The following is a 144,179-nucleotide window of genomic DNA, read 5'->3' on the forward strand; positions in this document are numbered from 1 at the left end:
AGTCGATTATCCTGTTACTATTGTTTTTGGTATGAATTTGTAATTTTTCTAGTGTCGAAAACAAGTATTCATTTCCAAATCGTAAAGTGTTGTGATTGCCTCCATTTTTGATTTCGAAAAGAAGCTTGTTGATAACTGTCGCTTGAAAAGTAATTCAGATTTGTGCATCAACTTTCTTTTTTTCATTTACATACTAAGAAAGTCGAAAACAAATACATGCATGTTCATTTGCATTTAGACAGTCTGATTGGTTTGATTTAGGAAAGTGCATTTAGAGTGTGCTCTTTGCTCTTTGTGAAAGGATTCTGTCTTTCTTTCCTTAGTAGCTAGGATTTTCATTGCACAAAGAAGATAAAAAGATTGTTTATCATCTTAGATTGCATTTTAGGAATTACATCTACATATCGCGGTGAACCTAAAAGGCAAACTTCATAAACAAGATCAACTATAAAATAAATTCAATGAATCTAACAACGCTTTGGAACCTAAGGCACAACATTTAGAAGTCTAGGCTAGAGACGTATTCCGGCATCGTAAAGCCTGGTAACTATTGTTCTCACTGATGGTTGGGTGATTCCTCCACTTTGAGACGATAAGTACCAGTACGGACTTGTGCTCCCACATACCGTCAAGTGTATTTTGGGAGACCACAATAGGCTTGATCCTTTATCCATAGGAAGCCGTGTCTGCCACCCTATCGATCGCAATGCACTGAACACAGCATTCAGGAAGATTGACTGTCGTACCGTAAAAAGTATTCTGCAGTTTTGCGATTGGTTTGGTAATCCCTCTACCTAGATTTCCAGAGCATTCCCTTTCGTTCCTTTTCAGAATCTTTAACGGAAAAGGTCCATCTGAGCACTTGTCACTTCAGGCTCATTAAAAAATCGAAGGCGACTAGAGTCATCTTTTGTTTTTTCTCGACTCTTAAAAATTGAAAAAACAAGTTGTGTCAAATCGTCTAAAATTTATTTTAAACGGAATAATCATCATCCTTTCCTACGTTGATCTTAGGTTGAATAAAATGGAGTCCACCAACCAAGGAGTTCCCCTTGGAGGAAATCCTAGTCCCTTCTCCTCTTGGGGAGATGTCGGTACACCCCGTATGGCCACATTGTCACTTCCAGGATTGACAATCGGCTTGCCCGTATGGCTCTTCTCAACCTCTATCGTTCAGAACACCGCAATTCCTGAACAATCGAGTCAGCAGCTAGACGAGTCCAGAGTTACCCACCAACCTTCTACTTCCTCCAATTCTTCCTCTCCTCCTTCCTCTTCGCTTGATGGGGCTGGTAAAGCCAAAAATCAAGTACCTGAGAAGAAGAAGGAAAAGAAGAAGAAAGAGAAGAAGAAGAAGGAGCCAAAAGCGAAAGGGGGCAAATGAGCGTCGTTTGGCAAAAATCCACACACTGCACCGACCAGACCTAAATCGCCATGTGTCATTTGTAAAGGAGACCATTATCATAGAGATTGTCCTTGCATCCCTCAGATCTTAAGGGACTGGTCTCCTCGTTTGCACAACCCGGTGTCGTCAACCTCTGATGATCATGTTGAAAATACATCGTCGACTAGTGAAAGTGAAGCCCCAGGACAAAAAGGAAAATATAGATTTCCTTGTAAACTGTGCGAAGGCGATCATGCCGTCCACCGTTGTCCCTTCTTAGACGAGGCTAAAAGAGTTTTGGACGATTGTCCGATTTCACCATTACGACTTCCTCCTGGATACAAAAAACTCTTGCCGAGTCCATCACTAGTTGAAAATCCGGCTGGCCCGCTCAGGTGGTTGGCTGAAGCATCTATCATTGAAGACAAACCATCTGAACCCATACCAGACGAAAGTCAAAAGGTCGAGGCGGTAGTTGACCCAGTCTTGCCTTCAGAGGTTCCATCTTCAGATGATACAGTCACCGAAGAGAACAAGGATGACACCGTCCAAATTCTTTTCGTAAGCATAGACTCCGATGAACATGGGGGCAATTTACCCATTCCTTTACCGCAGGAAGGAAGTTCATCAGAGTCATACTCGGTCGTCTATTCGGTCCCACCTCCAAGCAACCTAGTTGTCTCCTTTGACTGGAATCAACTAGGCAGACCCCGTTTACTGGCTAGTATACCATTCTGAATCATTGTTCAAATATATAGAATGGTTATGGCCGGTACCATCATAGATGAAGGGGCTTCTGTGAGTATCCTGTCCTCGACTACTTGGAAAGCACTTGGTTCGCCATCGCTTTTGCCTGAAATGAGAAATCTAACAACCTTTGACAAAGGAACCAGTCGACCATTAGGGATCTTTCCCAATGTACCCATAACATTGAGAAGGAAAACCATTCAAATGAACGTAATGGTAGTTCAAGGACCCCTGGATTATAATCTACTCCTTGGATGAGACTATATTTATTGCATGGGAGCGATTGTCTCCTCACTCTTTAGAGTAATGTGTTTTCCGCACGAAGGAAGAGTGGTCAAGCTCGTAGACTAGCTTTCATTTCTCGGATCACACAGAGCAAATAGTCATATACCATCCCTGAATGGTCTTTTCACGCAAGAAATGTCTCAATCTCCAGTCCGTCTGCCTGATGAGCGCGAGTGATTCGGGGGACATGACTGAAACCCAGGGGGAATGCACCCTGGTCTACTTCGGCAGGAAAACTTCGGGTATAGGGTAGGTTTCCACGAGAAAATATGACTAGTCTGTACTCCCATCCGTGATTGGAAGAGGGGGTTATTCTGGAATAAGATTCTCTTGTCAAAGTTATGTGGGTTGGCAAGCATCGCCACTCACCTTTGTTTATTTCGATAAACATCGCCGAAGAAGTGTTTTGTTTACACCGTAAATAGAACAATCTTTGGTAACCTGTAAGAGGTAGACCTCTCCCAGTAAAACAAATGTTTTAATGGAAGGAAGAAAGGGTAACCTTGAAACTCTGTTTTATACCTGGGGGTATGCAAACCTTTTGGCGTGCAAGAGAAGAGCGACTATTTATTTTTTAAATTTGTAGGTCCTCTAACCCTTTAAACTCGTAGGATTGGTCGTTTCCTAACTTGCATAAAGGAAGGATGTGGGGCAAAACTCTAAAAATTGTCGTTTTTGTATATGAGACATTCTTATTATACGACTGGATTAATCGAGCAGTTTTAGCGTGGACTTCATGCTCGTTAAAAAATAAACATAAGCAATGAGCACATGTTCCTCCAGAGTTTAAGCTCATTAAAAAATGAACCAATTTCCGGTAAATAACCATCGTGAATGTAATACTTCAGCCTTTCAAGCCTTGGTCGTGTTTGCACCGTCACCTCCACTTTTGCATTGGCTGATCATTCACCTCCATTTGATTGTTTACCCCTTTTTGAGGGACAGTTGCGAAGAGTGATCTCACTAGCCATCCTTGTAACGCTGTCATGATTGGAAAATTCCAAACCTTACCTGGAATCAGCTGCTACCCATTTTATCACTCGTTCCTCAAAGACGAGTCTCTTTTAAGCTCTTTTCAATTGACTCGTAAAATATGAAAAGATTGTCGAGCCATTGGCCTCTCCAGCTCATTAAAGGGACCGGAAGTGCTATCCCTCCTCTAAATTTTAATCTTTTTGGACCTGAGGGATTATTACACAAAAAGATTGAGCGCTTGTTTTGTTCGGCTCGTTAAAAGTATCGAAAATTCATCGCTTCTGTATTGTTTTATACTTTTTCGGACTTAAGGGATTAGATGACGAAAAAGGAATTTTGGAGTTTCCTTTACGTTCCTTTTCAGACTCTCTAAAATTGAAAAGGATCGAGTTATCTTTGTCGTTGAAATCATTAAAATTTTAATAGCGACAAACTTGTCTATAGACGAGAACGAGTTTCACTATCGCTAGGCTCGTTAAAACATAGCGATGGGTTTTCCCGAAGGGCAAAGTATAGAACAAGTATATGTTATCCTCCTCAAGATTGACAAAAATAAAGAGGTACTGGTCAGCAATGACTGGGGAAAAATTAGGAAGAAAACTTGAAGAAACTTCGTTGGTAGCAAGTCGCTCTTGAACATGACACTTTCACTCCGCATCCAAGTCGGGTAGGGTTGTTTCATTCACCGGTCACATCGCCATGGTCCCATCACACCATCCACATTTGGGGTTAATGCTACCAATCCATCATGTTAGTGTCGCCGATATGTTCAAGAGAAGTCATTCAGAGAATTCACCTGTGTCTCACCCGCTACAATACATTCATAATCCATTCTTTCATGACCGCCACCCTGAACCTTATGTCACCAGATCGTTTTCACCTCCATTAAAATAATTTGCTCCGTTCCATGTCATTGATGTGGGATTCATTAAGGCCCTCCTATGACGGATCGCTTCTTGTCGACATCAGCTCATTATCCAAGAAATTGATCTAGGAACACCCCATTCAGTACTTTGAAGCTTGCATGCCTCAATGGAAAGTTTCTCACTTCCGGCGATAGGTTTACATCAATGGCCTTCGACCGAAAGATTTTGCGTGGTGTTCGATGCCAAGTCCTTTATTCACACCACGTGAATTGTACTGCAGTACCTTGAGGATAATTATCATTATCGGTGATTCCTCTCGCGCTTGTTAACAACTTACATCATTGGCTGGTAATCAAGCGATGTCTTTCCATGTTCGACTCCAGAACATCTCTCACATGGATAGACTTGTACTTCGAGTGAAGATCGAACGAGATTGAAGACCCCGGATCTAGTTTCATCCATCTGGGCTGCGATATATATTCAGGTAAATAAAGACATTAAGTGTACATCATTGCTGCGCAGATAATCATCCAATCAAAGGGATGATGGCTCTATCAGAATCATCAGTCTACACTCAGACGATTGTCTGTCCTATGTACATGAAAATGAATTTATAAAGTTGAGCATGGGAATGCCCACCTAAGCTAGATCATGAAAATATTATGAAGATAGTGTATTGTATTGTATCTTATTACAGGTCTCCTCCCAACGTGAAAGAACTTCGGATCCTCATAATAAAGCATTTCACCCGACATCAAAAGATTAACGACCTCATGCTTTAGGGGGCAACTATTATAGACATTTTTGGGCACTGCAATCCCAAGCATGAAATGTCCATAAACCAAGGGCTCCTAAGTCCCTAAAGGTGTTGTTCTAACCCCTAAAGGAACAAGGTCAACTGATTACAGCTTCTCCCAGAAGTTCTCCATGAAAAACTGCACAGAATTGGTCTAAACAAGATCATTTCAGCTGCTCCATAGGCAAAGTGCATTGCATCTCACCTAAACACATTGTGTGGGTGCGTTGCATTTCAAAAATCCCTTCTATGGGGTGCGATGGGCGAGAAATGACAAATGGCAGTGTCATTCTGTGAGGTGGAGAGGCAATGGAAGCTTCCAGAAACTTCTCCTGTGATACTTGCCTCTTTGAATTCAACCAAGGATGAGTAAGAGATCCTCAATCTCCAAGTGGAAGCAAGAAATATCAAAGGGAAGACACTAATCAAATCACAAGCTGACTCATCTCCCTTACATATATCTATATATGGATCCCTCATCCCAGAGATCCAGAGGATGGAATTTTGCATATTGTAAGGAATTGTTGTTGGTTTCTTGAGACAAACATTAGATTTTTGGGTGATCTAAGCTTTGTATGAGGTGAAGAGGGGCTTCCTTGCTGAGAGGATGATGCTGGGTCAGAACAACTAGTTGTAACTCCCCTTGGCTCTTTCTTGTTTATCAATAAAATCTATTCAAGTTTTCCTCCATACTCTTGTGTAATTTATGTTTGCTGCATTTGTATGGTCAATTTACATCTGATCCTAGATTGTTTATGATTATAGATCCATGTTCTCGTATAGTGCTATGCTACTGTGATCTTACAGGTACTTTTTGAAGCTGGGCGTGCAAGGGAACAAGTAGCGAAAGACTATCAAGAAAGAGAAGAATCGAACCAGGAGATTAGTGCAAGACAGAGGTTGGTCTTCTTTGTTCTTCTCTCTCTATACTTCATAAAGGAAAAACGAAAGTAGCTTTACTTTGTTTGTTTCTAAGGCAGCTATCACACCTTAGTGGGATAAGCAGTTCTAAGTAGACACTTTTCCTTGTAACAATATGAGATAGTAAATAGAGAGAGAATTACATACTACACATCTTATTGCTAATAATCACCAAAACTTCTTCATTAATCTTCAAGAACCACATACATTTGATAATCTCCTAAACTTGAAAAAATTGCAAAACAACTATATCCTTTGGGATAGAAAAATCAAACCCTTACTAATTATTTATTCACCCCTTTTATAGGGTGAAACGAAACAAGAAAAATTACCAAAATATCTCCAAATGCTATAGTTATTTGAACTACACGGTTGTCTGAACATGTGACTAGCCTAGTTATCCTAATTATAACATAACAACTTGATCCTCTTCTTGAAAATAAAATATTTACAAATTTGCAAAAATGACATGAGTATATCATGATTGCCACAAAAAAATATCTCGATTTTCAACACTTTTTATATTCTTAAGTGGAGTCAGGCTTCATTATACAGATTTGTGGCAAATTGATGATCTAATTACACATTTTCTCTTGTTTTTCTTCCACAATTATCTATCATTTTACCTGTCATTTTCTCCTCTAAATGATTAAATAGATCCTTTTTGTAGTCCCCCCCTTGTATGTGCTTCCCTCCACCCATCGGGATCAAATACCTTGTAAAAATTGAAATGGAGAGGCTCTAGTGTAGTGGAGGGATTACATCAGAAATAGTCGCAAAAATAGTTCTGCAAACTCTTTAAACTCTGTACAGCCTCGCAACCTCGGGTCTTTTTAAAATGCAATTACATATGGCCCAATATTCCAAGATTTCAGTATTCCGATATTTCCCCACTATTTTTCACTGCTTCCTATGACCCCATCACTCTTTTAGAATTAAAAAACTATCACAGGGTCCTGACCTCCGAGCTATGCCCCACTACCACTTAGATGCTCTATTAAGTTGGAACCCGGATGGGCTAGTCCCCCGCTCTTTTTAAAAATAACTCATAGGATCTACCCTTCTGGGTTTTCGATCCAAATTTATGTTATGGGGTATCATCAATAGATAACCGTTGCTCAAAAAATTGATGGATCCAAGGTCCCCTAGACCTTGAATCTTTCGGGAATTCATTTTTCTAAATAGTTACGGGATCCCGAGGTTCTGGTATTTTGACTTTTATAGGCCCAACTTTGATTGCCTCTATCCTTTGGTCCAAGAGACCATTTGCAGACTTATTTATACCATTGGAAATGTATTCCCGAGAATGTTCTGGTTGAGTGGGTCTGATGTGGTCTTTGAACTCATCTACTTCCTAGAAAATAGCTTCAAACTTTGTTATTATTTACACCTTGACCCTTCTTCTATATGAAAAATAAAAGGAATGCTGACTTGACATGGAGGAAAGACATGGTGGAGTCAGATTTGGTGGAAAGAAAGGGAGGAGGGTGATGCGTCAAATGGTTTCACACATACTTGACAATGGTCCCAACTGCAGACGTAGTCACCAAGATGGCCCAACAGGTACGGGCCCATCTATCATCCTCTAGCAGGGTGCTTGGGCAGCCTTGGAGACAAGGCTCGACCCCCTGGAATCCATCATAGTCGTTGGTCTACAAAGCACACTTTGTTGACTATGAATTTTCGGGGGTGAGCGTTGGCTTAACTGGTACACTTATTACCTCACCAAAGTTTCTCTACGATGAGGCTTCTCTGGGATGGACGAGGATCCACCCAGCAAGTAATTATTGTTTAAGCCATTAAAATTTAAAACCAAAATCCTCTGCAATATAATTTTTTTTAGGAAATGCAGGGGAGGTACAACATAAGGCTTAATAAATATCTATAGTACTAATGATTTAGAAGAGGCACAACAGATATTAATATTGATACTAAAACTAATAATGATAATTTATTGATCATGGTTATGTATGTGGATGATATCATTTTTAGAGGTGATGTGAATCAAATAGGTCAACAATTTGTAGTAGACATGCAAAAGGAGTTTGAGATGTACATGCTAGGAGAATTATCATTCTTCCTTGGATTACAAGTTACTAAATCATTTATCTCCCAAACCAAATACCTACAAGAGATATTGAAGACATTTGGCATGGAAATGTTTGCACCTGTTAGCACACATATGGTCATAGGGTGCAAGTTAAGAAAATATTATGAATCTGCTCATGGAAATTAGGCCATATATAGGTCAATGATTGGAAGCATTCTATATCTAACAACATCAAGACCTCATGTGATGCATGTTGTAATATTGGTTGCCATATTCCAGTCTAACTCCAAAGACATTATTGTAAATGCAGTAAAAATAATCTTTAGATATGTGAAGGGAACTATTGATTATGATGTATGGTATTCAAGGAGCACAAACTCCACCTTAACAACATACAAAGATGCAAATTTCTTCTTGGGTGATTTCTTAGTGTCTTGACTAAGTAAAAAGAAATAATATATCTCATTGTCTATAGTTGAAATTGATTACATAGCAATAGTTTCATGTTGTGCTCAAATACTATGGATGAAACAAACTCTAAAAGTTATCAAGGTTGAATGTGCTCACACCATTCTGATTATGTGTGATAATACTAGTACTATTAACATTTATAAGAATACTATAATGCATTTCAAGACAAAGCATATTCCAATCAAATATCATTTCCTAAGAGAACATGTAGTTGAACAAATTATTAGACTCGATTATATTGCCACTGAAGAACATACTGTAAATGTTTTCACCAAACCTCTTCATAGGGAACAATTTTAGTACTTAAGACAATGGATAGGAGTGATATCTCTCTCATCTCATTAATCTTGTAAATGTGAAGTGTGGAAGTTCATCATCACATGTTAAGAAAATGAGTTGCAGTAGAAATATGTTGAATTGGAAAGTTTCCAAAACTTTTGATTACTTGAAAGGAGTTCACTTGGTCAGTAAACCATCTCTTGATGAAATCAAATCATGGGGAGAGTTTCCAATCAGAAGAAGCATCAACTCAAGGGGATTTTAGATGGAAATTCATACATGATCAGATAATTTCAGACATGCAATATTTTGACCTGTGAAAATAGTATTGATTGATATTCAAAGTTGCAAACATAACACTTTACCAATGATGTTGAAGGGGGAGAAATTTAACTTTATTATCCACTAGCACTACGAGTGAGGTACAAGAGGAGAGACTAGCCATTAAAATACCAACCATTTAAGTAGAATTTAGACAATAGTATGCCACTATTATGCATTTAAATATGGTATCTATGGGTTTTGGTGTATGACAATTTTATGCTCTTGACCTATGAGAAATTCTAGAATACCAGAAATGCGAAGAAATATCGCCCAGAACATAGAATAAAATGAGAATAACGACAAGTATTTTATTATTCATAAATAGATTCAATGTTCACTTGCTCTTCGAGGGGGAAACATCCATCAGAGAAGAGATTGATTACAATAAGAATCAATGATATTTCCTTTACTAACTAGACTATTTATAGTTAAATGACATCCAAAACCCTAACTACTAGTGATCCCTTTCATAACATAGGTTAACCACTTTATTTAATAACTATGGCCCATTTAAAACTAACTATGGTCTCTTTTCTATAATGTGGGTCAACCACTTACGATTATTAATGCAGGATTTATTTACCCTCTAACTAACTATGACTATGACTCAACCCATTAGGCTTATTACACAAATAAAGGGGTTAGGGTTGGACCCTAACATGTCCTTCCCCATCAAAAGCAGCCTTGTCCTCAAGGCTAAAGCTAAGGAACCATTGAGGAATAGTGGTTCGTTCACAGGTTACATATTCTGGAGAGGTTTCTTTCCACTTGATGAGGACTTCCTTGATCATGCGACCACAAAGATGTATTCCATGAGTATTGAGGGCCTGTTCTGGTTGGAGCCAAAGTGAGCCTTCCTCATCCAATCCAGGTAGACTGGTTTGAATTCTACAATTGTTTCCCACCATTTTCTTGGGGCATGATACATGGAAGATCAGATGGATTTTTGAAGTTGGTGGAAAGGCCAGTTTTTAGGCGACTTCTCCAATGCACTGAAGCATCGGATAAGGTCCCCACAATTTTGGTGCTAGTTTCTAGCAGCCCTTTTCTTTGAGATATGTTTTCTTATATGGTTGTAGTTGCAAGAATATTTGATCCCCTTCTTGAAATGTGTGCTTAGAGCGATGTTGGTCTGCCTGTTGTTTCATTTGATTCTGAGCTTGATGTAGATTATCTTTGAGATGAGTTATCATGGCAACATGGTTTGTAGGAGTTAATCAATAGCCTTCACCTTGGAACATCTAGGGATATAAGAAATAGGTGAAGGTGGGAGTTGGCCATACAATGCCTCATATGGATTCATCTTGGTGGCTTCATGATAGTTAGTATTATACACCATTCAGCTAAAGGTAGTCATTATACCCATTGATGTTGTGTTTCTGAAGTGAAGAACCTTAGATATGTCTCCAAACATTTGTTGATTTCTTCTATTTGACCATTGATTTGGGGATGATAGGTAGTACTTAGTTGGAGTTGCATGCCTTGTAGCTTGACAAGTTCTTGTGAAAAGTTTCTAGTGAAAGTGGGGTCGCGATCAGACACAATGGAAGTTGGCATGCCATGCAGTTTGAAGATCTGCGTTAGGTCCCTATACTACTAGTGTCACCCCTTATTGTTATTAATTCAACCCCCTTATTGTATTATTGTGCCCATATAGTCACCATGTTGTTATTATTGTGCCCCATAGAAGCCCACTATTGTTATTGTTGTGCCCCTTCAATATTATTGTTATGTAGACTTTGATTGTATTGGGACTCCTTAGACTCCTATATATAGAAAGGAGGTCTTGTCATTTGTATCATCCAATAATTGTTCATTTGTATGTAAAGGAGGTTTCCCCCTCAAAGAGGCTTATTTTGAAGTCCTTGATCTATATTTTCTTCTATTTCGTGAGTTGGTTGCTTAACATTTGGTATCAGAGTTTTGGATTCTCGCGTTTCACTGGTTCAAACAAGTCATCGTGGACTTTTCACTATAAGTGTTTGTCTATGACGTTTTAGAAGATATAAAACAAAACCATTTGAGCCGAAATCATTCTAAACTTCAGGTCCAATGTTCAGATCTGGTATCACTATATTTGGAGAGATATGATATGAGGAATTTAGGGTTTTTTCACACTCCAGAATTCCATCCAAAACAGGTCATCGTGGTAGTTTCACTATAACCTTTTTCTACGAAGGTTCAAAATCTGAAATTAACACCCATTTTATCCGAAGTCGTTCAGAACATCGGGTCAAAATTTCATATATTTTTATGCTATATTCTCGAAGATAGGATCCAAGGAAGTTAGCGTGTTTTCAGGCTCCTGAATTATATCTCAAACAGGTGACCTAGGAAAACTCTTCATAACTTTCTCTCTATGCATCAGATTGAAATTTCATAAACTATCACAGAAAGAGGACATTCTTTGGTTTTTTGTGTATCAGTTTTAGGTCCTAAGGTCGAAACAATGACATGTGGCACTTCGTACAAGTTCGCTATACTGAACCCCTCCATAATTAGGTCATCATAGGATATTTTCCATAACTCTTCCTTGGATAATCCAATCTTGATCTAACTTGCGGGGTTGGAAAGAGGACATAGAGGGATATTGTAGGATGCAATTTTAGACCTTGGCAATCTAGAATTACAGAGATACAACAAATTCCATATTGAGCTCCCACAAATTGGAAAAAAACATGTGTAGTTTTTCTTTTTTATTTTTCACAAGTTTGGTTTGAAAAATTAGTTTGAAAGAATTGAAAGGGAATAGTGAAGCATAATTATCATTAATTGATGCCCCGAAGAAAGAAAATGGAAACACCTAGTAATCAACCTAAAATCTCTAGCATGACTCATGAAGAAGAGGAATAAATGCAACATGATATATCAAAATTGCGAGACCAAGTGCAACAAAATTCTCTCACAAAAAGTAACAGAAGCTAAGATGGATGGTTTAAAGAAATGGGTGTAAGCTGAGATGGATGGCATGGAAGCTAAGTTGGATGGTGTGGAAGCTAAGATGGATGGCGTGAAAGCTAATATGGATGGTTTAAAGAAAGACGTGGAAGCTAATATGGATGGTTTAAAGAAAGGCACGGAAGCTAAGATGGATGGTATGGAAGAAAAAATTAATGGAAACATGGAATATTTGAAGACAGATTTGACAAAGTTGCTACAAGAAATGCTTACTAATGGTGAAAGGGTAGTAAAGGCAAATCATGATGAGAACAAAATAAATGTTAATCATGATTTCATAGACTCTAACATTGGATTGAAAGCCCACAATGTTCCAAACATCGATATGAGGAAGCTTGATGGCAAGGATCCCTTAACATGGATACTACAGATGGAGCAATATTTTGATCTCCATAATGTGAAAAACACACAAAAGGTACGCATTGAAACTTTATATTTGGAGCCAAATCAATTTGTATGGTATCAATGGCTTTTATCTCATAAACAAATTGTCACTTGGGCAAATTTTACGGAAGAAATGATAGCACATTGTGAGGATAAAAAAAGAAACACCTTTTTTATCCAATTGATAAATCTCAAACAAAAGGGTTCAATGATGGAGCACGTTGAGGACTTCCAAAAATTGAATATAAGGGTAAAATATATTCTAGAGGAGCATAGGATTGATGTGTTCATAGGGACTTTAAAGGACAACATCCAACATGATTTTCGCCTTTGGAAACTTGATTCATTGGAGAAGGAATTCAAGTTGGCAAGAAAAATGGAAAGAAAAATTATGGCAACAAGGAAGCCTACCACTCACAACTATAAAGATGGAAGTGTTGTTTCCCCTAGGCTTCTAAAACATACAAGGTTGACACCACAACAATTGGAAGGAAAAAAGAGCAAAAGGGCTTTGTTACAGTTGTGATAGAAAATACACTAAAGGTCATAAGTGTGCTGACAAGAAATTAATTTACATAGATTGTGAAGACGAGGAAGAGAAGCGACAATAAATGCCAAAAGAAGAGGATATACACCAGGAACAAGCCCTATAGAAAGAAGAAATGAATCCGACCATATCTTGTAATGCATTGGCTAGAATTATCACTCCCCAAACTATCAAGATAGAACGACATATCAAGAAGAAAAAGGTGATATTGTTGATTGATTCGCAAAGTACCCATAATTGTATTCATTGTAATATAGCCATGGAATTGAATTGCTTCCTATATCCAGCACTAGAGTATCAAGTGATGGTTGCAAGTGGAGGAGCCATAAATTGCTTTGAAAAGTGCCATAATATCAAGCTATCCATGGGAGAATATGTATTGAATAGCCCAATGCTTTCCATTCCAATGGGTGGTGCATATTTTGTAATAGGAGTCAAATGGCTACAATCCTTGGGTACAATAGCTTTTAATTTTCAATTTGGAAGGGAAGGAAGTTGAATTAAGGGGTATCACAGGGAAACTAGGAAAGATGATCATCTCTAACGGAATTAAAAAGCTTCTAAAGAAAGAACAATGAGGCGTCATTACAAAATTATATTCACTAGAGGTTCCCACATCAAAATCATCTGTTTCTCCAGATCTCCAAAACATTTTGTACAATCATTCCAAGGTATTTGAGACTCCCAAAGGCCTCCCACCTATTGATCATGATCATGCTATTCATTTGATTCTAGGAAGTGTTCCCCAAACATCAAGCCTTGTAGATATCCATATGCCCAAAAGAGTGAAATTGAATGTATGATTGCAAAAATGCTAGAGGTTGGCATAATTCAACCTAGTCAAAGTTCTTTCTTTACACCAGTGGTATTGGTACACAAGAAAGATGGATCATGGTGCATGTGTCCAGATTATAGGGAGCTCAACAAGCTTACTATTAAAAATAATTTCCCATTCCTGTCATTGATGAATTATTGGATGAATTAAATGGATCAATTTACTTCGCCAAGTTGGATCTTCGTTCACGATGTCATCAAATCAGAAATAAAACTTAAAACATTCCAAAAACAATATTTAGAACTCATGAGGGTCATTATGAATTTTTGGTCATTCTTTTTGACCTTACCAATGCACCTTCTAGCTTTCAAGGTTTGATGAATTCCATTTTCAAACTCATCCTTAGAAAATTTGAGTTAGTATTTTTTATGATATACTATTCTACAACAAGTCTTGGAAGGATCATGTTCAACATGTTGATAGGGTGCTCAAACTATTGGAGGAGAAACAATTATATGAAAAAAGCTTTGAATGTTTCTTTGTAGTACAAGAGGTGGAATATTTGGGTCATATTGTATCTCATGAAGGTGTTAAGGTAGACCCTAGCAAAATTAAAGCCATTAAGGAATGGAAAATTCCCACATCCATAAAGCATCTTAGAGGATTTCTCAGGTTGACAAGGTATTATCGCAAATTTGTTAAGAATTATGGGATAATAGTAGCACCTCTAACAAAATTACTAAAGAAAGATGCATTTTCTTGGACTCCAGAAGCAATGATGGCCTTTGAACATCTTAAAGAGGCAATGTGCCAAGCACCGGTCTTAGCTATGCCAGACATCACAAAAACCTTTATTGTGGAATGTGATGCCTTAGGAAATGAAATTGGTGGTGTTCTAATGCAAGAAGGAAAACCCATTTCTTTTGAAAGTCATCCAATCAAAGGAAATTATTTACATGAAACTATTTATGAGAAGGAAATGTTGGCAATACTACATGCACTTAGGAAATGGCGACCTTACCTAATGGGAAGACACTTCAAGGTAAAAACAGATCATGATAATTTTAAATACTTTTTAGAACAAAGATTATCTTTAGAAGAATAGCAAAAATGGGTCACACAGATGTTGGGTTGTGACTTTCAAATCATCTACAAAAAAGGGAAACAAAATGGTGTTGCATATGCACTCTCAAGAAAGTATGAGGATGTGGAAGCATTGTTTTGTGCCATTTCTATTATCCAACCAGATTGGATAAACAAAGTAAGGGATGAATGGAAGAATGACGAAGAAGAGTGGGCACTCATTCAAAAGGTGAGAATACCTCAATTTAAACAATATTTCCAGAACTTGACGAGGAAGGAAAAATCATATTGGAACCTGAAGTAGTCATAGAAACAAGAAATTGAGAGCTATGAAATCATTCAATTTTAGAGTATCTCATTAAGTGGAAGAACTTACTCATAGAATATTCCACGTGGGAGGATGAGAATTTTATATAGAATCATCCAGAACTACTCAAGCGTTGAGGACAACACTTTTTGAAGGAGAGGGGCATGTTAGGTCCCTATACTACTAGTGTAACCCCTTATTGTTATTAGTGAAACCCCCTTATTGTATTATTGTGCCCATATAATCACCATGTTGTTGTTATTTTGCCCCATAGAAGCCCACTATTGTTATTCTTGTGCCCCTACAACATTATTGTAATGTAGACTTTGATTGTATTGGGACCCCTTAGACTCCTATATATAGCAAGGAGGTCAAGTAATTTGTATCATCCAATAATTGCTCATTTGTGAAATGTAAAGGAGGTTTCCCCCTCGAAGAGGCTTATTTTGAAGTCATTGATCTATCTTCTCTTCTATTTTGTGAGCTAGTTGCATAACAATCTGGTCCATGAAATCTTGAGCCACCAAAGTCGGGGTAAATGGGTGGGGTAGAGCGCAAAAATGAGCATATTTAGAAAGTTTATCCACAACCACCATAATGACAGATTTGTTGCTCGAATTTGGGAGACAAGTGATGAAATCCACATAAACACCCTTCCAGACAGAGGCAGGGAGTAGCAATGGCTATAAGGTTCTCGATAACTTAACTATTTCTCCTTTGTTGCGTTGACACATATCACATTTAGATACAAAAGTAAGAATGTTGTTTTTCATACCAGTCCAAAAGAAAGAATGATGAGTGTGAGCATAAGTCTTTTGAAATCCTGAATGCCCTGTAGTTGGAGATTATTGCAACTCTTAGAAAATGTGAGTTTTGAGGGTGGATATCGACGATATAACTAGTCGATCCTTGTAGCGAAGAATAGAATCATTCCAAGAGTAGTCGGGTGAGGAATTAGGATCTTATCTCAAGTTATTAATAAGTTGGTAGAGATAGGGGTGTGAGAACCATTCCTTGTGGGCCTCTTCAATCCAATCTGGTATGGGAAGAGAGTTTGATAGCAAGGTGCTTTCATCCTCAAATTGGCACGATAAATCATCAACAACTACATTGTCACGCCCTTTCTTGTAAATTATCTCATAATCATATCCCATCATTTTGCCCAGCCATTTATTTTGCTGTTGAAATGATAGACGTTGCTCCAAAAAAATTTTAGGATTTGATGGTCTGTGTGGATTTGGAAACGTCACCCCAATATGTATGGTCATCAAGTGTCTACTGATGAGCCCCAAAAATGGACAATTATTTGGACTCATTCAACCTCCTAATTTGACCTAATCCACCATTCTCATTATTTTATTGCATGTTTTTGATTATATTTATGTTAATAGAGTGAATTTGGTTAGTCATTATGCCAACAAGTCTAATGGGTGCTTTGTGTAGCCTTTTTGGTCAACTTGGAGACAAAATTGAAGGTCTTAATGAGCACTTGGCAGCCAAATTCGTGGGAGAACAAGCTAGAGGATTTGTAGGAAGGTGTCCCCTTCATTTATGGGCCCTTACCTCGAATTCTCCACCATCAGCTCAGAGTTCAAGGGCCACCGAATCAATCAGCACAAGGGCAGCCAAGCAAGTCAAGTAGGACTGCTGTTAACTCCAATTTTTGGGCAACCGAGTCCCTAAAGTTTAGGAGGACTGTTGGGTCCTCAATTTGTATAAATAAGAAGGCTTAGGGCCTCATTTTGGTTAGCCAGTTAGCCAGTTAGTCATTTTGTTAGCCAGTGGATGTTAGCTAGTTAGCCAGTAGATAATAGCTAGTAGTTAGTCATTTCATAGCCTTGTTGCAGCCATTTTGTAATTCGATTTGTAGGCAATAGATTAGCTTTGCTTTCAGCTCATTCTCAAGCTCTCCTTGTGGACAGTTTTGATGTAACTCTTCATTCTTGATTAATAAAGATGAATCCAGCTTTGCACCAGCTCTAAATCTCTCTTGGGAGGCTATAGCTCTTGGGGTTGGGCCCATCTCAAGCGCCCAGTACCTCCCTTGTTTATCTTTATGTGTGTTTGTTGCGTTCTTAAAACAAAATCTGCTCTTTAGATCTTGCTTTGTTATTTCGGTTGTTTTTGTTGGTTAAAGTAGCTTTTTATGTTTGGGAATCAATTGGTAGGAGTTTGTCATGCATTTAGATCTTTCGGAATGTTCTTTCTCACGTGATGTACATGGTTCTCTTTCCAAACGAGGCTATTGTTTATTCATTTCATTGACAGTTAGATTAAGTTAGCTAGGACTTAGTTTGTTTGCAAGAATTCATTGATTCGGTTGAATGTGCATTGTGCAGGGCATCTCTATCACTCACTCACATGGTCAAGCTTCATCAGAGCCATCTGATTCATCCCATATCTAGGCTTCTCGCTTCACACCCATCCTCTTGCCCACGTAACCCTACCTTCTTCTCCATTGTTGTCTCAACTACCTTAAAGCCAAATCAGCCTTCCACATATCATCTCACCACTCCATCCATCAGTTCCTGGGTCACTTCAGACCCCCATCCTACCTCCATAACCATCCATGCATCTTCCATCAATCACCCATCCTCAAAAATCCCATTTCGAAACATCCTGTAGAAGAATTACAGAACATCCTGTAGAAACCCCTGCAGACTTCCTGTAGAGGTTCATAAACATGGTTGCATGGCATCCAGACTTTGTGAAACTCTCAGAAAGAATGTTAGGGATCCCTTAGACCCTCTCTGTACCATCCCAACCTTTCCCAAAGCATTTCATCCCTTGATCCATCCCTGCACAGTGGAAAACTAGTTAGAAGCACATGCATGATAATTTCAACAACTTAAGCAAAAATACAAAAAGATGTTTTCTTCAGATAGTGATAACTTAGACACATGCATTTTACCTTCCTAGAAGTAATGGCATCTCTTTTCGTAGTTTGCATTCTTTCCTTTGCATCAGTAGGACTAGTTGGTAGAATTAGGGTTTTCTAGGGTTTGCGTTTCTTTTTGGCTTTCAGTTTCTTTCCGCAAGTAGATTAGCTTCCTTTGAGTTAGCTTTCGTCCATCAGTTAAAAAGCTTCTTCTAAGAGCTAATAGAAGTTGGCTTAAGCTCCTAGTGGACTTGTGCCAGCTGACCAAGTGACAGCTGCGACAAGAGCTAGTACTTGTGCATACAGCACCGTCGCTTCCAAGTTTGTTACGAACTACCGGGTTGATAAAATTAAAGAAGGGAGTTCTAGGAGTTGTAGCATTATTGCTACAATACTAGAGCCCACCATCTACTACATGTAAGATGGCCATCATTTCCATTATAGTGTTTTCTTCTCGAATATGTATGAAAAGGAAACACATAGGTTCTATCCTCTTGGATTCTCTGCCCTGTTCAGATGCCTTCGCAACAAGAGCGGGTTCTTGTTGAGGTTGTCATGGAACTAGAGCAACGTTAGGGGCCCTAGGGACTAGTTGAACTGGGGTCAAAGCATGATAAGGTCTTAGCTGACCGGGCGGATTGCTTGCAGAGGGATCAATGTACCATACTGGGATCCCCAAATTAATATTTGGGAGGACGAAAGAAACCATGAAAGGGACAGAAAATATTCTTGGAGGAGGAAATAAGAAATGTATCTATCTTGCAGGGTAATATCCCACTGGAACAGCTCCTGGATGGTTCAAACCTAGAGGAACAATTCCTACTTGGAACATAGGAGAGGCACCCACAAACGAAGGAGGTCTTGGTGGGTGGATCCGGATGGCTTGGCTGAGAGGGTAACAGCAGGGTGTTGAGGAGCTAGTTGTTGAACGAATGTACCAGACTGCTTGAGAGTAGCCCGTGACACTTGTAACATGCAAACACTCAAAGAGTTAGGCTCTGAGATGAGAGGGGGGGGGACCAGGAAAAGAACCCAACAATGAGGAATCTTTGTAGAATCTGGGTGTAACATTGGTGAGAGGAGTTGAAGACTACTTATATGACATTGACGAGATAATGGACTCACAGGAGGTCATTGATGTTGAATTGTAGTATGTCAACTAATTTATGGTGACGATCTTCCCTTCATGGGGGAAGCACATCTTGCAGAAAATCGCAGATCCGATAACTGAAATGGAATAAGTGTAACCACAATCTAAGAGAATGTTGTAATCTAAATGGGCATCAATAACCTCAATGTCTACATGCATAATCTTTCTCGCAAGAGTCACTGGACAATTGTGGTACATGCCAAGATCCTGGGAAGAATGACTGTCCCAAGCATGCAAAGTGATGTTGGATGGGGACAACTCAGGTGACCTAAGTTGTTTCCAAATGGTAGCAGACATCACATAGGTGGATGCACCTTCATCAATAATGCATTGGGAGATGATGGCATTATGGACTCAGCCTTGTATTTGGAAAGCAATAGATGAAGGTAATGGGGGATGTTCTGATGTATCAACTGAGAAGAAAATCAAATTATCATCAAAAGGATCTATTGCACCCAAAGAAGTTAGTAGAGATTTATTTTTATATGGGCACGACTGGAGTACCTACAGTGTTGACATGGCAACAAGTGATTGTGTCAAGTCATCTACTATATTGTATGTATGGGTAGCTCGGTTAGAATTCGCGTTACGATGTCATGGTCCCTTGGGGATCTTAGGAATTTCCTCAACTTTAGGTTAATGGATCTGTAACGGACCATTTGGCGTCGTAATAGGCTCAGTAGATGCTTTCATTTTGGACTTAGTGGTGGATGAAGCCGATGGCTGGTCATATTGACGTGATGGATTTTGCAAGTTGATATCGAAGGGATTAACCTCATTTGAATTCATCATGAGGATTTGGTAGTCACCAGGACCAAAAGGATGGGGGGCATGGGCTACTTGACCTAGTTGAGGTTGAGCAACAACAAATCCTTGCTGAGGGAAAGGATTTGTAAGCACTACCAGTTGAGATTGCACAGGGTTCTGAGGTGATTGTTGACCTCTAGAAGTTGCTTAAGCTTCCCACATTTGGTGCATCTAGGGTAAGAGAGCACACTCATGTGTACAATGTCCATGTACACAACAACATTCACAAGGCTTGTTCGTATGAATAGCCTTGTTTTGCTTGGGTTGACTGCCTTGTTGCTGGTTTTAAGTGTTAGGAGGGTTCCCTTGGTATTCACTAGGTTGATTAAATTGATTACCCTAGTTACCCTTGTTACCTTTCCCCTTATTCGTTTTCTTCGAATTTTGGGGATTGGTTGCACTCTGTTGCGCAAACACTTGACACTGAGGGGGTGGTGGCTATTGGGGCTGAGGAGGCATGGGAGATTGCAATGCTAATTCTTGAGGGATTGGAGTGCTTGGCTGCACATAAGGAGGAGCAATGGTTTGGTAGACAGGTTGAGCATTGGCTAGCCCTGAAAACATGTTGCTAGCAGGAGGGGCATAAGTGTTGGAGCAACTATTGCCCCCGTGCAGATAGCCATAACTTTGGTGAGTATATGGCAAAGGGTGTGAAAGGGTTCCAACGATACCACTGGTTGCATGAGATGCCCCCGGTGCATTGGCACCTTTAGGACGGGGGAGGTCTAGAATGACGGTAGAGACATAACCAGATTGCACATAAATCAGGTCATATATTAGAGCGGTTTGGAGAGCTTCTTCCTCTGTCTGAGGAAAATGGGACGCGAAATCTTTTCTAATGGGTGATAAAAGGCTCCTAAGAAACCAATCTAGGTAGACACGGTCTTCGAAGGGCAGGGCACAGCATGTTCTCCTCCTTCTACGCCATTCCTGAACATGATCAGAAAGATGAGTGGCAGAGGACTGACAGAATGAGGTCAATATCTTAGTACCAGTGTCATATCAGAGAGGTAACTAAAAATATGAGAGGAACGCTTTTTTAGCAAGTGTTGCAAAAATGGAATGAGATGCGGCAGGTTGGTCTACATACCATTTTGCAGCGTCTCTAGTGACAATGTGTTTGAACAGCCGAAGAGGAATGAAGTCATCAATAATGGAATTGGATGAACACCACATGTGGAAGGAGTAGACATCACTGGTAGGGTCCTCTCTAGAATTACCCTCAAACTTTGTGATGTCTAAGGGAAGCTTAGTCAGCATAGCAAGCTAACCAGCATCATGGTGTATTGGATCATCTATCAACTGGATAAATTTTGGGAGACTTAACTCAGCCATAAAAGGGAGCATGGGGGCTGCCATAATGGTTCTTAAGATGGTTCCACTAGATCTGACCACCAGAGTAGAACTAGATCCAACACTAGTTGTGGGTCCAGACATGGTGATGATATGTGGTGAAGGAGCTTAGAATCAGATGAACCAGGAGAAGAGTCAATATGGGGACTCGAGGGACTATGAACTCGAACCCTGTGGGGAGGAGTAATATGCCCAAGTGGAAACTGGGGATGAAGGCCTAAGAGTCCACACGAAAAATGCCTTCATGGCACAATTGTGGTAAGACACAAGGGACATGGAAATGGTGAAGGTAGATCAACAAAATGTTTATTAGTGGTTGTCATTGATGTCAACCTAAGTAGCACCAGGGGCTACCCCGATTGCATTGGAATTTTAACTTGACAACCTACTTTATTATGAGTCGAGGATCTTCTAGATGGATTCTACTTGTCGATACATTTCTGTTGATATACGGCACACCAAGTAATTCTTCACGGTTTGAGAGATATTCATGTTCAAAGTTAGTAACCCTAGTTAGTGGGCTAAAACCCTATGGGGTTATGGCAAGGCACTCATAATTGGTTGTGGTCATTGAATAGTCAATAATTAATATTTTTTTCCTCCTAAAATCCTTCCAAATTTCACTTGTTGAGGACCCTCTCGACTCAAGACATTCATATAAATAATGACCCTCATATTCTCCTCTTGTAGGGATTTTGTGGCTTAAAATAGGTACAGTGTGGAATTGACGCTATAACTTCTTTTTTGTAAAGATTTAGAAACTTAAATTAAAACCCATTTGAGACATTCTTGATGCACCTCGTAACCAAATTTTAGATCTTGGTGCACCATAGTTTTGACGATATTATTTGAGGAAGTTAGGGTTTTAGTAGGCCCCTGAATTCCATGTCAAATAGGTGATGTTGGGAAAAATGTCATAACTTTCTCTCTAAGAATTGGATTCAAATTTCATAAATAGGCATAGAAATTGGATGAAATTTAGTTTGTTGAGTATAGTTTTCAGGGTCGACGGTCGCAACAGTGAAACGTGGAACTTCATACAAGTTTTCTCTACTGAACCAATCTAAAATCTGGCCATCGTGGGAGATTGGGAATAACACTTTCTTGAAGAATCCAATCTTGATATGACCTGTGGGGTTGGAGATAGGACTCAAAGGGATACCAGAGGATGATATTTTAGACCCTGGAGATCTGAAATTACATAGATACAAAAGATTCAATATCGAGCTCCTAGAAGGTAGGAAAAAACATGCATTCAAGGATCACTATAATAAGGACCACACATCAATAGTCAAGGGTAAGTCTCCTACAACAAGGTATTTATGATTAATGTTTACATTTTAATTTTTAGTATCATCTCTGACATATGTTTTTTCATGACAACATAAGTATATACAGGGTCCTGGTTATATCTCTATGTCTCTATATGTAACACTTAGTTTTTTGGATGTCCTATTCTTGATACTACATATTTGATGCTACATATTCCTGATGCTACTTGTCTTTTCATATTTGATAGAATGGTCACTTTTGTTCTACTTAGAAATTCGTCCATCACAAGTCTAGGGCCTGTCATCAATTTTTATTGTATATATCTTTAGGTCAGTTTTGGATATAGTCTGGCATAGAGTCTAGGCCTCTATCAAGAGTGGGAGTATTTTTTTACTGTTGAAGAAAGTCAACAAAAAAAGTGAAAAGAACACTTTAGGTATGCATTGTAATTTTTATTTGTATTTATTCATTATTATGCACTTACATGTGTTTTGCAAGGAGATGTAATTTGAAGGGTATTTTGTTTTATTTTCTTACTGGTTTCGTCGGGAAAATTTTTCATGCAGTTAGAAGAAGATTCATGTACAACTTCACGCAATAATTCAAAAGATCAGAAGTATCAAATCAAAGGAAGCATTTCAGCAAGATATCCTTTGAATACATGACAACCATCCATATATTGTGAAGAAGTATCAAGGCCAAGAGTCATTTGTAAAAGAGTCATCATTGTAAAGTTGTAAAAGAGTCATTTGTAAAAGAGTCGTCATTTTAAATATTGTAAAAGAGTCATTTTTCCTAGAGTTGAAGAGGCAGTGTTGGGAGGTATAGGAGTCATTGTTGGTATGATGTCATGGTTAAGTTGCAAGGCATAGAGTGATTGGGTATTTGGTCAAGTCCATGAAAATTATTGTACATTTTATTGTATCATGGATTGTTGTCCCTGGTTTGGGAATCCACAATCTTGTCTTATTCCGGCCATTATAGGGTGGAAGGGAGATGTTAGGTAGGTGTATAAAGTCACCTATAGGTTGGGGCCTGTGAAAACTTCAAGGTGGTAGGTTGGCCTCAGATGTTGGGGCATCCATTCAGTTGAGTATTGAAGAAACCAGGGTGTTGGGGCATCCTTCTAGTGGGAGATAGAGAAGAATATTTTTCTAGAATTCTAGGAAGTTGTTGCTTTCATTTCAGTTGGGGCTGAAGATTAAAGAATTCATGAGAAAAGATTTCGATGGTTTTTGACCCAATGGAGGTTTTTCACCTAAAATTATTGTGCCTACTATGTTCTTTTATTTACTATTATTACTGCATAAACATTAATAATAATTGAATATTAACTAATGCGCTGAAAAGATTTAAAAGTGCTAATTGCTAAGGAATACTGGTTCACCCCCCCTCTCATTCTTTCCAATAATTGGTATCAGAGCCTAGTTCCTTCAATAACAGTCTAACAACTGGAAGGAGATTATGGAGTATACTAAGAATAGAGTTCATTTGTTCAATGGAAATAACTATGCACTTTGTAGTGGAAGAATGTAGGTTCATTTGCTAGTGCAAGGATATGAAGTATGGGAAACCATTGACAAAGGCTTCACACTGACCCAAAATGAACAAGGTAAGAAAAATATGGTATATGATGCAAAGGCTAAAGATCTTATTATCAGTAGACTTATCGAATCTATTTATATAAAGGTATTGAGTTGCCAAACTACTAAAGAGGTATGAAGAAATCTTGAAAATATATATGCGGGTGACTCAAAGGTGAAAGAAGCAAAGCTTCAAATTTTCAGGTAAAAATTTAAGAAACTCAAAATGAGGGAAGATGAAGATATTGTTGCATACTTTCAGCTTGTTGATGAAACAAAAAATTCATTGGAAGGTTTTGGATAACCTATTGAAATGAAAATTGTCATCCGAAAGATCCTTAGAACCTTACTAGCAAGATTTAACCCTAAGGTATATGTCTTGGAAGGCAGATCAAATCTGACCAATCTCAACAGAGATGAATTGCATGGAATTCTTACAGCATATGAAATGAGGATTGAAGAAGATGATGGCACATCTCACTTAGAAACAAAATTTTCCACATCCAAAAAGAATAGTAAGAAAAGAAGACTCTGAAAGCAAAAACTTACAATTGTAAGGATGAGGAAAAGGAAGAAGATGAAGAAGAATTCTCAGATAAATAATTTTCCTAATTTATGTGGAAAATGAAAATAGGTACGAGAAAATTTAAAGGTAAACTTCCATTAATATGTTTTTACTGTGGTGAGGTTGGGAATTTTGCACCCAAATGTCCTAAAAAAAATGATGCTGTTACGAATGGAAAGAAAGGCCCTAGGAAGTTCAACAAGCAAGGCAAGAAAAATGGTTTAAGAAAAGTTTCTTCACCACAAAATATAGTTCTTCATCTGAAGAAGACAGTGATAACGAAGAAGAATTCAACGGAAGAGTATTGTTTATGGCCAAGCACAATAAGCAAGAGGCACCTGATGAAGAAGGAGACGAAGAAGAAGAAATGAATGAGGTTGAATATCAAAAAGAAGTGATCAGGTTTATCAAAGATCTCAAAGCTAATAAGAAGCATGTCAACACTCTTGAAGATGAATTGAAAATAGAAATAGAACAGGTCCTCAACCTTAAATAAAGGTTGAAGAATACAAGTGAATTGAATAATCTCTCAGGAAATAATTGAAGGAAAAAAACAAGGAAAGAGAAGCATGAGAAACTGAAATAGTTGCTCTACGAAAGGAAGTAAAAATGGAAAAACTTTTGAAAACTACGACAACAGTTCAAAGACTTTGGATGAACTCATTAGCAACCATTGATCACTACAGCAACAAGACTGGCCTTGGTTACAAATAAAAATTCAAAAAGAAGTTGAGTCCTTGTATGAAAATTAAGGAAGATAGATATTAAAAATCTACCAAGAATATAGATCTCTCAGCGAAATCAAGAGATCAAGACTCGCAGGAAGAACCTTGGAAGACAATTCCTCGAAGAAGATTTCCTCCTAGGTACCAACCTATCTTTCATGGTCATTGTTATTCGAGTGGAAGGTTTGGACATAGAGCAGCAAAATGTCGCATGTATGTTTGGAATGAATATAATTCCAGGAGATCCTTCAGAAATGGATATTCTAGAACTAAGCATAATATCAACAAATTTGATCATTTGAGAGATGATGTAAATTGTTACAAATGTAACAATTTTGTACATATGGTTAGGAATTTTGAAGTTCCAAACATGTACAACTATTATCAGTAAAACCCTATAAGAAAATTTGCAGGATCACAAGATAGACACTAAACAGAATCTTCTATGAATAACATTGAATGTTACAAATGTCGTAACTATGGACACATAGCTTGTAGTTGTAGGTATAGGATGGAATCAACCATGAATGAAAATCTTGACGATCATAATAAGAAGGTTTGGAAAGGAAAACCAGTACAGGATGAACACGTAGAAGATGAGAAAGAAAAGAAAGAAGGCAATAAGGTTCCAATAGTTATGATTTCACGATTCGTAACAGATTGTTAGGAATTAGCAGTTGCTTCAGATAATGAATCAAGTCAAGATGGCCCATTAGGTGACTCACTATTTTGAACAATCTGGCTTGTTGACTCCTTAATGTTTGTTGATGCAGGAGCATTTAGCCCAAGGAAAATCATTGTAAATAGTAGACATAAGGGGTCATGCATTTTAGGAAATAGTTTTCCTAAGTCTCAAGTTAATGTAGTATTTAGGCTTTTAAGTGATATAATTAGATAGGGGGAGAATATGTAAATTCTTGCAAAATAAATAAATGAGAACATGAGTGGTAGAAGTCAAGTCCAACTCTTAAACAGTTCCATGATTCTAGGAACAAGAGAGAGATTTTAGGCATTAAATGGGAAGTTGATAAGAAGACTTTTTTGTTTTAAAACAGAGGAAAATATGGAATGGATAAAGTCTCAAGGAGACTTATCTACCACATATGCATGCATGTTGAGCTTTAGGCTTTTGTTAGAGGATTGATCGGACCCTTCAATGATCCAATCCAATGTTTCCATATAAATATATGTAAGCCTACGGGCAATAGGAAGAGGCCACTAATGTTGAGAATCGGGCCCATGCGAGACCAAGGTGTCTCAAATGTAATCTTGCTTTTACATTAATATATATTCAAAGTTATTCCTGATTGTGTAAAATAATTGAATGCGTGTTTTAAGTATTTCTTGTATGTGAATTCGTAGGCTCTGTGACAGGAGGTTACAAACAGAGTTTTGCAGAACACGTAGAAAGAGGAGTGATTCAGAGGAATCAAAATGGATTTTGATTCCAAGTGAAGAGACAGAGGAAGCTCTGGAGGAATGGCATAGCAAGGATGCACTTAAGAGTTAAGCTCATAGAAGCTTAACCATGGAAGGTAGAGTTCTAAAGAACAACCAGAGGAAGAGGAGCACGATTCAGAAGAAACGAAAGGAATCATCGATTTCAATTGGAGCATCAGAGCAGAGCTCTGAAGAGAAGGAGTGAAGTTAAGCCTAGCAAGAATGATTTGAGCAGTACAATAGTGGAAAGTAGAACCTTCGAAGAAACTGAACTACAAAGAAGAAACTAAAGAAAACGGGGAAAAAATAAGTACAGAGAGTCTAGCAGAAAAGTGAAGGATGGACTCTCAGTAGCCATTGGATCATTAAGATCAACAGCTAAGATTAAGTCACGTCGGCAAAGGCCTTTTAATATTATCAGAATGAACCTTGGAGGATTGGGATGAGCGAGTGCTGATTTATCATGAAATGTTGGATCGTGACCAGATCAATGGTCACAATGTAAATCGCAATCAGAAGTCGAAGGTACCAAGGGCCAGTAGTAGTGGTTAGCGGTGTTGCGATATCACAAACAGCGATAATCGCTTATTGCATATTGGAGCTTGGCATAGCGATAGCTCAGGCTATCAGAGAGTGCGAAGGCAGCATAGAGGAGGTGGCCCGACGATAGTTATGAACATGGTTGGATAAGATTTGAAATCCAGCATATGCAGTTCGGAGCGGCAATTCCTTTGTATTCCCAATGGTTAATATTTCTGATAGTTTATATGTTGTGGACCTTTTAACGCAAAGGCATGTGTTATCGCTCCGATAGTCAGAGATTTGGAGTCAGAGAAGGGGGATGGTCCATATGTGTATGAACCATTGACATAACCGATAGCAATTGCGATGAGGTTAGCCTCGGGGTTTGTGCAAAGGCCATAACCAAGGGTGGAAAATGTGTTTTGGGAGTATTTCCCTTTGTAAATGGATTTTCCCTTTGTAATGGGATATAAAGTGGAAGAGCACCGATAGGAGGTTTCAAGCGGGGTGATTGAAGTTCTGTTAACAAAGGAACTTATAAAGGGCCTTGACCATTTATGGTCTGAATATTTGACTCCATGCAGAGTTAAATACCTGGGATAGTCGTGGATGCATTGTTGATAAATGCATACTGTGGGTATATGCTGGGTAACCCTAGCATTAGTTGGCTAAGTATGGGTACATGCCGGGGGGATTACCCTGCACCATTAGTGGTATCAGAGCAGATTTGTAATATGTAAGGGGAACTTTGAAGTTCTTGGTAGACTGTAGCAGTTCCACTAGAGGCTTGGAGTAAACATGAATAGAGGATTCCTTGAAGGAAAGAGAAAGCAAGATTGCTTCATGAAAGTTCTAAAGGAAAGAGGACTTGGAAACCAACCAAAGGATAAGCCATTCAAAGTGCAGAAGAATGGGAGAACAAGATCATGCATAGATCTTGGAGGTAAGACAGTGTATTTTATCTCAAAGTTAAATTAAAGATTGTTGGTTGTTGATGAAGCATCTCAACAAAGGACAGCAAGAGAAGTTGTAAGAGAATAACTAGATGTGTTCTTGAAGATAGAGTAAGGAGAATACTCTAAAAGAGAAGAGGAAGTGAACCTGAAGAATCCAACAAGAAATTAGACAGAGAGGACAACTGAAGTGTTCTCAAGAGAGAGTGAGAGATTGCAGAAGCCTAGAAGGAGCAAGGGTGTTTCTCAAGGGGAGGTTCTAGATAGAGGACCCGTGCTTACCAAAAGACTGAGTGAGGAGAGCTTAGTGAAGTAAGATTGCAGCCAGGAGGACTAGCTGTTGCAGAGGCTTGTTGCAAAGGAGCTCATGAAGAAAGAAGAGAAGAAGATGGCTACTGATAGTCATAGCAGAGGTTCAGAAAGAAGCCACAGCAAAGGATATAAGAAAGAGTATGCCAAAGCAAATGGCAAGAGGATGAGTCAAGAAGAAATTTAGGAAGAAGTTGCTGAATTAAAAGAAAAACTCAATGCATTAAGGAGAATGCTCGAGGAAAGCCAGAGACTAGATTGGGTCTTGAGGAAGAAGCCAGTGAAGTGGCATGAGATGCAGAGAAGGCTACAGTAGAATAAAGTAAGGTGTGTTATAGACATTTTTGGGCACTGCAACCCCAATCATAAATGTCCATAAACTAAGGGCTCCTAAGTCCCTAAAGGTGTTGTTCCGACCCCTAAAAAACAAGGTCAACTGATTACAACATCTCCCAGAAGTTCTCCATGAAAAACTACTCAAAAGTGGTCAAAATTGGACCATTTCACCTGCTCCATAGCCAAAGTGAGTTGCATCCCACCTGAATACACACAGTAGGTGTGATGCATGTTGAAAAGCCCTTCTATGGGGTGCAATGGGTGAGAGTGGACAAATGGCAAGGTCAATCCGCAAGGTGGAGGAGCATGGAATCTTCCAGAAACTTCTCCTTTGACACTTGCCTCTCTACATTCGACCACGGATGAGTAAGAGATCATAAATCTCCAAGTGGAATCACGAACTATCAGAGAGAAGACACTAATCAAATCTCAAAAGCTGACTCACCTCCCTTGCAGACATCTATATATGGAACCCTCATCCCAGAGATCCAGAGGCTGGAATTTTGTATCTTGTAAGGAAGTGTTGTTGGTTTCTTGGTGCAACATCATAGTGTTGGGTGATCTAAGCTTTTCATGAGGTGAAGAAGGGCTTTCTTGCTGAGAGGATGATGTTGGGTCAGAACAATTGGTTGTAATCCTGTTTGCTCTTTCTTGATTATCAATAAATCTATTCAAGTTTTCCTCCACATTCTTGTATGATTGATGATTTATGCATTTGTGTGGTCAATATACATCTGGTCCTATATTGTTTATGATAATAGATCTATGTTCTTGGATAGTGTTATGCTGCTTTGATTCTACAGGTACTCCTTGAAGCTGGGTAGACAAGGAATCGAGTGGCAAAGACCTACTAGAAGAGAGAGGAATTAAGCAAGGAACCAAGCGCAAGACAGAGGTTGGTCTCCTTATTCTTATCTTATCTATTTCTCATAAAGGAAAATGAAAGTAGCTTTTAGTTTGTTTGTTTCTAAGGTAGCTACCAGCCTTAGTGGGACTAGCAGCTCTGCATAGACACTAGTTTTCCCGATAACAAAGTGGCGACTCCACTGTGGAACGAATAGATTGTTTGTTCATCTACATTTTTTTACTTTATAAACTTACAGATGGAGCCTGAAGTCAAGCCAGCTAGCCTTCGAACTGCATTTTCTATGCAAGTGCAAAGTAGATCAACGCTGCTTCAGTCTATCTCCGGGTTTTGTTTATGAATTAAATGATTGATTTACAAGCTCTCTAATTACCCTTGTGGTGGCTCTAGTAACCTCCTTAGATCTACCCTTGTGATTGATTCACTGATTACCACTTTCTCAGCCTAAATCCCTGAACTAAACTGCAAACTGTGACCCGGAATCCAATCAAAGTCTCGTCCCTGGTCCAGCGCACTAACTGTTCTGTGAACTTCAAATGCATCGCACTTCTCGAGTGTATTAGGTGCGTTGCATTTCAGTTTCACTGTGTTACAGGTGCGCTGATCAGACAAGGCCTTGTTCCTAAATTTTGGTTTCTGTGTTCACTCTTTTCAGCTCTATTCAGGAGTTTTGCTGCCTGTAGTCAGTACACCTCTGTTGAAACCCCTTTCCTTTTTGTTATTCCGCCTCCGTTGTGCAAAGAAATGTAAATATTTTTATGTATTTTTGAGTCATTTGCAGTTGTCCTTTACAAAGAAGTAGCGTAATTGTACTGTCGTTTCTTGATTTGAAAGTGTCGCAAGTGTCGTTTTCAGTCATAGAAGAGAATCTGATTGTTCTTGATAGTCGTTTACACTGTTACTCTTGTATTTGATTTGAATTAGTAGTTTTTAAAGTTTCGAAAGCAAGTTTCAATTCAAAATAACAAAGTGTCGTCATTGTCCTCATTTTGTTTTGAAAAGAAACTTGATTAGTAATTGTCGCTTTGAAAAATAATTCAGATTTGTGCTTAGCTTTATTTTTTTTCATTCACACATTAAGAAGGCTGAAAACAAATACATGCATGTGCATTTGCATTTAGACTGTTTGTTGGTTTGATTTAGGACAGTGCATATAGTGTGTGCTCTCTGCTCTTTGTTGAAAGAATGCCATCTCTCTTTCCTTAGTAGCTAGGATTTTCATTGCAAAAAGAAGATTAAACGATTATTTATCATATTAGATTGCATTTTAGGAATTGTACATCTACATCACGCGGTGAACTTGAAAGGAAAATTTCTTAAGCAAGATCAACTATAAAATAAATTTAATGAATCTAAAAATGCTTTGGAACCTAACACACAACATCTAGAAGTCTAGGCTAGAGACGTATTCCGATGTCGTAAAGCCTGGTAACTGTTGTTTTCACTGTTGGTTCGGTGATTCCTCCACTTTGAGACGATAAGTGCCAGTACGGACTTATGCTCCCACGTACCATCGAGTATACTTTGGGAGACCACAGTAGGCTTTATCCTTTATCCATACGAAGCCGTGTCTACTGCCCTATCAATCACAATGCACTAAACACAGCATTCGGGAAGATTGACTGCCATACCATAAAAAGTATTCTGCAGTTTTGTGATTGGTTTGGTAATCCCTCTGTCTAGATTTCCAGAGCAGTTCCTTTTCAGAATCCTTAACAGAAAAGGTCCATTTGAGCACTTGTCACTTCAGGCTCATTAAAAATCAAAGGCGACTAGAGTCATCTTTTTTTTTTCTCGACTCTTAAAAATTGAAAAAACAAGTTGTGTCAAAGTGTATAAAATTTAGTTTAAATAGAATAATCATCACCTTTCCTACATTGATCTTAAGTTGATAAAAATGGAGTCCACCAACCAAGGAGTTCCCCTTGGAGGAAATCCTAGTCCCTTCTCCTCTTGGGGAGATGTTGGTGCACCCCATATGGCCACATTGTCTCTTCCAGGATTGACAATCGGCTTGCCCATATGGCTCTTCTCAACTTCTATCGTTCAGAACACAATGATTCCCGAAAAATCAAGTCAGCAACTAAACGATATTAGAGTTACCCCCCAATCCTCTACTTCGTCCAATTCTTCCTCTCCTCCTTCCTCTTCGTTTGATGAAGCTGGTAAAGCCCAAAATCAAGTAACTGAGAAGAAGAAGGAGAAGAAGAAGAAAGAGAAGAAGAAGAAGGAGCCAAAGGAGAAAAGGGGAAACCAAGCATCGTCTAGCGAAAATCCACACACTGAACCGACCAAGCCTAAATCTCCATGTGTCATTTGCAAAGGAGACCACTATCATCGAGATTGTCCTTGCATCCCTCGGATCTTAAGGGACTGGTATCCTCGTTTGCGCAATCCGGTGTCATCAACCTCTGACGATCATGTTGAGCATACACCGTCAACTAGTGAAAGTGAAGCCCCTGGACAAAAAGGAAAATATAAATTTCCTTGTAAATTGTGTGAAGGTGATCACACCGTCCACCGTTGTCCCTTCTTAGACGAAGCTAAAAGAGTTTTGGACGACCGTCCGGTTTCACCGTTACGGCTTCCTCCTGGATACAAGAAACTCTTGCCGAGTCCGTCACTAGTTGAAAATCTGGCTGACACGCCCTTGTGGTCGGCCGAAGCGTCTATCATTGAAGATAAACCATCTGAATCCATACCAGATGAAAGTCAAAAGGTCGAGGCGGCAGTTGACCGGTCTTGCCTTCAGAAGGTCCATCTTCAGATGATACAGTCACCGAAGAGAACAAGAACGACACCGTTCAAGTTATCTTCGTAAGCACAGACTCTGATGAACATGGGGGTAGTCTACCCGTTCCTTTACTGTAGGAAGGAATTTCGTCAGAGTCGTATCCAACCGTCTATTCGCTCCCACCTCCAAGCAACCTGGTTGTTTCCTTTGACTGGAATCTACTAGGCAGACCCCGTTTACCGGCTAGTGTACCATTCCGAATCATTGCTCAAATATATAGAATGGTTATGGTCGGTACCATCATAGATGAAGGGGCTTCTGTGAGTATCCTTTCCTCAATTGCTTGGAAAGCGCTTGGTTCGCCATCGCTTTTGCCTGAGATGAGAAATCTAACAGGCTTTGACAAAGGAACCAGTCGACCATTAGGGATCCTTCCCGATGTGCCGATAACATTGAGAAGGAAAACCATTCACATGAACGTAATGGTAGTCCAAGGACCCCTGGATTATAATCTACTCCTTGGACGAGACTATATTTATTGCATGGGAGCCGTCATCTCCTCACTCTTTAGAGTAATGTGTTTTCCGCACGAAGGAAGAGTGGTCAAGCTCGTAGACCAGCTTTCATTCCTCGGTTCACACATAGCAAATAGTCATATACCAACCCTGAATGGTCTTTTCACACAAGGAATGTCTCATCAATCCCCAGTCCGTCCTCCTGATGAGCGCGAGTGATTCGGAGGGCATGACTGAAACCCAGGGGGCATGCACCCTGGCCTGTTTCGACAGGAAAACCTTGGGTATAGGGTGGGTTTCCGCGGAGAGTATATGACTGGCCTAACACACCCGTCCATTTTGGAAAATGGGATTAGACCGGAATAAGATACCGCTGTTGAGGTAGGCCTTTCCCGATAAAACAATTTTTTTGTCTGCAAATTGAGGGGTAACCTGAAAAGGTAGCCCTTTCCCGATAAAACAAATGTTTTGTCTGCAAATTGAGGGGTAACCTTGAAACTCTACTTCGCTATACCTGGGGGCATGTAAACCTTTTGGCGTGCAAGCAAAGAGTGACCATTTATTTTTTTAAATTTATAGGTCCTCTAACCCTTTAAACTCGTAGGATTGGTCGTTTCCTAACTTGCATAAAGAAAGGATGCGGGGCAAAGCTTTGGAATAATGTCGTTTTTATATATGAGACATCCTTATTATGCGACTGTATTAATCAAGCATTTTTAACGTGTAATTCAAGCTCGTTAAAAAATAAACATAAGCAATGAGCAAGTGTTTCCCCCAGCATTTAAGCTCATTAAAAATGAACCAATTTCTAGTAAATAACCATCGTGAATGTATTACTTCAGCCTTTGAAGCCTTGGTCGTGTTCTCATCATCACCTCCACTCTGTATTGGCCGATCATTCACCTCCACTTGATTGTTTACCCCTTTTGAGTAACAGCTGCCAAGAGTGATCTTGTTAGCCATCCTTGTGACACTGCCATGATTGGAAAATTCCAAACCTTATCTGGAATCAGCTGCTACCCGAATCTATCACCCGTTCCTCAAAAACGAGTCTCCTTTAAGCTCTTTTCAACTGACTCGTAGAATATGAAAAGATTGCCGAGCCATTGCCCTCTCCAGCTCGTTAAAGTGACCAGAAGTGCTATCCCTCCTTTAGATTTTAATCTTTTTGGACCTGAGGGATTATTACACAAAAAGATCGAGCGCTTGTTTTGTTCGGCTAGTTAAAATTACCGAAAATTCATACCTTTTGTATTATTTTATACTTTTTCGGACTTAAGGGATTAGATGACGGAAAAGGATTTTTGGAGTTTCCTTTACGTCCCTTTTCAGACTCTAAAATTGAAAAGGACCAAGTTATCTTTTTCGTTAAACTCGTTAAAACCTAATAGAGACAAACTTGTCCATAACAGACAAGAACGAGTTTCACTATCGCTAGACTCGTTAAAACATAGCGATGGGTTTCCCCGAAGGGAAAATTATAGAACAAGCATATGTTATCCTCCTCAAGCTTGACAAAAATAAAGAGGTACTGGTCAGCAATGACTAGGGAAAAATTGGGAAGAAAACTTGAAGAAACTTTGTTGGTAGCAAGTCGCTCTTGAACATGACACTTTCACTCCGCATACGAGTTGGGTTGGGTTTTTCCATTCACTAGTAACATCACCATGGTTCCATCACACCATCCACATTTGGGTTAATGCTACCAATCCAATATGTTCAAGAGAAGTCACTCAAAGAATTCACCTGTGTCTCACCCACTATAATACATTTACGCTCCATTCTTTCATGACCGCCACCCTGAACCTTATATCACCAGATCATTTTCACCTCCATTAAAATAATTTGCTCCGTTCCGTGTCATTGATGTGGGATTGACTAAGGCCCTCCTATGACGGATCGCTTCTTGTCGACATCAGCTCATTATCCAAGAAGTTGGTCTAGGAACAACCCTTTCAATACTTTGAAGCTTGCATGCCTCAATGGCAAGTTTCTCACTTTCGATGATAGGTTTACATCAATGGCCTTCAACCAAAAGATTTTGCGTGGTGTTCGACGCCAAGTCCCTTATTCACACCACGTGAATTGTACTGCAGTACCTTGAGGGTCATTATCATTATCGGTGATTCCTCTTGCGCATGTTAACGGCTTACGTCATTGGCTGGTAATCAGGCGATGTCTTTCCATGTTCAACTCCAGAACATCTCTCACATGGATCGACTTGTACTTTGAGTGAAGATAGAACAAGATTGAACACCCCAAATCTAGTTTCATCCATCTGGGCTGCGATAAATATTCAGGAAAATAAAGACATCAAATGTACATCATTGCTGCACAGATAATCATCCAATCTAAGGGATGATGGCTCTACCAGAATCATCAGTCTACACTCAGACGATTGTCTGTCCTATGTACATGAAAATGAATTTATAAAGCTGAGCATGGGAATGCCCACCTCAGCAAGATCATGAAAATATTATGAAGATAATGTATTGTATTGTATCTTATTACAGGTCGCCTTCCAGCTCGAAAAAACTTCGGATCCTCATGATAAAGCATTTCACCCGACATTAAAAGATTAACGACCTCATGCTTTAGGGGGCAACTGTTATAGACATTTTTGGGCACTGCAACCCCAATCATAAATTTCCATAAAATAAGGGCTCCTAAGTCCCTAAAGGTGTTGTTCCAACCCCTAAAAGAACAAGCTCAACTAATTACAGCATCTCCCAGAAGTTCTCCATGAAAAACTACTCAGAACTGGTCAAAACTGGACCATTTCACCTGCTCCATAGTCAAAGTGCATTGCATCCCACCTGAATACACACAGTAGGTGTGATGCATGTTGAAAATACATTCTATGGGGTGCGATGGGTGAGAGTGGACAAATGGCAGGGTCAATCCGCAAGGTGGAGGAGCATGGAATCTTCCATAAACTTCTCTTGTGACACTTGCCTCTCTACATTCGACCAGGGATGAGTAAGAGATCATCAATCTCCAAGTGGAATCAAGAACTATCAGAGAGAAGACACTAATCAAATCTCAAAATTTGACTCACCTCCCTTGCAGACATCTATATATGGATCCCTCATCCCAGAGATCCAGAGGCTGGAATTTTGTATCTTGTAAGGAAGTGTTGTTGGTTTCTTGGTGCAACATCATAGTGTTGGGTGGTCTAAGCTTTTCATGAGGTGAAAAAGGGCTTTCTTGCTGAGAGGATGATTTTGGGTTAGAAAAATTGGTTGTAATCCTCTTTGCTCTTTCTTGATTATCAATAAAGCTATTCAAGTTTTCCTCCACATTCTTGTATGATTGATGATTTATGCATTTGTGTGGTCAATATACATCTTGTCCTATATTGTTTATGATAATAGATCTATGTTCTTGGATAGTGTTATGCTGCTTTGATTCTACAGGTACTCCTTGAAGCTGGGTAGACATGGAAGCGAGTGGCAAAGACCTACCAGAAGAGAGAGGAATCGAGCAAGGAACCAAGCACAAGACAGAGGTTGGTCTCCTTATTCTTCTCTTATCTATTTCTCATAAAGGAAAACGAAAGTAGCTTTAGTTTGTTTGTTTCTAAGGTAGCTACCAACCTTAGTGGGACTAGCAGCTCTTCATAGACACTAGTTTTCCCAATAACAAGGTGGATAAAGGAAAAACTCAAGGAATTTGAGTTAGAAATGGAAGAATCCATTTGTGAACTAGAACAAGGAGAAATTCTAGGAGAAAGTGAAGACTACACTAAAGCTAAAGAATGGGGATCAAGTGAAGATCTCATGGACTATTGGGATAGTTCAAAATAGCATGAGATGATGCTAACTGAAGATGAAGACTTGAAGATTGAAACTTCAAGTGAGACCAAAAGGTCTGATGATTTTAAATCTGACAATTTTTGTATGTTTGCAGGTGAAGGACAATTTGCTGATATTGTCATGAAGAAGGAAGAAGACCAGCATAATCTAAATTTTGTTCTGGAAAAAGATGAGATAGATAGATCTCATATACAGTTGGAGAAATATGTCAAGCAACCAAGTGAAGGGCTTGAGGAGATTGAAGAAGAGACTATCAAAGAATTTCTGAATCATATGAATGATTTAGAATAGCAAGGAGATATGATGGCTGAACCATCAAGTGAGAACATAGGGTCTTATATTTTTAAAACTGATAGTTTGTGTATGATGGCAGATATTGCAGGAGAAAAGCATCCATTTTAAGATATCTTCAGAATAGAAGATAAATAGCAAGAGACTAAGTTAGCTGAAAACATAGTAAAGGATCATCAATCAACTATGATGATAGGCACAATGGAGATAGCCATGGAAGCTGTTGAGATAGACAGTAGGGAAGAAGGACATCTACTGAAAGATGTTAAGAAGGAGGAACCCTATGCAAGGGATTTAACCTTGGAAAAAGGAACACTAACAAAGGAGTGCTTTGAAGAGGATGGACAGTCTTTTGAAGATGTCAAAAGTCTAGAGGAGTACTCTAGGAGAACAGAGTATGATGAAGAAGACCTCTTGAATGAGGGAAGTAGTGATTTGCTACAGCAGAAAGACCTTGAGATTACAAGGGTCAAAGGAAGACAGTATTTTAATACTGTAACACAACATGTGAAGGATGAAGCTGGAAGAAGAGAGCATTGTGATGAAGTGCTTGCTAAGTGTGAAGAGGAAATTAAACTGCTAGAGAAACTGATGAGAGAACCTGACGGTAGAACAGAAGCTGCAGTTACATTTTCTGAAGAAGAAGATGTGTCTCAAGTAGCCATGGATACAGGAAGATGTGATAATTTGTTTGCAAGTTCATTAAAACGAATGAATGAGTATGATTATGTGATCAAAGAGATTAGGCAAAGACTTTTTGAAGATGGTAAGGAGGCAGTAGGAATCAAACAATTTCAAAGTGAAGATAACCAGCAGTAGGTTAAAGGAGGAGAAGTTCACTACTGTGAACCCAAGCAGGAAGACATCATTAGAACAGATGGTGTGGAAGAGAGACTAATGGACAGTCTCATGAATTCTGGTGAGAATTCGAATCAGCATACTGATGTACTGATAGAGGAGAAGGAGAAAACAGAGCAGCAACCTGAATTATTGCCAAAGGAAGATAAGGCACAATAGCCTTATGTTTTTAATTTTAACAAGTGTTTTGTGAGTGTAGGTTTTGTTGCAAGTACTAGAAGAGATTTGTAACAGGTGAACAGACAAATAAAGATGAGAGAAGAAGATAATTCTATGGGAGAAATCAATCCATGGAATAGAGAAGTTAATTTTCTGGAAAAAGTGCTTAACAGTCATGATCCAAACATGAAATAGGGTAAGGATGATAGGGAGGCAGCATGTAAAGTAGGAGTCAGTAAAGAAAACCAACAAAAAGTGGAGGAAAATTCTACAGCAATGTATACAATGACAGCAAGCAAAGCCAGTGTAGAAGACAATAGCAACAACCTGGAACACAAAGAAAGATAAAGAAATATGAAGCAGAAGATGGACCAGCCCAAAGATATGCTAGACATAGAAATTGAAGAAATGTGGCAGCTGATGGTGAAGCAATTCAAATGGAGGAAAATGGTAATAGCAGCAAGCAAGATCAATCAGAAGTTGAACCTGATTGATAGGAAGAAGAAAATGGAGCAAAAGACAGTAAAAATGCAGCAGCAACAAGGGAACAAAGCATGTGGATAGTTACAGAACAAAGTGTGGGATCCAGGAAGACACATGATCAAGAGATCATGAATATTTTCTACTTTGGGAGTCTGATGCAGGAGCATTCAGCCCAAGGAAAATCATTGTAAATAGTAGACATAGGGGGTCATGCATTTTAGGAAATAGTTTTCCTAAATCTCAAGTCAATGTAATATTTAGGCTTTTAAGTGATTTAATTAGATAGTGGGAGAATATGTAAATGCTCTCGAAATAAATAAATGAGAACATGAGTGGTAGAAGTCAAGTCCAACTCTTAAACAGTTTCATAATTCTAGGAACAAGAGAGAGCTTTTAGGCATTAAATGGGAAGCTGATAAGAAGACTTTTCTGTTTTAAAACAAAGGAAAAGATGGAATGGATAAAGTCTCAAGGAGACTTATCTGCCACATATGCATGCTTGTAGAGCTTTAGGCTTTTGTTAGAGGATTGATCAGACCCTTGAATGATCTAATCCAATGTTTCCATATAAATATGTGTAAGCCTACGGGCAATAGGAGGAGGCCGCTAATGTTGAGAATCGGGCCCGTACGAGACCGAGGTGTCTCGAATGTAATCTTGCTTTTACATCAATATATATTCAGAGTTATTCCTAATTGTGTCAAAGAATTAAATGCGTGTTTTAAGTGTTGCTTGTATGTGAATTCGTAGGCTCTGTGACAGGAGGTTACAGACAGAGTTCTGCAGAACACGCAGAAAGAGGAGTGATTCAGAGGAATCACAATGGATTTTGAATCCAAGTGAAGAGACAGAGGAAGCTCTGGAGGAATGGCGTAGCAAGGATGCACTTAAGATTAAGCTCAGAGAAGTTGAACCATGGAAGGCAGAGTTTTGAAGAACAAGCAGAGGAAGAGGAGCACGATTCAGAAGAATCGAAAGGAATCCTCAAGTCCAATTGGAGCATCAGAGCGGAGCTCTGAAGAGAAGGAGTGAAGTTAGGCCTAGTGAGAATGAGTTGAGCAGCAAAAGAGTGGAAAGTAGAACCTTTGAAGAAACTTAACTACAAAGAAGAAACTGAAGAAAATGGGGAAAAACTAAGTACAGAGAGTCGAGTAGAAAAGTGAAGGATGGATGCTCAATAGCCATTCGATAATTAAGATCAACGGCTTAGATTAAGTCACTTCGGCAAAAGCCTTTTAAGATTATCAGAATGAGCCTTGGAGGATTGGGATGAGAGAGTGTCGATTTATCATGAAATTCGTTGAATTGAGGCTTCTGTGATCCATAACAATTATCAGAAGAATTTCGGCGTAAATCACATGTTGAAAACCTTTTTTGACACATTTCGAACCAACGAGTGTGGTTCATCATCAGGACAAGTTGGATCGTGACAAGATCAATGATCACGAAGTAAATCGCAATCGAAAGTCGGAGGTACCAAGGGCCAGTAGTAGTGGTTAGTGGTGTTGCGATATTGTGAACAGCGATAATGGCTTATTGCATATCAGAGTTCGGTGCAGCAGGAGGTCGCTCTATCGGAGAGCACGAAGGCAGTGTAGAGGAGGCGGACCTGATGATAGTTATGAACATGATTGGATAAAATTTGAAATCTGGTGTATGCGGTTCAGAGCGGGAATTCCTTTGTATTCCCAAATGGTTAATATTTCTAAGTGTTTATATGGTGCAGACCATTTAACACAAAGGCAAGTGTTATCGCTCTGATAGTCGGAGATTGGAGTCGGAGAAGGGGAATGGTTCATATGTGTATGACTCGTTGACATGGACGATAGCGATTATGATGAGGTTAGCCTCAAGGTCTGTGCAAAGGCCGTAACCAAGGGAAGAAAATGTGTTTTGAGAGTATTTCCCTTTGTAAATGGATTTTCGCTTTGTAATGGGATATAAAGTTGAAGAGCTCCGATAGGAGGTTTTAGGCGGGGTGAATGAAGTTTCGTTAACAAAGGAAATTATAATTGCCTTGACCATTTATGGTCTGAAGATTTGACTCCACGCAGAGTTAAATACCTGGGACAGTCGTGGATGCATTGTTGATAAATGCATACTGTGGGTATATGTTGGGTAACCCTGGCATCAGTTGGCTAAGTATGGGTAAATTCCAGGGGGATTACCCTGCACCATTTGTAGAGGAGGAGTCTATACAGTAGTATATGGCACAAGTCTACAATTGACAGGAAGGTAGTTTGAACAAGATGGCAATTTCATTACAGGTTCAGGGGGATTAAAACAGTTGAAGGATTATAGGTTACTAGGAACAAGGCAATATTAGTGTGTAAAGGATATGCACGGCTTGAAGGAATCGATTTTGAAGAAACATTTTCTCCTGTTGCCAGAATGAAAGCTATCAGGATGTTTCTTGCGTATGCTTGCTCGAGCAAAATCAAGGTCTACCAAATGGATGTTATCCTTTCTACATGGTGAACTGGAGGAAGAATTTTACATTGAACCACCCGAAGATTTTCTACTCTCTGACAAAGAAGACTATGTCTGCAGATTAAAGAAGGTTTCATATGGTCTTAAGCAAGCTCCTAGGGCTTGGTATGCTCACCTTGACGAATATCTCCATCAACAGGGATTCAAGAAAGGAAGCGTTGACAACAATCTCTATGTGAAAGTGGATGAGATAAACTAACAAATTATCGAAGTATATGTGGATGATATAACCTTTGGAAGCAGTGATGACAGATTAAGTAAAGACTTTGCCACAAAAATGCAAAGTGAGTTTGAAATTTCCATGATTGGCGAGCTGAAATAATTTTGAGGGCTTTAGATTTCTCAGCAAGATAAAGGAATATTCATATATCAAACCAAGTACATCAAATAAATGCTCAAGAAATTCTAGATGGAAGATTGTCAGCCAGTCCTTACCCCCATGGTAACATGTTGCAGGTTAAGCTTAGAAAAATCATTAAAGGATGTGGAACAAATATTGTATAGATCCATGATTGGTAGTCTCTTATATGTGACAGCCTCCCGTCCTGATGTAGGCAGTTGAACAAGTAGTAATATTCCAAGCAACACCAAAATAATCTCATATTATTGTTGTCAAAAGAATTCTTTGGTATCTTAAGGTCATAGCGAGAAGATGGTCTATGGTATCCCAAAGGAAATGATCTGGTCATCGAAGCTTATGCAGATGTAGATTGGGCAAGAAGTTTTGATGATCGTAAGAGCACCAATGGACCATCATTATATCTAGGTGGTTGTCTTGTTTCATGGTTAAATAAAAAGCAGTCTTCAATCTCGTTATCCACAGCAGAAGCAGAATATGTCGCAGAAACAACTTGTTGTACTCAAGTTCTTTGGATGAAGCAAACTTTGCAAGATATTCAAGTCTTCAATGAGCCTATTCCCATATTTTGCGATAACATCAGTGCCATCAATATCTCCAAGAATCCTGTGATGCATTCCAAAACAGAGCACATTCCGATAAAATATCATTTCGTTAGAGAGAAAGTCACCAAAAAGAATATCAAGCTTGAATATCTTGGCACAAAGGAAAAAATTGCTAACATTTTTACCAAACCATTACCTCGTGAAGCATTTGAGTATCTCTACCAAAAGCTTGGGATTCTCCCAAGTTTTCATTAGAATCTTTCTCTTATCTACTCGAGTAGAAAGGGGGAGTGGAGGTGTGTACAAGTCCGTAGGATGGATCTTTTTCAGGGGGATTTTCCATTTTCCATTGATGACAAAGGGGGAGAGAAGGCAGTAGGAAGAGCGTCATGTTCGTAGGGTGAGTACTTCTGTTGCCATCAATGCCAAAGGGTGATATTGTTAATCAATGGTTGTCATTGATGTCAACCCAAGCAACACCAAGGGCTACCCTGATCTTGCATGGGAGTTTTGACTTGACAACTTACTCTATTCTGAGTTAAGAATATTCTATATGGATTCTACTCGTCGATCTGTGTCTGTTGATATATGGCATGCCAAGTAATTCTTCACGGTTTGATAGATATTCATGTTTGAATTTAGTAACCCCAGTGAGTGGGCTAAAACACTATGGGGTTGTGGCATGGCACTCATAATTGGTTGTGGTCATTAAATAGTCAATAATTAATATTTGTTTTCTCCTAAAATTGCTCCAAATTTCACTTGTTGAGGACACTCTCAACTCAATACATTCATATAAATAATGACCCTCATATCCTCCTCTTGTAGGGATTTCGTGGCTTAAAACCGATCATCGTGGAATTTTTGCTATAACTTATTTTCCACGAAGCTTCAAAAGCTTAAATTAAAACCCATTTGAACCAAACTCTTGATAAATCATGTGACCAAATTTCAGAGCTTGGTTCCCTATATTTTCGGATATATGATCTGAGGAAGTTAGGGTTTGTACAGGCTCCTGAATTCCATGTCAAACAAGTGACATTGGGAAAATCGTCATAACTTTCTCTCTGAGCGTTGGATTCAAATTTCGTAAATAGTTACTAATCAGGTTCTCAGTATTTAGCTCAAAAATAAAAGTTCTCAGATTGGCTTGAAACCTGCATGAATGCATCCGTCTCATCAAGAAGATCGCAACACAATTCGTTTAATTGAAAACCGAGTCCAGATGAAGGAGAAAGGGCCTGTTGTTCGTTTTCCTAAGCAACTCAAAAAAATGTAGAACAAGACAGAATGATGACATGGTAGTACAGTCAGTATGATGCAAATATTCTTCAATTTCCCCTCAATGAGGCTATGACAAGTGTCACTTCAGGATTCGCCAGTTTGGTTGTGTGAAGGTAAAATTGCCCAATGTCCTCCAAGGTGGAATTATGGGTTCATGATGAATATTATGTGGAAATTATTCTTTTTTGAAATATATATATATATATATATATATATATATATATATATATATATATATACATATTATATTATTTTATATGATTTTAATATCATATATTATATTATAATTATTATCTATTAGATATATACCTTATATAATTCCAAATCTGCATACATATAAACAATGGCACATTTAAATGTGATATGGTATGTTCAAAGTCCAAAGGCATCGAATATCTATCTATCTATATATATATATATATATCTATATATATATATATATATATATATATATATATATATATATATATATATATATATATATATATATATATATATATATATATATATATATATATATATATATATATATATATATATATATGGGTGGAAAAATGTATGAAGGGACGGGCGGAGGGCATGTCGAACCCATGACCTCCCCCTCCCAAATCTGTTGCAGAACAATTGAGCCATCGACAAACTTGTTAAATAGTGGCCGCAATCCTATATTTAAGCCTATAGCGATGTCGACGGCGGAGCGGATGGAGCCAACCCCCTCACCATAAGACCACACAGTTAAACCATGGGCGAGTGCTAAAGGATAATCATGCTTAGAGCACTGCTAATCCTTTTTTAATTTAATTAATTTGTTTTTATGTTGGCGACAATTATGGAGGCACGCCAGTTTTTACGCAGTTGCCAATTTTGGCAGTGCTAACTAGAGTCTTCTCCAATTTTAGTGGGGTTCCTTAGGGAAACATTGACTGAAGCATATTTTGAGAAATTTTCAAACAAATTTAGCTCAAAAAGAGGTGTTCTTGGTTAATTTGGACATTCTTAACACATTTGTCCAGGTATCAAGACCCATAGAGCTTTGTAAACAACATTTTTTCCACATTGAGCTAATAGAGAGGCCCAAGCCATGAAAGTTGGACCAAGGAGATGTAGCTCGGGAGGGGTGAAATCCTTCATAAAAACACTGTGTTAATGTGTCTCTTTGATGGTTTGATGCACTGTACAAGTTTTCTGTTTAGTATTTGTTTATGAAGCTATTTTTCTCATGAATGTCTTTTTTAAACTTAAGAAAATTTACCTGATTGTATGCACAAATAGCTAATGAAACCTCAGCACAAGGAGCACTAAGCATGCACATATTTACAAATTTGTAATTTTTATTAGCACAACAAAACTAATCATACAAAAATAGATCAAGTTGGTATCAGGGAAAATGTTGAATTTCTTGATTGCTTGAGTTTCATGCAATTAGGGTTTTAATGGTTAAAATATTATGATGCTTACAAGGTTAAAGTTGCAGAGAGGAAAAGGGAAGTTATTGGTTGCAACTCCTGAGGTAATTCCCAGAAGAAGGAGAGCCACAAGGCCACAATCTCCACCACCCAAAGTTCCAATTCCAGTTTCACTTGAAACTCCTCAAGTTTTGCCTTCAACTAAGATTGAAGAGGTATAAGAAGTACCAATTTTGGAGCTTGAATCCATAGCCATTATGTCTAGAGAAAGAGAGCGTGAAGGTACCTCTTCAGAAGAGGAAGAATTCAAGAAATCTTTCTATAATTTGATTGAGATGGTTAAAGCCCTCTATGAAGAGAGGAATACTATAATGGTTGGAGAGAGTTCTAAACCTCCACATGGAGAAGGAAGCTCAGAGGACAAAAAATATGAGGAAGGATTCCAAAGGGAATGGTGGAAATCCACCTCCATCTCCACCATCCTCATCATCTTCCTCATCATATTCACCATCTCACACAACATCATCTTCCACTACCACCATTGAAACTGCCCATATTGATTCCCAAACCCCAAAAGGAAAGACTCCATTACTAAAATTGGACATAAAATTCAAACTTCACATGTATAATGGAGAGGTGAATGCAAAAAAGTTGGAAAATTAGATTCGACAATTGGAGGTATACTACAAAATTCAGAACCTTCAAGAAGATGACATAAAGGTCTACTTGGCTTCATTGAGGATAGAAGGAGCTGCACTAGTTTGGTGAGAAGAAAAGACTCAAGAGGAAATGAGAATCCATGGTAAGATATCCATCACTTGGTTTGAATTTGTTTATGCAATTAAAAGATAGTTTTATCCTTTAGCCTATATGCAAAAAGAAATTATGAGTTGGTAGAATTTTAGGCAGCTTAAAGGCCAAACACTCCAAGATTATACACAAGAGTTTAGGAACAGGGCTTTGTTCTTAGGAGTGAATTTAAATTCGCAAGATACACTACTTAAATATATTGGGGGTTTACATTCCTATCTGAAACATATTATCCTTATGTTTAATCCAAATAACTTAGATGAAGTATGTGTGCAAGCCACACACCTTGAATCTAGAGGATAGAACATTTAGGAAGAGGATAGTAAGAGGAAGCCATTCAACGGTAAGGAGAAAGAAAAGGGTGGAAAATGGAAGAAAAAGAGGAATGCAAGTGTGAAGAAATAAGGTGAACAAATTACATGCAAACATTTTTCCAAAGAGGGGCATGATGAATCCCACTACTAGAAATTGCATCCCAAATTAAGGCCTAAGAAATAAAACAATAAGGGAAAACATAAGATGACCACTACCACACAACATGACCTTGGTTCATATTCTGGTGATGAGACCAAGATTTCATCCATGTTTACAAAAGGAAAATAAATTGTTGCAAGCACTATTTCATCACATAGTCAAAACAACACTCCAAATGAAGAGTCAAGAATAGAGTTGTTTCATGTTAGAGTGATTTCAAATCATATAAAGATTGATACATTATTTGATAGTGGGTCACAAACAAACTTGATTTCAAAAGACTTGGCTAAAAACTAAAGCTTGAAACTGTACCTCATCATAAGCCATATCCATTGGGTTGGATAGTAAACAATGAAAACTTACAAGTTAAAAGGAACTATTTATTCAAGTTCGTCATTACTAAAAAGTTCATTGATGAAGTTGAGTTAGATGTAGTTCCACTTGAAATCTCAGGAATCATTTTGGGTAGTCCTTATTTGTATGATAGAAAGGCAGTATTTTATTGACATGACAACAAATACATATTGCTCAAAACTGGGGTGGAGTACATAGTGAGAGCCCATCACAAAAAGTTGAACATTTCTTTGGTTAATGTAAGGCAGATGAAGAGACTAGTAAATGCAAGTAAATATTTTGTGCTTCTCATGATCAAGAAAGAGAATGATATTGATTATGAATCTTTTGAAGGTTGTGATGATAAATTAAAATATGATTTGTTTGATGTGGTAAGAAAGCATGGTGAGATGTTTCAGGAACCAAAGGGGTTACCTCCCAAGAGGGGAATTCATCATGAGATTTAGTTTCAACAGGATGTTCCACTTCCGAATATTGGCATGTATCGCATGTCTATTATGGATAGTTTAATCACTTGGGCAATTTGTGTATTCCACAGGGAGAAAGAAACAATATCATAAGGGAGGTGCACACTTCATTGATCACTGGACACTTTGATGTAGGCAAGACAGTAGTGAATCTTCAAAGGTATTTTTATTGGCCACACATTGTTAGCTTGAGGGGGCCTGACCCAAGTTCAATGTTATTTAGCCAAACAAATCCCTACACTACTGGTGCTTTTGGCATCAGCCCGTGGAGCGCAAATTGAAGTCTCACCCGAAGCAGTATGGGGGGATGCTGGAACCAAGTTTCTACACCCTTGAGATGGTTGTGATGTCAGTTTATTCTGATTATACCTGCCTTGCTTATCCTTCTACTCTATCCTTTAGTACCTTCACAAAATGATATAATCGGCTTCCATTGATCTGAAAATGAGGCACTTAGGCTTCTTGTCTAGCTTACAAGAACCTCTCCCACTTCCAAAGCTTTAAATATTCCCAATTCTTATTGATTAACCAATGCAGAATTGATAATATGCTTGATAATATTGTGTATGTTGGTGTTTACTTCAAAAATGTTTATGTTCTTTTTAAAATTCTCTTAGTTTTGTTGATATGTAAATACATATGACAGTAGACAAATGCAACATTAAGCAAACACATAAGACAGCAATTTAATTAGGAGTTCACCCAAAACTCTTGGGCTACATCTCTGTGAGCTCTAGTCAACTTGGCTAGGCTCTCTGGGATTATGGAAAGGTCCTTTTTACAAGCTCTTGGCTCAACTCCACTATTTTACATAGAAACAATGGGTTCAGACACCATTTTGTCCCTGTCTCTTGAAGCTCTCGACTTTCTCGCTCTCGGCTCTTGCTTTGGTTCTAAGTTTTGGCTCTGGCTCTTGGCTTTGGCTCTTGGCTCTAGCTCTGGCTCTTTAGCTCTCACTTTGGCTCTGGCTCTTTGACTCTAGCTTCTTCGACTCTCTGTCAATTTACAGCTCTCTGGCTTTTCACTTAAACTCCAAGTGACTCCCTCGGCTACTCTGCACATTTGCTTCTTGGTCTCTCTGGCTGTTTTGCTTTTGCCTTTTTCTTTCTACCTTACCTGCACTCAATTGACCTCTCTAGGATCCTTTGAGGTATTTTCCAGGATTTTCATCTTCCCTAGCCATTTCCCTACATTCAATCATTCCCCTATGGGTCTGTGGCTTCTCTGCTCCCTGTCGGTTAGACTGGCCATCTGGCTCTATGGCTCCGTGGCTACAAAATGCATCATTTCCTGTCAAAATGCTTGCTTCAGCATGGATAAATTATCAAGAGCGGTTACAGGAGGAATTGGGGCCGTTTCATATGCAAAAAATCGAAAACAGGAAAAATCCCAATACACAGAGATTGCCTGCAAATTACACTATTGGGCCTGTATTTCAGACGTGAAATTCCATTCAATTGCCCCTAAAATCCCTATCGGTTCTGCCATTAGGCATTATCGCATCACATAGGTGGGAGGCCTAAACACCTCAATACATAGGAATACAAAGAAATCTCGTGTTTCCCAGACTTCAAAATTTATTAAATCTGCCCTATAATCATATCGGGTCCGCCTGTGATTGCTATCATAAGTAGCTCAGTCATGGGTTCCTTTGTATCTCATTTATTTAACGAAAATGCAATTTCACATAGAAAATATCCTTTTTACAGAACTCAAAATATATTAAATTGGGTCCATAACCCCGTCGGGTCAAACTATCGCAAGTCGCATTCATATCGGTCTCGCTCCTTTGTATTACTCTGTTGCGATATCACGATATCGCAATCGCATATAGCATTTGCATACGGCCGAGGGGTTCTTTCCATTGCCAATATCGATTCGCCGATCCAATCATCGGCAATTCTCATATCGCATGATTGCAATCGCCAAGTCCAAGGTCCCGATATCGCATAGATGTCTGCCTCCGATCCAATACATCTGATCGGTGGATCGGGGTTTCTTCTGCCTTCGCTTAAGTTCGGCCTTTTGCCTTTTTCCAATGCGATTTCCCTTTTTAAGGGTTTTTTTCCATTTTTAAGAGATTTTTCCTCTTTTTCCAAAGAACAAAGGCATCTTCTTTCTGCGACAACTTCTGTATCCTAAGTCCATTTTTGCCCATTCAAGTTGCAGCAGATTCAGAACGAGACGATCTCTGCAATGGGGATATTTCGAGGAACTTACTTGGACTTTCATTTTTCCTCTATGAGGAACACTTAGACTTAGGAGTCTATCCAAAATCCATTTTGGATCATCCGCGTAGCCCTAACCAGGGACTGAAGTCCTTTCGCGCTGCTAGGGCAACGAACTCCAATATCTCCCAAACTAGGCTTAATATCTTACTTATATTATTAACAGATCTTAGTTAGCTTCACGTAAATAGATGTTATTACTTGTGTTATCACTTAACCAACACATTTACATATATTTTCACATCATATAAGCATTAGAAGTGAAATTCATACCCACTATAACAGATGCATAAATCGGAATAAAGACGCAGAAATTATAAAATAATTCTTTTTATTCATAATTCTATATGATTGCAAACTCGACTCACCCTGTGCACTGAGCTACAGGGGTCCACGCACTCAGCTCCAGACTTTTAGGCCTTTGCGCACTCAGCTGCAGAGCCTCTACCTATGCTACGACCCAAGACTTAGACTTCTACTTTAGAGCTATCTCTCATACACGTTCAATCTTTTTTCAGTACATTTCTCTAACTACTTAGATCTTAGCTCTATTTATACAATCCATGGTCCATGGACCATGGGTAGATCTTCTACAGCTGACATTACATTTCAAAAATAAGGGTGGACAACCCTATGACTCTTTAACAACTACGTGCTCTATGATCACAAAATGTGGAGTCTTTGCATTTGGATTACAAAATTAGACCAAAATATGGGCTTTAAGCCCCAAAAATTCCCTTGGGGGATCTCGTGCCCAACAAGGCCCCAACACAAACATCGTGACTTGCCCTTGAGTCACTTTGTAGGTGCAGATATCTTAGCATGAAGACCTCCCATCTCTTTTTGGATCACCACAACTTCGGCAACGCACCGAGCGGCCGCCTGCTGAACTTCTTCCACCCGATGTGCAGTGACTGCTGCTAAACTACTGCCTTGAATATTTTGTTGAGCTTCCTGTAGTTTCACAAGCTTTCCTTCAATGGAGGTTGTGATCACATAAGCCTCGTCTATCCATGGTTGTAGGCACACTTTTAAGATTGCTTCTTTATGCCGAGCGGCATCCACCTGTTCGTTGAGTGCCTTTACCTCCTGCATTCGTGTGACCCTTTGTGTAAGGGAAAACATCTGTGTGGTCCCTTTTACCTCGTCATAGCTCTATTGTAGCTTGCGTGCCTCTATCTCTAGGTGCTCTAAGTTCGGGTCGTCCTGTAGGGTGGTTAGGACCTCAAATGACTGTTTGAAAAGTTGTATGCAATCTGCCACTACACTGTCACCCGTCGCTATTGTTGTTGCAATAGTGGTGGTAAGTTGTTCCCTAACTTCCAGCAGAGTTGAAGGCTACACCTTCAACTTCAATTCTGCAATCTGCAAGTTTAGCTATATGAACCCTAGCCATCTCTGCTCGAGTGTCACACACCCCTATGGCTAACTTGCAGACGCGCGCCTCCACCAGTTCCTCTACATGAATGTCCAACTCCGGGACCATCCGGCAGGCTTCCTCCACTACCTGCATTATTTTCTTGTTTTGCTCCACTGCCTCATTGTGCTACAAGCCCAACTGCTCAATGTTGATGTGCTTCTCACTCATCACTTGTAGAGCGCGACTCTCTCGAGCCCTAAGTTCCACGATGACTCCATCCTACAAGAGGTAGAGCGTCTCCCAAGGGAGCGCAGCCATGTTCAATCCTACTCCTTTCAAACTGCTAACCATGGGCCTATCAGCTTCCTTCTCTATACTAAGTGCCCCATCTGGTAGCACTATTTTGTTGGTCACCTTTTTTCGCAACATCTCCTCGACAGCTGAAGTGCCAATTGCAAGGCTAGTGGACACTGTGCCAGCCTATGGAATGCATACCTGCAACTCCTACAACTATATCCGAAGAACCCCCAATACCAAATGTTGTTGTTCTTCAAACTGTTGGAGGGACTCCATGGTGACATCCCTCATTGTTTCATCGATATCATGCAAATCCCCCTCAGTGAGGGTGATTGGGTTGAAATATGTCTTTGATGCCTTTGTTTTCTTTCGTGGCACTGCCTGCTCTCGTAGTCGCGGACACTTGAGTTGGGTGGATGTCATCTGCAGGTCCACACCACCTTGTTCTATCTCTTTTTTCTGCCTCAGTTTTGGTCGAAGGTGACTTCTGTCCTTCGTACTCTTCTCCTCCTGTTTTCTGTTGTTCTACCAGTTTTTCGATGTCGCGTGCTGCCTAGGCCTTAGCCTCTGCTTCCTCCTTTCTGCACTTCTTAGCCAGCTACACCATTTGAAGCTTTGTCTATTCCTTCTTGCGCTGCACAGCGAACTTGTCTGTTTCCACCGCAGAGCTAGCTGGAGCGTGCCACTCCGGAGGCCAAGACTCAAGGACTACCATGTCATCGTAGGGTCCTTCTGTGCTCTGATAAAAACATGGTGGAAATCCACTTTGAACTCTACAAAGATCTACAAACTGGTGTATATTATGGGCGAAAACCATGGCTTGCGATTAGGTAGGTTATGCCATGCCTTTATAGGGTCCTTCCATGCCCTGATAAAAACATGGTGGAAATTTGCTTTGAACTCTACAAGGATATACAAACTGGTGTATATTATGGGTGACAACCATGGCTTGTGATTGATCCCCATCTAGATATTCATCTCCATTAAGACCCAAATTATCTTGCTTTCTTTTATTCGTTGCACGTCCTTGGTCGCCCACAGTGAAGTGTACTTTGCTACCTCTAGAAGGTCTGGCATGACCAAAGGGAATTGGGTATCTTCAGGCAGCTCCCATGCCACCAGTATGATCAAAAATAGGAGCCACACATAGTGAAACATTTTTCCTTGCTCTTGTGCCTCGCGATAGTTCACAAGGAACTTGCCGCATAGATAGTTTGCCCAGTTGAATTGGACTCCTTCCGAGCATTGGGCCGCTAGTGCAATCACAGGTACGGGCACCTCATCCGTGTGACACTTCCGCATCACTTTCCCTGCTAGTATTTGTGTTGCGACCTTGACTGGACAATTGTTAATGATGGAGATGGCATATCCTTGCTTCTTCTTCTCCAACTTGAACTTCTTCTTCATCACTTCCGTGAGGGCCAACTCACCAGCTTTTCCTTTTGAAATATTGGCTAGATCCTCCCCTAAGTAAGGCAGCCATGTGATTCGATGAATCAAGTGGTCTATGATGGGAATGGGCTCCTCCAGCCACAAACACCCATCATGCACCAAGCAGAGCAGCTGCCTGATGATGAAGACGATCACTGGGGTGTGGTGGTAATGCGACACCCAGAGCAAGCTTAGAAACCCAGCTTTCTCTACACCCTTAAGCCATTTCCATGGCTCCAATTCAATCATTCCAGCTGTCATGTCCATCTGTTGGTGCATTAGATACTCAATCACTAAATGCGGAAATTTCTCATGATCTGCGAGGTCCCAATCCTCAAATTTTAGTACAGAAACTCGTCCTAAGTGTGGCCCCTCAAAAACAATATCATATGGGAGTAGCAAATTTTGTAGGTAGCTCTTGCTCTCGTCTGTGTCCTTCAGCACCTTGGCTTTACCCTTGCACAGAGGAACATATTCTGGTAATCGGTTGATAGCCTCCGCACCCTGGGTTTCAACTTCCATTACCTCGTCCTCCTCATCCACCAAGATTTCTTCAAATTCCTCCTCGTCGGCCTCCAGATTAATGTCCTTCCCCTTTTCCTGCAAGGTGAGCTTGGTCCTCTATGGGTTTCATGGTGAGACGTGCACCGGGATCATAGCCTACTTATCCTTCTTAGGTCACGGTGTTTAGGGTGATTTAGGGACCCCAACTATCGCTCCGGCGCTTTCTCGAGCTTCCACTTCTACAATTTCCTACGCGGCTTCCTTGAGCATCAACATCATTCTATTCAGGAGGTCCTACGTCTCCTTGAACAATGTTTCAAACACTAAACTTGCTCTCAAAGCCTCAAAATTCGAAATGTCCATACACACTTGATAGCGCAACAACTAAATTTTCAAATTGCCAAGTGATTTTCGCTAGACATCCACTTGTAATTTATAGGGTTTTTTTAGTTCAAATTCGACCATTCCCCCCACATTCGGTCCATTAATGCTAGATTGGTGATAGATTTTCAAGAATCTAGCCCATAAAGTTTGCCTTAAATGCCTGCTGCCCACTCCATTTGGCCTCAAACCGACCATCAAATTGTGAATAGTGACTTTAACGGTCACTTTCTGGCAGACCTGCGCACTAGTGCAGCTATCTTCGCACTGTCGTAGACCCTGTGACACTTCGCGCAATCCTAACGTCGTGCAGAGCCCCAACTCGGGCAGTGTATTTTATAGTCTCGTGCCTCCTTTCAGTTGCCTGGAGTGCTAAGACTGTGCTACTTTCATATATTCAAATGGTGGGATCACCGGTGTATGGCTTCAAGTGACTTCCATTCACCTTTCCTAGGAAGGGTTCTCCATTTAACTTGACCAGCTGTACCGCGCCTCCATAGGTAATCTCCTTAATAACATATGGCCCTAACTAGTGCATCCTGAATTTCCCTGGAAATTTATCAAACTTACTATCATACAATATCATCAACTCATTCATGCGCAACTTAATATGTCAGTCATTCCACACTTTTTCACACTGCTTTTGGACCTGCTGGTGAAATCTAGCCAAAAATCTTTCTTCTTCAAGCTCATCCAACTGCGCGAGCCTCTCTTTGAGGGCTCTGCCATCCGTCATACCTGTGAGTGCTACTATGCATAGACTAGGCATGATGTATTCCATAGGCATCACTACTTCAACTCTGTAAACCAGCCTAAAGCGTGTCTATCCCGTTAACTTCTTACACGTCATCCGATAAGCCCATAACTTGCAGGTATACATAGGTCCCAATCACTTCGTTGAGCATTGCATACCTTGGTCAGTGTGGTTTCAAGCACTTTGTTGAATGCTTCCACAGTGCCATTAGGTTGTGGGTGATAAGGTGTGCTCTTCTAGTGATACACCTGAAATTCTTCCATCAGTGCGCTGATAGTTTCATTCAGGAAGTGTGTACCAAGATCACTCATCAAGATCTTTGGACCTCTAAATCGCATTAGTACATGTTCAAATAGAAACTTTGTGGCAATCGTTCTCGTGCAATCTTTCACTAGATGTGCTTCTGCCCAACGAGTCAAATACTCTGTCGCAGTGATAATGTACCTCGCGTCTATCTTTCCTTGAGGATGAATGGGTCCTACAAAATCTATTACCGACTTTTCGAAAGGTTGCAAAGTCATTTGCGGATTCAAAGGCATTTCATCCCTCTATGATGGTCTGCCTATTCTTTGACATACATCACATGCCTTGCAATATGCTTTTAAATCCTGATGAAGGGTTGGCCACCACAACCCTGCACCTAGAATCTTCTGCGTGGTTTCACTCCCTGCAGAATGTCCTCCCGCGGTGCCCCCATGAGCATCCGCGAGGATTCTTCTTCGTTCAAACTCAGGTACATACCTCCACAGTATTTCATCATTCCCCATATTGTATAGATTCCCAGCAATGACAGAGAAGTATGCCACGCGTAACACTAATTCCTTCTTTTGTTGGATAGAGTATCCTTCCAGCATAGTTCCAATTGTTAGAAAGTGTATTATATCCTCAAAATGTCCATCTGTTACGTGAAGAGCAAAGAGATGCGTGTTAGGTAATCCTTCCTTCAAATCAGTAGGTTCCTCCCCTATCTCAATGCTTGACAAGTGATCTGGTCTGGCGTTCAATCGTCTAGGCTTCACAACAACTTAAAAATCGTACTCTTTAAACAATAAGAGCCATCTGCAAATTTCCCCCCCAACACAGGTTTATTGACCAAGTACTTTAGCGCGAAGTACAGGTGCATCTGCTGAGGTTGGGGATTTTCTCCATAGGTCTACATCCATTTGGCCAAATGCACGCGTAGATCATCCTGCCCATCATACTTGTTGGTCAGTTGCATCTTAGGATTCCCAAATCGTGCTCTCATCATTCTCCTACATTCGCGCCAATCATCAAAGCTTCCTTTGTGCGTACCCCACCATCTTGTGGGCATAGTGCACAGTACCCAGTCCAAGGCCTGGAAGAATTGTTTTTCAGGCACCTCCCTTTCAAATGCATCCAAAAAGGTATCTACCTCATTTAGACCATCATAAGTAGGCATATTTCTTACCTCGGATGACACACAGCGTAGTGATCGGATCATCATGTTGCAATTCAGCGTAGCTACCTCATGTAACCGATTTTTCCAGTGTTATATTTCTTCATCAGAATCCGAAGTGTAGGAACTCTCATGCTCCCATGTAATCTGTCCATCCGCAGTGGGATTCACCCAGTCCTGTTCTCGCGTTGATATCTTATAGATGCATTCCAGATCATCATCACTCTCATAGTCGCATACTGGTTCTGTATAACACAATCCTTCAGCAGGATCCAGTGGTATTATTATGCGCAGTGATTTCCTCTCAAAGATCATCTTTCGCTTCTTCAGATTGATTACCCCATTCATACTAGTAGCCTAGTAAATTCCCAGGAGTGCAGGGTAGGGATTGTTTTCATCCACAATATCTATTACTTCAAAATCTGCTAGTGCACCTGCTCCCTCAATATCCACAGTTACTCCCTGCAGCTGTCCCACGGGTATAATTTTCTGCTGATTTTCCATCCTTATCTAAATCGAAGACCATTGTAGCACAGGTCTCCCCATTTGTTCCCATGTATGTTTTGGTAGTACATTCGTGATCTAAAATTGGATCCTGGATAAACCTCTAAGTCTAAAAGACTTCATGTAAGGGGTGAAAGGTGTCAAATGGCACACATCCTTTGTAAATCAGAGGAAAATGAAAGTCACAGGCTACTCTTGGAAATAGTCTCATTGCAGAGATCTCCTCATTTTGAATCCAACACAACTTGAATGGGTGAAAACGGACTCCAGATGAAGGAGTTATTGTAAAATGAAAATTACCTAATGTCCTTAGAAAAGGAGGCAATTTCACTAAATTTTTAACTATATTGAAAATTTTGGTTTTAGTATAGGCTCATGGGCCAATCCATAACTAACACATGGCAGGCCAGGATTGGGCCATGTGGCCTTGTTTGATTGGCCTAAGAGGAAATATCGCATCGCAAATGAGCCAAAGGGAAGGACTTGCACATAGGCCTTAAAGCATTGCGATATGCGATTACCGCTTCATCACATCGCAAAAAGCCAAAGGGAGGACTTAAAAAAAAGCTGAAGGATGCAGCGATTTGTGATTGCAATTATCGCATCGCACATAACCCAAGGGAAAGGACCCACAGCATTGCGAAGGGCCAATGCGATTTGTGACTGCGATTGCCGATATCAGCGGATTGTTGTTAGCGATCCCAAAAGGGAAGGACCCCAGGCCTAGCGATATGCGATATGTGATGTGATAGCCAAACCCAACAGGGCTCTAGGTGATAATGGATATATTTTAAAATCTGCCATAAGTCCATTTTAATGTATTTTTAACATTTTGACGTGTTTTTCGAATACAAAGGAAGACTATGGAACAGGCTAATTGCAATTGCGATATGGGATTCCCAGGCAGACCCGATGGGGATATAACGTAGAATTATGAAAGTTTCAAGTCCATGAATAGTGTTTTCTATGGATTTTCCATGTTATTACAGCATTCTCTGTGTAAATGCAGAGCGACCATTTTGAAGGATTTGAAGCGTCGATAGACCCCTTTCATTACGAAACAGGTGGCCGCCTCCCCTAAGTGCATTACACAATGATTAGTGAACGCCAAAGGATGGATTCGAGCAGACATGGCCGGAAGTTGCAGAGCCTGAAAGGGAGCACCAACAGCCAATGCTGATTTGGCTTTCGAGCCATGAAATGTCAAAGACAAAGGGCGACTGCGCAGGGCTGCTGAGTGAATGTTTGTGGCCGAGTGCTGTTGAAGGTTGCTGTTAGGGCTTTGCTGTGAAGCAGAAGCCAAGGAGGTAGTACAAAAGCCCAAGGGCGCAATACAGAAGTGAAAAGCAGCTGAGGGAACCTTTGGGGCCACTTGAAGTTCAAGGGGAAGGCCAGAGAGATGAAGGTTGCAGAAGGCAGAAAGGAGCCAGAGCAAGAGAGCCAAAGAGCCAAGAGCCAGAGCCAAAGAGCCAAGAGTCAGAGCCAAGAGCCAGAACCAGAGCCAAAGAGCTAGAGTCAGAGCCAGAACCAAGAGCCAAAGTGCCAGAGCCAAGAGCCAAGAGCCAAAAGCCAGAGCTTCAAGAGCCAAGGGATAAAAAGGTGTATGAGCCCTCTGTTTATGTGTAGAACAGCAAGAGTTGAGTCAAAGACTTGTAAAAAGACTTACACCATAATACCAGAGAGCCAAGTCAAATTGACAAGAGCTCATGGAGACATAGCCCAAGAGTTGTGGGTGAACTCAAATTTAATTTGTTGTCTTATGTGTCTATTGTTATTGCTTCTTTATTTATTGTTATATGCATTTATATATCAGTTTTAGCACACTAATTTACAGCACATAATCAATTAAAATAGATACAAGAATACACCCATATTTCCAAGCATTTCTTATTTCCGCATTGGTTAATCAAGTAGACTTGGGAAAATTCAAGCTTTGGAAGTGGGAGGGGTTCTTGTAAGCTAGACAAGAAGCTTGAGTGCCCCATTTTCAGATCAGTTGGAATCAAAGCTTAAGTTCAATTAACCACACCTTTAAGAAGGTTATATCAGAATGCTTGATTGACAGAGCAAAGATTGCTTGTCTGAAAGGTGTTTAAACAGTCAGAGGTTGATTGTATGCTTGTTTTGCAGACTGACTATTGTTTAAGTTTGTAGAGGCGAAGAGAAAGCTATTGATAGCTTAGTCCAGGAAGGACAAGAAGAAAGAAGAAGTCATTGGCATAATGACAACTTCTACAAATGAGTCCTCGAATTCTGCTCTCTTCACAAGACTCTTTGATGAAGACATGAAGCAAGAATTGTCCACCATGATGGATATGGTGAGAGAAATGTATGAGGATGGAAGGAAGAGTAGCATGCTTAGAAAGCAGCTGAATTCCATGAAGGAAGAGAAGTAGTTGCTTGCTGACAAATTGTAGGAAATGGAGAGGCAACTTCATATTGCAAATATGAACCTGAAAAGGATGCATGAGTTGGAAACAGGGCTCTTTGTTTCCCAAGAAGCTTTAGTCTAGTATCATCTTGAAGAAGAGGTAAGCCATTCTAGTTTGTCTTCAAATTCTTCTGAGAATGCTTGTATTGGTTGTTTTGAGAAACATACTAAAGGCATAGGTTCCATGCTAATGTCCAAGATGGGCTATGAAGGAAAGGACTTGGGAAAGCATGCACAAGGTATTGTTGAACAAAAAATGGTTAAGGAAAGGCCTAAATATTTTGGTCTTGGCTATGGACAGCCTTATGGAGAGAATTCCAAAGCTGCCATGAAAGCCATTGAAACAATCCCAAGAATGAGTTTCAGTTCATGTCCTCTACCTCAAAAGTGTGAAAGTTGTATCCAAGAGGAATACAATAGCTTGAAACATCAAGTGCAGGATGCAGGTGTTCAGAAGCACACACTTGAACCAGAGAGTTGGGGAGACTCTAACAGCCTTGAAGAGTTTGATGGTGTTCCAAAGGGAGCCACTTCTTCATTTGCTTCACCTCCTCATGAAGGCAATAAAGGTGAAAGAGGTAGGTAAAAATTTGGTTCTAATTATATTCCTTTTGATTTTGCAAAGCATGATAAATTTCCACATAAGTATGGGGAAAGAGTTGCATGTTCCTTTTGTGGTTTGGATAACCATGATGTTTCTATACGTTGGAAGAAAATGGTTGCATACAGGAAGTAGAAGAAGGAAAAGAAGCAAGAAACCAAAGGTCCATTGGACAAGGAAAATCATACTATCAAGAGGATGCAAATGCAGTGCACTTACTGCCATAAGCAAGGACATCTTGCTGCAAAGTGTTGGACACTGAATCCAACAATGCTTCCACCAAAGCTGAAGAAAGTGGAAAGAGAAGATGGTAGAAATGGAACTGAAGATTCCATGAATGATGTGACTCAAAATGATTCACATGATGATGCTAATGTGCAAGCAAAGGTAGTACATTTGAAATGGATTGGTAAGGAAGATTTATAGTTCTTATTCGATTAAGATTGCATGTCTAATGATGCATTTACATTATATTTCATTTCAGCTTCGAAAGTATAGTGTGCTTAAGTGAAAGTTGAAGGATGAAATGCATGCATTACATGTGATGCCATGTTGACTTGAAATAAGTTAACTTGGTCTCCAAATGGAGATAATGATGAAAGTTGCATCTTTTGAAAAGGAGTCCTAATGGTCTTTTTCTAAATGCTTGACTTGAAGAGTCATTTGTTTAAAGGCATGTTTTGTGGGCTTATTATCTAGTCCATCATTTGTATGCAGATATAAGACATGAAGGTGTTCACAAAATCTGAAATCTAATTCTTTTGTTGAAGCAGGAGTTAGTCCATCCAGTTGTTGTCTGTATGCCTATTGTTGTTAACAGTTATTGTTGGTAGCTTGTCAAACATGTACAAATGAAAGTTTTGTGGAGCAGATGTACTTCACATTTGTTGAGCCACCTTGGATCAATGATCAAGGAAAAGAAGCTCAAACTACCTTCTATGACCATTTCAGTAGAAGTTCTGCAGAAAGGCAAGGAGGAAGACAATTCTTCTCAGGAAGACCAGCCCATCCAGAGAAGGGAAGTGGTCAGAAACTTTGGTTCAGAGGCACTATGCAAAGGCAAGTGTAGGGAGGCTGAAAGAAGAGGGTGAGTCACTCTCATTTACTATTCAGATCAGTATATCAGCCTTTTGGAGACCAAAAGTTCTTTTAGTGGGAAGGCGTGATCCAAAATTGGATCCTGGATAAACCTCTAAGTCTAAAAGACTTCATGTAAGGGGTGAAAGGTGCCAAATGGCACATATCCTTTGCAAACTGGAGGAAAATGAAAGTCGCAGGCTACTCTTAGAAATAGTCTCATTGCAGAGATCTCCTCATTCTAAATCCAATGCAACTTGAATGGGCGAAAACGAATTCCGGATGAAGGAGTTATTGTAAAATGAAAATTGCCCAATGTCCTTAGAAAAGGAGGCAATTTCATTAAATTTTGAACCATATTGAAAATTTTGGTTTAAATATAGGCTCACGGGCCAATCCACAGCTGACACATGTGTTGTAGGGAAAAGTATCCGACTCGGATGACCCTATCCCACTCTAAGGGTGACAGTTCCTTAGCAACAACTGTAAAACAAACTACTGAAGGTTTACTTCTTTATGAAAGCAAAAGAGAATGGAGAAAGCACTAACCGTTGCCTTGCGCTTAATGTCGAATCCAAACTCTCCTCTTTGGCCACTTGCTCCTAGCTCTTTGTCCTTCTGCTCGCCCAGCTACAATGAGATCCTACAAAACAACAAAGAAGGAAACTACAAGAGGCATGCAATCATAACTGGTTCATGGATTAGTGTAAACCAAACATGCAATCATCACAATATATAATTGAAACAAGAGCACATAGAAGAACCTCAATAGCTTTTATTAATGAAGAAATAAAGGTTCTGAGAGTATTACAACCATTGCAGGCTCCAACCCAGCAACACCTCCCAGCAGAAAGAATTGCTCTTCTTCACCTCTCTCAAACAATCACCCAATAACTCGATAATGAAACCAACAGCATATCATTACTTTGCACAAAATTCCATCCTCCTGAGCTCATAGGAGAGAGCTCAATATATAGATGAATTGAGAAAGGATGAGTCAGCTTGCAACTGATGTGTAGCTGCCTTGTGTCCTCTCTCTCTTCAGTTAATCTTTAGTTGATCTTCAGTTCTTGAGTCCACTTGGTGAACCTTGCTTCCACTTGGAGAAACAAAGCCTCTGACTCATCACAAGGCGAAATACCTGATCCAAGTGTCATTTTTGGAAGATTCCAAAGCAATGACTCACTGTGCCACATGTCCAAACTCGCCCAACGCAGGTGGGCTTTGTTCTACCTGCTTTGCAACGCAGGTACACCATGGAGCAGTTGTGTTTCAGCGCAGAAGCCTAGTGGAGCACCTGCTTTGATTTCAGGATTGCTTGTTTTTGAGTGTTTTCAGGTGGAGAACTGATCTGAGAGCTGTTGGTTTGCTGACCTTATTCCTCTAGGGGTAGGAACATCATGTTTAGGGAACTTTGGATCCCTTGGATTATTGACAATTCATGCTTGTTGTTGTAAGGCATAAAATTGTCTATAACAGATGCCCCCTAAAGTATGAGGTCGTTTATCGGGTGAAATGCTTTATTGAGAGGATCCGAAGTTCATTCAATCTGCTGAGAAGTGTCCTGTAATAAGATACAATACAATACATTATTTGTCATACATTTTTCATGATCTAGCTGAGGCGGGCATTCCCATGCTCAGCTTTATAAATACATTTTGGTACATAGAACAGACGATCGTCTGATTGTAGACTGATAATTCTCTGCCGAATTTATCATCCTTTGAAAAGGATGATCATCTGCTGTAATGATGTACATATCAAATGTCTTTATGTCCTGAATATATATCGCAGCCCGGATGGATGAAACTAGATCCGGGGTCTTCAATCTCTTCCGATCTTCACTCGATGTACAAGTCGATCCATGTGAGAATTTCTTGAAGTCGAACATGGAAAGACATCGCCTGATTACCGGTCAATGATGTAAACCGTTAACAAGCGCGAGAGGAATCACCGATAAGGATGATGACCCTCAAGGTACGGCAGTACAATCTACATGGTGGGAATAAAGGACTTGGCGTCGACCACCATGCAAAATCTTCTGGTCGAAGGTCATTGATGTATACCTGTCGCCGGAAGTGAGAAACTTGCCATTGAGGCATGCAAGCTTCAAAGTACGGAGGGGGGTGTTCCTAGATCGACTCCTTGGATAATGAGCTGATGTCGACAAGGAGCGATCCGTCAAAGGAGGGCCTTAATGAATCCCACATCAGTGACACGGAACGGAGCTAGTGATTGTGATGAGGTGAAAACAAACTGTGATGTATGATTCAGGGTGGCGGTCATGAAGTGGATGAAGGATAATGTATGGCAGTGGGTGGAACACGGTTGACTCTTTACAGAACCACATCTCTTGAACATATAACGACACTGATGTGATGGACTGGTAGCATTACCCCAATTGTGGATGGTGTGGCGAGGACCATGGTTCTGCGACCGGTGAATGAAACAACCCAACCCGATGCGGTACGGAGGACAAAGTGTCATGTTCAAGAGCGACTTGCTACCATTAATGCTGTGAGGTTCTCCCAATTTTTCCCCAGTCATTGCTGACCAGTACCTCTTTATTTTTGTCAAGCTTGAGGAGGATAACATATGCTTGTTCTATAACCTGCCCTTCGGGCAAGCCCATCGCTATGTTTTAACGAGCCTAGCGATAGGGAAACTCGTTCTCGTCTAAAGACAAGTTTGTCGCTATTTAATCATTTTAACGAGTCTAACGACAAGGAAAACTCGGTCCTTTTCATTTTTAGAGAGTCTGAAAAGGTGCGAAAAGTTAACTCCAAAATTCCTTTTTCGTCTTCTAATCCCTTAAGTCCGAAAAAGTATAAAACAATACAGAAGGGATGAATTTTCGGTTGCTTTAATGAGCCGAACAAAACAAGCGCTCGATCTTTTTGTGCAATAATCCCTCAGGTCCAAAAAGATTAAAATCTAGAGGAGGGATAGCTTTCCGGTCGCTTTAACGAGCTGGAAGGCCAAAACTCGGCAAACTTTTCATATTTTACGAGTCAGTGAAAAGAGCTCAAAGAAGACTCGTCTTTTGAGGAACGAGTGATGAACAGGGATAGCAGCAGATTCCAGGTACAGGTTGGAATTCTCCAATCACGGTAGTGTCACAAGGATGGCTAAGTGAAATCACTCTTCGCAGCTGTTCCTCAAAATGGGTAAACAAACATATGGAGGTGAACGATTGGCCAAATGAACGGATGGAGGTGATGGCATATAAACACGACCAAGGGCTTTTAATATGGCTTTCAAAGGTTACATTTCTCGAGGTTGTTTACCGGTTCATTTTTTCTGGGTGAGCTTGAACTGCTAGGGAAAGATTGCTCACAATTTATGTTTATTTTTTAACGAGCATTAACTCTACACAAAAACTGCTCGATTCTTGCGTTTATTTTTTAACGAGCATGAACATTGCTAAAACTGCTCGATGATATGTTTGCATGCCCCCAGCATAATAACGTAAATCGAGGTACATGCCCCCCAAGCTTCATTGCATTCAACTTTGTTGGTTGGAATGAAGGTTTACCATTGAGATCTGGAAAGGGGATCGTTTCATTTTTTAATGAGGTTGACATAGTAAAAGAACTATCCTCATTGCCCACTGTATTTACAGTACTCGATAGGAGATCGAAAACTGAAGGATGATAAAGGTTATTTTGAGTATCTTCCCCACAACCCGGGAGAAGGGAATGATGGTGGGAATCATTCCATGGTGCCCCGTCAATTACCATTGATTGGACTATTCCTTTGTCGGTTCCATGCACTCGCGACCAAGGACTTAAAGGGGTGCCATATTCTCTAGACCTATCTATCCAAACGCTTGATGAGCGTTGATTTGGGGTTGCCCCCCAGGCCAAGAAAATTGATTGCTACAATACTTTCATTGGGCTTGGGGACAAAACCTTTGCATGATCCATGCTGATATCGTTTTCTGATATCTTTTGTGCGGAAGATATCATATTGCAGGTTCCTACTGTCGCCACTTCTCCCACAATGAACGTTGGCGGAAGGGTGAAAGTTCCCATTAATGTAGGATCTTTTAGTAGGCCTACTCCGATATTTTGAAACGAATGGTCGCTTCCATGGATCAGAGGAACGCTTCCTGTAACTTGTGAACCATTAGGGAGGAAATTTTGTTGGTCAATGATCGTAATCCCTCCTTGAAAGGGGAATGCGATTTTCCTAAAATAGGTCGACACAACAGCTTCCATGGCATAAATCCATGGTCTTCCCAGTAGGATGTTATAGTCAAGATTGCCATCGATGACTTCAACATCTATTTCTACTGTTTTGCCCCCTAGTTCAACTTTCAAGTTACTAAGGATACCGTAAGGGGTATATGTCCTTCCGTCGAATGCTTTTAATGTTGTCGATGATCGCGACAAGGTTGGAGATCCTAAAGTTTTCCAGCAACTCATCGAAATAATACATGTCGATGCCCCCTCATCAATAATTGTTCGATGAACAGTTTTGTTGAGGGCTTTCACTTGGACGAGGAAAGCTAGTTGAGCTGGTAACTGAGGATCATATCCTTTGTGATCAAAGGATACAAGATTGGAATCTTTAGGATCCACCCCACCAATTGCTGATAACAATGCCTGCCTTTGGGATGGGCAATGTTGTAGTACCTCAAGAGTCAACATAGCAGATGGCGATTGCGCCAAATCTTCCACTATATTATAATGCTGTGCCGCTCTGGCATGAGGATTAAATGTCGACTTGTGTACTACTCCCTTTGGCAGTTTTATTGTTAATTCATGTGTGATGGGGGGTACAACTTCTGCCGAAGTTGTTGTCGAACTGCTAGGTTGATCTTTACCTTTATCGTTCGACACCTGTGGATTCCCGTAATCTTTGTTCCTTGTCGAAATCAAAGCATCATTCTGTTGCTTCGATATCGATAACATAAGCACTTGTGACGGTGAAGCATTTCCACTACCAACCAGATTTTTTCCTCGATCGGGAAACGGATCAGTTAACACAGCTGGAGTTTGCGAACTCTTTAAGAATCTTTTTAGATCAGCTTTGTATGGACATTCTCTCGTCCAGTGATCCTCATCACATATCTGACACCCATAAGGTGGTTTCCTATCTCGAGGAGGGCTTGAAGAAGTTTTTCGAGGAGATGACTCTCCCTGTTTCTTCTTCTTCCCTTTGTTTTGTTTCTTCTTGCTTCCTGGTTGATTGGTTTCTTTGCCCCTATCTGTCGATACGGCATTTACTTCCGAAGCAAGAACTTCTTCATGCGCATTTTGATTCGAATCCTTACGGGCCTTCTTTTGATTGGTCCTTTTCGGATTCGTGTTTGCCGTGCCAATCACGCCATCGCCGGCATGAGAGTCACTTTTTGATTTAGGAGGAGGAGGGATTGAAAACTCTGGTCTAGGGGCGTCTGGTATTTTGTCATAGAGTGTGTCGGACTGAGTATATACTAAATCCAAGTATTGTGCACGAGCGATAACTTGCTCTTCTGTTATGACTCCTCCCTTTGCTACATCTTCCGTTATAGCCGGAAGTAATGACTTTATAAACCACTCAGCTAAAAGCTGATCAGGAACGTATGTTTTAACCATTCTTCGTCGACGTCACCACTCATGTATATGATCTGATATATGAGTTGCGGTTGTCTGTTTGAAGTTAGTCAATATCTCTGTTCCCGTTTCGTACCTTATTGGTAATTGAAAGTGGGTCAAGAATGTCGTGGCAAGGGAGCCAAAGTTGTCGAACGAAGCTCTAGGCAATTCTATATACCATTTTGCCGCTGGACCTGTCAATGTCCTCTGAAAGAGGCGAAGCCTTATCGAATCATCATTCAAAGTGTTCGACGAACACCATAGATGAAATGTCATCACATGATTCGACGGGTCTTCACCTGGATTTCCATTGAATTTAGGAATGTCGGATGGAAGTTTGTGCGGAATCACTGGCCACCAAGGGGCGTAAGCAATTGGATCGTTTGTTAACCGATGTAAATCAGGCAACTCTAAAGTCGCCACGAATGGTAACTGCTGGTTCAAGTTAGGTGAAGCGTAACCAGGATACGATGGAATCGCCTGAACAGTCGGTCTTTGCATACCAGCATAATGGAGTTGATGTTGGTATGATGAATACGGTTGATGGACTTGACCACTATAAAGTGGTTGATTTTGACCATTTTGAATATATGGTTGTCCAGTATTCGCAAATATTTGCTGTTCAGAACCTTGGTACACTTGTTGGAATTGCGGCTGTTGGTATTGCATTATCCACGGTTGCGACACCATGGGTTGTTCCGCTACACTAACCATTGGACCAAGATGTGGGGTAGTTGTACCCAACTGTACTTGTGTTGTCCCACCAGTAGGTGATTGTGGTTGGGTCGCAGGGTCAAGGGGCTGTTGCATGAGAACCTGAGCAATCTGAGGTTGACATACAACAGGCATCGTTTGAACTTGCGACACGGTCACAATAGCCGGTGTAGTTGGGATGTTTGTCACAGGTACACACTGTTGCATAGAATATACAACTCTCGGCAGCTGGGATAGCATAGGTACCCAACTACTCGTTGCAATTCCGCCATAACTTGAATAAGGTTGAGAGCTCCCGTATGGGTACTGCCCCCCATACGGTAGCAACCCAGAACTCAAGGCAACTGCCTGTCTTGGAGGACTGGATGGCCTAATTAGATTCCCAAAAGGGTCAATTTGATGAGCCTCACCATGAGAGTTACCAGACATTACTCCGGAACAAACAGGAACAGACCATACTGTCGACATAGTCTCTTGGTGGACTCCTTCTAGCGACTGCGAGCTAGTTGGGACAGATGGTATGCCGGCGAACATTGTTGGATTTGCAGCAGGTAATTCTGTCGTCGCCGTGTCATTCGACACAGTCCTAGATGTCGACGGTTGTTCAGTCATTTTTAGTCTATCCAATTGATCACCTAGTGATTCTACAGGAACTTCCACTGGTGATGGACAAACTTCTGTTGTAGCAGGAAATAGAGTGACCCCTACTCCAAATTGAATTGGAGTGGATACTTGCGGTTCCTCTATAATTTCCTCTATCGCAATCAGACCAGGTGGAAGAGGAAGACCGTCAGGTCCGTAAAAGATTTTCGGTGCCGAAGAAGGGGTTGTATCGACCGCGACGGATGTTTGAGGAACAAAACTCTCTGGACCGGTTACAGATGGAACTGGTTCAGTCATACAAGTATTTGCCCCCAGACTAGGATCAGTATTACTGTCCCTCTGTGGCGATTGAACTTCTTCTATTGAGGCAGGGTTTCCGGAAATGTTTGGAGTGACCAGAATCTCAGATGTTGTTGGAACGCTTGTTCTAACTTTTAAAGGAGATTTTGAACTGGTTCGACGAGCTCGCTTTGTCCGGATTGTTTTCAATTCCGGAGACAAAGACGATTGACTTGCAAGCCTCCGAGAATGACGGATATTCAATTGACTTTCTTCCACGATTGCGGATTACTCGATCAACTAAAATATAAAGGGGAAAATTTGTGTTTCTGATTTGAATGAATTTTATTAGACGCTTTTAAACATAACTTTGCTTTTTCATGTTTTAAGAGTCGAGAAAAAGCTAAAGATGACTCTAGTCTCCTTCGATGTATTAACGAGCCCGAAGTGACAAATGCTCGGTTGGACCTTTTCAGTTATAGAGTTTGAAAAGAGCCAAAAGAAACTGCTCTGGAGATCTAGGCAGAGGGTGTGCCAAACCTTTCGCGAAACCACAGAATACGTTTTACGGTACGGGTGGTCGATCTCCGTGAATGCTGTGTTCACTGCATCGCGATCAGTAGGGCGGCCGACACGGCTTCCTATGGATAAAGGATAATTGCCTATAGGGGTCTCCCAATATATACTCGACGGTACGTGGGAGCACAAGTCCGTATTAGTGCCACCGACTCTCAGGAGGAATCACCCACCTTCGTAGAGATCGACAGTCACTATGTTTAACGACGCCGGAACACGTCTCTACCTAGACCTCTAGATGTTTGCGTTATGTTTCAAATGCGTTGTTAGGTTCATTCAGTATATTTTAAGTTGATCTTTTTAAAAGTTTGCCTTTCAAGGTTCACCACGAGATGTATATAACAAATTCCTGAATGCAGTCTAAGATGAGAAGCAAACTTTTCAATCTTTCAACTTTGAAAACCTTAACTACTGAGGGAAAAGAAAGGCAAATCTTTTCACACAGATCATAGAGCACACACTAAAATGCAAATTTTTCCTAAATCGTCAAGCACACAGTCAAATGCAAAATGCACAATGCATGTATTTTCTTTTCCCTTTCTTAATGTGGATGGATACAAAAAGAAAGTGGTTATATAACTTTGATTTCGATTTAAAGCGAAAGTAAACAAGTTTGTCCAAAATCAAAAGACACCTTAAGATTCACTTGCTTAATCACTGGAAATACATGAAATCAAACCATACTAACGAAAGTAAAATGACTAATCAGCTATGGACAGCAAACAAGCTAACTCTTTAGACCAGCAAAACGCCTAACACAGGTTCAGATCTAAGAGGCCAAAAGCATGACTAGTTTACTTTTCGTTATGGGAAATTGTAAATGAGTAAGAAATACAAAGAACAAGTACAATTTCGTTATATAACGGAGGCGGAATGATGGCAAGTAATATTGGTTTCAAAACAGGGCACAAGACTGACACCTAGCAGCAAAACTAAGTGAAAACAGGCAAGAGAAAAGAGGAAACCCCAAATGCACTAAGCAAATTTGGGCCAACGCAGGCTCTGCACAGCCAAACTGGCTCTCAGAGCAGGTGGTCCCTTCGAGACCTGCGTTGCAAAGCAGGTAGCCTGTGTACTACCTGCTTTGGAAAACGAGAATTGCGTTTTCACAGTTTCTGAGTCATAATTTTCTCAAAAATACACGGTTTTTTCTCAAATCAGAAGAAATCAGTCAAGCACATTCAAAGGGATGATTTAGAAGGTGCAAAGCTATCACTAAGAGCTTACAAGGATCCTTGTAGATCAGCTATTCAAATCATGAATTTGCTCAGAAAATGAGCAAGAGTAGCTGCCCTCTACTTCACTTTTGATATAGTCAAAAGCTTTTCGATTTGGTACTCTTTTGTTCAGGAAATGAATAGCAAAATACTACAAACACAATCAAACGGATACGATCCCCAGTGGAGTCGCCAGTTTGTTGTAGGGAAAAGTATCCGACTCGGATGACCCTATCCCACTCTAACGGTGACAGTTCCTTAGCAACAACTGTAAAACAAACTACTGAAGGTTTACTTCTTTATGAAAGCAAAAGAGAATGGAGAAAGCACTAACCGTTGCCTTGCGCTTAATGTCGAATCCAAACTCTCCTCTTTGGCCGCTTGCTCCTAGCTCTTTGTCCTTCTGCTCGCCCAGCTACAATGAGATCCTACAAAACAACAAAGAAGGAAACTACAAGAGGCATGCAATCATAACTGGTTCATGGATTAGTGTAAACCAAACATGCAATCATCACAATATATAATTGAAACAAGAGCACATAGAAGAACCTCAATAGCTTTTATTAATGAAGAAATAAAGGTTCTGAGAGTATTACAACCATTGCAGGCTCCAACCCAGCAACACCTCCCAGCAGAAAGAATTGCTCTTCTTCACCTCTCTCAAACAATCACCCAATAACTCGATAATGAAACCAACAGCATATCATTACTTTGCACAAAATTCCAGCCTCCTGAGCTCATAGGAGAGAGCTCAATATATAGATGAATTGAGAAAGGATGAGTCAGCTTGCAACTGATGTGTAGCTGCCTTGTGTCCTCTCTCTCTTCAGTTAATCTTTAGTTGATCTTCAGTTCTTGAGTCCACTTGGTGAACCTTGCTTCCACTTGGAGAAACAAAGCCTCTGACTCATCACAAGGCGAAATACCTGATCCAAGTGTCATTTTTGGAAGATTCCAAAGCAATGACTCACTGTGCCACATGTCCAAACTCGCCCAACGCAGGTGGGCTTTGTTCTACCTGCTTTGCAACGCAGGTACACCATGGAGCAGTTGTGTTTCAGCGCAGAAGCCTAGTGGAGCACCTGCTTTGATTTCAGGATTGCTTGTTTTTGAGTGTTTTCAGGTGGAGAATTGATCTGAGAGCTGTTGGTTTGCTGACCTTGTTCCTCTAGGGGTAGGAACATCATGTTTAGGGAACTTTGGATCCCTTGGATTATTGACAATTCATGCTTGTTGCTGTAAGGCACAAAATTGTCTATAACAACATGGCAGGCCAGGATTGGGCCACATGGCCTTTGTTTGATTGGCCTAATAGGAAATATCGCATCGCAAATGAGCCAAAGGGGAGGACTTGGCCATAGGCCTTAAAGCATTGTGATATGCGATTATCGCTTCATCGCATTGCAAAAAGCCAAAGGGAGGACTTAACAAAAGGCCGAAGGACGCAGCAATTTGTGATTACAATTATCACATCGCACATAACCCAAGGGGAAGGACCCATAGCATTGCGAAGGGCCGATGCGATTTGCGACTACAATCGTCAATATTGGCAAATCGCTGTCGGCGATCCCAAAAGGGAAGGACCCCAGGCCTAGTGACATGCGATATGTGATGCGATAGCTGGACTTGACAGGGCTCTAGGTAATAATGGATATATTTTGAAATCCACCATAAGGCCATTTTAAAGTATTTTTAACATTTCGACGTGTTTTCCGAATACAAAGGAAGACTATGGAATAGGTTAATTGCGATTGTGATATTGAATTCCCAGGTGGACCCGATGGGGATATAACGTGGAAATATGAAAGTTTCAAGTCTGTGAACAGTGTTTTCTATGGATTTTCCATGTTATTGCAATGTTCTCTATGTAAACGCAGAGCAACCGTTTTGAAGGATTCAAAGCATAGATAGACCCCTTTCATTACCAAACAGGTGGTCGCCTCCCCTGTGTGCGTTATACAATGATTAGTGAATGCCAAAGGAGGGATTCTAACAGACATGGCCAAAAGTTGTAGAGCCTGAAAGGGAGAACCAACAGACAACGTCGATTTGGCTTTTAAGCCATGAAATGTCAAAGACAAAGGGCGACTGCACAGGGCTGCTGAGTGAATGTTGGTGGTCGAGTTCTGTTGAAGGTTGCTGTTGGGGCTTTGCTATGAATCAGAAGCCAAAGAGGTAGCGCAAAAGCCCAAGGAGGTAGCGCAGAAGTGAAAAGCAGATGAGGGAGCCTTTGGGGCCACTTGAAGTTTAAGGGGAAGGCTAGAGAGATTAAGGTTGCAAAAGGAAGAAAGGAGCCCGAGCAGGAGAGCCAAAGAGCCAAGAGCCAGAGCCAAAGAGCCAAGAGTCAGAGCCAAGAGCCAGAACTAGAGCCAAAGAGCCAGAGTCAGAGCCAAGAGCCAGAACCAAGAGCCAAAGAGCCAAAGCCAAGAGCCAAGAGCCAAAAGCCAGAGCTTCAAGAGCCAAGGGATAAAAAGGTGTCCGAACCCACTGTTTATGTGTAGAATAGTAGGAGTTGAGTCAAAGACTTGTAAAAATACTTACACCATAATCCCGGAGAGCCAAGTCAAATTGACAAGATCTCATGGAGACACAGCCCAAGAGTTGTGGGTGAACTCCAAATTAATTTGTTGCCTTATGTGTCTATTGTTATTGCTGCTTTATTTACTGTTGTATGCATTTATATATCAGTTTTAGCACACTAATTTACAGCACATAATCAGTTAAAACAAATACAAGCATACACCCATATTTCCAAGCATTTCTTATTTCCGCATCGGTTAATCAAGTAGACTTGGGAAAATTCAAGCTTTGGAAGTGAGAGAGGTTCTTGTAAGCTAGAAAAGAAGCCTGAGTGCCCCATTTTCATATCAATTCACATCTTATCCCAAATCCAAAATCAATTGATCCATTTCATATTCCCCAATCTCGTATTTCCAGGAAATTTGTGAGCATGGAGGGGTCCATCTCCGGCTCAGGCTTATCTTTGCTTCCTGAAGTGGAGGCCTCAATGAAGTTCTTCTTAGCTTCCATGAAGGTTTCCCAAGTATACTCCAAATCAAACTCAGCCTCTTTCATCGAGGCTTTGCGAACCCAGGTACTATCTTTTAGCTATTTCCACTTGTCATCCCCTGTCGCAACTCCACTTCAGAGCACCATATTTACGTTTGGATCTTCCTCATGTGGCTCAGACCTCATCATCTATAGGTTCTGAGTCAGGGGAGGTGGTAGCACCCCTTTGTCTCGTATCCTAGCTATCATCGTAGGGAAATCTTCTATCTCATGATCAAATAGTGTGCAATACTTGCACGATAGATGCGTTGGATAAGTGCAATCATGGGCATAGTATCCTAGTCCTCCGTAATTGTAGCAAATCAAATGTCCTCGACCTCTACCAGTTCCTCCTTTTCCTTGGCCTCGTCCGCACCCATGAAATCTTGTTCGAGCCATCCCTGCATTCTGGTCAAGAGGCCACGTTTTGTCCTGAACCCTGTAGGCAGGAGTTTTGTCCATCATCAATTCATAGCTCCTACAAGTACGCTCATCATGTCCTATCAACCTACAAAAGTTGCAAATTTTCACATACTTCTATAACAGGTGATAGATAACGCACCAAAAAGCAGGTGTCGCACTAGGTCTTGCTTGAGCCTCTGGCCTTAAAGGCACTGGTCCTCCTCCTGCAAGGTAATTTGTAAAGACCAGGTAGTGTTCTTTGTCATGACCCTAACTCTTTCATTTCAAACACCATACTTCTTCGCAAACCTATGGCTGAACCATCCTATCCTTGATCTAAAAATGAGATCTAAGACAATTAATAAGGTATTACAAACTCATGTGCTTGGATGTGCCTATGTTATTTTATGCAATGGATCAATCAGATTGCGAAATACATAGAATTTGAAGCAGTAAAACACTATAATAGACAAACACATAAAAACACAGCAGGTTTAATGAGTTCACCTAATACTCTTGTGCTACATCTCCTGGTCCAGCCTTCACTGGTGGCCACTCTATTAAGTCTTCAAACAGATTTTTTACAATAGTGAGCTCAATTTTTAGCCTCACACAAAGCATATTCAATTACAAGAGCTTCACTTGAATCCCTCAAGCTTCCTCTGAGTACACAGACTCCCTCACAACTCTTAGTCTCTGTCCTAGCTCTATCTCGCACTTGCTTGCAACATTGCCTATCTATTTGCTCTCTATCTGTGGCTTTTAAAGCCATTCTGGGCTACTGGTTTGTTTCATCTCCTCGTCCTTCAATCTCCTAGGCCTCTGTTCGCTCGAATCCCTCTTACAGCGTTTCCCAAGTATGGCATAATGCCTGAAGGGGAGGTGGCCACCGATTCTGCAACGTAAGAGTGCCTGGGTCCTTTGAAATCCGTCGGATTCCCAAACGTGGCCGTTTTTTATCAACACAGAGAAATATGCATAAAACAGGGAAATTCCACCAAAAACATGATATTTCAGACTTCAAAAGTCCTTTAATACACTTCATTCCCCCATCAGGTCCGCCTGCAGGTCGCCATCACATATTGGGAGGGCTCGTTCCTTTGCATTTTGAAAAATATGTCAAACGGAGAAAATGCACTAAAAAACTGTAAAATCCTGCATTCTAGACTTGAAATACTATTCAATATTGTTAATAAACCCTTTTGGGTCCGTGACATCGCATCGGCACTTTTTCCTTAGCTTTTCGTTTATTCAACAAAAATGTGATTTATGAAGGAAAACTCAACTTTATAGACTTCAAAAGATATGCAATGCTACCTATTTTATTATCAGGTCTGTAATATCACTTGCATCACTATTATCGGCCCCACTCCTCTGCAGAGTTCCGATGTGATGCGACAATGCTATATCACAATCGCTCATCGTAATAACCCTCAGGCCATTGTAAAGCGCTCCACTGCATCCTCCAATAAGATCTGCCGATTTAATAAGGGTCATCGATCTACGCGCTTGATCGATGGTCCAGATTCACTCCGCCAATCATCGTCGCAATTTATATATATAAAGCGCCGATATCCCGCCAATATTCTCTGCCAATAGCGATCCACCGATCGAATATGGGCCGTTGATCGGCCAAATCTGACGGCTCTGATTTAACATTGTGTTAAAGCGCTGATAGCTCTATTTACTCTGTTTTCACGGGTTTTTGGCCTCCTAATAGTGTTTTTCTTCATTCTAAAGGGTTTTCTCCGCCATGCTAAGGGCATCCCTTTTGCGATAATTTCGATCTTTTAAAGGATTTTGGGCCTTGGGCATGATTTTTAAAAGTTTCATGAAGACTTAGAGGGCATTCTTGGATCCATTTGGATCATGCCTTCCCACTGAAAAAGGATTTTGGACCACCAAAAGTTGGTTTTCAAGCATCAACCAAGTGAGGATACAGCTACCTCACTTGTCCAATCTCTACCCATTTTGCACTACTGGGTTTTGAACCTTTGAGTCCAGTCCTTAGGTACTCAACATCTCCTCTACACATTTTCCTCACCTTCCTATCCAGAACTATATCTTCCTATAGCTCATTGAGGTATTCAGGCAACAGATCATCAATGGAAGGCAATTGACTTTGCTCTTTAGGATCTTCAATTAAAGAAGGTTCAAACAGTCTTAAATTTTCTGCATTTACTACTGAATAGATGTGCATGTATGCTGGCAGATCAAGGTGGAAATCATTCTCACCAATTTTCTCAAGTACCTTATAAGGCCCATATCTTATTGGCTTCAGTTTCTTTCCTTCACCTTGCATTTTTCCCTTACTGATATATAGCCAGACTTGATCGCTAACTTGGAAGTTGTGCTCCACCCGATGTTTATCATGCCTTGCCTTGTACTTGGCTTGGCTCTTTCCAGTTGTTCCTGCATTGCCTAGTGAATCTCTTGGATCTGTTTAATGAATCTGGTTGCTTTATCCACATCACTGTGTCCAGCAACTGCTATGTCTTTTTCAAAGACAAAATCCAAGGGAGACCTTGGTATGAAAGCAAAATAGGTCTCAAAATGAGATCTCTGTGTAGAAGAATGTTTAGCATGGTTGTAATCATGTTGCACATAACATAAATGTTCATCCCAAAGCTTGGGATGCTTGCTAGAATAACCCCTGAGCAACTAGATCACTGTCATGTTGACTACCTCTATTTGGCCATCTGTTTGTCGATGAAAGGTTGTGTTTTTCTTCAGTCTGGTGTCCATTAATTCCCACATACTTGACCAAAACTTCCCAACAAATCAGGAATGTCGATCAGATGCTATGGAAGTGGGTATCCCAAAATTCACCCAGACATGCTAAAAGAATAGTTTCGTTGTTTGTTTAGCTGTAATCTGTTTGTTACAAGGTATTAGAATACACATTTTTCTGAACTTGTCCACAACAACATATAAATAATCATGACCTTTTCTAGATTTAGGCAATCCCCCAACAAATTCCATGGAAACACTCTCCCAAGGACGAGAAGGAACTAGAAGTGGAGTGTACGAGCCTAATTTTCTATTGTTGGGCTTGCTTTTAGCACACATGGTACATTGTCTTACATATATAGAAACTGTTTCATGCATTTTTGGCCAATAGCAGTATCTTTGTAGCTGTGCAACTGTTTTACTTACCCCAAAATGACCTAATATCAGAGAAGTATGTGCTTCCCTAATTATATTAACTCTTTCTATTTGTGGACTGCATAGCTTTCCCAAATGATACAAGAGTTGGTCCTTAATATAGTAATCCAATTCTTCTACCTTTTTTCCATTACTTAAAGTTTCATATACATCTTTAAAGTCTATATCTTGAGCATATTGCTCAATATGGCTTTCATGCATTACTGAGTTATGCTTAAGTATAGTAGATGCATTTATGATTGGTCTGGATAACATATCTGCAACTTTATTGTGTATTCCCTTTTTATATCTGATGACTAAATGAAACTGTCGTAGGAAACCCATCCACTTATAGTGTCTTGATTGCTGCAATTTAGTTTGTGAGTGCAAGTACTAAAGTGGCTAATGATCAGTATGTCTTATTGTTTCTTTGCCCATTAAGTAATGTTTCCACTTCTTCATACTCTAGACTAATGCATACAATTCTTTATCATAGGTAGGATAATTAACTACTGCAAAATTAAGAGTCTAAGAATGGTAGCATATGGGTTTACCATGTTGCATCAACACTGCTCCCATGGCATAATCACTGGCATCGGTTTTGATCTCAAATGGTTGTTGAAGATTTGGCAATGCTAGTACTGGTGTTGTACTAATTTTCTCTTTCAAGGTGTCGAAGGCATTCTGTTGTTTGCCTCCCCACTGAAACACCTTGTTCAATCCTATCAAAGCATGTAAGGGAGCTGCAATTAATGAAAAGTTAACAATAAACTTTCTCCAATATTGTGCTGCTCCTAGGAAGCTTCTAACTTCTATAGCAGACTTGGGTTTAGGCCAGTTTACAATGACTGTAACCTTAGAGGGATCTATCTTCAATTCACCACCCCCTACAATATGACCCAAATAATTCAAAGATGTTTCTCCAAATTCACATTTTGGTATTTTAACATAGATATTTTCCATTTTCAAAACATCTAGAGTCTGCTTTACATGCTGCAAATTTTCTTCCCATCTTTTAATAAATACAAGAATATCATCCAAATATACTATTACAAAATCATCAATAAAAGGCCTGAGTACATCATTCATAACCCTCATGAAAGTGGCAGGAGCATTAATCAAGCCAGAAGGCATAACTAGCCATTAACACAGACCTTGCTTTGTTTTGAAAGTAGTCTTCCATGCATCTTGCTCTACTACTCTAACCTGATGGTAACCACTATGTAGGTCCAACTTGGAAAAGTAAACAAATTCTTTCAACTGATCCAATAGATCATCTATGCGAGGAAGGGGATAACGATTTTTAACCGTTATCTTGTTCAGTGCTCAGTAATCAATGCACATCCTCCACGAACCATCCTTCTTTCTCACCAACACAATTGGAGATCCGCATGGTGATGTGCTTGGTCTTATGAACCCTTTCTTGAGCTGCTCCAGTACCTGCTTCTTGATTTCTTCATTCTCTAAAGCAGATAACCTGTACATTCCGATGTTAGGCAATGGAGCATCTTGCTGCAAATTAATATCGTGTACAATTTCCCTTTTGGGTGGCAAACCTTTTGGTTCTTGAAATAAAATATCATATTCTGAAACAACGTTTTCTAAATCAGTGTTTTGTTTAGCATCACAACCCTCAAATATATTGGTTTTATCAGGTTTCTTTTCCTTTACAACCATCGGTAAAAATTGCTTGCATGAATTTACAATCCTTTTCATCTGCCCTGAGTTTATGAGAGTATAATTATTTTTGAGTTTGTGAGCTCTTACAATATATTCTATTCCATATTTAACAAGTTGATACTTATTTTCTTCTCTATAGAGAATTTTTTTTCTATCATACAAGTAAGGACTTCCTAAAACAATTCCACATATATCCAAGGGAATTACATCTAACTCAACCTCACCTACAAATGTTGAACCAATGTAAAACCTAAGTTTACATTATCTAGTCACCTGTAGCTTTGCTTTATCACATACCCAACCCAATGGATATGGCTTCTTGTGAGGAGTGGTTAGTAATCCCAACTTCTTTAAAATTGCTTCAAAAATTAATTTTACTTGTGAGCCACTATCAAACAAAGTATTAATCTTTTGATGCTTGAAAATAACTCTTATGTGAAAAAGCTCATGTCTTCTCCTCTCATTTTCTTCACTATCAATAGTTTGCGCAGAATTACTAGTAGATGCTTCAAAATCTTTACCTTTTATACTTGTGGCTGCAATTGTTGTTTCATCACCTGAGTCTGACCCCAAATCTTTCTGTACAGCAGCAGTAGCCTTCTTCTTCTTGCCATCGAACTTCTTGGGTTTCAGCTTCGGATGTAAAGACCAACAATGTTCATCATCATGTCCATCCTTCCTGTAGTGAGTGCATGAAGGTTTGGCCTTTTGTACAACATTTGCCTTCCTCTCTTTCGATTTCTGCTTCCTCTTTTCCTTGTTCTTGCTTGTAGTGGGTTTTGATGATCCTTCGATTTCTGGGTTCACATTCTTGCCTCTAGCCTCTAGATGTGTAGCCTGAATAGATACCTCATCTATGCTAGTAGGGTTAAACATGAGAATGGTATGTCTCAAACAGATGTCTAGGCCACCTATATATTTCAGCAAAGTTTCAGGTGAGTCTAAATAAATTCCTAGAATCAAAGCTCTTTTTCTAAATTCTTGGGTGTAACTTTGTACACTTTTCCCTTTTAATTGGCGGAGAGTTTGCCAACTCATCATATCTTATTGCATATAACCTAGTGGATAAAATTGTTTTTTAATTGCAGAAATAAATTCACTCTAGATAGAAAGAATTTTACCATGCTTCTTCAAGTCAGCTTGTGTCCTGCCTTCCCACCATACCAAGTCAATTCCTCCAAGGCATAGATCGGCCAGCTAAATTTTACTCCTGTCTGAATCAATATTTTGCACCTTACAATACACATCAATCTATCTAATCCAATTATCTAGCTTCTCTGTATTCAACTCTCCATCATATATTAGCAAATCAAATTTAACATCTAATTTAATCAAAGATGTTTTCTTTTTATTTTCAGGGCTATTAGGAGGTGTGGATAGAGGAGCCTCTTTTCCTTTCCCTTTTCCTTCAGAATGGCCATCTCGAAGAATCTTCACCTCTACCTTTCTTAAATTCTCTATACATCTCTTCTACCATGGCTCTCATAGTTAGGAAACTGTCCATGAACTAAGAGTCTGATTCCAAGGGAATTTCTTCTGTCATTTTCCTCTTAGGATAGACTCTACAAATTTCTCGGTTAGTTTCAACCAGTTCTCCTGCTCCTAATTTAAGCTTTGACCTAGTTAGCATTCAAAAAGAGTCCAACACAAGTTTGTCTAACCTTAACAACCTAAAGCTCTGATACCACTTGATCTAAAAATGAGATCTAAGAAAATTAATAAGGTATTACAGACTCATGTGCTTGGATGTGCCTTTGTTATTTTATGCAATGGATCAAGTAGATTGCAAAATACATAGGCTTTGAAGCAGTAAAATACTATAATAGACAAACACATAAAAACACAACAGATTTAATAAGGAGTTCACCCAATACTCTTGGGATACATCTCCTAGTCCAGCCTTCAGTGGTGGCCGCTCTATTAAGTCTTCAAATAGACTTTTTACAATAGTGAGCTCAGTTTGAGCCTCACACACAATAGATGCAATTACAAGAGCTTCACTTGAATCTCTCAAGCTTCCTATGAGTACATAGACTCTTTCACAGCTCTCAGTCTCTGTTCTAACTCTGTCTCACACTTGCTTGCAACACTGCCTATCGGTTTGCTCTCTGTTTGTGGCTTTTAAAGCCATTTTGGGATGGTTGTTCTTTTCATGTCCTCGTCCTTCAGCCTCTCAGGCCTCCGTCTGCTCAAATCCCTCTTACAACATTTCCTAAATATGGCTTAACACCTATAGGGGAGGTGGCCACCGATTTCGCAATGTAAGAGTGCCTGCATCCTTTGAAATCTGTTGGATTCCCAAATGCAACCGTTTTTTATCAACATGGAGAAATATGCATAAAACGGGGAAATTCCTCAAAAAACATGATATGTCAGACTTCAGAAGTCCTTTAATACACCTCATTCCCCCATCGGGTCCGCCCACAGGTCACCATTGCATATTGGGAGGGCCCATTCCTTTGTATTTTGAAAAATATGTCAAACTGCGAAAATGCACTAAAACACTGTAAAATCCCACATTCCAGACTTGAAATACTGTTCAATATTGTTAATAAACCCTTTCGGGTCTGTGACATCACATCGGTGCTTTTTCCTTAGCTTTTCGTTTATTCAACGAAAATGCGATTTACAAAGGAAAACTCAGTTTTCCGGACTTCAAAATATATGCAATGCCGCCTATTTTATTATCGGGTCTGTAATATCGTTGCCATCACTGTTATCGGCCCCGCTCCTCTGCACAGTTCCGATGCAATGCGGCGATGCAATATATCGCAATCGCTCATCGCAATAACCCTCAGGTCGTTGTAAAGCGCTCCACTGCATCCTCCGATAGCGATCCACCGATTTAATATGGGTCGTTGATCTATGCGCTTGATCGACGGTCCAAATTCACTCCGCCAATCGTTGTCACAATTTATATATATAAAGTGCTGATATCCTGCCGATAGTCTCCACCAATAGCGATCCGTCGATCGGATCTAGGCCATTGATCAGCCAGATCTAACGACTCTAATTTAACGTTGTGTTAAAGCGCCAATAGCTATGTTTACTCTGTTTTCACAAGTTTTGGGCCTCCTGATAGTCTTTTTCTTCATTCTGAATGGTTTTCTCCGCCATGCTAAGGGCATCCCTTTTGTGATAATTTCAATCTTTTAAAGGATTTTAGGCCTTGGGCATGATTTTTAAAAGTTTCATGAAGACTTAGAGGGCATTCTTGGATCCATTTGGATCAATCCTGCTTCAGACTTTGCATCTCAAGGTACATATTTTTCATCTGCACATAGATCTGCTGGACCACAGATTAGGATCCTACATTGGAGTCTCGCGTAGTCTCATGGCAATCTCCAAGGCTTCTTCCTGAGTTGTTATCTTCTGCTGCGACAGTGCACTCCTTAAGTGTGGTAGTAACAAAGCCACAAGCCACTCGTAATGTTGTCCATCTGTCAAATTCATGTTGGCTTCATGAATTGTACATTTCAGCCTCTGATCCAGTTCCCAAGGCATCTCGCCTAGTTGCATTGTGATCTCTTTGAATCCCACAATTGACTACGCTCCAGATTTAGGCCTGCTAAATTCCCTATTCATTGTTGCTTAGATGTCTGCTACTCTAACATTCGGGTTATCGTTGGAGTACTTAATATACCAGGTTAGCACGCGATCCTGCAAAGTGCTAACCAATGTCACTTTCTTTATATGGTCATTCGTAACACCTTGAGCTTCCCATACAGCCCACACAATGATCTAGAATTCATCTAGATCCTCATTTCCCAAGCCTTTGAATAAAGGAAACTTCACTGTGTTCACCATACTGAATCGCGGTGGAGGTGGAGGTGGTATGGGTGAAGTTGGAGGTGATGGCAATGAAGCTGGTGGTGGTGTGGGAAGAGGTGGAATTCCCAGAAATCCTTTTCTTATCAACTGAATAGCACTTCGCGGAGAGACCTTCGTGATCCCTTCCTCGTCACCTCGCAAAGGTGAAATTAAGGGGCTATGCTCTTGATCCTTGTTTCCTTGGTTTCTGTAAACCTTTCCGCTTCATGTAGCCCTGAACATCAAGGTAGCTACATAACCTTCTTTTTGCACAACAGCACCTTAATCCAAGTATTCAAATATTTTATGTACTTACCTCACAGTCGTTTGTAAAAGCATTGCTCTGCCGCGCTATAACTGAATGAGGTGTCGACCGTGAATTATGTCACGAATCCTCCTACGATGCAATCAAGCCAATGATCGATAGTGCGGGAAATCTTATCTTCTGATGCTTCCAACCTTTGCACTAGCTCTGGGGTCCACACAATAGGACCGTCAAGTTTCCACCTTCCTTGGCTATCCGCTAGCTTCGCGATCCACTCATATAGCTCAGTAGGAAAGGACACAAAAAATATTTCATGGATCTTTGTATACAGGTATCAGTCCAACCACTGTTGTTTTAACAGTCATAGGTTTTTGTTCTCTTGTGCGGTGAACTTGTGAATCCTTCTCTCCAATTAGCCTTCGATTTCTTTCTTAGTTGGGTTCCAGTGATACGACATCACACATCTCTATGCAAATTCCGGTCCCGGCAAAAAAATCATTTGTTGGCTTGAGGGGGCCTAACCTAGGTTCAGTGTTAGTTAGCTAAACAAATCCCTACACTACTAGCCCTTTTGGCATCAGCACGCGGAGCGCAGACTGAAGTCTCACCCGAAGCAGTATGGGGTGATGTTGGAACTAAGTTTCTGCACCCTTGAGATGGTTGTGATGTCAGTTTATTCTAGCTATACCTACCTTCGCATAGGTTGCTTATCCTTCTGCTCTATCCTTCAGTACCTTCACGAAATGGTACAATCGGCTTCCACACAACCCTCACCAAGGACTGAAGTCCTTTCACGCTGCTATGGTATTGAACTGCGATATCTCCCAAACTAGGCTAAATATATTACTTATCTTATTAGCAAATATTAGTTAGCTTTGCGTAAATAGATGTTCTTACTTGCGTTCACTTAACCAACACATTTACATATATTCTCACATCATATAAGCATTAGAAGTGAAATCCATATCCACTATAACAGATGCATAAATAGGAAATAAAGACGTAGAAATTATAGAATACTTCACTTTATTGATAATTCTAGATGATTACAGACTCGACTCGCCCTGCACACTCAGCTGCAGGGGTCTGCGCACTCAACTACGGACTTCTAGGCCTCTGCGCACTCAGTTGCAGAGCCTCTACCTACGCTACAACCCAAGACTTAGACTTCTACTTCAGATCTATCTCTCATACACATTCGATCCTTTTTTCAGTACCTTTCTCTAACTACTTAGAGCTTAGCTCTATTTATACAATCCATGGTCCGCAGACCATGGGTAGATCTTCTACAACCGACATTACATTTCCAAAATAAGGGCGAACAAACCTATGACTCTTTAACTACTACACGCTCCACGACTACAAAATGCGGAGTCTTTACATTTGGATTACAAAATTGGACCAAAATATGGGCTTTAAGCCCCAAAACTTCCCTTGGGGGATCCTACACCCAACAGGCATGTTGGATAATGTTTCTCGTTTCATAAGAGGATGTTCTTCATGTGCTACAAGTAAGACTAGCAATAGGAAACTTGATTTATACACTCCACTTCTGGTACCTTCACGTCCATGGGAGAGTATCTTAATGGATTTTGTAGGAGGTCTTCCATTGTCAAGGATAGGTGATGATTACTTGTATGTAGTTGTAGACAGGTTCAACAAAATCTGCATACTAACACCATATAAAATGAAAATTACAGCTAAAAAAATAGCTCATCTTTTCTTCCAAAACATTTGGGTTCATTTTCGTATTCCTTCTTCTATTGTAAGTGATCAAGATTCTTGATTTGTTGGGAATTTTTGGTCAAATTTGTGGGACGTGATGGATACAAAGTTGAAGAAGATCACATTCTTTCATCCACAAATAGATGGACATACCAAGGTGGTTATTAGAACAATTATTCATCTTCTTAGAGGATATTACAGCAAACATCCCAAGTTGTGGGATGAACAGTTGCATTACATACAACATGCATACAACAGGGCAAAGCATTCTTCCACAAATACATCACCATTTGAGGAATGTTATGGGTACTTGCGAAGATCTCCATTGGACTTCATCTTTGAGAAAGATGTTGGCATCGATGGTCACAGTGAAATCGATAAGGCAAGGAAGTTCATAGAGAAAATTCATTTGATACATCATACAGTATAGGAACAACTTGAGAAAAGTCAAAGCAACTACAAGGCAAGGCATGACAAACACTGGGTTGATCATAAATTTCAAGTTGGCGACGAAGTTTGGTTATATATTAGCAAAGAGAGACTTCAAGGGGAAGGTAAAAAGCTTAAACCAATCTGTTATGGTCCTTTTAAAATTCTAGAAAAGATTGGTAACAATTCATTTAAGCTTGATTTGCCTCCTTATATGCAAATATACTCTATTGTTAATGTTGAGAATTTCAGATTGTTTTAGCCTCCTTTGGTTGATGATCAAGGAGAGCATGTTCAGCTGCCATCAATAGATGATTTATTGCTAGAATATCTAGATGAGCTTCGACAATATCTCATACTTGACAAAAGAACTAAGACTTCAAAGAGAGGGGGCGTTGAATACCTTAGAGTGGGACTCAAGGTACAAAAGCCTTCTCAAGCCAAATGGTTGCAGACCGAGAAGGTGAGAGAGTTGTACCCTCACCTGTTGAACAATTGATAATATATTTTGGGGTCCAAAAGGCTTCTAGTGGGGAGGAATGATTAGGTGCTCAGTATTTAGGTAAAAAATCAAAGTTCTCATATTATTTGGAAACTTAAACGACTCTGCCCATCTCATCAAGACAATCGCAAAACATTTCATTTCACTGAAAACCGATTTCAGATGAAGGAGAAAAGGCATGTTGTTTGTTTTCCTAAACAGCTAAAAAAATTGTAGAACAGGATAAAATGATGACATGGCAGTATATTCAGCATGATGGGAATCTTCTTTAGTTTTTTCCCATTGAGGTTGTGACCATTGTCACTTCAGGATTCGCCAGTTTAGTTATGTGAAGGTGAAATTTCCCAATGTCCTCCAAGGTGGAATTATGGATTCATGATGAATATTATGTGGAAATTTTTCTTTTTTGAAATATATATATATATATATATATATATATATGTAAACCTTATATAATTCCAAATTCATATACATATAAACAATGGCACATTTAAATGTGATATGGTATGGTCAAAATCAAAAGGTATTGAATATATATATGGATGGCAAAATGTATGAAGGGATGGGTAGAGGGTGGGTTGAACCCATGACCTCCCCCGCCCAACTCTGTTGCAGAACCCTTGAGCCATCAGCAGACTTGTTAAACGGTGGCCAAAATACTATATTTAAGCCTATAATGATGTCGATGGTGGAGCGAAGGGAGCTAGCCTCGTAGGCCATCCCCCTCACCATACGACCACACAGTTAAACCATGGGCCAGCGTTAAAGGATAAGCATGCTTAGAGCACTGCTAATCTTGTTTTAATTTAATTAATCCATTTTTATGTTGGCAGCAATTTTGGAGGGGTGCAAATTTCAGTGGAATTCCCAATTTTGGTGATGCTAACTGGAGTCTTCTCCAGTTTTAGCGGGGTTTCCTAGGGAAACATTGAATGAAGCATATCTTGAGAAATTTTCGACCAAATTGAGCTCAGAAAGAGATGTTATAGGCTAATTTGGAAGTTTTGAACACATTGGTGTAGGTATCAGGAGCCATATAGTTTTGTAAACAACATTTTTGCCACATTGAGCTAATACAGAGGCCCAGGTGATGGAAGTTGGACCATGGAGATGTAGCCCATAAGGGGTGAACTCTTTCATCAAAACACTGTGTTGATGTGTCTCTTTGATGGTTTGTTGCATTGTACATGTTTGTTGTTCAATATTTGTTTCTGAAGTTATTTTTCTCATGAATGTCTTTTCTAAACCTAAGGATATTTACCTAATTGTATCCACAAACAGCTAATGAAACCTCAGCAAAAGGAGAAATAAGCATGCACATATTTATAAATCTGTAATTGTTATTAGCACAACAAAACTAATCATACAAAAGCAGATCAGTCACAGAAAGAGTATGGACTGTAGTTTGTTGAGTACCGTTTTTAGGGCCAAAGGTCGTAATAATGACATGTGGCACTCCGTACAAGTTCATTCTACTGAACCAGTCTATAATCAGGTCATCATGGTTTTTGACCTTGAGGGGGGTTTCCACCTAAACTTCTTGTGCCTACTGTGTTCTTTTATTTACTTTTATTACTACATAAACATTAATCATAATTTAAGATTAACTAATGATCTGAAAATATTTAAAAGTGCTAATTGCTAAGGAATATTGATTCACCCCCCTCTCAGTATTTCCAACCCAATATGCCTTTGTCTTTGTGTGGGGAGATAAATTTATTATGTTAAGTCTTGGCTTGGCAGTGTAAACCAAGCGCCCTTCGCTTAAGGTGTGCTTGTGTGTGTAAGTGTGTTTATTAATTAAGCCCAGATTGTGTTTGAAAAAAGAAAAAATATTGTTGAAAATGAACTGAAATTAACAATAGAAAATGAACAACAAATCAATTGACTAAACCCCACCCAAACTGGGTTTGAAAACACTGTGCTAGTTGGTGGCGAAATCAATTGAAAACACACTAAAATGGTCAAGATATCTAAGTGTCGGTGTGACTGGGATCAAATGACACTAGGCTACTAGAAAGTGGTGCAGCAACAACAAAAAGCCAGAGAGGAAGATCGTTGCAAAAAGATAGGGAGGTGGGTGAAAAACCTAGGGAAACTAATGGGATCCTAAGGAAAATGACGAAACAAGGTTAAAAATGAAACTTTGGATGGAAACAACCTATCTTTAAAGATTTGAAACAGAAGGGTACAAATTTGGAAAATATGGTTGAAAATGTTGCAGAAACTCAGACTTCTTACTCAGTTAAACTCCTCCTATAAAGGTGAGAGCATACTAGAAGCCCTAAGGGGCTAAATTCCACTTCGATGAGTAAATTAGAGTAGATCAATGCCGAAGTAGGATGAGACAGAGGTCAACCAACCCATCAGACAGCTCTCGGAAAAACCTAAAAATAGATTTGAAAAAATCTGGAAACCCTAAAAATCGCAAGTACTGACCTAATTTTAGGGGGATCACACTTTTTGGGATGAAAGGTGCACTCTGGACCTCCATATTTTCTGCTCCTTGATTCCTGGTCAGTAAGTCTTGGAGAAAATTGTTGTCTCTATCGCGGCTGGTTCATGTGACCTGCAGAAAAGACCAGAAAACTTCCAAAAGTTAGAAATTTGACAGATCTAGGGTTAAAAATCTAGTAAACAACATTAAGAGACTAAAAAGGGAATAAACCCTAAGCTAAAAATTGAAGGTCACCCAGGTTTTGGGATCTGAAGTAAAAAACTAGTGGAGTCACCAATTTTGTTATAATGTTTTCTCCTCAAATATGTACGAAAAGGAAACATTTAAGATTGTGGATGAGAAAGGGTCTCAAAAATATAAATGGTTGTTAAACATTGTAGATCTACAACAACTGATAGAATCAAAACCTGTCAAAGTCCTAATCTATGCCACAATCATAGTTAAACATCAAAATGAAACAATAATAATAACTCCAATAATCCAATGGAAACCAAATATACAAAGAATAGTTTTTATTATAACACCTATGAAGGGAACAAATAAATGTTACCAGTCCTCCTCTATGGGATGGGTTCTTGACTATCCTCAAACGTCTTCAGCTTGTGTAGAGTCTCTCTCCTCTATACTGTGTAAACCCAGCAAAAAAAAAAATTGAGCTCAATGGGAACTCAAATGGAAAATAAAAATGGTGTGCGACAGTGATAATAATCAGAGTTACAATAGTGAGTACAACAATTAAAATAATCAAAAGTGAATAACGAATGGAAAACCCTTCTATTTATAACAAAATATTGAGTTATCCTCAAATAATGAGCAATAATAAAATATTATTAACCCCATTCTAGGAACAACCACTTGGAATATTCTATTATATTTGGTTAGGAGGGAAAAGGTATTTAAACTTTTATTTAGAAATAATAAATAAATAAATGACTTATTTATTATCTCAAGAAATATGGTTAAGTAATAATAAACAAATAATGATTTATTTAATTATTCTTGAGGGATTTAGTCAAACTTGACAAGGAATAATAATTAATTAATTATTCCTAGAGAAGAACAAGATAATTAATAATTTATCTGTTTATTTTTCATAATTGGGTCAAATATGACAAGGAATATTAATTAATTAATGGTTTAATTAATAATTCCTAGAAGATAATTAAATAAATAGTGATTTATTTAATTATTCTTCATGGTTTTAATTATAAATTACTTAACAACTATTGTTTATTAAGTAATTTCTCACACTGAAAGCAATTTACTATGGTAAAATTAGCCTTACATGGTGTACTTCGATCCATCTAGTAAATTAGGCTAGATGATCAATTTTTTGGTGATAACAATTTCTTTCTCATAGGTAGATTGACCCATATGTTTTCCACTAATTTGTTGGCTGGTGAAGGCCAATGGTCGACCTTCCTGCATTAATACAACACCAATACCAGTACCGAAAGCATCACATTCAATCACAAAAGATTTGGTGAAGTCTGGTAGGGCCAATACGGGAGTGGAGCACATGGCCTGTTTGAGAGCCACGAACGCCTGCTGAGTTGCATCAATCTAGAGAAATGAATTTTTCTTGAGAATATTAGTGAGGGGTCTAGCAATGCGACCATAATTGTGGACAAATTTGTGATAGTAGCCAGTGAGACCCAAGAATCCCTCAAACTCTTCAAGGTTTTTGGTTGGGGCCAATCTTGCATTGCCTATATATTTTTTGGATCAACCCTCACTCCTTCATGACCCACAATGTGTCCCAAATACTTGACTTCTTCCATGCCAAAAGAGCACTTGGACAATTTGACAAATAATTTGTGATTCTGGAGTAGTTGCAAGATCAGGTCTACATGTTGAAGATGTTTGTCCCAGGTTAGGTTGTAGATGAGAATGTCATCAAAGAAGACGAGGACAAATTTTCAGAGATATGGTTTTAGCAGGTGGTTCATGAGGCTTTGAAAAGTAGATGGAACATTACAGAGATCAAACAACATGACCAAGAATGCATAATGGCCTTCATGAGTTCAAAAGCCAGTATTTGGTATGTCTACTTCCTTCATGCATATTTGGTGATAGCCAAAGTGAAGATCTAGCTTGGTAAAGAATTGAGCACCATGTAGTTCATCAATAAGATCATCAACAACTAGAATAGGAAATTTGTCTTTGATAGTGAGCTTGTTGAGGGCCCGAAAGTCCGGACACATGCGCCATTCTCCATATTTCTTTAGCACCATGACCACTGGTGATGAATAAGGACTGATGTTGGGACGAATAACACCAGCTTTGAGGAGTTCCTTGATGATTTTTTCAATTTCATTCTTTTGGGTGAAAGGATATCGATATGGGTGCACATTAGGTGGTTGGGCCCCCGAGACCAAAGGGATGTTATGATCATGTTCACCCCTAGAGGGTGGAAGCTCTTTAGGTTTGTCAAATACCTATTGGTGGTGGTCTAAGACCTGTTGCATCTCAGGATGAATATGAGGAGTAGTGGATTCAATGGCCTGGATGGCATTAAATTGGGTGATGACTCTGTGATGGCCCTTTTTAAAATCTTTTCCATTCGATGCGAGATGATGATAGTAGCAGCACCTGCCTAGAGTCCACGTAATGTATGAATGTGGTCATTCTGCTTAAAATCCAGAAATCTTGGAAAGCCATTGTGATCGGGCCCAATGTGAGAAGACATTCAGTACCCAAGACAATTTTACAACCACCCATTTCAATAGCAAACATGTGGGTCTTTAGGTGGTAGTCTCCCATCTGAAGTTTAATATTTTCACAGTTGCCTTCACATTTCATGGTTCCCCCATCAGCGATATGGACTTGGAAATTAGAGAATTCCTGCAAAAAACAATGAACAACTTCGGCCACTCTCTTATGGATAAATTTATGATTGTTGCCACTATCAATCAATACCACTACTGGTCGATGTTTAAGAAATCCTCGGATTTTGAGAGTTTGAGGTGAAGAAAAACCCGCAAAAGGATGTAGTGAGATAAATGGTTCATCTGGCGTAGTTGTGAGATCATTGTTAGGTTGGGTTTCCTCAACTCCGTCATCAGGCCCCCCAAGGGTTGGGGATTTCCCAGATGAGTTATTATCAGTAGCATCAATTTGAAAGAATTTTGGTTCCTTGAATTTATACCCCAGTGAGTATTTGTCATCACAGTAGTAGCACAATCCTTGTTTTCTTCTTTCAGCTATGTTGGAGACAACTTTTGAACCTTAAGTGTTTGGGTAGGGCACTGAACCTGGGTGGGATGCCCCTTGGCTATGAAATTTGGACGAGTGAACTAGGCAACTAAGGTGAGTTCCACCTCGATGACCTTTTTGCAAGCATCCATCCAAGTACCTAGGTGGTGCATCCGGACATGGGATTGGATAGCATCTTTGAGACCACTAATGAAATACTCGAAGTAGAAGTCATCTCCTAGACCGTTAATTTTGATGGCCACTGTCTCAAAGGCTGCAATGTAGTCTTTTATTGTGCCTGTCTGTCAGAGCTTAGTGAGATGGCCCAAAAAATTAGATTCCCTGTCAAAGCGATCACATTGGGATTTTGAGAGCATGTGCCCAGTTATGTTCCCAGGATAACATTTCTAATGCCATTTCCATCTCTCTTGGTCCTATTATCACTCAGGTTGTCCCTTGGCTCCTTAAGGGATACGGCCGAGGTAACCACAAACCAATCTTTGGGCTGCAGGTCCTAGCCTACCTGCAGTCAGAGAGGGCTCTCTCTTTAAAATTTAGCTTTGTTTTGGGTTGATTTTAGGCTAGTTATGGTGTACATGGGTTTTGTTTTGATTTTGGTGGGAAGGATGATGTTTTCAAGCAGAGTTGGGATGCATAGTGTGAGAAGTTCAAACCATTGGGCATGGAGTCATGGATTAGGGCTTGCTGTTGCGTTTTCTTGGTCACAAGAGGAATACAGAGCAGGATAGCTACACATAGAACAATATCAGGCTGGAATAAAGATGGAATGAACATCAGAGATGAAAGGAAACTAAGAATCTTTCATTGGCTAACAGAGAGGGAAGGTGAATGAAAGTTTGTCTAGGAGTAGTCAAGAATTCCTAAATAATAGTCATATGTGAAAGAAACAAGGTAAACATGATCATTTAAGTATGCATATTCATAACCATTTATGAAGAAAACATATAGAAATAACAAGAACTGAGCATAGAGTGCAGTCAAGCAAATCCTAAGCTATTCTTCTTTCTTGTTATTTAGATGGTAACACAATGGTGGCGTAAACATACATAAACTGTAAACAGAGGTAAGAAAACACTTATTGAGCCATCTAGCAGCATAGGAATTCCACAGTCACTCTTTTGCCATTTAATAACACAATAGACAGTTCTTCATCCAAAGCATTCCATCAGTCTTTGATTATAGAGCTCTCAAAGTATACAGCGCAAGTCTAGAATGAGGATTATCAACCAACCAACCCTTTAAACAATGAATCAGGGTGGTTTATATAGGGAAAATATCCAAAAATATCTATTACAGCAGATTTTAAACAAATCTGAGGGAAATGAGTTTCTTTAATCTAATCTTGTCCTGAAATTAATGCAAGAAGATATCTATTTGAGCTGCGCTGGAGGCAGTTGCATCAAAATGAGTTAATATGGTGTCCTTGGTGGCTTGGTGCAATGTTTCTGCAATAATTGTTGCCTTTAATCTCTTATCTGCACCTCTTAGGCGGTTCTACTGCTTTTTAGGTGGCTTTAATGCGCACTATTCTCGATCTGATGAGCTTTGAATGGCCTTTACTGCTTCTTTGACTTGGATGGAGGCCTTTAATGTTCACCTGCTTTGATATTGCCGATCTGATACTCTTTGCCGCTTCACTGATACTCTTTAATTGAATCTGGGCTTTATCTTTCCTCTGATACTCTTTAACACTTGAATCGGGCCACTTTCTCTCCCTTGATATGCTTGAAACTGTCAAATCGCCCCTTTTCTGCCCTTTCAAGGCAAAAATAACTACTGCAAATGCTTTTCGTGGCCTCTAGAATGCTATCGGCGCTGGCCAATTGAATATGAACATACATGAAGAAATCCTGTCAAATAATGGTGGAGGAATGCAACCTGATAACTGTGTTGGGCTGAGACTAGCTTTTCTTTAGTTCTTTGTTTCCAGCGTTGCCTCTTGCAACTTTTTGGTTTTTGCAGGTAGCCGAGCAAAAGGAAGCTCTCCATTTTGAGCAATTTTTCTTAGCGATGCGCGATTAGCACTAAGTGCTAATCACGCATCCAAAACTGCCTCTGTTTCTCGTTTCAGGCTTTCTTTGACGCGATTCTCGCCCTTTACGCCTTTTCTGTGATGATGTCAGCATGACGTGTCACACGGAATCTGTCAGGGGTGCGGACACGACTGACCTTCCTAGAAGTCTAAGACATTCTAATGACAAACAAGACAAAATGGAGTGATCTTTCTCTAAATACACCTTTTACAACATGAAAACTACAAGTGTTTAGGCTTACCTTATTCCAAAACGTTGTTGTTGAAGTCCGTTCTTGACGATCCGGATGAGCTCCTCCTTCAAGTCAATTCCTGCAACCACAAACAATCAAACAATTACCAAGCACTTGCATTTCATATAATAAAACATATATTCAACATGCAGACCAAGGAACACATGAAATAACTCATTAACATAAGCTATTGAGAAAAATAAACCAGTTTGTATTAATAACGAAACAAAGAAACTCTTACAACCTGGCCTTGGTGTTGTGCAAGCTCCTCCCAGGGTCCATCAAGGGTTTTCCTCTACTTTGACAAAGCTCACCCTCTCCCAAGTAGAATCAAGTGAAGACAATCTCTCCTCACAAAGGCTCTAATGGAAGACCTAAATCCTGCAGCATTTACCCAAAGAAAATGTATAGCTCCAACCTCCCTTCCTTGTGGCTCAATGCCTTTATTTATAGTGCTGTAAAGAGGTTATTCAGGTCCACTATCAATGGGATCATCCCCCTCTATGGGTGGGATAGCTCCCTTATTGATGGGATAAGCTCCCTCTTAATAGAGATACATGAACCAACTGGAGGCGCATCCATTTCATCAAACCGACCTCTAGAATGTTCTAGAAGTAACCACAAGTAACTTTTTCAAGATAAAACTTGCGCATTTTGCCTTTTACAGAGGGACGCACCTGTCCCTTAATATACAGAGCGTCCATGGACGCATATTTTGTGAACATGACCAGCGTCCCCGCAGGTAAGGCTAGAGAGAACCTGCGACCCCAGAGATAAACATAGTTTTTACAAGACTTTCTCTCTTCTTTGAGTTCGAGATGGATAACAGAGGCATGAGACTTGCCTAAGAGGGTAGCATGACTGTTGATTTGAGCCATACTAACTGTAAGTAGTCAAGGTGACATTTTTTAGTGTAACAGATTGCCCCCTAAAGTGCGAAGCCTGGAATAGAATAGGGTTTTGTAATTCTAGGAAGGGTGAAGCGCTTTATCATTTCAAGGATTGCCTTGTGGATGGCCTGGTTGGAACCTGCAATTTTCAACACAAAATACATGGATAAGATTATATCATCACTGAGGTAGGCATTCCCATACTCAGATTCAAAACTTTAACTAATGGACTAACTATTCTGATACAGGAATGATCTTGCAGTACATCATTTTTATAGACTTTTGTAGACACAGTATGGACGCAGCCATCTGTTTATGATTAGTCTACATAGACAATGAATACAAAACTCCTCGCAGCCTGGATGGTAGAAACTAGATCCAGGGTCTTCACTTCTACTTCCCGAATTGGTACGATTCTAGCCATGTGATTAAATGATTCGATGTCGAACATGGTAGAAACCACTTGATTACCAGTCAATGATGTAAACTGTTAACAAGCGTGAGAGAAACCACCAGTAATGTCAATGGTCCTCAAAGTACCAAGCACAACCCGTGAAATGTGAATAGATGTTTTGATGTCGAACACTTCACGGAATCCTCTGATCGAAAGTCAATGATGTAAACTGACGTCAAAGGCGAGAAACCTGCCATTGATGCATGCAGACTTCAAGGTACTGTCGATTCCTAAGTCATCTTTCTAGATAATGTGTCGATGTCGATAGAAAGCGACCCGTTGCAGGCAAGCCCGCAACACGAAATCATTGTTCAAGTTGAAGAAATGTTGCTGTAAGGACTGACTCAGGGATGGTCAAATGGATGACAAGTATTTTGCAGATGAAAGTTTTGCTTGCAGACCTCTTGAACACATAACGACACAACAGATGGTTTGGTGACGAATAACTCAAAGTTGATCCCTGAACCCGGTTAAAGATTTTCAAAGTGATTTGGTCAACTGTGAGGTAAAAGATTTCCCAACCCAGGTGAAATGAAAAAGTGTCGTGCTCAAGAGTGGTAATAAAGTTTCGTTTGAGACAAAAGGTGACAAATAGGTTCATTCTTCTCTCTTTTCCCCCACCATTTCTGGCAAGTACCTCTTTATTTTTAACAAGCTTGAGGAGGATAACATATGCTTGGTTATAAGCTCATCCTTCGGACGAGTCCAACCTAGTTTAAATTCGAACCCTAGGAAGGAGTGGTTCGTTCCTGTTTGTAATTGAACAGGTCCTTTACTGTAAAAGTTTTAACGAGCCCAGTATAGGAGAAACTCGGCGTTTTTCATTTTTAGAGAGTCTGAAAAACTTAAGGAAACTCCACGTTGAACTTTTTCGTATATTTGTGTCCCTCAAGCCCGAAAAAGTATAAAATAATACCTGGGGGAACCGCTTGATCTTGCGACCAAGGAGTACTTTCATAATAGTGTCGTTAACCTGAAAAGTAAAAAGCGATCAAGGACACGTCGTTTTATTTCCTTATCGAGTTTGAAACGACAAAAACCCGGCAATCTTTTCCTGATTTTGCGGTCAGAAAAGAGCTAAAAGGGGACCGTCTTTTAATTCCGTTTTAACGAGTGAAAAAGAAACACTCGGCGATCTTTTCATGTTTTAGGAGTCAGAAAAGGGCTTAAAAGATGACTCTGAAATTTTGTTTGTGAAAAATTACAATTTCCCTCGAAATCCCTTCGTCCTGCACAAAAGCGACACATTACTCATACCTGTTTAAAATAGGCAAAAATACATTCGAAAACATCTTTTCATGGTAAAAAATGAACTAATTCATCCAAAAAACCTATAAAAAGACCTTTTACCATGTCATTTTTACCGTTTCACTGTTGAGGTTGAAAAAGGAGCTTTTGACAAGAAACTTCCCGTGGTTGCTGCGGAAAATCTGACCGTCGGAATCGAACGCCGCTTCACCGAGGTATTTTACACATCTCACTCTTCATTTTTATCCGTTTAGTTTTTTGTTTTTGGTCTCTGTTTCATTTTTTGGGGGGGTTTTGGGTTCAAAATGCGCCCCTCGGCGGACGCAGGTGCCCTTCGGGTGACCTGCGTCCCCCGACTTTTTCTCACACGGGAAAAGGGTCGGGGGACGCAGTCCGCCTTCAGGCGAGCTGCGTCCGGACGCCCTGTGCTACAAAGCCGGGGTGCGTCTTCCGCAAAGGGCGCATTTAAAACCCCAACTCTCTCAAAAAACCACCAAATTTGCTCAAATTAATTTCTAATTGACTCTTTTGATGTGCAGGACCTTAAACATGTTAGACTGGAGAGAGAGAGAGCACGTAGAAGACGATGAAGCTGCGATTAACCACCAACCCTCTCTGGATGCCTTAAGAACATGTGGATTGTACAAATATTGGACCATACCGGGCATGAGGGGCCAGGTAAGATTTTTGGAATGGCTGGTTGAGCGATGGAACGTTCAAGATCAATGTTTTTACATTGGAGGGCACCAGCTCGAGATAGAGCCCTCGGATGTATACTTTCTCACTGGCTTGCCAAACAGAGGTGAGCAACTCAACCTTGCGGGGACCAGGCCGGGTGGCCAATCCCTTGATGATCTCCGCGAGGAGTGGTGCAGACCAGGGACTCGCCATAAAAAAGGCGTGGAGATAAAGCACATCGCTCTGGCGGAACTTAGAGTTATTGCATTTACGGTCACCAGGATTTGTGGCGCGGCCGCCTTGCACATTGCCTCCGGATCCCAAATGCGGATGGCAGTTGACTGTTACCAAGGCACCATCTTCAACTGGTGCGAAGCTGTGTCGGCTCATATGAAGAGCCAACTGACCAAGGCAAAGAACGGACGACTAAAGACTTTTGGATATGGGCCTATAGTCGTGAGCTTTGCCTTGGAGAGAGTTCCTATGCTGATCCCTCAGCAACTCACTGTTGATGACTTGGGTCCTCGGGAGCCAAAGCTTGTTCGATGGGTTGCGGTGATGGCCCGGCATCCTGACGAGGGTGCTGCAGTGGTTCGATTCTCAGACAGTTACTTTGACTGGCTAGAGGGCCAGCTTTTTGTGATACAAGACTTTCCATATGCCGGAATGGATTTCAGAGGTGATCCGGACATGGTTCTTCCACAGGGAGAACAATGGGATGACAGAGGTACTTTCATTTTCACAAGTTTTCTAATTATGTATTTTTTTATTTTTCATATATATCGTCTCAAAGTAACAGTAAAATTTTAAAAATGCAGATGTTGGACCACAGCGTCCAGCCAATCTCCGGCCTTACGACAGACGACATCCAGCTGCACCGGCACCGGCCCCACAGGACGCAGCAGAAGTACTAGCTGATTTGGAGCATGATCTAGAGCGTCTCACGGCAGATATACCTGAGACTACTATGGACGACATTCCTATGAGGCTTCAGCGCTTCGTAGTCGCGGTCCCTGGACCGTTTAGGAGATTTTTGCGTAAGGTAGCCCGCGCAGTGGTGTCGTACAGAGAGCACCACCAGTGATTGACTAGTCACTTTTGTAGTCACATGTGACATTTTTGACTTTTTGTACTATCATTTTGCCGATCATAAGGTGTGTTAAACCTATGATCGAAGACGATGTATATATTTTTGGACACACTTCTATCTATATCTATATATCACTATTACCGGCTTATCTTGTTTAACATGTATGATGAAATGTTTTTAAATTTACTTGCATGATTATTATAAATGTCTGTCCAACACTCGAGAAGCAATTGCATCTGCTAATGTATTCAAAGACCTTGGAATATGTTGATATTCAATGTAATCAAATTCACGTTCCAAGAGACGCACTCTCAAAAACAACCTTAATAACACAGGATTTCTAATGGCATAAACTCTATTAAGCTGTAATACAACAAGTTCAGAATCTAACCTCACTATCAAACGTCGAATTCCAAATGAAATAGATTCGGATAATAATTCAACCACTGCACTGTATTCTGCAATGTTATTCGTTGTTTGACCGAGGCTTACCCCATGCATAGAAACTAACTCGTCAGAGGGCGAATAGATAACCCAAGCTGCGGAAGAGATATTCCGTGTACTACGACAAGCACCATCAGCAAATCCAATGTATGTTTGGAGAGGCGTCGACATCTACAATATCAAGAGTAAAACCAAGATGAGCCAAAATAATGACGAAAAACCACACTTGCTAAGCTAAGCACACTGACTAAACTAACACACTTGCTAGCTAGAAAGGAAATCTAACCTATCTAAAAATTTCTCCATCCATCATTTTAAGCATAATACCTCTTTAGGTAAAGTCCATTTCTGGGTTTGCCCAAAGAGTCCCCATCAAAATCAACTAACTCATAAGCCCCTTTTGCTAGCTTTCGCTTTACAATGTAGGGCCCATGCCACATGGGAACGAATTTTCCAGCACCTAGCTTATCGTTAGCTTGATCATATAATAGTACTAGGTCTCCTTCCGAAAAACTTCGAGGGGTTACATTTTTATCGTACTGAGCTTTCATTCGTTTCGCGTGAGTCTCGATAGCTAAAGTAGCGTCACGTCGAGTCTCATCTAATTTAGCCAAGTATAACAACCGTTTCTCCTCTTCGGAAGTAGCTGGAAGTAATTCGACAGCCATTTGAAGTGATGGGATTTCGCACTCAATAGGTAACACAGCTTCTAAGCCATAAACTAGCTGAAAAGGGGTGAAACCTGTTGAATTTTTCACTGAAGTTCGATATGCCCATAGCGCCGAAAATAACATGTTATGCCAATTCGTTCGATGGATACCAATGATCCGTCGAATCATGACGACTAGAACTTTGTTGATTGACTCAACCAAACCGTTGGCTTGCGGATAATAAGGTGTAGAGCTATCGTGGCGCAAACCAAGCTGGCTTGTAAGCTCAGTCATCATGACATTTCGAAAATGGCTTCCATGGTCCGTAATGATTGCTTGTGGGACACCAAACCTAGTTATGATATGATTGAATACGAAAAGTGCAGCTGTCTTGCCGCTTGCGTCGAATGTAGGCATCGCCTCGGCCCACTTAGTAAAATAATCAACCGCAAGGATGATATACGCATGCCCCCCGGCCGAGTGAGGGTTACAAGTAATAAAGTCAATGCCCCATTTGGCGAATGGACCAGCGGCAATTATAGGGTGGAGAGGAGCAGGTGGAGCGCGCATCTTGCGATCAAACACTTGACAGTTGTGGCATTTTCTGACGGCAAGGATACAATCTTTAAACATAGACGGCCAGAAATAGCCAGCGCGCAACACCTTCTGAGCTGTGGCATACCCAGACATATGACCGCCACATGCTCCAGAGTGACAATCATTCAAAACTCTCTCAGCCTCATCGTGAGTTAAACAACGTCGAAAAACTAAGTCTGCCCCCAGGCGATAAAGTGTATCTCCAATAATTCTGTATTGCTGGGATTGAAACCGAATTTTTCGACGGTTTTCCTTGGAAGCTTCAGGCCGAAAGGTTTGGGTTTGGAGATAGATGATTATATCCCCATACCACGGATCTACAGTGCTAATAAGAAACAAAGATTCGTCCGCAATGGACTCCTCTGCCACAGTCTCTGTGTCAGCACTCGGGAAATCACACATCAATTCCGCAAAGACTAAAGATTTCTTAGACTTGGACTTCTCAAACTCCAAGTCGAACTCTTGCAGGATGACGATCCATTTAGAGTACTTGCCCCCTAGCAGTTGTTTTGTCAAGATATAAATCATAGGGTTGCAATCCGAAATAACAGTAGTTTTGCGGAGAAGAATGTAGTGACGAAAACGCTGGACAGCTTGAACGGCTGCCAGGGCCAATTTCTCCACATGCGAATATTTTAACTCAGTTGGATTTAAGGTTCTGCTAAGGTAATATATCACATGCTCTGCTTTGAATTCATCTTCTTGAACTAACACCATTCCAATGGTGGAATGCGAAGCTGCGAGGTATAAGAAGTAGTCCTGGTTGTAGTTGGGAGGATGCAATAACGGTGCATGGGTCAACGCGTGTTTCAGTGCATCAAAAGATTGTTGAGCAATCTCGTCCCAAAAGAATTGTACGTTCTGTTTCAACAACCGTGTAAAACCTTTAGTGACCTCGGCGTAGTTAGGGATGAATCGGCGTAAAAAGTTCGCTTTCCCTTGCAAACTTTGGAGTTGGCGCAAACTCGAAGGAGGAGGCAATTGGATGATAGCCTCGACTTTCGAGGGATCGACGCGAATGCCGGTTTTGGAAACAACAAATCCCAGCAATCGACCTGTTTCTATACAGAAAACACACTTGTGGGGATTCAACCGAATTCGATAATGCCTACACCTCATAAAGATTGCTCGTAGGTGGACAAGGTGATCAGCTCGTTGTAAAGAATGAGCAGGCAAATCATCGAGATAGGGTTGCACAATGTGCTTGATGTCATGAAATGCATAAGACATGGCCCGTTGAAAAGTAGCACCGGCATTCTTAAGGCCAAAAGGTAATTTGCAATAAGCAAATGTCCCCCATGGACAAATGAATGCCGTTTTTGGTTGATCGGCAGGTAGAATATTGATTTGATTATAACCTGAGAAACCATCCATGAAGGAAAACATCTCACTTCCGGCACAATCATCAATAATTTGATCGATATAAGGCGTAGGATAGTTGTCTTTTGGACAAGCTCGATTGATATCCCTATAATCGATACAGATTCTTATTGTTCCTTGTTTTTTATTGACGGGAACAATATTCGATACCCAATCCGTTAACGGGATCGGATAAATGAAACCTGCTTTCAACAGCTTTTCGACTTCGGCTTTGATTGCAGCTGCTTTTCGAGGGTGAATCTGACGCAACCGTTGCCGAATGGGTTTAGCATCCGGGTAGGTTTTGATTTCATGAACAACAATGGCAGGATCGATTCCTGGCATTTCCTCGTAAGACCAGGCAAACACGTCGCGGAATTCTTGGAATAGGGCCTTGTAAGTTTGGATTTCTTCTTCAGTACATGCGGCACCTATATGAATGTTCTCCTCGATTCCGGGCTTCACTGAAATATCAATGGGAATAGTACGAGAAATATTCCCTAAATTCAGCTCTGAATCAGAATGTTTCGTTGGATCCTGAGCGTCTTTGACATATTCAGCGGTAAAGATAGATGAAAAATCATTTTCAAATGCATCATCCTTAGGTAAAAACGAAGATCTGTGATGGAGATCTTCCCATGGTAGATCATCTACACTTAGGATTTCGCGAAGTTGTTCGTCAGATGACACTTCTTCGGGAAACGTTATCCGTTCTAAGGGTGAGGTGAAAAGTGACTCTTCACTGACCACATTCATTTGGTCGGTTGAATGAAAGTCGGTAAAAGACATAAGAGCTTCATAAGCAATCTCATACGGACTCAACGGCATAACATCACCGAGTGAGTCTAGCTCAGAGTCAGAGGGAACATACCAAGGATCATCATAAATAATGTTTTCTGACGTGATCATATGAATTGTTGCAACTGAAGGGTCTGCATTGAGTGGAGGGAGAGGAAAAGTTCCCAGTAAACCGGAATCCTTAACTAAACCTACACCAATGTCCCTATAAGGGATTGTCGTTTTACCAACATGCTGGATAGTTTCTAAAGAGGTTGGGTCGGATGAAAAGTATGTCAGCTGATCAATAGTCACGATCTTACCGTTATGTGGAAACTTAATGACTCTGAAGACCGATGAAACGACCGCTGTCATAGCATATGACCAACTTCGACCCAAAAGAAGGTTGTAGTCTAGAGGGGCATCAACCACTTCCACATCCAGACTAACGGTTTTACCTTCGACCCCTATAGGCAATTCTTGTAGAATACCAAACGGACGGAACCCACGGCCATCAAAGGCCTTAAGGATGGTGGGGGATTGGTTCAACGAAGGAGAACCAAGCGATCTCCAACATTGAATCGACATAATACACGTAGAAGCTCCCTCATCAATCACAGTCCGATGAATAGGCCTGTTTTTGACTATCACTGGAATTTGGAAAGCCATTTGATGGGGGAGACGCGGTGTACTACTTTCTAGATCAAAGATCATTAGGTTCGGGTCCTGAACATCGACAGCTCCAATAGCCGACAAAAGCAATTTTCGTTGCGCTGGACATGATTGCAGCACTTCGAGTGCCGACATTGCTGAAGGTGAAACAGCTAAGTCTTCAACAATGTTGTAATTCTGGGCTGCTCTCGCATGTGGATTGAAAGCAGACCTTCGAAGTACACCCTTGGCGGGCGGCTTAATCACTAAGTCTGGGTTAGGTTTTTCGATCTGTAGTGGATCGGAACCAGGAGCTGAGGTTGATGGGTTAGAGTGAGAAGATTCTGCTTCTTTACCATCAACAGGAGCCTTACTACCATAATCTTGCGATCGAGTCGCAATCCTGACATGAGACATCATCAAAATGGGTTCTTCACTGGCATTCGAAGAAGAACCTATCATCTTATTTTCCTGCTCGGGAAATGGATTCTTTAACACAGCAGGAGTGGGAGAACCTTTAACTATTTTCACTACCTCGGCCCGATGAGGGCAGTCTCTCGTAAAATGATCTTCTTCACAAATGAGACAAGGATAACGAGGTTTGCGCTTTTCGTCATTGGTTTCCGACTTTTCCGTTTTCTCCTTTGGAGCCTTGTCTGCTTTAGCCTTCTTCTTTCCTTTCTTCTTTCCACCGTTTTTGGATTTGGCCGTAGATGACTCTACAGCGTGAATGTCGGCGGTAAGTTCAGGAGGAGAAGACTCTCCTGTCGGAGAATCAGGCAAAGTGATAATTGGAGTATTGGAGGTCTTGGAAGACTTCTTCTTACTCTTCGTAGTCACGATACCGATCATACCATCAGCGGCATGAGATCCCGAAGGAGCAGCAGCGATTTGGTTTGACTTTGGAAGATCCGGAATTTTCTCGTGTAACGTACCCGACTGAGTGTAAACTAAGTCAAGGTATTGTGCCTGAGCAATGACTTGCTCCTCAGTAACTACTCCGGCCTTAGCTACATCTTCAGTAATTCTTGGTAATAATGATTTGACAAACCATTCAGCTAAGATTTGGTCCGGGATAAAAACTTTCACTAATCTTCTTCGACGTCTCCACTCATGGATGTGATCAGAAATGTACGTGGATGTCGATTGTTTTAGCGAAGTTAATAATTCTGTACCATTATCGTATCTGACTGGTAACTGAAAATGAGTTAAGAATGAAGTAGCTAACTGGCTAAAGTTGTAAAAAGAAGCCCGTGGCAACTCAATGTACCACTTGGCTGCGAGACCAATGAGTGTACGCTGGAAAAGACGTAAGCGGATAGAATCATCTGAGATGGAATTTGATGCACACCAGAGGTGGTAAGTCATCACGTGATTAGACGGATCCTCTCCAGACTTACCTTCGAACTTGGGTATATCGCTGGGCAACTTATTTGGCATTGGCGGCCAGAACGGAAGATATTGAATTGGATCGTTCGTTAGGCGCGTCAAGTCGGGTAAATCTAAAGTCGCAATAAACGGTAACTGCCGGTTAGGATCTCTAAAACTCTGAGTCACAATACCAGCCCCAGGAGGAGGATATCCAGGATAACTAGGAACAGGAGTCGCATTTGGGATATTATATCCTCCTGGAAAACCAGGATTAACCGGACCGTACTGGGGTTGCTGAGGTGGTTGATAAGTGTACCCAGGATACGGTTGATACTGGTAAACCGGTTGTTGGGCAGCTTGCCCAGGTTGATACTGTCCCTGGTACGGAGGTTGAACAAATTGAGGTTGAGTAGTAACAACCGTACTTGTACCAGGTTGGCCTGCAGGCATCTGGACTGTGGTTTGAACCGTGGGTCCAGACAACGGTACAGATGTCTGAGGAGTGGTTACAGGGACAGTAGAAACCGGAGCTGCCGATACTCCAGAAGTAAGCATGGTAGATGAAGCGGTAGTTGCTGCAGCCGTGTGAGGTGGAGTACTAGGTGCAATTGGCGGCTGAGTAACTACAGAAGTTACAGGGGTCTGAACACTTGACTGGACAGGTTGCGGTTGCTGGGGTGGACCAGGAACTGCAGGTTGTCCTGCTTGAGGTACCGACTGTATACTTGGTTGCGACATCTGTTGACCCTGTGACGGATCCCATGTTAACATTCCAGGGTATTGACTCGTAACAGGTTGAGGATACTGAGATCCATAGCCGTATTGAGGATAGGGTTGATAACTGTAAGGTGCAGTCCCATATGATTGCCCTTGAGGTGGTTGATAACCTTGACCAGGGTATTGACCCGTAGGTTGATAACCTTGAGGTAAATACGAATACTGGGGTTGACCTTGACCTTGAGGTTGGTATCCTTGAGGTTGATACCCTTGGGGTTGATACCCTTGGGGTTGCCATCCTTGAGGTTGCCATCCTTGAGGTTGATACTGATACTGAGGTTGACTTTGGGGTACATATTGAGGCTGGGGTTGATACCCTTGGGGTTGATACCCTTGAGGTTGCCCCCCAGTCACGAATGAAGTACCTTGAGGTTGCCCCCCAGGCATTAACGAAGGTTGCCCCCCAGGCGGTAATTGGCCACCTTGAGGTTGGTTAATGGGAGTTGAACCTGACATCATATAAACGTCACCTATACTCAATGGTACATTACCACTGTTTCCAACTAATAACCCATGATCAACAGGTTGAGGAGATGCTCCCGCAAAGGTACCAGAAAGTGATTGATACCCAGTAGGAACAGAAGGACCGCCATGTAAAAATGATTCAGGACTTTGTGAAAACACAGATGACTGACCAGACATATTTACAGGAGAATGAATTCCTCTAGGTGGAACCGGAGTACGAGGTGTAGAAAAACCTACTGAGTTGTCTAAAAAATTGGTTAATGCAAGGTACCAAGATTCACTTCTAGGAGGACTGTAAAAGATGGATTCACGCTCCCTTAGATCAAGGGTAATTAGATCTTCAGAATCAGAAACGCCTATTTCTTCCTCTGGAACAAGTTCTTCTATAGCAATTAATCCAACAGGAAGATTTTCGGTGATAATTCTTTCTATTCTTGGTGAATCAGGAACACTAGGAGTTGGAGTAACAGGTTCTGAAATTTCAGGTTCTTCGCCTGTTTCACTGGCAGATGAAAAACTACCAGCAAGCTCGGAAACTGTAACAGCTTCGGGATTGTAACCTGTTTCTAATCTTTGGTAATCTGGATGGACTACCAAAGAAGATTCTCCTTCTTCAGGTGAACCTACTCTACTGCCACTAGGAGGAGTTACAAGGACCTTTAAACCCTCTAAATAACTGGGGTCGTCTCGAGGAGGTGAACCCCTAAGTTCACGGGATCTTCTCAACAATTCGGCCACAGATACAACTTCAGGAGACTGGCCCGCAATGCGACGGGACCTTCTCGGTAATTCCGCCACAATTAAAGATTTTTAACTACAACACACGAAAACAAAGTAAAAAAATTCAAATCAAACCACCTAAAGTCTTCTAAAGAACCAATCAAATTTGAAGCACACGCCTAAATAATCTAGAGCGTCAAACCACACACAAACAGTAGTCTTCCGGACCAAAAGCGCTAGTTGGTGATTAGGCCCAACCTCGCAGGATTCAGTACAGAAATAGTGGGTGGAACAGTTACCCCGGCAACCTGCTTAATGAATAGACTGGACCAAGTTCCTCCACTTTAACCGTCTCGAAGTGAAGCGAACCCCCCAGAAAATCCAAGTGAGTATAACCGACGTCTGCTCCAGGTACAGTGGGACCTTCCCTCCACCGTCACCTTGGGTAGAATCCTAGATATTATGGCCACTAAGGTTACCAATCACAACAATTACACCTGGGGGAACAGTCTAAACTCCGACAGCACGCAAGGGCAGAGTAGCAAGCTCCAATCCCCTTACCGGCTCCTTGACAACAATCCAAGGTTTACCGATAAGTGACCCCTGGCTCCTCGACAATGGTTAATCCGAGGTTTACCGTTTGTAATACGTACTGCCTGGCGTCGTTCCCAACGAGGGAGGAATGATCCCCTCACTGGTTCGGACACGAGCTCGTGTTTCTCCTTTAAGAGGAGCTTTCCCAGAATGTAACTGAAACAATTGGATTTGTTCTACTCAAGATAGACTATCTGTTTGGTTTTGTAGTCTTGGAGAGTTAAGTACTCACCTACTCCAAGACCCTAGCCTAAGCTATGTTGGTGCTTCAGAGCCCTAGAAAAATAAAGATTACTAGATTGATTTTAATTTAAGCGTTACTTTTAAGGTTGTTTCTTAAGTCAAAAGGTGATGGAAGTGAAACTAGTGGTGTGTTGACTCGACTCGAAACCACTACAAAATGCACCTAAAATGATTTATCCACTACTTTACTTTTTCGATGAATTGCTTAACTAAAAAGTTGAGAGAATGCAATCTTTATAAAAGCAACTTCTTAATTGAAGACAATCAAAGAAACAATTCGTTTTTCTTTTCCAAGCATAAAAACATAACTTCTCTTTACATGCACGAAAAAACTCTTTTCTTCTTTTGAAAACAAAAAGCTACTTGAAACAAGACTTTTTAAGAAGATGTTTTTGTATTTTTCTTTTAATAAAGCAAGTAAATCTAATGTAACCAAAAAATCAATCTTAACAACTCTTAAAATCTATGAAAATGCACTCATAAGCAAACTAAAAGCAAATTTACTCTAAGCAATCTTAACGAGGCCAAAACTAACAATGATTATTTCTAAGGTGTTTTACTTGATCATGAACGAATCAAGGACTAGCTTATTGCAGAACCAAAAACTAGTCAAAACAAAATTCTAATCTTTTTGTCCTTTTTGAAAATGGAAATCAATACTTTAAAAACAAGCAATGCGAAATTTGACCCAAAACAACTCAAATGACAAGTTGCTCAAACAAGGAGACTTTACGACAGGCTCAACTTCTAAGAAGGTTGACTAACCAGAGATATCTAAGGCTGGACAACTTTCTAAGCTCAAAGTTACTACAAAGCCTTTCCAAAAATCAAACCCTAGGTCTAAACTTCGTTGAAAACCACTAAAACACTCAAAGCTCACAAAACCAGTTCAGGTGAGAATTCTTGACAGGGTACTAAAGGATCTGGGCAGAAAACACTAAGAAAAAACAAAATCTAAAAGTAATTTAAGGCAAAAATGGAATTTTCTTAACTTTTACAGGAAGACGCAGGCCACCCGTTGTCACAGGTGCGGTCCCGCACTGTGCAGTCTACAACAGCGCGTCCAAGGACGCACTGTGCAGCACACAGAGACTGCGTCCTTCTGGAAAAAGGAAGAAAAACTAAAGCCAACTAAATCTAAAGCTAAGCCACCCAAATACTAATTCTCACAGTCAAAAACCAGAAAATAAAAATGATTTTCTCAAAGCAAAGTTCATATAAAGGAAAAGACTCTCTCATTAATGGATTCCCCAGCGGAGTCGCCAATTTGTCACACGGAATCTGTCAGGGGTGCGGACACGACTGACCTTCCTAGAAGTCTAAGACATTCTAATGACAAACAAGACAAAATGGAGTGATCTTTCTCTAAATACACCTTTTACAACATGAAAACTACAAGTGTTTAGGCTTACCTTATTCCAAAACGCTGTTGTTGAAGTCCGTTCTTGACGATCCGGATGAGCTCCTCCTTCAAGTCAATTCCTGCAACCACAAACAATCAAACAATTACCAAGCACTTGCATTTCATATAATAAAACATATATTCAACATGCAGACCAAGGAACACATGAAATAACTCATTAACATAAGCTATTGAGAAAAATAAACCAGTTTGTATTAATAACGAAACAAAGAAACTCTTACAACCTGGCCTTGGTGTTGTGCAAGCTCCTCCCAGGGTCCATCAAGGGTTTTCCTCTACTTTGACAAAGCTCACCCTCTCCCAAGTAGAATCAAGTGAAGACAATCTCTCCTCACAAAGGCTCTAATGGAAGACCTAAATCCTGCAGCATTTACCCAAAGAAAATGTATAGCTCCAACCTCCCTTCCTTGTGGCTCAATGCCTTTATTTATAGTGCTGTAAAGAGGTTATTCAGGTCCACTATCAATGGGATCATCCCCCTCTATGGGTGGGATAGCTCCCTTATTGATGGGATAAGCTCCCTCTTAATAGAGATACATGAACCAACTGGAGGCGCATCCATTTCATCAAACCGACCTCTAGAATGTTCTAGAAGTAACCACAAGTAACTTTTTCAAGATAAAACTTGCGCATTTTGCCTTTTACAGAGGGACGCACCTGTCCCTTAATATACAGAGCGTCCATGGACGCATATTTTGTGAACATGACCAGCGTCCCCGCAGGTAAGGCTAGAGAGAACCTGCGACCCCAGAGATAAACATAGTTTTTACAAGACTTTCTCTCTTCTTTGAGTTCGAGATGGATAACAGAGGCATGAGACTTGCCTAAGAGGGTAGCATGACTGTTGATTTGAGCCATACTAACTGTAAGTAGTCAAGGTGACATTTTTTAGTGTAACATGACGTCATCGGCGGGTCACAAGTACGGCAGGGTGACGTGGCAGTGACGTCAGTGGAGGAGAGGTGGCAGATGATGTGGCAGTACGGCAGGGTGATGTGGCAGTGACGTCAATGAGACGACGTGGCACAGGACACGGTAGCGGGGTAGGGACGGAGGCAGATGCGGTAGCAGCGACACGTTGCAGTGGCGGGTTTGTTATAGACATTTTTGTGCCTTACAGCATGAAGCATGAAATGTCGATAATCTGAGGGATCCAAAGTCCCTAAACATGTTGTTCCTACCCCTAGAGGAACAAGGTCAGCAAACCACAGCACTGAAAATCAGTTCTCCACCTGAAAACACTCAAAAACAAGCTAATTCCGGATCATGTCAACTGCTCCACTAAGCATCTGCGCTGAATGTCAACTGCTCCACTCTGTACCTGCGCTGAATGTCAAATCTAATGAAGGCTACCTGCGCTGGGCGAGATTGGCCAAGTGGCACAGTCATTCTGCAAGGTGTCAAATGCCCAGGAAGCTTCCAAAATGACACTTGGATCAGGGAATTCGCCTTGTGATGAGTGAGAGGATCTAGATCTCCAAGTGGAAGCAAGAAACTCCAAGTGGACTCAAGAACTAAAGTATAACTGAAGTGGGAGAGGACACTAGTTAGCTTCATGCCAGCCTCAAGCTGACTCATCCTTTCTCCAAAACTCCTATATATAGAGCTCTCTCATGAGGTCTAAGGAGGCTGGAATTTTGTGAATGTAAGGAAGTGTTGTTGGTTTGTGCATAGAACTATTGGGTGATTGCTTTGAAGGAGGTGAAGAGGAGATTTCTTTCTGTTGGGAGGTGTTGCTGGATTGGGCCTCTTATGGTTGTAACACTCTCAGAACTTTACTTCTTCCATTAATAAAGCATTTGAGGTTCTTCTATATGCATGTGTCTTTGTGGCGTATTGATGCTTGTATATTTGATTTATTGTAATCCTTAAATCAATTATGGATGTAGGCTTCTTGTAGTTTCCTTTTCTTATGCTTTTGCAGGATCTTTGTGTAGCTGGACCAGTGAAAGAGCAAGGAGATGGGAGCAAGCAGCAAAGAGGGAAGATTGGATCAACCATTAGCGGAAGACAACAGTTAGTGGATCTCTTTCTCCTCTCTCTTACATCTCATAAAGAAGTAATCTTGAGTAGCTTTGTATTCAGTTGTTGCTGAGGTACTATCGCCCTTAGAGTGGGATAGGGTCATTCCGTATTGGATACTTTTCCCAACAAAAAATTGGCGACTCCGCTGGGGAACGTATCTTGTTGGTTGTTTGTGTTTTTGCTATTCATTTCATAAACAAAGGGAGTACCGAATCGAACTGTATTTGAATCTTTCAAATGCAAAGTAGAGGGCAGCTACTCTAGCTCAGTTTCTGGGCAAGTTTATGATTTGAAGAGCTGATCCACAAGGACTCTAATAAGCTCTTAGTGATAGCTTTTCATCCTCCTTGTCATCCCTTAGTGTGTCCTTGACTGATAGCTTCTGATTTGAGCCAAAACTGTGAATTTTTGAGCAATCTGTGACCCGGAAACCAAGAGAAATGAAAGTTTCGTTCTTCAGTGCAGGCTGTACAAAGGCTGTCTGCATTTCAGCGCAGTTCCCGAAGGGGCTACCTGCGCTGAAGGTCAAACAGATAGTGTCCCACCTGCGCTGGACCAGTCTTGCTTTGTGCTACTGGGGTTTCCTGTTGTTTCTTGCCCTGTTTTCACTCTTGTTTTGTTGCCTGTTACCAGTCAATGTGCCTATCTGAAACCAACTTTCCTTGCCACTATTCCGCCTCAGTTGTATAAAGAAACTGTGTTTGTTCTTTGTGTATTTCTTATATCATTTACAGTTTCCCATAGCGAAAGTGAACTAGTCTTGCTGTGACCTCTTAGATCTGGACCTGTGATAAAGTGTCGTTTTGATATTAAGAGTTAGTTTGTTTGTTGTTCATAGCTGATTGAGCTTTTGCTTTCGTCATTTGGTTTGAGTTTATATATTTCTAGTGTCGAAACAAGTAAATCTTAAGGTGTCTTTTGATTTTGGACAAGCTTTTTTGCTTTCACTTGAAATTGAATTCAAAATTATACAACAGCTTTCTTTTTGCATTACGCCAACATTAAGAAAGAGAAAAGAAATACTTGCATTGTGCATGTGCATTATGACAGCTTGCATGTTGATTTAGGAAAAAGTGCATTAGTGTGTGCTCTATGATCTGTGTGAAAAGATGTTATCTTTCTTTTCCCTCAATAGTTAAGATTTTCAAAGTTGAAAGATTGAAAAGCTTGCTTATGATCTTAGACTGCATCTAGGAGTGTTATCATACATCTCGTGGTGATCCATAAAGGCAAACTGCTAAACAAGATCAACCTTAAAATAAATTGAATTTACATAACAACGCATTGAAACATAACGCAAACACATAGATGTCTAAGCTAGAGACGTGTTTCGGCGTCGTTAAACATGATATCTTAGCGTTGAGTGGTTGGGTGATTCCTCCACGGTGAAGCGATAAGTATCAATACGGACTTGTGCTCCCACGTACCGTCGCGTATATATTGGGAGACCCCTATAGGAATAAAGCCTTTATCCAATAGGAAACCGTGTCGGCCGCCCTACTGATCGCAATGCAGTGAACACAGCATTCACGAAGATCGACCACTCGTACCGTAAAACGTATTCTGTGGTTTTGCGAAAAGTTTGGCACACCCTCTGCCTAGAACTCCAGAGCAGTTTCTTTTGGCCTTTTTCAAACTCTATAACTGAAAAATTCCATCCGAGCATTTGTCACTTCGGGCTCGTTAAAACATCGAAGAAGACTAGAGTCATCTTTAGCTTTTTCTCGACTCTTAAAAAGTGAAAAAGTAAGTTGTGTCTAAGCGTCGTTATAAAATTTATTTTAAACGGAACATAATCACCTCCTATTCCCGCGTTGATCTTAAGTTGAGAACATGGAACGCCCCAACCAAGGAATTCCACATGATGGAAATCCTAGTCCATTCTCCTCTTGGGGAGAAGTTGGTGCACCCCACATGGCCACATTGTCGCTTCCAGGACTGACAATTGGCCTGCCTATTTGGCTATTCTCAACCAATGTAGTTCAGACCACCATGGTTCCTGAACAGTCGAGTCAACAGTTAGATCAGTCTAGAGCTGCCCACCAGCCTTCTACTTCTTATAACTCTTCCTCCAATCCTTCATCTTCGCAGGGTAGAGCCGGCAAAAGCCAAGCTCCCATGGAGAAGAAGGAGAAGAAGAAGAAAGAGCCTAAGGCGACTAGGGGCAAGCAAAAGACATCTGACAAAAATCCACACACAGCACAGACCGGGCCTAAATCGCCATGTGTCATATGTAGAGGAGACCACTTCCATAGAGATTGTCCCTGTATTCCCCGGATACTAAGGGACTGGTCCCCTCGGTTGCACAATTCGGGAGCATCAACCTCTGATAGTCATGTTGAATGCTTACCGTCAACCAGCGAAAGTGAAGGTTCAAGACAAAGAGGGGGAGCAAGATCCCCCTGCAAACTGTGTGAAGGCGATCACGCCATCCACCGTTGTCCCTTCTTAGACGAAGCGAAGAGAGTTTTGGAAGATCGCCCGGTTTCACCGTTGAGACTTCCTCCTGGATACAAAAAACTCGTGCCAAGTCCTTCGTTGGTTGAAAATGCAGCTGGCCCGCTCAAGTGGTCAGCTGAAGAGTCAGTCATTGAAAATGAACCTACTGAATCCAGACCAGACGAAAGTCTAAAGGTCGATACGGCAGTTGACCAGGTTCCGCCTTCAGAGGTTTCATCTTCAAATGACACCGTCAATGAAGATTCATCTTCAAATGACACCCTCACTGAAGAGAATAAGGATGACACCATCCAGATTCTTTTCATCAACACAGATTCTGATGAGCATCAGGGCAATGCACCCATTCCTTTATCGCAGGAAGGAACATCGTCAGGGTCACATCCGGCCGTATATTCGGTCCCACCACCAAGCAACCTGGTTGTGTCTTTTGATTGGAACCAACTAGGCAGACCCCGGTTACCAGCCAGTATACCATTCAGAATCATAGTCCAAATCTACAGAATGGTAATGGCTGGAACTATCATTGATGAAGGGGCATCTGTGAGTATCCTTTCCTCTATTGCTTGGAAAGCACTGGGTTCCCCGGCGCTTTTGCCTGAGATGAGAAATCTCTCGGGTTTTGATAAAGGAACCAGTCGACCTTTAGGGATCCTCCCCAATGTGCCTATTACATTGAAAGGGAAGACCGTTCAAATGAACGTGATGTTTCTTCAAGGACCCTTGGATTATAACCTACTCCTTGGACGAGACTATATATATTGTATGGGAGCTATAGTCTCCTCACTCTTTAGAGTAATGTGTTTTCCACACGAAGGAAGAATGGTCAAGCTCGTAGACCAACTTTCATTTCCGGGATCACGCATCGCAAATAGTCATATACCAACCCTCAATGGTCTATTCACCCAAGAAATGTCTCCACCCCCAGTCCTCCTTCCCGATGAGTGCGAGTGATTTGGAAAGATGGGACTGGAACCCAGGGGGCATGCATCCTGGTCTGCTTTGGGCAGAGAAAACCTTGGGTATAAAGTATATTTCCGCGGGAGAATATGACTAGTCCGTACCCCGTCCGTCTAGGAAGAGGGGTTGTTCTGGAATAAGATTCTTTTGTCAAAGTTATGTGAGTGAAATAATCTGTTTTTCACCCACCTTTGTCTACTTCGGTAGACATCGCCGAAGAAGTGTTCAGTTTGAAAGATTAACAGAACAATCTTTGGGTAACCTGAAAGAGGTAAGCCTCACCCTTTAAAACAAATGTTTTATCGGATAAGTAGGGGCAGCCTTGAAATTGTATTTTATACCTGGGGGCATGCAAACCTTTTGGAGTGCAAGCAAAGAGCGGTTATTTATCTGTTTTTTGGATTAGTCGTTTCCTAACTTACGTAAAGAAAGGATGTGGGGAAAAAGGTCAAAATTCGCCAAATTAGGAGCATAGCTTCGTGAGATATAGCTCCATAAAAAATAGCTATCTCACAGGAGACATTCTTATCTTACGACTGGTATAATCGAGCAGTTTTACCGCGGAATTTATGCTCGTTAAAAAATAGAAAAGCGAGATCCGAGCAGTTTTAACGCGGAATTCATGCTCGTTAAAAAATAAACATAAGCATTGAGCAGTGTTTTGGCGCATTCAAGCTCATTAAAAAATGAACCCATCTCGGTAAATAACCACTGTGATCGTAAATTTATTAGCCATAAAAAGCCTTGGTCGTGTTTACACCCGCCACCTCCATTTCATTTGGCCAATCGTTCACCTCCATATGATTGTTTACCCATTTTGAGGAATAGCTGCGAAGAGTGATTTCACTTAGCCATCCTTGTGACACTGCCGTGATTGGAAAATTCCAACCTGTACCTGGAATCTGCTGCTATCCCTGTTTATCACTCGTTCCTCAAAAGACGAGTCTTCTTTGAGCTCTTTTCATCTGACTCGTAAAATATGAAAAGTTTGTCGAGTTTTGGCCTTCCAGCTCGTTAAAATGACTGGAAGAGCTATCCCTCCTCTAGATTTTAATCTTTTTGGACCTGAGGGATTATTGCACAAAAAGGTCGAGCACTTGTTTTATTCGGCTCGTTAAAGTTATTGAAAACTCATCCCTTCTGTATTGTTTTATACTTTTTCGGACTTAAGGGATTAGATGACGAAAAAGGAATTTTGCAGTTAACTTTTTGTACCTTTTCAGACTCTCTAAAAATGAAAAGGACCGAGTTTTCCTTGTCGTTAGACTCGTTAAAATGATTAAATAGTGACAAACATGTCTTTAGACGAGAACGAGTTTCCCTATCGCTAGGCTCGTTAAAATATAGCGATGGGCTTGCCCGAAGGGCAGGTTATAGAACAAGCATATGTTATCCTCCTCAAGCTTGACAAAAATAAAGAGGTACTGGTCAGAAATGACTGGGGAAAAATTGGGAGAACCTCAAAGCTTTAATGGTAGCAAGTCGCTCTTGAACATGACACTTTGTCCTCCGTATCACATCGGGTTGGGTTGTTTCATTCACCGGTCTCATCACCATGGTCCTCGCCAAACCATCCACATTTTGGGTAATGCTATTGATCCATCACATCAGTGTCGTTATATGTTCAAGAGATGTTGTTCAGAAAGAGTCCACCGTGTCCCATCCACTGCCATACATTATCCTTCATCCACCCATGATCGCCACCCTGAATCATATTTCACAGATTGTTTTCACCTCCACTAAAATCATTAGCTTCGTTCCGTGTCACTGATGTGGGATTCATTAAGGCCCTCCTTTGACGGATCGCTTCTTGTCGACTTCAGCTCATTATCCAAGGAGTTGATCTAGGAACAAACCCCTCAGTACTTTGAAGCTTGCATGCCTCAATGGCAAGTTTCTCACTTCCGGCGACAGGTATACATCAATGACCTTCGACCAGAAGATTTTACGTGGTGTTCGACGCCAAGTCCTTTATTCACACAACGTAAATTGTACTGCAGTACCTTGAGGGTCATTGTCATTATTGGTGATTCCTCTCGCGCTTGTTAACGGTTTACATTATTGACCGGTAATCAAGCGATGTCTTTCCATGTTCGACTTCAGCGCAATTCTCACATGGATCGACTTGTACTTAGAGTGAAGATTGAATGAGTTTGAAGACCCCGGATCTAGTTTCATCCATCCGGGCTGCGATATATATTCAGGAAATATAAAGACATTTGATATGTACATCATTGCAGCAGATGATCATCCTACTCAAAGGATGATAATTTCAGCAGAGAATTATCGGTCTACCATCAGACGATCGTCTGTTCTATGTACCAAAATGAATTTATAAAGTTGAGCATGGGAATGCCCGCCTCAGCTAGATCATGAAAGCAGAATGAAAAATAATGTATTGTATTGTATTTTATTACAGGGCACCTCTCAGCGATTGAATGAACTTCGGATCCTCCTAATAAAGCATTTCACCCGATAAACGACCTCATACTTTAGGGGGCAACTGTTATAGACATTTTTGTGCCTTACAGCATGAAGCATGAAATGTCGATAATCTGAGGGATCCAAAGTCCCTAAACATGTTGTTCCTACCCCTAGAGGAACAAGGTTAGCAAACCACAGCACTGAAAATCAGTTCTCCACCTGAAAACACTCAAAAACAAGCTAATTCTGGATCATGTCAACTGCTCCACTGAGCATCTGCGCTGAATGTCAACTGCTCCACTCTGTCAAATCTAATGAAGGCTACCTGTGCTGGGCGAGATTGGCCAAGTGGCACAGTCATTCTGCAAGGTGTCAAATGCCCAGGAAGCTTCCAAAATGACATTTGGATCAGGGAATTCGCCTTGTGATGAGTAAGAGGATCTAGATCTCCAAGTGGAAGCAAGAAACTCCAAGTGGACTCAAGAACTGAAGTATAACTGAAGTGGGAGAGGACACTAGTCAGCTTCATGCCAGCCTCAAGCTGACTCATCCTTTCTCCAAAACTCCTATATATAGAGCTCTCTCATGAGGTCTAAGGAGGCTGGAATTTTGTGAATGTAAGGAAGTGCTGTTGGTTTGTGCATAGAACTATTGGGTGATTGCTTTGAAGGAGGTGAAGAGGAGATTTCTTTCTGCTGGGAGGTGTTGCTGGATTGGGCCTCTTATGGTTGTAACACTCTCAGAACTTTACTTCTTCCATTAATAAAGCATTTGAGGTTCTTCTATATGCATGTGTCTTTGTGGCGTATTGATGCTTGTATATTTGATTTATTCTAATCCTTAAATCAATTATGGATGTAGGCTTCTTGTAGTTTCCTTTTCTTGTGCTTTTGCAGGATCTTTGTGTAGCTGGGCCAGTGAAAGAGCAAGGAGCTGGGAGCAAGGAGCAAAGAGGGAAGATTGGATCAACCATTAGCGGAAGACAACGGTTAGTGGATCCCTTTCTCCTCTCATAAAGAAGTAATCTTGAGTAGCTTTGTATTCAGTTGTTGCTGAGGTACTATCACCCTTAGAGTGGGATAGGGTCATTCTGTATTGGATACTTTTCCCAACAACAGGGTTGACGCAGAGGTGACATGACCAACGGAGAGATAGAAGGCGGTTTGTGGTTTTATTGGACCGCCTTCTGTACGAGAGAGGTAAGTGTTAGAGGGGCTCCGATGCAATAGAAGGTGGATACGCGTCCTTTGTACGACGGCAAAACCGTCGTGCCATCGGACGCTAACTCCTAGACGTCGGGGCGGCTCTGAAATCCACCTGAGCCGTTGGATCTAGGAGGGCGGATCAGAGGGTCGACGGAGCACGAAGTTGGTGGGCTATTAACATACGGGGGCCCGCTATATTACATTAATTTATTTATGCGGCGAGGGTTCAAAAACTTTGGGTTTGTGGGTTATATGGGTTTTATGTGGTCGCCGATGGTTATTAATTTAATCGAATATCAAATTAATCCCAAATAAAATGTATGCACGAGGGATACTGCTATAAGGTTTATGTGTGAGAGAGGGGGGGTATGGTTATTAATTTAACCAAATGCTAAATCAATCCCAGGTTTGAATGTGGAAAGGCTAATGCCAAGCCCCAAATGAACTTAGCATTTCCCCAAACTGATGTTATAGGGCAATAGTGCCAGGGGATGGGAATATGTATTATTTTTTGGGTTTTTATATAATTTTTTGTAAAAATAGGGGATAAGGAAATGATCTAGGGAGCTAGATAATAGAGTTAGGAGTTAATATGATCTTGTGAAGTGAAAGTGTAGGGGAGAGGCTAAGTTTGTGAACTGAAACTTAGACATAAGAAGTGAATGGAATGCGGAGAAATGATCTTTACCCAAGAAATGTGGCTTCTTTTCATTGAAGAAAGTCAAATCTTGACTTAGTATTTTTACAAAAATGAAGTGATAACAGGACTGGTTGGGCAGATCCCAAGGTCCTTCACGGGTGTTAGTGAGTGATTTATGGGGGAATAGAAGGGGAATTAGACATTCTTCCAAAGTTTTGCCATCAGACAACTGCTTTGGCACTTTTGTTATTGATGAGATGAGCTCTCCTTTGATAAGACAAAAATGATCAAAACCTTGCTTCTGCAACTTCAAACTACCTACCGAGCCTAATACACCTAATATTTTTTCTTCCTTTTGAATGGGTGCACTTAGACTTGCAGACCCTGATTATCTTCTTTTCTTTTGACTACCCTCCTATCTAAGTGTACCCTTATCTCTTCCAAGGGTCCAGATTAAGCACTTGGGCTCCTTCATTTCTCTACCTAGCTACTCATCTGCCAAGCTTAAGCTGTTTGGACGGATATTCATTCTCTATCTTCTAAAACAAGCAATTTAAACCTAGGGGAGCCAAGATTAATCTGTTTGGCTTTCCCTTAACTGTAAAACTCTTCAAAAATGGTATGATTCTTCAAAATGGAACTTCTTGGAAATATGGAACCTTGAAGCATGAAAAGATGACATATTTGGCATGTAAAACAGTCAATCATGAAATATGAAACCTATTGCAATAGGAGGCTAACAGTGGCTCCACTTGGGGATGGTTTTTCAAGATGAAAAGCCAAGAACAGCAGGTCAGAATGCCTTGATCTTCAATTGTTGCTATAAACTGAAATTCTCCTTCTTCTCAACGCCTTTGACTAAATTCTTATAAGCTGATATGCAGTATCCTTTTGATCTGAACTGCAGAAAAATTACAGCTCTGCTTCTTGCCTTTTGGGTGCTTGTAAACATATTGAAATCTTCTTGAGCACTTCTTTGGAATTATTTCAAAAACAGAGATCTGAAATAGAGCTTTCTTTGATCTTTCCTTCAAAATTTTCTGTGTTGTTCTCTCTTATTGGCCTGCTATAAGAAAAAAGTGTTGATAATACAAATATTAATGTACAGATAGTATACAGAGCTGTGTTGCGTTCAACAAAAGGGATCATGATAGTGCTTTAGCATTCGGCCATTGACAGGGCCTTCTTCAGTTGTGCTGCCATCCAAACTCTTCAGAAAATATGTGTTGTTTCCTTGAACAGCAGAAATAATAAAGGGGCCTTTCCATAGGGAATCAAACTTGCCATGCTTTCCTTTGTCCTCTCTTCTTGAATCCCATCTTAAGACTTTGTTGCCTATGTAGAAATCTTCAGCCTTGGTTTTTTTGTCAAACATTTTCTTGAGCTTCTCTTGTAAAATCTGAGCTCTGTCGTACACTTGCTCTCTTGTTTGCTGCAAATGGATGGTTTGGTTTATTCTTCTTTGGACATCATTTGGCTTTGCCTGAATCTCTTGCAGCAATTTGATAACAGGGATTCCCAAAGAAGAGGGGAAATTGGCCTCCATGCCATAGACTAACTCATATGGGCTCATCCCAATGGATCTCTTGGTTGAGAATCTGTCTACCCATAGGGCATTTACAAGCTTTTTGTGCCAGTTCTTCTTGTTCTCCTCCAAGACTTTCTTAATGATGTTAATCAGACTCTTGTTGGATGATTCGGCCAAGCCATTACCTTGAGGGTAATAGGCTGTGGAGTGACCTAAGGTAATGTGGAATTTGTGGCAAAAACGGATCATTTTCTTCGATTTGAAGGCAACAACGTTATCTGTAATGATCTTCTCAGGACAGCCAAATCTGGACAAAATGTTGGTTTCAAGGAATTGGATGATGGTGGAGTCATTGGCTTGCCTACATGGGATGACTTCAATCCACCTGGTAAAGCAATCTGTGGCTGTTAGAATCCACTTATGATGGACAGAAGAGGATGGATGGATTTCTCCAATGAAGTCAAGACCCCATTGTTGAAAAGGCTTCTCGGTTGAAATGGGCTTAATGGGCAAGGGCATAAGCTTTCTTCTGCCTTCAAAGATTTGGCATTTGTGGCATGAAACAACAAACTTTCTCACATCAGCAAACAAAGAGGGCAAATAGAAACCAGCCCTTAGTATCTTATCAGCAGTGGACTTCCAATATAAGTGCCCTCCACAGTCCCCTGCATGAAATTCTTTCATGACACTGTCAGTTTCATTCATAGTCAGACAATTCAGCAATATTCCTTCATGATTTTTCCAAAACAGGGCACTATCTAAGACACAAAACTTTGATGCTTTCATCTTTAAAAATTTCTTTCTAGTTCTGGACAACCCTGGAGGAGCACACAGGTTTAACAATATAAAACATATATCAGCATACCATGGGGATTGCAAAAAAGCTTCACTGATCTGTGGAGTCGCCAGCTCCTATTAATTGTCCAGTTGATTAATGTCTAAGGCTTGAAAATTGGTATCGGACATCAGTTTGGCTAAACCTTGTCCCTTTATCAGCTTGGTGGGTTTTATCTCAATGTCATACTCAAGGATATTGGCAATCCATTTGCCTCTTTTGCCTTCTATGCCCTCCTGAGTTAATATGTCTTTTACAACAGCATTTGGCACATAAGCAATCACATGTGAATATAAAATGTAAATTCTGAAATCTTTGATTGCTTTAACAAGGGCATATGCTTGCTTCTCCATGATTTGGTACTTCAAGGGTGCATCTCTAAGGGCTCGGCTGAAAAATGCAATTGGCTTTTCAATTCCCTGATCATCTTTCTGCAAAAGGACAGCAGCAATGGTGTGTTCAGATGCAAATGAGAAAATGATGAAATCTTTGTCAAATTGTGGACTTGTGAGGACAGGGGCTTGGGTTAAGGCAGCTTTGATACTCTCAAAGGCTTGCTTGGTTTCAAGAGACCATTTTACCTTGGCATCCTTCTTTAACATGTTGCTTATCAGTCTTATCAGCTCGGCTAGATTTGGGATAAATCTCCTTAGGAAATTGATCTTTCCTAGGAATGCTTGCAATTCTTTGATGTTTCTCGAATAAGGGATTTGTAAAATGGCTTGGATTCTTTCCGGATCTATTCTAATTCCATCTTTTGAAATGATATGGCCTAGCAATTTGCATTCTTCTAGGCCGAAGAGAGATTTCTTATGATTTAAGGAAATGCCATATTTCCTACAAGTTAGGAACACTTGCCTTAGGTGTTTAAGGTGCTCTTGATCAGATTTTGAGAAAGGAGTAAGGTCATCAAGGTAAACCACTAGGAAATCATGGATTTCCTTGGAAAATAAAATGTCCATGGCCCTTTGAAAGGTAGCACCTGCATTCTTTAGTCCAAAAGGCATTTTCACATATTTAAAGGTTCCCCACGGTGTTGTAAACGTTGTCTTGTCTTGGTCATCTGGGTGAACAAGTATTTGATTGAAACCTGAAAAGCCATCTAGCAAAGAAATTCTTGAAAACCCCACTACTCTTTGTAGAATGTGGTCCATTTTTGGCAGTGGGTAGTGATCTTTAAGGGAGACTTGGTTCAGATTTCTTAAGTCCACACATAGTCTAATCTCCCCTGTTTTCTTCCTTGTGGGAACAAGATTGGATACCCATTCTGAAAATCTAATGGGTGCTATGATACCAGCCTCAAACATTCTTTTCACTTCTTTCTCAATCAAAGGGAGAAGCACAGGGTTGATTCTCCTTAGTTTCTGTTTGAAGGGCTTTTGATTTGGCTTTAAGGGAATGGTATGTTGAATAACAGAGGTGTCATAGGACTTAAGGTCCTCATAACTCCAGGAAAATACATCTTGAAACTCTTTAAATAAATCAACATATTTTGGTTTTTGATCAGGAGGCAAAGACTTGGACAGTTTAATCATTTTGGGCTTCTCTGTTGTCCCAATATTACAGTCTTCCACAATAGCGTTTAAGGGCTGCATCTTTGGCTTTTTGGGGACATTGTTTGAATCAAATATGTCTTCTAATGGAGTGAGGCCAGCAGGTAGAAAATTGTCTTCTGAATCAATCACTTCGGCCTCTGCTTCAGTTCTTTCATCTAAATGCATTTGCTTCAGCTCTTGCATGTTTTTCTCATCAAAAATGGTTGGGTGCAGCATTTGATTTGCTGCTTCAGCTGTTATAGTTTGCTCATTTTGGCTCATTTGCTGTTGTGGGTCATCCATGGCATCTTCATCAATGTTTAAGCTTGAGAATTCTTGCTGTAAGGTAAGAAAATTGTTGATTTAAGCATCATCCTCAAACACTTGCCAATCTTTGATATTGTTAGGGACAGCAGGCCTGTGATTTATCTCAGCAGTAAAGTGGTGATTGGGCTCAAAGCGCAGCTTGCAAGTGCTAGCAAAAGTAGCTAGACTATGAGCATGCATGTTATGGCTTCTAGAAATCTTAGCAAGCTTGGATTCGGTGAAGGAATTGAGTATTTCTGTGGCAGCAGACCTATAAGCTCTTAGCCTATTGTCATTAGTAACAAAGTTACCTTTCATTTATTGAATGATCAAATCGGAGTCACCTAGAATGGACACTTTTGCAGCTCCTAGAGCTTTGAGCATTTCAAGGCCTAAAAGGAGAGCCTCATACTCTGCCATGTTGTTGGTGCATTTGAAGTTTAGTCTGTAAGTGATGAGCCCCAATTTTTGGTAACAATTTGGGCTCATTTGGCCTACTTACCTTGCTCAACCCTTCATATTTTATCACTTATGCATTCATTTCTTGGTATATTCGTGTTATTTGTAGGAAGAAGGGCAGGCATTATATCTATGTGGCTAATACATGATGATTTCAAGTTTTTTGGCATTAAAGGGAGCAAAGACCACGCAGAAGGAGACAAGAGACAGCAAAGGTGGCATTGCAAGTTTATAGGGAGGTTGTCTACAGCCTTAAATGACCTCCCTCGTGATCTCCACCCTAACTCCGAGCTCCAACAGCTTTCCCCACCGAGCTTAAAGGCAGCCAACGGATTCTACAGGAACAACAGTTTACTTTTAGTTGGACAGCCGAGCTCCACTAATTGAAGAAGCCAGCTTGATCCTCATCATGTATAAATATTAAGGTCGTGGCCTTTGATAGGAGCTTTTCGAACTTTTGAACTACTATTGAAATTTCTGAGCACGAGCTACAGCTCGGTTTTTTGCTTTTTGTAAGCCAGTTTTGGCATGATGTTAGACTCATGATTATTCAATAAAGGCAAGCAGCTTTGGATTCAATTCTGAGTTTTTAAGGGAGCTATAGCTCTCAGGTTAGGGCCTAACCTAAGAGCAATAGACCTCCTTTTCCTTGTATTGTTACTTGTCTTTCCTTTCAGCACTTTATTCCTCTGTTTTGACATGCATTTGGAAATTACAGTCTGCTGATTTGATTTCTTTTATGTGATTGAGTAGGATTAGTTTACGGTTCAAGCGCTTTTAGTTGCTTAGATTAGAGTAGGAGGATCAGCATTCATTAGAGCTCCAAGAAAAGGTTGACAGTGCACTCACTGCCATCTCTGTTTAGAGATTGGGGGTGTAGATCGTACCAACCACCAAAAAAAGGCAGTCCTATACTTTCATTCAAGCTGCAACACAGTCATTTCAATTGTAGATCCATCCATGCATTCTGATCTTGAGCAGCACTTCTTCATTCCAACTCCATGCATGATTTTTCTCTGAAGTTTACATTGTTGTTCGTTGATTTAATAACACAGTTAGGATAGGTTGATGAATTCTTGGTTTTGTGCAGATTTGTTTCCTTTACACTGCGTTGCATCACTCTGTTATCTTCTTCTTCTTCTCAACCGTGCCTAAAGCCACCTACCAAACCTCTATTCAGCTCGTTTGCTTTCCAACCCTTCTACTGTTCGCGTAGCTCCATCTTTTTGGATTTTTCATTGCTTCCACCCTTCTATCCACCAACCAACTGTACCCACTCTTTCCTCATCTCGTATCTCTGTCCATGAGCCATCATAAGCTCCCTTTCCATCCTACCTATCCACCCATACAACTCCTCCACTCCTCCATCACCCAAAACTCCAACCACAGAACATCTTGTAGAAGTTAGCAGACTTCCTGTAGAAATCCCGAGCTTCCTGTAGGATCCTCTACAGACATCATGTAGAAGCCTGAAAACTCGGTTTCCGAGCACCTGAACGTTGTGGACTTCCGTGGAATGAAGTTTTGGATCCCCTGGAACCTCTCCTAGCCCTCCTGACCTTTCCCAAGCTTTCTTTCCCTTCGAACCACCCCTGCACAGTCAAAACCTAATAAGAAACAAAATCATAATAACTCCAACCACTTAAGCAAAAATATAAAAACAATGTTCTTTTCAATGGAGGTAGTTTAATCTCATGCATCTCATATCACTAGAAGTAATGGCATCATTTTTAGGAGTTATATTCCCATCGTTGCATCGTAAGGACTAAGCTAGTCAGATTAGGGTTTACTAGGGTTTCCATGTTTTGTTGGCTTTCTGTTCATTCTTGCAAAGTAGGTTAATTTCCTTTCAGATAGTCTTCGTTCATCATTTAGAAAGCTTCTTCTGAGAACATATAGAAGTTGGCTTGAGCCCTAGCAGACTTGTGCCAGCTGACCAAGTGACAGCTGCGACAAGAGCTAGTACTTGTGCATACAGCACCGTCGCTTCCAAGTTTGTTACGAACTACCGGGTTGATAAAATTAGAGATAGGAAGCTCCAGTAGTTGTAGCATTATTGCTACAATACTAGAGCCCACCATCTTTTTGGCGCCGTTGCCGGGGAAGCGTCAGAGTATTAGTAATTGTTGCTTTTCTTCTATTTTCTTACTCTTTCCTTCTGCTAAGTAGTTTATTTCATTTCCATTCTGCAAAAGTAGCATAGACATTTCCTGCTTTCATAGATTAGCATTTCCTGCTTTCATAGATTAGCATTTCCTACTTTCATAGATTAGCATTTCAATTCTGCAATTTCATTTCTGCAAGCGTAGATTAGCCTTTCAATTCTGCAAGCGTAGACTAGCATTTCCATTCCTGCAATTCCATTTGAGCAAAGTAGATTAGTTCTTTTATGCTTTCAATTTAATTCTGCATCTTTATTTCAGTAAGATAGTTAGTTGTAGATCAATCTGTTTCAGTTTTGCAGGTACCAAAGAAGAAAAAAAAACAAAAGCAATCAAAAAGCCTTTCCATTTCATGCCTTGTAGGAATCGAGATAAAACAGGCAAATTCTTACCCAACACCCTCACCACATCACTGAGTCACCCTTCTCTCTTCTTCGGTGACAGTGATCCAAAAGAACCTATAGGTGAACCTCCTGAGATATAATAAGATCCTATAGTAGAAGAAGAATTAGAGACCATCCCATCTGAATCTATGACTGACAATAGAAGAGAAGATGAGAGAATAGAAGGTGCCTTCCCCATCTGAGAGACCAATGGAGAGATGAAAATGAAGAACATTAGCCCCTCTGCTTTACCTCACTTCCATGGACTGACTACTAAAGATCCTGATACCTTCCTGTTTGAGTTTGTTGTCCTTTGTAGAACCTATGACTATACTGAAGATGAGCAGAAGCTGAAACTCTTCCCTTCAACTCTTAAGGATGCAGCATTACGCTGGTTCATGGGCTTACCTGGGAATAGTATCACTACTTGGGCTCAGATGCAGCAAGCTTTCAATACCAAGTACCGGGACTACTGTAGGTCCAAGGAAACCAAGGGAGAAATCTTTCAGATGACCATGGGAAATGATGAGTCCTTAGAGGATTATGAGGAGAGGTTCCAGCTTAGCTATAAGCGGGCTAGGTGCACACTTGACCCTGAATCCCTCAAGTTGGTCCTGCTCCGAGGAGTCCCTGAAGACCTCTTAGACACCCTTCACATGTTAGCCGGGGGGGACATTTACCAACTACCTTATGAGGACATCAAGACTATGTTTAGAAACCACTCCAGGGCAGCTCGGAAACGAGGTAGAGGAAACCTCCTCTCAACTGGTGTCCCTTTCTCCAAACATGAGTTTGCAAATCAATTGGAAGATCTTAAGAGTGAGGTGAGACAGACCATTGCCATGCGGCTGTACACATTCAGGATCCAGCAGAAGAAGGAAGAAGCTGAGAGAGCCTTGGCTATCTTCTGCCCTAGATGTACCAGGAGACACCCTAAGAACGAATGTCCATTGCATTCGGTTGAAGTGTGTTTCGTTTGTGAGTAGGACCATCCCACAAACCAATGTCCAACCTTACCTGGATTTAAAGCCATGTACCAAGGGACAGAAGCTCCCACTGAACCTCTCTATTACCTCAACCAAAGGAGGCCACAAGGACCTAGACCTTACCAGCAGGGGATGCAAGGGGCACCTCAAGCTTATTATAGCCCCAACCAATCGACTCCTATGCCTTCCTGGGGTCCCCCTGCTCATCCTTCCTGGTCTATGCCTCCTCCATGGTCTTATCCACCTCAGTACCCTACTCAACCCAGTACTCATTCTTATCATTCACATGCCCAGCCACAGCCTCAGTGGAATGCACCTAAGTCGAGGTGGAGGCCCCAATACAACACTCCTCCTGCCATTTTTCCTCCACCACCAGTTCAACCTCAACCCTTACCTCCTGCTCCTCCAAGCCAACCTCAAATACCTACTCAACTGAACCCGAACCCCAACAATAGACAGGCCCAGCAGGTATACACTGGGGAAACATCATGCCCTACTTATGCTGTGGAGATCCAGGAGATCAATCTTCGATCTGGAAAGACTCTTCCGGATCGCCAACCTCCTCCCCCAGAGGATGAGGAAGATAAACAGGAAAGTGAACCAAAGGCTATTCCACCCTTTCCTGAGAGACTAACCGCCACCACACAACCCAACCCAGAGGAGGATGAGCTTCTGGGTGAGCTCAAGCAGTTGTGTGTGAAAATACCACTTCTCCAAGCCATCAAGGATGTGCCAATATACAACAAACTGGTTAAGGAAAAGTGTTTTAAACACCCAGGAAGCCGAAAGAGAGATGCTTCAACCATCAATGTCTTAGGACAACTGTCTGACCTTATGTTAGGACAAGTCATCTGCCTAAAGTATCTAGATCCTGGGAGTCCTGTAGTAGATGTCCACATCAATGGCACCATCATACCTCACACCTTGATTGATCTAGGGGCTTCCATTAATGTGATGACCAGGGATACCATGCTCAAACTCAATCTTCAGGGTTCCTTGAGGAAGACCTCGACAATTCTGCAACTTGCAGATCGCTCCACTGTGACTACCGAAGGGATTGTGGAGGATGTCTTGGTCTCTGTCGACTCTTGGGAATACCCTGCATATTTCTTGGTTCTTCAACCCAAGGCAAAGCTTACTGGATATCCTCTTATTTTGGGAAGGCCTTGGTTAGCCACTGCAGATGCTTACATAAGTTGTCGTGCAGGAAACATGACCATCAAAAATGGTCCTATGTCCAAGCAGCTAGTCCTATACCATCCTGCCCAACCTTCCTTAGAGCATGACTTACCACTTTGGTTGGAGGAAGGAGAAGAGGATGAAGTGTACTCAGCACCTCTGTGCACCCTAGATACCACTAGAAGAGACCCCCCAACCGAAAATGACTTGATTGAGACCTTGATCCAGAATCCACCTTCCAGTGCACTATCCTTAGAGGAATTGGTGGAGGATGCCCAAGCCAGCACCTTAGTGGATCTTTGTACAACCAACCCTGTCAATCCCTGAGTTAAGAATGTGGAGTTCGGCCTTGAGAGAACGTTAAAGATCAGCTCCTCCCTATCTCCTCCCCAGGAAAAGGAGCTGTGTAGCCTGTTGGCCAGTCACCTAGATGCTTTTGCTTGGAGCTATAAGGAGATGAAAGGAGTCCATCCCTCAGTCTGTACCCATCACATATACATCAAAGAGGGTTGTAAACCAGTTAGGCAACCTCAGAGGAGAATGAATCCAGCCCTTAAGGACATTGTCAAGGAAGAATTGCAAAAACTGTTGGATGCCGGATTCATTTACCCCATCTCAGATAGTGAATGGGTGTCCCCTCTGGTGTTGGTTCCCAAGAAAAATGGGAAGCGGAGAATCTGTGTGGACTACCGAGAACTGAACAAAGCTACCAAGAAAGACCATTTCCCTCTACCTTTCATAGATCAAGTGTTGGATGAACTGGCAGGAAAGAAGTTCTTCTCTTTCCTGGATGGGTTTAGCGGGTACAACCAGATTCAAATCAGCCCAGAAGACCAAGATAAGACCACCTTCACTTGTCCTTGGGGTACCTTTGCCTACCGAGTTCTCCCCTTTGGGCTATGCAATGCTCCTGCTACCTTCCAGAGAGCTGTCTTGAGCATCTTCTCGGAGTTGGTCCATGATGCAGTGGAGATCTATATGGATGACTTCACTCCTTATGGGGCCAACTTCCAGGAAGCATTGTCCAATCTGGGAAAAGTCCTAACCAAATTCATTGAGATGAACCTGTCCCTTAGTCCTGAAAAATGTGAATTCCTAATGACTGAAGGGACCGTACTAGGCCATACCATTTCTTGCCAAGGGTTACAGGTGGATCCTAACAAAATTGCTCTCATCAAGAAGGTTCCACCTCCTCAAAAGGTAAGGGATGTTCGGAGTTTCTTAGGATTAGCAGGGTATTACAGGAGATTCATTAAAGACTTTAGCAAGCTAGCCTCGCCATTGTTTGGCCTGTTGGCAAAAGATGTGGAGTTTAAGTGGACTGACGATTGTCAGAGGGCTTTGAATGAATTAAAGGACAAGTTGGTGTCAGCCCCAATCTTGAGAGGTCCAAACTGGGCCCTACCTTTCCACATCCACACTGATGCCTCGAACAAAGCCATAGGTGCAGCTTTAGGACAAGTTGAACAAAAACTTCCATATGCCATTTACTTTGTTAGTAAAAACTTGTCCAAAGCTGAACTGAATTACACTGTAACCGAGAAAGAGTTTTTGGTTGTGGTCCATGCACTAAACAAGTTCCGACATTATATCATTGGCTATCAAACATTTGTACATACAGACCATGCTGCAATTAGATATTTAATGAATAAACCAGATGTGAATGCTCGTATTATTAGATGGTTACTTTTATTGCAGCAGTTTGATTTGACCATTGTTGACAAACCAGGTAAAGAAAATGTTGTTGCTGACTTTTTATCTAGATTGGATTTGTCTGCAGATGAGAATGGAACAGTGGATGACCAGATGCCCGATGAGCATCTGTTTGCTATCTCAGCACTCTCTCCATGGTTTGCTGATATAGAAAACTACCTTGTTTCAACACAGTTCCCTCCGCACTTATCTTCAAGAGAGAAGAGCAGAATCATCAGAAAAAGTGCCTCATTTACTTGGATCAGGGGCAATCTGTTCAAGCTTGGCCCTGATCAGATCTTAAGGCGTTGTGTAAGGGAGGAGGAAGTCTTTGATATCCTCCTCACCTGTCATGATGGGCCTTGTGGAGGACATTTTGCAGCAAAGAGAACTGCCTTCAAGATCCTGTAGGTAGGCTACTATTGGCCCACACTTCATCAAGATGTCAGAAGATATATCAGCTAATGTGACCAATGCCAAAGAATGGGGAAACCGACTCAAAGGGATGAGATGCCTCTCCAACCTCAAGTGACTCTTGAGCCATTTGAGAAGTGGGGTATGGACTTTGTGGGTCCAATCAACCCTCCTTCGAGGCAAAGGTCTTACATCATTGTGTGTACTGACTACCTGACAAAGTGGGCAGAGACTAAAGCAATCAAAGCAACAATAGAAGAAAAGGTGGTCGAGTTCTTAAGAGAAAACATCTTCTACAAGTTTGGCTACCCAAGAGAGCTGGTCACCGATCAAGGAAGCCAGTTCACATCCAACCTGGTTGAAGACTTACTAGCTCACCACAAGATCAAGCATAGGACTTCCACCCCCTATCACCCTCAAGCAAATGGGTAGGTGGAAGTCACCAATAGAGCATTAGAAGGGATCTTGACTAAGGTGGTGAGCAGCAGCAGAAAGGACTGGGCAGATCGCCTGGTTGAGGCCACATGGGCTTACAATACAACCTGGAAAACCACCACCGGCTTCACACCTTATGAGCTGGTCTATGGGAAGAAAGCTTTGTTTTCCATTGAGTTCGAGTACAACACTTTGAGGATGGCAGCTCAGCTAGATCTAGATCTCAGCCATGCACAACAAGAAAGGTTATTGCAGCTGAATGGACTGGACGAGCACCGGATGCAGGCCCTCCTTCACTCGGAAGTGGTTCAACTTCAGATAAAGGTGTGGCATGACCAACATCTCCATGACAAGCAATTTTAGCTGGGAGATTGGGCCTTGTTGTATGACTCCAGATACAAAGATTTCAAGGGGAAGCTGAGAACCAAATGGCTAGGACCATATGCAGTGGAAAAATGTCATGACAATGGATCTGTTCTTATTCGGACCATTGATGAGGAAGCCATCCCCATGCTTGTCAATGGGCATCGATTGAAGATCTACAGGAAGCCTCTCTCAAGACAAGAGTTCATCAAAACTATGGAGAAATCAGTGTTGGTCATAGAGAAGGGTTCTGCCTCTCCTTTGGGCATACCCTGAAAGATCTAAAAAAAAAAATAATAATAATAATAATAATAATAATAATAAAGATCCTTGGGCAAAAACCTCTCTGAGGCGCCCAAGGCAGGTGGTAGGGGAGAAAACCTCACTGAGGCGCCCCTATTGTCTTTCAAAAAAAAAAAAGGATTTGAAAAAAGATCCTTGAGTGAAAACCTCTCTAAGGCGCTTAAGGCAGATGGCAAGGGTGAAAACCTCATTGAGGCGCCCCTGTTATCTTTCAGAAAAAAAAAAAGAAAAAAGAGAGGAAAAAACAATTAAAAAAAAAAAAAAACAAGGTCAGCAAATTCATAATGTAAAGTTGCATGCAGGTTGCAGGTGTATTATGGAGGAGAGGAAGCCTCTCAACTCAAAGCTAAGGATCCTTATCATGCTGTCAGGAGACCTCACCAGCACCTCCTCCAAGAATACTCATTTTCTCCAAGGTATGTGCAATTTTATCACGGCTTGAGTCTTCTAGAGGAAGATGCAGATTTTCTACAGGAAGATGCAGATTTTCTACAGGAAGATGCAGATTTTCTACAGGAAGGTGCAGACTCTCTACAGGAAACGCAAACTTTCTATAGGAAGCTCTGTATTTCTACAGGAAACTTCCTGTAGAAGTTCAGGACGGCCCAGAATCCATTTTATGAGGAGATCTAACGACTAAGGATCGGTTTGGACGCATGCAAGCTATTGTTATCTCCCTTGCACATTGTTGTCACCTCGTCCTACCATCCTTGTCACCATGCAACGAAGTTACCTGCACCAGCAAAGCAGATCGATGAGTTATCAAGAAAAAGCAATTTTTAAATAAAAAAAACACTTAGATCTCATACCATATCCATCCCAGTCATCCAGAAGGCCTAGGAGCGTGATCGGGAGGCCAGATCCTTCGTCTTGCAGCATGCACCCAAGGAGGAAGAACTATTACAAGACATCCCGCGGGAGTCCTGTAACAGTTAAGCCCGCTAGAGTGTATACTATTCACAGCGCTGGCCATATGCAATGAAAACACGGACGCATGCATCCAAGCATCAAATCCATCGTCGGCAGCCTGTAAACGTGAACCTCCGGGCCTGTGCAAATTCACCAGCAGCAGATAGATCCATTCATCATCGTCCAAAACCCGAAAAATCGTGTTGCAGCCGCGCAGGTAAGTGTCTCGACCCTTTCTTCTGTCAGATTGCATGAATTTTACTTTGAATTGTTTGCAAAGTGTGAAATGAATGGGTTGAGCGGCTGTATGGCCAGTTGGCTGGCCATGTCGACTGGTTAATGGTCCAGTCAGATGTTTGGGTGGCGGCCGTGACAAAAGGAATGGGCAGCACGCACGTGAGAGCAATCCTGTCGGGAAAAACGGATTTAGCAGAAGAAACGGCGGCGGATCTGCTGGAGGGATGATGCGGTAGTAAGTGAACTCGCAGACAAATGATGGAACGACGTCATCCAACGGTCTGGCGGGGACAGCTCACCCCCGCGCCACAGATTCCGTCGATTCAAATCTAATCGGCTAGATTGCCCGCATGCATTTATCATTCACCGTTTGAAACTCGAGTGAACATTCGGATCCCTCTGCAGTTCGAAACTCCGAGCCTTTGGCTATCAGAACGTCTGTGAAGCAACACCGAGAGCGCAAACCAACTGTAGTCTTCCCCAGGAATCACGCGCTGCTCCTACAGGAAAGTTGTTTCTACAAGAAGGTGGGTTCCTCACGTAAAAAGGTGGCAGATAAAAATGTAACCCTGAACTCTCCATGCAGTTGGTTTTTAAAGGTGGCAGAATCGTCGTCTACAGTCTGGTCGTAAGAAATGGTTGCAATTGTTGTCTGCCATGCATAAACTTTCGTTCTACAGGATGTCAGTGTAATTAAACTGTGTTAAGGTCCTCAGGGATAAGTTTCGTGGATTATGTGCATGACAGAAGCGTAATTCTACGCTCTATCTCAGTAGGCCAAATTTCTTCCGCATTCGCCACCTCTAGCAACAGTTTTTATCATGCCGGGTGGGTTTATTAGACGGGAACCCACTGATTCATCAAAGTTAAGAGAAAACCAGGAGGTGGTGGAGATCTTCACACGAGCACAATGGATATCCTTCTGTGACAAATTGCAGGGTTATGACGACGAAGTGGCAGAAGAATTTTTACAAGCTTTGAGGCCGAAATCTAAAACATTGGCCACCGTGAACTTCAGGGGCCTAAGCCTCAAGCTCACCCCGCAATATATCAGTCGAATTACTGAACTTCCAATGGGTTTGCCATGGGATAAGGAAGAAAGGAAGTTGAGCCAACAGGCCAAGAAAGAATTCTTTCCCCCAGAGGAGGAATCCTCGGAGGACAAAAATGGGGTGCGTAGAACCAGTTTGCTGCCACCATGGAATGAAGTTAGCCTGCAAATCATGAAGTATATAACCTGTGAAGGCCATTTTAGCATTTTTACGGGTATCATTTTCGGTTGCTCACTGAATTAAGGCACCAGATTGATCTTCCTGTAGAAAATAAACTGAGCATCCCTTATTTCCTGCTACAGTCTCTAATTGAGTGTGCCACAAAGTTAAAAGAAGGCATACCAGATCAGGTAGCCCACCATGGATTGATCAAACTTCTTGTGGAAGATGTTCTTCATTCATATAAGGTTCCCCTCTCATGGGAAGCATTCAAAAATTTGACAAGAGATGGAGACATAAGGATGTTGACTGAAGAAAGTGGTTCCTCCAGGAGTGAGGAAAAAGAATCAGTGGCCGCGGGAAAGAAAGAAACAGGCCAGAAGACCCCAACCACAGTTCAGAAGAAAGAACAAAGGAGGAAGCACGAGAAAAAGGATGCTGAGGAAAAAGGTGACACACCCATCTTGTCAGCAAGAGAGAAAAGGTTGCAGAGCAGAACGGACAAAGCTAAGAAGGTCCACATCAGAACAAGTACCTCGTCAGCACCCGCAACCAAACCAAAAAGCAAAACCCATGCAACAAAGCAAGCCAAGGTGGTGACACCTGTGTCTACAGGAAAGCAGAAACAGGCTTCTATAGGAAGCCCGAAAACAGAAAAAGGGTCTTCTACAGGAAGCCCGAAAACAGAAAAAGGGTCTTCTACAGGAAGCCCGAAATTGGCTAAAACAGGGTCTTCTACAGGAAGCCCTGAAAAAGTAAAACCCAAGGAGAAGAAAGCTGATATTCGTGAAAGGGAGGCAGCAGCTGTGCTGGCCGCCCTCAGCACGCCACCTAAGCCAAAAGAGAAGAGAAAGAGGGAGACCCCTCTATACTTTAAAGCTCGAAGAAGTGTTAGGATAAAGACGGGCAAGCCACAGCCTCCATCCAGCAGCCCGATTATTATTGAAGATGCCCCTACATCGCCCAAGGAAACGTCCCCCTCGAGGATATCAGTCACCTATGAGAGGGGGAGCCCAAAGAAAAATACGTGGCAAGAAAAGTTAGACCTGTTGACTGAAAAAGCTCGGCTACAGGAGGCTGAAAATGTTCTACAGGAAACTCTGGCCCGGCTACAGGAAACAGAGAAGAGGGAAGGAGAAGGACCCTCATCACCACCAAGGGAGGGTGAGGTAGAGCCACCTAAAGAGGCAGAAAAAGAACATATACCAGAGCCCAGCCCTCAGCCTATTCTGAGTTCATACTACACCTTTTTAGAGGCGGGCAAAATCATACCGCAGAAATTTATTGTACCCCTATTTTTTGCATTAGAGGAAGAAAGAGTCCGTACACACACGTGGATGAAGATTGCCAAGTCAAAGGGTGTGGCGGACATAGGTCCCTTACAAGAGCAACTCAAGGAGGTCAGGAGTGGATTAGCCATGGCTAAACATGTGGCTAATTGCCAAAGAGTGTACCTACAGGAAGAAAACCAGAAGCTAAGATTTCAGCTACAGGAGCTGAGGGCAGGGGCAGGTACATCCTCCGAAGACACCACAGAAGAACAATAAGGCAAAAAGGAGATGACCACCGGTCTTGAGGAGCCAATGACACTTCTACAGGAAGCATAACAGCAAGCACAAATTGAAGTGCAAGCTCTAAAAGAACAGCTGCAGCAAAAAGAAGCACAATTGGCCTGCATGGCCAGTTGGGCCATGGAGGCAATACAGTGCAGACAACCTGCAAAATCCTATGGTTTGTACTTGAAAGACCAATGGTTGTAGTTCCAAATAAATACCTTGGCACAAAGAGGTATTTCTCAGATCCAAGACCCACAGCAATTTTCTAAATTGTGCAGTACTAGTTCGTCCGAGGATAAGGCTAAATTAGCGTAGTTCTACCTCCACAATTTGGCCTTGCCTAATGTAGTTTCCTGGGATCCCAATACTGCCTTGGGTGATATGCAATTGATGGCGTTCACTTCATGGTTGAACCATGAGGATCAAAGAGCAGCAGAAGCAAAATCGGTCATGAACCGAGAATTGAACGAGCCATTGTTCATTCGAGCAGAACCAGAGGATCCAGTTGCACTCATCTCAGCACACCAACAATTGTCTACTAATCCTACAGCTTCATTAAGATATATGGATCAAGAGGCCCAAGCCATAACTCATTTTGAAGACATGGAAAGACTGTTAGGAGAAAATGTTGTCCAAGCATGCACACGCAGGTGGAATACATTGGCACACAGTTTGAAAATCCGAGAGTACCATACCCCAACTCGGATGAGGGAAGCTTTGGTAAGGGTAGACATTTACAAGAAATCCATGCAAAGCCTCCAGGCCAGCTGGATTGGCCTTAAACTCAGCCCACCACTGCTGCTAAGATTGACTGAAGGCAGCACAGAGAAGGATGACAGTGAACAATGGGAAGAGGTGAACAGGAAAGTTGGGTTTCATATCAACAAGGAGGACACTACCACAGAGGCTTGGGATGTAAGGGTAGCAGTAAAAGCAATGAAGGATGAAGAGTTGGACTAAGTTGCTCAAGGATGAGCAAATATTTTAGCTGGGGGGTGATGATGAGCCCCAATTTTTGGTAACAATTTGGGCTCATTTGGCCTACTTACCTTGCTCAACCCTTCATCTTTTATCACTTATGCATTCATTTCTTGGTATATTCGTGTTATTTGTAGGAAGAAGGGCAGGCATTATATCTATGTGGCTAATACATGATGATTTCAGGTTTTTTGGCATTAAAGGGAGCAAAGACCACGCAGAAGGAGACAAGGAGACAACAAAGGTGGCATTGCAGGTTTATAGGGAGGTTGTCTACAGCCTTAAATGACCTCCCTCGTGATCTCCACCCTAACTCCGAGCTCCAACAGCTTTCCCCACCGAGCTTAAAGGCAGCCAACGGATTCTACAGGAACAGCAGTTTACTTTTAGTTGGACAGCCGAGCTCCACTAATTGAGGAAGCCAGCTTGATCCTCATCATGTATAAATATTAAGGCCGTGGCCTTTGATAGGAGCTTTTTGAACTTTTGAACTACTGTTGAAATTTCTGAGCACGAGCTACAGCTCGGTTTTTTGCTTTTTGTAAGCCAGTTTTGGCATGATGTTAGACTCATGATTATTCAATAAAGGCAGGCAGCTTTGGATTCAATTCTGAGTTTTTAAGGGAGCTATACCTCTCAGGTTAGGGCCCAACCTAAGAGCAATAGACCTCCTTTTCCTTGTATTGTTACTTGTCTTTCCTTTCAGCACTTTATTCCTATGTTTTGACATGCATTTGGAAATTATAGTCTACTGATTTGATTTCTTTTATGTGATCGAGTAGAATTAGTTTACAGTTCAAGCGCTTTTAGTTTCTTAGATTAGAGTAGGAGGATCAGCATTCATTAGAGCTCCAAGAAAAGGTTGACAGTGCACTCACTACCATCTCTGTTTAGAGATTGGGGGTGTAGATCGTACCAACCACCAAAAAAACGCAGTCTTATACTTTCATTCAAGCTGCAACACAGTAATTTCAATTGTAGATCCATCCATGCATTCTGATCTTGAGCAGCACTTCTTCATTCCAACTCCATGCACGATTTTTCTCTGAAGTTTACATTGTTGTTCGTTGATTTAATAACACAGTTAGGATAGGTTGATGAATTATTGGTTTTGTGCAGATTTGTTTCCTTTACACTGCATTGCATTACTCTGTTATCTTCTTCTTCTTCTCAACCGCGCCTAAATCCACCTACCCAACCTCTGTTCAGCTCGTTTTCTTTCCAACCCTTCTGCTGTTCGCGTAGCTCCATCTTTTTGGATTTTTCATTGCTTCCACCCTTCTATCCACCAACCAACTGTACCCACTCTTTCCTCATCTCGTATCTCTGTCCCTGAGCCATCATAAGCTCCCTTTCCATCCTACCTATCCACCCATACAACTCCTCCACTCCTCCATCACCCAAAACTCCAACCACAGAACATCCTGTAGAAGTTAGCAGACTTCCTGTAGAAATCCCGAGCTTCCTGTAGGATCCCCTGCAGACATCCTGTAGAAGCCTGCAAACTCGGTTGCCAAGCACTTGAACGTTGTGGACTTCTGTGGAATGAAGTTTTGGATCCCCTGGAACCTCTCCTAGCCCTCCTGACCTTTCCCAAGCTTTATTTCCCTTCGAACCACCCCTGCACAGTCAAAACCTAATAAGAAACAAAATCATAATAACTCCAACCACTTAAGAAAAAATATAAAAACAATGTTCTTTTCAATGGAGGTAGTTTAATCTCATGCATCTCATATCACTGGAAGTAATGGCATCATTTTTAGGAGTTATATTCCCATCGTTGCATCGTAAGGACTAAGCTAGTCAGATTAGGGTTTACTAGGGTTTCCATGTTTTGTTGGCTTTCAGTTCATTCTTGAAAAGTAGGTTAATTTCCTATCAGATAATCTTCGTTCATCATTTAGAAAGCTTCTTCTGAGAACATATAGAAGTTGGCTTGAGCCCTAGCAGACTTGTGCCAGCTGACCAAGTGACAGCTGCGACAAGAGCTAGTACTTGTGCATACAGCACCGTCGCTTCCAAGTTTGTTACGAACTACCGGGTTGATAAAATTAGAGATAGGAAGCTCCAGGAGTTGTAGCATTATTGCTACAATACTGGAGCCCACCAGTAAGCATGACCCTCTGCATGGATGTTATGTGTGTTGTGAATCCATATTCCTACCCCTGCTCCTAGCTTATTAACAGAACCATCAAACTCTAAATACCATGTGATTTCTTGCTTGTGGTTAGTATTAAGAGTTTCAGTCATTTTAGGATTGGGCAGACCTAGGTTTTGTGCTTCATGTGGTTCTTCTTGTATGCTGGTTGCACTAATTGTTTTAACAGTTTCACGGGTATGGGCAACCGACTCTTGATTGATGCATGTTTCTTGTTCTAAAGGCAAAGGCTTCTCATCAGTGGGAGGGCAGCTATCATCATTGAACAATATAAAGGAATCCATATCCGAATGGATTGAGTAAATGGGGAAGTTTTGGGGTTTTTCCTCACTACTTACCACATACTTCATTTGTGTTTCTCTATATAGTCTCTTTGGTTGCCCAAAGACTGAAATAGTGGCATAGGAGAGGTCTAGTTGGAGAGATCCTTGGAGTTTTTCTCCCCATGATCTTGATAAGAGCATGTCGTACTTTGGTGGAATGTCAGCAACCACCACGTCCATTGGGATTTTTTTGTTGGGAAATTGGACTAAAGACACACAAAGGTCTTTGATTAAGCCTAAACACTTGACCTGACTAGAATCAAATGAGAATAAGTCTTTGTAGGGTCTAGTGACATCAAGGTTTAGCTTCTCCATTACAGCTTTGGGCATTAGATTGTGTGAAGCACCTGAATCAAACATAGCATTGTGCAACACTTTATCATGAATGTGCAAACTGACATAAAAGGGTAGAACAGCTCCATGTCCTGATTTACCATTGACTTCAGGACCAAAAAGTAATTCAGGTTGATTATCTAAGACATTAACATCATCCCTGTTCTCTGGCATTTGCAATGATCTTTTAATTTGTTGTTTGTACACATCATGTTTGGCAAGCTCAAAGAGAGGAATAGATATCTTTAATTTACCAATTTCTGCTTCTAAATCAAAAGGTTTTTCTGACTGTGTTTTAGTATTGTGACTGGCATATTTTCCCTTTTCAATTGTATTTTCAATGATCTTCTCTTGGTCATTAGTGATTTCTTGAGATTGTTCTATTTTGGGAAGGCTTTGAGGAGTGCTATTTGAATTGTCTTTTGAGGGAAAGGATACAAAAGGCTGCTTATTAGAGGGCTGCATGTCAGATACATCCTCTATGGTCACTTCTTTTAATTTTGGGTCTGTTTTATCGCCAGGTTCTGTGTGTCACATGGAATCTATCAAGGGTGCGGACACAACTGACCTTCCTAGAAGTCTAAGACATTCTAATGACAAACAAAACAAACTGGAGCTATCCTTCTCTAAACATACATTATGATATGAGAAATCAAGTGTTTCGTTCTTACCTTTGTCCAAACGCTGTTGTAGAAGTCCAAGCTTTGTTGATCTGGATGAGCTCCTCCTTTTCTCCAAAACCTGCAATCACCAACAGTCAAACAATTAAATAGCACCTGATTATAACACAAAACAAAGCATATTCAACACATAGACTAAGGAGTACATGAAATAACCCATAAACAACAAGTTATTGAGAAGAATGGACCAATTTGCATTAAAGGTAATCAAAAGGAACCATTACAACCTGAGCCTTGGTGTTGTGCAAGCTCCTTCCAGGGTCCACAAGAGTCTTCCTCTACTTTGACAAAGCTCACCCACTTCCAAATAGAACAAGTAAAGATGGCAATCTCTCCTCACAAGCTTCTAAATGGGAGTCCTAATTCCTGCAGCATTTACCCTTAGAAATCTATGGCTTTCAACCTCCCTCCTCCTGGCCCAATGCCTGTATTTATAGTGCTCAAGAGGAAGTTAATCAGGTCCACCATCAATGGGATAGTCCCCTCTTTGGATGGGATCACTCCCTTATTGATGGGATAAGTTCCTCTTTGGTAGGAGTGCATGAACCATCTGGAGGCGCTCAATACACGTCAAACAACCTTCTAGAATGCTCTAGAAATGACCACAAGTAAGTTTTTGAAGATAAAACTTGCGCATTTTAACCTTTTCAGAGGGACGCACCTGCCCCTTTAGATACAGAGCGTCCTTGGACGCAGACCTTATGAACAATAGGTGCGTACCCGCAGGCAAGGTTTGAGAGAACCTGCGTACCCAGAGATAAACATATTTATAAAGACTTTCTCTCTTTCTTGGAGTTTGACATGAATAGCAGAGGCATAAGACTTGCTCAAGAGGGTAGTATGACTGTTGATAGAGCCATACCAACTGTAAATAGCCATGGTGACATTTTTTAGTGTAACAGATTGCCCCCTAAAGTGCGAAGCCTGGAATAGATTAGGGTTTTGTATTATCTAGGAAGGGTGAAGCGCTTTATCATTTCGAGGATTATCTCGTGGAGAAACTGGTCAGAACCTGCAATTTTCAACACAAAATACATGTATAAGATTATATCATCACTGAGGTAGGCATTCCCATACTCAGATTTAAAATTTTAACTAACAGACTAACTACTCTGATACAGAAATGATTTTGCAGTACATCATAACCATAGACTTTTGTAGACACAGTATGGGCGCAGCCATCTGTTTATGATTAGTCTACTTAGATAATGAATACAAAACTCCTCGCAGCCTGGATGGTAAAGATTTGATCCAGGGTCTTCATTCCTACTTCTCGAATTGGTACGATTCTAGCCATGCGAATAAATGAGTCAATGTCGAACATGGTAGAAACCACTTGATTACCAGTCGATGATGTGAACTGTTAACAAGCGTGAGAGAGACCACCAGTAATGTCAATGGTTCTCAAAGTACCCAGTACAATCCATGAGATGTGAATGAATGAGTTGATGTCGAACATTTCACGGAATCCTTCGATCGAAAGTCAATGATGTAAACTGACGTCAAAGGCGAGAAACCTGCCATTGATGCATGCAGACTTCAAGGCACTGACGATTTCTAAGTCATCTCTCTAGATAATGTGTTGATTTCGATAGAAAGTGACCCGTTGCAGGCAAGCCCACAACACGAAATCATTGTTCAAGTTGAAGAAATGTTGCTGTAAGGACTGACTCAGGGATGGTCAAATGGATGACAAGTATTTTGCAGATGAAAGTTTTGTTTGCAGACCTCTTGGACACATAACGACACGACAGATGGTTTGGTGCTAAATAACTCAAAGTTAATCCCTGGAACCCGGTTGAAGACTTTCAAAAGTGGTTTGATCAACTGTGAGGTAAAGGATTTCCCAACCCAGGTGAATGAAAAGTGTCGTGTCCAAGAGTGGTAATAAAGTTTCTTCTGAGACAAAAGGTAACAAATAGGCTCATTCTTCTCTCTTTTCCCCCACCATTTCTGGCAAGTACCTCTTTATTTTTAACAAGCTTGAGGAGGATAACATATGCTTGATTATAAGCTCATCCTTCGGATGAGTCCAACCCAGTTTTGATTCGAACCCTAGGAAGGAGTGGTTCGTTCCTGTTTGTAATTGAACAGGTCCTTTACTGTGAAATGTTTAACGAGCCCAGTATAGGAGAAACTCGGCGTTTTTCAATTTTAGAGAGTCTGAAAAACTTAAGAAAACTCCAAGTTGAACTTTTTCGTAAATTTGTGTCCCTCAAGCCCGAAAAAGTATAAAATAATACCTGGGGGAACCGCTTGATCTTGCGACCAAGGAGTACTTTCATAATTAGTGTCACTGACCTGAAAAGTAAAAAGCGATCAAGGACACGTCGTTTTATTTTCGTATCGAGTTTGAAACGACAAAAACACGGCAATCTTTTCCTGATTTTACGGTCAGAAAAGAGCTATAAGGGGACCGTCTTTTAATTTCGTTTTAACGAGTGTAAAAGAAACGCTCGGCAATCTTTTCATGTTTTAGGAGTCAGAAAAGGGCTTAAAAGATGACTCTGATATTTTGTTTGTGAAAAAATGACAATTTTTCCTCTAAGTCCCTTTGTCTTGCACAAAAGCGACACATTACTCATACTTGTTTAAGATAGGCAAAAAATTCATCGAAAAACATCTTTCCATGGTGAAAAATGAACAAATTCATCCAAAAAACCTATAAAAAGACTTTTTACCATGTCATTTTTACCGTTTGACTGTTGAGGTTGAAAAAGGAGCTTTTGACAAGAAACTTCCCGTGGTCGCTGCGGAAAATCCGACCGTTAGAATCGAACGCCGTCTCTTCCAGGTATTTCACAACATCCTCCTTGTCAATTTCATCCGTTTAGAATTTTATTTTAGGTTTCATTTTTTATTTTTGGGGGGTTTTGGGTTTTGAAAACCGCTCTGCGGGGGACGCAGGTTTCCTAAAGGCTAGCTTGCGTCCCCCGACTTTTTCCTACACAGGGAAAAGGTCGGGGGACGCAGGTTACCTTCAGGCCACCTGCGTCCCGGCGCACCGTGCGCCAAACGCGGGGTGCGTCCTCCGCAAAACGCGGATTTTGAAACCCCAAGCTCCCAAATTAACCATTGAAATTACCCAAAATTTATTTTAATGCCTGTTTGTTCATGTGTAGGGCACTTATCATGCTGGATTGGAGAGAAAGAGAGCATGAGGAGGTTGATGAAGCTGCAATCAATCATCAACCTTCCCTCGATGCCCTAAGAGGATGTGGATTATACAAATACTGGGCCATACCTGGCATGAGAGCTCAGGTAAGATTCTTGGAGTGGCTGGTCGAGAGATGGAATGTTCAAGAGAAATGCTTTTATATCGGTGGGCAACAACTCGAGATAGAGCCCGCTGACATTTACTTTCTCACTGGCTTGCCGAATAGAGGTGAGCAACTCAATCTCGCTGGGACTAGGCCGGGTGGCCAATCCCTTGATAGTCTCCGAGCAGATTGGTGCCTACCTGATCGACACCATAAGAAAGGCATAGAGATCAAATATGTCTCTCGGCCTGAACTCATGGTCTTAGCTTTCACTGTGACCAGGATTTGTGGCTCAGCCACTTTACATATTGCTACTGGGTCTCAATTTCGGATGGCAATTGACTGTCTCCAAGGCACCATCTTCAACTGGTGTGATGCGTTGTCGGCTAACTTGAAAGCCCAACTGACCAGGGCAAAGACTGGGAGACTAAAGACCTTTGGATATGGGCCTATAGTCGTGAGCTTTGCCCTAGAGAGAATTCCAATGCTGATCCCTCAGCATCTCACTGTTGATATTTCGGGTCCTCAGGAGCCAAAGCTGGTACGATGGGTTGCGGTGATGGCCCGGCATCCGGACGAGGGTGCGGCAGTTGTTCGATTCACTGACAGTTATTTTCACTGGTTAGAGGACCAGGTGTTTGCGATTCAGGACTTTCCGTATGCCGGAGTAGATTTTCGAGGTGATCCGGACATGGTTCTTCCACAGGGAGAACAATGGGATGACAGAGGTACTTTATTTTTCACGAGTTTTCAAATTATGTATTTTTTTGTTTTTTATATATATCGTCTCAAAACTGACAGTAAAATTTTCAAAATGCAGATGTTGGTCCACAGCGTCCAGCCAACCTCCGGCCTTTCGAGAGGAGACATCCAGTTGCACCGGTACCGGCCCCACAGGACGCGGCGGCTGCAGAGGTACTATCTGAGTTGGAGCATGATCTACAGCGTCTGACGGCGGATATACCTGAGACTACTATGGATGATATTCCTATCAGACTTCAGCGCTATGTAGTCGCGGTCCCTGGACCGTTGAGGAGATTTTTGCGCAAGGTAGCCCGTGCAGTGGTGTCGTACAGGGAGCACCACCAGTGATTGGCTAGTCACTTTGTAGACACATGTGACATTTTTGACTTTTTGTACTTATCATTTTTGCCGATCATAAGGTGTTTTTCAACCTATGATCGAAGACGATGTATATTTTTTGACACACTCCTATCTATATATATATCACTATTACCGGCTCATCTTGTTTAACATGTATGATGAAATGTTTTTAAATTTACTTGCATGATTATCGTAAATGTCTGTCCAACACTCGAGAAGCAATTGCATCTGCTAATGTATTTAAGGACCTTGGAATATGCTGATATTCAATGTAATCAAATTCACGTTCCAAGAGACGCACTCTCAAAAACAACCTTAATAACACAGGATTTCTAATGGCATAAACTCTATTAAGCTGTAATACAACAAGTTCAGAATCTAACCTCACTATCAAACGTCGAATTCCAAATGAAATAGATTCGGATAATAATTCAACCACTGCACTGTATTCTGCAATGTTATTCGTTGTTTGACCGAGGCTTACCCCATGCATAGAAACTAACTCGTCAGAGGGTGAATAGATAACCCAAGCTGCGGAAGAGATATTCCGTGTACTACGACAAGCACCATCAGCAAATCCAATGTATGTTTGGAGGGGCGTCGACATCTACAATATCAAGAGCAAAACCAAGATAAGCCAGAATAATGACGAAAAACACACTCACTAAGCTAAGCACACTGACTAACTAACAACCATACTAGCTAGAAAGAAAACCTAACCTAACTAAAAATTCTCCATACCCACCATTTAAGCATAATACCTCTTTAGGTAAAGTCCATTTCTGGGTTTACCCAAAGAGTCCCCATCAAAATCTACCAGCTCATAAGCCCCTTTTGCTAGCTTTCGCTTTACAATATAGGGTCCATGCCACATAGGAACGAATTTTCCAGCACCTAGCTTATCGTTAGCTTGATCATATAAAAGCACTAGGTCTCCCTCCGAAAAACTTCGAGGGGTCACATTTCTATCATACTGAGCTTTCATTCGCTTCGCGTGAGTCTCGATTGCCAATGCAGCGTCACGTCGAGTCTCATCTAATTTAGCTAAGTACAATAAACGTTTCTCCTCTTCGGAAGTAGCTGGAAGTAATTCGACAGCCATTTGAAGTGATGGGATTTCACATTCAATGGGTAACACTGCTTCTAAGCCATAAACTAGCTGGAAAGGAGTGAACCCTGTTGAGGTTTTCACTGAGGTTCGGTATGCCCATAGCGCCGAAAATAACATGTTGTGCCAATTCGACCGATGAATACCAATGGTTCGTCGGATCATGATAACCAGAACTTTGTTGATAGACTCAACCAAACCGTTGGCTTGCGGATAATAAGGAGTAGAGCTGTCATGGCGCAAACCAAGCTGGCTTGTAAGTTCAGTCATCATGGTGTTTCGAAAATGGCTCCCATGGTCAGTAATAATTGCTTGTGGGACACCAAACCTAGTTATTATATGATTGAATATGAAAACTGCAGCTGTTTTGCCGCTTGCGTCGAATGTAGGCATCGCCTCGGCCCATTTAGTGAAATAATCAACCGCGAGGATGATATACGCATGCCCCCCGGCCGAGTGAGGGTTACAAGTAATAAAGTCGATACCCCATTTGGCGAATGGACCAACGGCAATTATAGGGTGGAGAGGAGCAGGTGGTGCGCGCATCTTTCGATCAAACACTTGGCAGTTGTGGCACTTCCGGACTGCAATGATACAATCTTTAAACATAGATGGCCAGAAGTAACCAGCGCGCAACACCTTCTGAGCTGTGGCATACCCAGACATATGACCGCCACATGCTCCAGAGTGACAATCATTCAAAACTCTCTCAGCCTCTTCGTGAGTTAGACAACGTCGAAAAACTAAGTCTGCCCCCGGCGATAAAGTGTATCTCCAATAATTTTGTATTGCTGGGATTGAAACCTAATTTTTCGACGTTTCGCTTTTGAAGCTTCAGGCCGAAAGGTTTGGGTTTGGAGATAGATGATTATATCCCCGAACCACGGATCTAAAGTACTGATAAGAAACAAAGATTCGTCCGCAATGGACTCTTCTGCCACAGTCTCTGTGTCAGTACGCGGGAAATCACACATCAATTCCGCAAAAACTAAGGATTTCTTAGACTTGGACTTCTCGAACTCCAAGTCGAACTCTTGCAGGATAACGATCCATTTAGAGTACTTGCCCCCTAGCAGTTGTTTTGTCAAAATATAAATCATAGGGTTGCAATCCGAAATAACTGTAGTTTTACGGAGAAGAATGTAGTGACGAAAACGCTGGACAGCTTGAACGGCTGCCAGGGCCAATTTCTCCACATGCGAATATTTTAGCTCGGTGGGATTTAAGGTCTGACTGAGGTAATATATCACATGCTCCGCTCCGAATTCATCTTCTTGAACTAACACCATTCCAATGGTGGAATGCGAAGCTGCGAGGTATAAGAAGTAGTCCTGGTTGTAGTTGGGAGGATGCAACAACGGTGCATGGGTCAACGCGTGTTTAAGTGCATCAAAAGATTGTTGGGCAATCTCGTCCCAAAAGAATTGAACGTTCTGTTTCAACAACCGTGTAAAACCTTTAGTGACCTCGGCGTAGTTTGGGATGAATCGGCGTAAAAAGTTCGCTTTCCCTTGCAAACTTTGGAGTTGGCGCAAACTCGAAGGAGGAGGCAATTTGATGATAGCCTCGACTTTCGAGGGATCGACGCGAATGCCGGCTTTTGAAACAACAAATCCCAGCAATCGACCTGTTTCTATACAGAAAACACACTTGTGGGGATTCAACCGAATTCGATAATGCCTACACCTCATAAAGATTGCTCGTAGGTGGTCAAGGTGATCAGCTCGACGTAAAGAATGAGCAGGCA

Source organism: Pinus tabuliformis, chromosome 4_1, assembly GCF_031772625.1.
Source record: "Pinus tabuliformis cultivar Carrire ecotype Pingquan chromosome 4_1, CPIR1, whole genome shotgun sequence".
In the NCBI taxonomy this organism is placed as follows: domain Eukaryota; kingdom Viridiplantae; phylum Streptophyta; class Pinopsida; order Pinales; family Pinaceae; genus Pinus; species Pinus tabuliformis.